General features: G+C 31.8%; 6 protein-coding genes across 8 annotated transcripts; 2 read left to right on the forward strand and 4 right to left on the reverse strand.

Moving 5' to 3' along the window:
* Positions 1-1,783: 1,783 nt before the first annotated feature.
* On the reverse strand, positions 1,784-7,249 carry LOC139488735 (uncharacterized). 3 transcript variants are annotated; one of them, XR_011656071.1, is made up of 3 exons: positions 6,044-7,219; positions 3,934-5,446; positions 1,784-3,307 (listed from the first exon to the last, which is right to left on the reverse strand). XR_011656071.1 is itself a non-coding variant. In XM_071274564.1 (3 exons), the coding sequence occupies exons 1-3, from the start codon at positions 7,126-7,128 to the stop codon at positions 2,664-2,666; spliced, it is 1,611 nt and encodes a 536-aa protein (XP_071130665.1). In that variant the 5' UTR covers positions 7,129-7,249; the 3' UTR covers positions 1,784-2,663. The 3 variants fall into 3 exon arrangements, 2 of the variants coding, with proteins under 2 accessions (XP_071130665.1, XP_071130664.1); XM_071274564.1 differs by having other exon boundaries at positions 3,934-4,107; positions 6,336-7,249; XM_071274563.1 differs by having other exon boundaries at positions 3,934-4,113; positions 6,336-7,248.
* Positions 7,250-27,451: 20,202 nt separating this feature from the next.
* Positions 27,452-40,778, reverse strand: LOC139488737 (uncharacterized). Its single transcript, XM_071274566.1, has 4 exons — positions 39,924-40,778; positions 37,100-37,273; positions 36,034-36,207; positions 27,452-28,361 (listed from the first exon to the last, which is right to left on the reverse strand). The coding sequence occupies exons 1-4, from the start codon at positions 40,639-40,641 to the stop codon at positions 27,991-27,993; spliced, it is 1,437 nt and encodes a 478-aa protein (XP_071130667.1). The 5' UTR covers positions 40,642-40,778; the 3' UTR covers positions 27,452-27,990.
* Positions 40,779-47,198: 6,420 nt separating this feature from the next.
* Positions 47,199-51,556, reverse strand: LOC139488736 (uncharacterized). The gene is made up of 3 exons (XM_071274565.1): positions 50,112-51,556; positions 49,152-49,316; positions 47,199-48,119 (listed from the first exon to the last, which is right to left on the reverse strand). Exons 1-3 carry the CDS (start codon positions 50,785-50,787, stop codon positions 47,470-47,472), a joined length of 1,491 nt encoding a protein of 496 aa, XP_071130666.1. The 5' UTR covers positions 50,788-51,556; the 3' UTR covers positions 47,199-47,469.
* A 19,739-nt stretch (positions 51,557-71,295) lies between these two features.
* Positions 71,296-79,994, forward strand: LOC139488739 (uncharacterized). The gene is made up of 6 exons (XM_071274567.1): positions 71,296-71,435; positions 72,270-72,319; positions 76,463-76,574; positions 77,129-77,166; positions 77,896-77,964; positions 78,780-79,994. The coding sequence occupies exons 1-6, from the start codon at positions 71,347-71,349 to the stop codon at positions 79,433-79,435; spliced, it is 1,014 nt and encodes a 337-aa protein (XP_071130668.1). The 5' UTR covers positions 71,296-71,346; the 3' UTR covers positions 79,436-79,994.
* Positions 79,995-86,572: 6,578 nt separating this feature from the next.
* On the reverse strand, positions 86,573-96,453 carry LOC139488734 (uncharacterized). Its single transcript, XM_071274562.1, has 2 exons — positions 96,398-96,453; positions 86,573-88,331 (listed from the first exon to the last, which is right to left on the reverse strand). The coding sequence occupies exons 1-2, from the start codon at positions 96,417-96,419 to the stop codon at positions 86,689-86,691; spliced, it is 1,665 nt and encodes a 554-aa protein (XP_071130663.1). The 5' UTR covers positions 96,420-96,453; the 3' UTR covers positions 86,573-86,688.
* Positions 96,454-96,910: 457 nt separating this feature from the next.
* On the forward strand, positions 96,911-113,041 carry LOC139488740 (microfibril-associated glycoprotein 4-like). The gene is made up of 6 exons (XM_071274568.1): positions 96,911-97,034; positions 108,162-108,236; positions 108,603-108,730; positions 109,207-109,303; positions 111,313-111,477; positions 112,753-113,041. The coding sequence occupies exons 1-6, from the start codon at positions 96,932-96,934 to the stop codon at positions 113,001-113,003; spliced, it is 819 nt and encodes a 272-aa protein (XP_071130669.1). The 5' UTR covers positions 96,911-96,931; the 3' UTR covers positions 113,004-113,041.
* The last annotated feature ends 31,138 nt before the right edge of the window (positions 113,042-144,179 follow it).

Below are 144,179 nucleotides of genomic sequence, written 5' to 3' on the forward strand. Positions count from 1 at the left end.
AAATGCTGGTGTTTTATCAAATGTGACATACCAAATTCGATTTATCGCCGAATTTGCAACTAGATGACTAATACGTCGGGTGTTACAGTTTCAGCAAATTCAGCTTACCCGTTTGTAGCACCTGCACTTGCGCTCATCCGAGTTATGGATGTGATTTGTGTTGCTCAGTCTTTGGTTTTCTATGTCGTGTTTCATGTACTAGGGTTTGATATATAATAAGTTTTCATTAGAAGCCATACATAAAATCACATGACAAAAATACTGAATTCCGAGTACAATTCAATCGGAAAGTCCCTAATCACATTGTAAAATCAAATGACAAAACACATCAAACGAATGGACAACAACTGTCATATTCCTGGCTTGGTACATGCATTTTCAAATGTAGAAAATGGTTAATTGAACCTAGTTGTATAGCGCTAAACCTCTTACTTGTACGACAGTCTCATCAAATCCCGTTATATTTACAAAGATGCGTGAACAAAACAGACATAATAAATATAATAGTCAAAATATGGGTACAGCAGTCATCACTGTGTTACAATCTTAAAACAAACAGTTTTACAAAAAAGCACAAAATCATCTATCAAATTAAAAACACATAAGAATCTATCTAATTAAAACACATTCATTGCTTCGTGTGTCTGACGTCAGAAAATTGAAACGCCACATATGAAGAAATTTTGTCTTTCAATGTTTATTAAAAAGAATTACAATTTCACGTGGGGAAGGTTGGCATACAGGGTTAAAAAACAAAAGTATGTTAGAACTAATTTCAGAAATAAACCAAGATTTAAAATTGTACAGAAGTTCTTTAGAATTTTTAAGAATCCACAAATGGTGAATACCACTACGCGATAAAATTATTTTGTCGTTTGTCGTTCAAAGTATTTACTAATTTATAATAGAACTAATAACATAATCACTTATAAAGAACAATTATTATTATAACATAATGACGGGATCTTATAAAGTACATAGTCACGTTGTAAGAACCAAAGAAGCACAAAAAGTCGCATATACAAAACACACCAGCAAAAATGAAAGATAATACAAACACATTGACGGGATGTAACGAGCCACGTCAAATGGATATCACAGAAAATAAACCAAACACTTTTAAATTTCTTCTCTATTCGTATTCGATTATTTGATTGCAATAAATGGAGTTATTAAATGATATTCATGAGCAAATAAGCCCTAATACGGATCGATAAAGCAGCATGTGCAATACTGCAAACGTTCCACTGTCGATATAAATCAAGATTTAATATTGCTCTTCGAACAGGGCCAATACGAAAACAAAAACAGGGCAAATACAGAAAAAACTCGGAAAATGCCGTATTGGCCTCTAGGGCTAATACAGGACGTTCACCTCTGGTTTACAATTTTCTACGGGTCTAGAGGCCAATACAGCAAGCATTGAATCTATACCAGTGCTAATACAGAAACAGCCAGTTAATAACAATATAAAACATGTAAATGTTTAATTGTGATAAACAATAATGATTGCAATATCTTTACAGGCAAGACATGTCGTATGAAATTTTCTAGTATTTTTTAATGACAGAGTCATACTGTATCTTTTAAATTGAAAGAAAGACAACCCAAAATAATTCAAGAAAATATACAGATAAAAGTATCTGATATGAAAAAAGCGTTGATTTTTGTATGCATGGACGATGTCAACAAAGATATCCACATTTAATAAAGAAATATATATTTAAAAATTCCCTTTTTGGACCGAAATTACTTACAAAATACAATAAATAGAAATTCTGTATTCTTTTCAAAGATACTTTGATTTTATTGATACATGAATAGGGATATGATAATATTAATGTACAGAATTAAGATGTAATGTCATTTTGGCGGAAGTCATTTAGATATCATTAATGAAATATGATTGAAAAATAATTTGATTGATTGGGTGTTGATGTTTAACCCTATGTGTAACTCTTGTTGTTGTTGTTTTTTTCAAGGTAAGTTTTTTTTATTGGGAAAGGAACCAAAAGTACGCCCAGAATTAACTTCCTCCAGCAGGAAATAATGGAAATTTCTTATAATTGATTAAAAATAAAACAGTTGCTGCAATGTATGTGATCTAAATGCAATGCAACTAAAATCTCGATCTTTCGTAGGTTGCGTTGAATTACATGAGTAATACGAAAATTGCACCATTTATAGAATTGTAAGTTGATTTTCAAACAGCTTACACCAAACGTTTTGATTGGTTACCATGGTCCGAATCTATAAATGTTCAACCTATACCATTATTTCGATTTAGGAGAGCACACAAAAACATTTTCCGAAGTTAAAAAAGATGTCAACAATTAAATTTAAATCAACGACAAAATTGTGTGTTATAATTCAGAAGTGTGCACTTGATACCAGAAAAGTCAAGGTTAATCGTCCTCCGAAGACCCGCTGGCCGGATATAACTCTATTGTCTAATGAATGATGTTGTCTTTATTTACATTTTTTTCAATTGCTCCTAAAACATGCCTGAATGTGGGGCTTTTGCAGTAGGTTGTCTATATACTAGTACTCTAAAATAAACTGTATCCGTATTTCCTGCTTTTATTCATATATTAAATGAATCATGATAAAAAAAAATATATTCTTCTTAATGTATAAAGAGCCATATATCTTCATGACAGAACTTATGAGTTTGTGACGTCTTTACTGTCTAAAATTTGGATTTGAACGTCAAGTAAATTACTATGATAAACTCCAAATACAGGACATAGTTCTTTACCAGAGACAACATTTGCGAAAGAAATATTTGAATAAGGAGCACCCAAATCATGTAACTGAAACGTGTTATTTTGTCTGTCTACAACCAAGACAAAAGTACCATTTTTTTGCAATCCGACATTATTACGACTAAAGAAGATATTGTCCTGCAAGTTTTCCATGTGTTTTGAACGTAAGCAGATGTTATCGTTATCATCTCCACATCTGGCAAGAGCAAAGGACCAACCATTTCTCTGTACATTTCCAACAAAAAAATCCTTGTCTATTTCACTCCGATCTGCAACTCCAATCTCTAATATCAAATTAGTGAATGATAAAACGTGATAAATTGTATATTTATAAGCAACTTTGAACCAGACTTTCTTCTTTCCTCCGAAACAGCGGTTTGCGATTACACCACTGTACTTTTGCAGGGACTTATCTCCGCCAGAGGACCGTTTTCGTGTTTTTGAAGAATATCTGTTGCTAAGTATACTGTTATCGGTTGACAAAAAACCACGAGAATTTAGTGTAGCTGGGTCAAAATGCATGTCAAAAGCTGGTGCTGGTGCTGAAATATATAAATCATGTTAAGTGAGTTACCGAAATTGCCATCTTGAAATTGGGTTTATTAAGGTGCATGTGGACCCAATGGCTAAAATGTCTGCATTTTCACCTCAAAATTCACTCTGAGAACAGACGAACTTGTGCATCTGGAAAAGTTTTAAGTCATAACATGCCCTTAGGCCTAGCTAGATAGAACGAAAATGCATTGTATATTTTTAGAAATTGAAAACCTTAACTGGATTTTACAGGTTATCTTTTTTCGTCCCTGCAGAAGATGATAAATAGACAAATAGTTGAATTTTACTTGATATGGTCCACTCAGGTACACATGTACAGTTTAAATTACCAATTATTGTCAGGTATTGAGTAACCATACATACCATAATTAGTAGACTTAATAATAAGGCTGCCTACTCTCACGATTTTTTTTTGGTCATTTTTATCAAGCACCATTATGATAATGTCAGAATGTTGCATTCATTAGACTCGATGGAAAAAAAAAATTAAAAGAAAAAATCCCTTCCTACCTAAACTAACTTTTTTTATGTCACTGGAACCACATATACTATTCATGTGACCTAATATTTTCTTTACTTTTAATTGTAACGTTGAATATTTTTTTTATTTTACCTTGACATCCAGCGACACCTAGATTGCAACTTTTCGTTTGATTTTCAGTTCTGGGTAAACATCCTACTGGTACACCTGTGTTTTCCCTGGTTCTATGCTGTGTGTCATTTCCACATAAAACACTACAATCCGACCATTGTGTCCATGGCGCCCATACACATGATAAGTTATTACCTGTCCCTACAATATACATAACCATTATTATGTATGGAGGAGTAATTTAGTTAAAATGAATCACGTTAAAACAAAGTTGATATTAAGATACAATGAATACAACGTTTTGAATATACTTTTTCATATTATAATAAGCGAATATGCGGACATATCACACAGTTTGAATGACAATGAGTTTGAATATCCCGTTGGTATTATTTGATCCCCTAGGTACATACGATAATGTAGCAATAACCCAACAATGGAAAATTTTGATACAAACACAGACAAATTAATTTATTATTGCTTAAATAAAGCAAAAGTGTTGCAAATGTCAAGGTTTTAGAAAAACTATACACAAGATATCTTCTCTTATAGCACTTTAATTCCAAATCCCCTTTCAACTACGCGTTCTTATATATGTATTTGGCTAGCTACCCTAAGTTTGTCATCGAAATATAAGCATTGAATTTCTCTTGACTACTCGAACACACATTTGTCTCGTTATAAAACAGATCAAAGATTCAGTTCCCAAAGTTTACTGTCACTTTCATGCTGAAATTGAAGCTGTTGTTGTCCACACAAGTCAATAGGGCAATTGAATGATAATTTTTCTAACGAACATACAAGACTAATGCCGCTTTCTGCAGTTCTGTCAATTTGAAAAAAAATATATATGTTTTAATAAAAAAAAAAACATTTTTATTTCGAATGACACATTTAATTACTGTAGGTGTGTGTCACTGTTAAAGCCCACAATTCCATTTAAGTCGACAACAATTTTCCGCAAAAGTCCACAACGCCGTTAAAGTCCACAAAATTTCCACTAAAGTCCACAAAAGAAAAAGAAAACACCGTTAAAGTCCGCAATAACAAGTTCCACATAGGTGCAATTTTCGGGGGATGCTTCACATCGAGTTTTTACCGGGAAATGTTTCTATTTAAAGAATCGATCACTACATGTATGTATACAAATTAATACACCTTACACAAGTGTCGTAATCCTGTTGCACCGTAGGTTAGTACTTGCTTTCCGGTATTGTGTAAGTAAGTCCGATATCTTTCTAACGCGCAGACAAATATAAGTTGTTACTTTCTATAAGAAGTATTAATAAGGTGTAGGTTTACATAAAAAAAATTGCTAACTTTTTACAAAGTAGAAAAGTAAAAGACAGAAAATCTACATATATTGTTACATACGAGTATTCCTTGACCAAATATGAATCTTGTTAATACGTGTAAAATGCTTTGGAAAATTATGTTAGATGGTTGGATACCTGTGTATCGTTCAATCAAAAATAAAATAAGAAACATTATTGCTCCTGGTTTATGTTGATGATAAAACCTTTAACTATTATAACTTAAGGGGGTATGGGTGTCTTCCTCCATCTTGGATTGTAAAAAACAGAGAATCAAAGGTCCAGATTTTCCATCAAGTTAGCAAAATTTGATGCAGGAATGCAGATGTTTAATGTACATTTTCATTTAAAAGTACCAATTTATAAGAATATTACTTCGAAATATTGATATTTTTGCAAATGTTAATTATTTTTGGTTGTTTTTTTTTTTTTTTTTAATTGGCATTTTAAGGGGAGGTAACTCTAAAAAAGTGCATTTTCTGAAGGATTCTGTATGGAATTTTCCTATTTTGTATTTTAGCCGGAAAAAACGTACGGTGACCCTATCTTTTCTTTTGATATTCTCAAAGCAGTGTCTAAAAGCTATCTTTTCCTGAAGTATTTAACAATTCTATCATTTTGTTTAGTTTCTAATCACAAAATGGTTTTTTTTCCTGTATAATCTATACAAAATGTGTTATTTTGTCCCGTCCTGTAGCTTGAGAAAATGCGCGGTGACCTATCATTTTTATTATATTTTTCAACATGTATCAATAGATACAACGTTTTGGCAAAGTATGAACAAATTCTATCATTTTTATTTTAGACTCCCATACCACCTTAAGCGAAACAGCATGATGGTTTGATATGTATTTTGGTTTTAAACTAATAACAAGCACACATGTTTGACACCGCTGATGGTCAATTAAACATTGTAATATGTTTATTTATAAGCAACTACGTATTCTGTTGCATTAAAAAATAAAAAATAAAATACACCAAGAAGCAAAACAAACTTATTACTTCGTACCATTTTAAAATATTCATGCACAAGAATTTCCAAACGTTACACCATTATTTCCAAAAGGCTACTGAAGTAACCCGAAGTCTTAATATATTTATAAACTTTACCATTCCCTGGCGATATACTGTACCCACTATCATCATCTTGGATTTTCTTCCTGAGTACAGCGAAGACTATTATTGCAAATATAACACCACCAAATATAATACCGAGCAGAAAAGATGCGATATGCTTGCAAGTCTGATATTTTGCAGTTTTATCCTTCTTGTCCTTTTTATTTTGAGTTTTTCTTGGAAATGAAGCATATGCATAACTTCGTTCTTGTTCAAGATCAATGTTTTCCATGTCATATAAAGGACTACAATAAGAATGCTCAGACTTTTGTGACGCATGGAAAGTTCCAATTGCGTTTATTTCTAAAATGGGTTCTCCTTGTCTTCTTTCTTTGCTTTCAACGCTTCGTGGTTGGGAATTGTCTCCAATTTGTGATTTTTTCAAGATATCATATGACTTGTCTTGTTCACGTGTACTATTTAACGTTTCATAACCTGGAATCTCTTTTACTTTAATGTCGTTTTGTCCTATTTTACCACAAGCTTTGCTCATGGAACTTTGTTGTGTGAAATACTCTCCTTTCTCTTTATTTTGCAATGTATCATAAACGTTTTGGCATTGGCTAGGTTTACTATTTAGTCTTTCGTACGGAACGCTTTCGTCGGTTTCCTTTTTACTATGGTTCATTATCTTGCTGCATTTGCTCTTTTCCTTCGAGTTTTCTACAATCTGTGCATTTTGTAAAGTATCGTAATTGCGGTTATAGTCCGATTTACTTTCCTTTTTCAATCTCTCATACATCTGAATACTATTTGATGGATTTATAGGTGAGCCCAAGGCAGCCATTTTATACTACGGACCGTTTTTGTTTTCAGATAAATGTTACAGCTTGTATCAAATACACATATGCAGTACGTCTCTTTAATGCAGCTTTATTACATATGTATATACATGTATATATTTATACTCAGGTTCTTTAACCACAAAGGAAATTCATTTCTGTATCGTGTATAGTTGTTCACGGATACATAATTTAATAACAAAAATAACGATTGTTTGATTTCGTGTTCACATTTAAACTGGGTTAATTTCATTGGTCAATTCGTTTGACGTTTTTTTACAAGGATATAACTGATATGATCAATAAATGAGCTGCCGTGAACTTTGTGGTGTACTCTAAGGCTATACGACAATTTTCCATCCATTGAAACATAAATCAACTTTGTTTCAAGCTTTAGAATCTATCTGAGAGAAGAACGAAAGAAAAATAAGGTAGTACTCTGTACTACTTACCAATGTTAGCCATTTTGATATCAACTTTCTATCTCATAAGCTGTCAGTAAGATTATTTCAGTTAGTTTTCAAAACATGTTTGCCCTATAGAGATGATGTTTTTACGCTTTTATCTTCACTGGTACAACTTCAATTGCATAAGGACACAAAAATATGAAAATTACACATATCATTTGTCAAAGTATAGTTTTGTGGTTTCTCTGATACAAAACTAATTGGATAACTATATTTGGTGAGTGAAGTGATTATAGGTTGTAAATACAGCTGTTTCTAAAAACACACCTCTTTTGGGGAATCTTGAATATTCATAGAAAATTAATTTTGTTTACATGCTGGTTCCCAGTTATGCTCTCTGTGTTCCATCTCACAGAGACATAACTTGTGAATGTTACCAGTAAATAAACATGTGCATATTGTTTACATTGAAATATGTGGTAACCTTTCATTCGAGGTAGTAGTAGTTAAGAAAATTAGTTTTAGTTTAAACTCTAGAAGTTCAGGGAATATAAACGTTGAAAATATGCCGCACAGCCCTATATTTTGACCTTTGAAAAAGCTTGTGGTGCATATGAACTTTCAATTCTAGGATAAGATTTTTTTCAAAACTTCATAGTAAAAGTGGAACAGTTTAGCCGTTAAAGGAGTTCCTATGATAAATGAATTGTCAATATTTACAGAAATTCAACCTATAAGGTGCCCCTGTCTATCTGAAAGGATTAACATGAGTATTCCCACATTTACATGGGTTACTGGTAATGTTAATTTTGTGTCAAACTTTTTCATTATGACTTTCAACATAAATCAATCAGATCAGTGAGTTAAGCAAAATATTTCAGCGTGTGTACTCTTGTTAAAATTCTCAGCATATACATGCTATCAAAATTCAGTTAAGAAGCTGAACTCTTTTCTAAAGACTTCATAATAGTGTATTGGACAAAAGATCGTAGACAGGTATGGACAGTTTACACGATATACACCTATGTTATCGTCTAGCTACATGGAGAACGCATGCATTTTTAATCCAAAATGGAAAAACAAAGAAGCCCTCGAATTACTTCTCTAATTTTTAAATATTTGTCAATGATTGGATTAGGGTTAACAGAAAATGAAACAAAAGGAAACATTGCAGTAACTAAGATGGAACCATTACAAGAACTTGTTTATGTATAAATAATATAATGAGGGAAACCCCAGTACATTTTTGCATTAAAAAATATAAATAAAGATACAAGCAAACGAAATCATTGTTTTGATATTGAGAGTTAATGTCTACTTTATGCTCGTTAGTAGTTTTATCTTTTTTTTGAATTCACATTTCTGAGTATTTTAAAAGTCTAACAGATATGGATTAATTTGTATTAACAATTTGATATTATTAAGATTTTATGTTTTCATATGCAAAAAAGTCTCTTTTTGGTCAAATATGGCCGCTATCTCTAACAAATCGTATTTGTTATTACTAAATAATTACATTAGATGTATGTTTCATTATAATACGTTATTCTGATTGGCTACACTGCAATCTCGCGTTATTCCTTAATCAACTTCATTACGCAATAAAATATATCATTCATGATGACATGAGGTCCCACAATAAAGTGTACCGGTAAATTGAATAAAAACTTGATTAAAATCGTGTTTTTATTATACTAGCTAAAAAATGTAGTTATAAGTATTGAATGCTTCATTTTGTAACTTCATAGGGTTGTAAAAGCTTTGACCGTGCGCACGTTTTTAAAATGAAGCGCTTTCGCGCTTCATACAAAATGTACTTCAGTCAACGCTTTTACACCCAAATGAAGTTACAAAAAGATTAATTCAATTCTTAAATGACACATACTTTCACAAACATATGTTTAGTCAGAAAATATACCTTCATTAATGTTTTTTAGATACAATTCAAATTCAAACTTTAAAAGAGTAAATCAAAGATTTGGTACCACATGGGTTGGTATCGCTGCTGAAAGAGACAAGTTTCCTAGGGATACCATCCGTCAAGACATTTTAATTTATTTTATAAACGAAAAACGCTTCTACTGTATACACGATCTTATTAAAATAAAGATCCCGTGTCCAAGCTGTGCAAGGGGCCTCGGTAGCCGAGTGGTCTAAGTAGTTACTATTACTGACACTAGCCAGTAAACACTGATGTTGTGAGTTCGAACCCCACTCGTGCGGGTGCACTCGACTCTAATTGACTAGGATTGTCAGTTTTCCTAGCGAAGGTCTGGGTTTTTCTCTGAGCACTCCATCTTTTACCGACAATAAAAACTAGTCGCCACGAAATAGTCTAAAAGCGGTGCTCAAAAGTGGCGTTAATACACAACAAACGAACAAAAAAAAAAAATGCAAGTTGTGCGTTTAAGGATCTGAAGCTTTGCTCTACTCTCTGTTTGTAAAGACCGTTCGGGATCTTTTGGTTTTATGGAATACAAACACATCTACAAAAATTTGAAGGCTGAATTATCAATGGCTGATGTTATAACTAGCCGAACAGAAAGTAAATAGTGTGTTGTTAGATCCTCGTAAGCGTAACCTAGACACAGGATACTTACTTAAGTCAGATTGGTGTACACGATTTTAATCCTGGTCCTATGATTTGTCAATTTAGATACCCCAGCGGAGTTTTTCCTCCTTTTGTCTTTCATTTATGATACATACTTTATAAAATGCCAGTTGCTTCGATATTTTTGATTCCGGTTTCCCGTCATGATTTCATGGACATATGGTTGCTGTTTACAAAGTAAAGCCAATAATTAGTCAAAAGGATAATATTTAAATTCATTTATCTCTTGAATGTTGCATCGACACCACTACGATTGTCTAACCGTTATAGAATATGTATATCAGTGTATATAAAGTGCGAATCCAGTCAGTTCATTTTCACTGTTGTATGCAAGTATGTTCATTGTAGAATAAAGGATCATGGGAAAACTTTATTTGTTTACGTTTTGAAAATACCAAAATAATTGATTTGAAACTAAATTTTAACACATTTTCATTATAATGTGTCTTTTTAATGTAAAATATCAGTATTAAAGTTCAAATATGCGTTATAAAAGCAACATAACATAGAATATCAGTTATTAAAAGCGACCCATTTTCACTATAGATGCGATGAATTATCACTGTATGGCATTCATTTCTGATGTAGAATTTTCGAAAATGCGATGAATTTTTATTGTAGATTTATGTAATAATTAGACTTGCAACAAATGAAAAACTTATTTGATTACTTTAATATTTATTTCTATTTATAACTTGTACATGTCTATAGAAACTGGCTGGCCATTTAGACGTTTTCCCACAGTATTGACATGTGTGAACTGTATTGCCATGCTTCCCCGCAATTATTTTGTTTTCGGTTCGTTTATTGCTATGATGTCGTTATCGTCTGCGTCGTCCGAAGACCCATTTGGTTTCAGGACAACTTTAATTTAAGTGAATGGATCTATATAAATTTTAAAGAAGGTTCAATACCACAAAAGGAAGGTTGGGATAATGTTGGGGATGATGGTTCCAACCGTTAAAACGAAAACGAAAAAGGAGCACAAAAGAAGCATGTTTTTAGTTTCAGTATAATTACTTGTGTATAAGGATTCTGATTGTTCTGATATTGTACCAAATGTTCAATACCACAAGTAGATTCATTTTGGGTTATGGTACTAACAGTTTAGGAATGAAGAAACAAAAAGGGACAAAAAAACAAGCATGTTTGTAGTTTCCGGATAATTACTTGTGTGTGTGTACGTTTTTGGATCTTTTTCGCATTATATGACAAGGAACAATATCACAAAGGGAAGACTGGGATTTGGTTCGGGGATAATTGCCCCAAACATGAAGAAATTAGGGACAAAAGAAATGGCAAAACAAACGTTTTTTTCTAGTTTCAAGATAATATCTTGTGTTCAAGTGTATGGACCTCTCTAAAATTGTACTACAAGGTTTATTACCAGAAAGGAAAGACTGGGATTTGGTTTGATGGTTATTTATCCTAGAAGGAAAACAAAATGTTGTGGGCGGGAAGAAACCTTCAGTTGCACAGTATTGCGCATACGATTTAAGATCTTCGACCACATTTACCTTGTTTCAGAAACCTATAAAACGTCATAAATTTGATCACAATCCAAATTCAGATAGTATCAAGCTTTAATATTGTGTCCAAATTTGCCCCAACTGTTCAGGGTTTGATCTTTGCGGTCAGCGAAGAATTTTAAATGTTTTACTAGAAAACGAGCAGATGTGATTAAAAGTTCCTGTTGCTTTCTTCATATGGTAAGCTATGACAGCATAGGCGTATCCAGGGGGGGCCTTGGAAAAATTTGGTTGATTATATAGGGAATCACTGAATCCCACCCTTTATAGGTCAGCCATCGGGCCCACCTTACAAAAAGTTCTGGATCCGCCACTGCCCAGTTCTGCTTTTGAAGTGCTTGGAACAATGAGTACAAATCATACTTTCTCCAGGCTATCAGTAAACGTTGTTATGCTTATTGAGAAGTCTTAAAATTTCAATTCACACTGGTCACATTTGTTTAACCTATTATTGTGGATCTTCTTATGCCTGGGAAAACTAGCTACCCATTGTGTCTTGAAAGGACAATACGATACGTGCATTGGTATAAAGACCCCTCCTTAACTTTAGTTCTTTTTTCTGTGATTCATCTTCACTTGCCTCCCCTATTGTTGCTCCCCCAAAAGCTTCAATATCTTCAGAAAGATAGTTTTTAGCTCGATTGTTGCTTGCATGTTTTTTACTGTATAAAATGAAATGACAATGTGACATATAATTATCCAAAGTCATTAAAGCGTGAAATGCAAGTCAAGTTGTGTAGGGCAAATTTTATCTGTCAAAAACATATCCTGATAAAGTTGCATTCGAACATGATGTACGTGTTGTAGAGCACCCTTGATACTACCGCAGAGGTCGAACCCTGAACAGTATGGGGTAAGTATGTACACAACATTCAAGCTAGACTTCATTTTTGATGAAATAAAAAAAATGTTGAATTTCGGACCCTTTGGGCCTCAATGTGGACCATTTCGATAACTTGGCCCAAAATACCAAATTACCAAATTAAGAACACGGTAAGATTCAGCATTCCATAGTACCCCAAATATTCAACTGTTGTTGAAATCCAAAAGAATTTATTTCTTGACAGTTTGGACCCCACAAACTAGTTAAATGGGCCAAAAATTAAAATAATAATAATAAACACGATCATGTATGGATTCAGCCTACCAAAGAACCTCAAATTTTATTTTCGGACCCTGTGGGCCAATTTAAAACCGGACCCAAAATCAAAAATATTACTTCAAAACCTCATTGAATTTGGTCAAGAAGTGATTTATAAAAAAAATATTAGAAAGTATTGTTGTTTTTTTCCCTTTTTTTCCCATTCTATTTCGATAGACATGAGATATGTACGTATTCAGTGATGAAGTTTCAATGCATTTGTTAAATATAACTACACTTTAAATAAAGATTCTGATGAATTATCAAAAATTCTTCTGTTTGGTAAATAGACCCATACTCGAAATCCAATGATAAAATTTGTTTGCACATGCGTATAATGACTACTGCGGAAACATGAATTTTATCAAATTGGCATGCATTTGAAAATATTGTGCATTAATCTAAAAACACTTTCAACTCTGAAATGATCCACATATTGCTATATTATGACAACGATGTGTTTTATTTGAAATAAATATTAATTCTATTGAATTTATTGGAGTGTTCAATCACAGTGTATTGGACAAAAGACCGTAGACAGGCAAGGACAGTTTACACGATATACACCTATGTTATCGTCTTGCTACATGTAGAACGCATGGTTTTTTAATCCAAAAATGGAAAAACAAAGTAGCCCTCGAATTGCTTCTCTAATTTTTAAATATTTGTCAATGATTGGATTAGGGTTAACAGAAAATGAAACAAAAAGAAAAATTGAAGTAACTAAGATGGAACCATTACAAGAACTTGTTTATGTATAAATAATATAATGAGGGAAACCCCAGTACATTTTTGCATTAAAAAATATAAATAAAGATACAAGCAAACGAAATCATTGTTTTGATATTGAGAGTTAATGTCTACTTTATGCTCGTTAGTAGTTTTATCTTTTTTTTGAATTCACATTTCTGAGTATTTTAAAAGTCTAACAGATATGGATTAATTTGTATCAACAATTTGATATTATTTAGATTTTATGTTTTCATATGCAAAAAAGTCTCTTTTTGGTCAAATATGGCCGCTATCTCTAACAAATCGTATTTGTTATTACTACATAATTACATTAGATGTATGTTTCATTATAATACGTTATTCTGGTTGGCTATATTGCAATCTCGCGTTATTCCTCAATCAACTTCATTACGCAATAAAATATATCATTCATGAAGACACGAGGTCCCACAATAAAGTGTACCGGTAAATTGAATAAAAACTTAAAATCGTGTTTTTATTATACTAGCTAAAAAAATGTAATTATAAGTATTGAATGCTTCTTTTTGTAACTTCATAGGGTTGTAAAAGCTTTGACCGTGCGCACATTTTTAAAAGTAATCGCTTTCGCGCTTCATACAAAATGTACTTCAGTCAAGGCTTTTACACCCAAATGAAGTTACAAAAAGATTAATTCAATTCTTAAATGACACATACTTTCACAAACATATGTTTAGTCAGAGGATATACCTTCATTAATGTTTTTTTAGATACAATTCAAATTCAAACTTTAAACGAGTAAATCAAAGATTTGGTACCACATGGGTTGGTATCGCTGTTGAAAGAGGCAAGTTTCCTAGGGTATCATCCGTCAAGACATTTTAATTTCAAAGAAATACCCTCAATAACAAGTATTGAGTTACCAAGAGAGAAAAAAACAAACCAAAACAAAACAACAAAAAAACAAAAAAACAAAAGCGTAATTATAAGTTTTATAAACAAGAAAACCAAAAAGCCCTAAACATGATTTTCAAATTGACAGTTTAAGAACAACTGTCTAAATTATGTTTTGATATAGATTTCTAGTACTGTTTTCTCATACCTTGTACACTTTATTTATTTCATTTATCAAAAATATATGTAAAAATCATAAACTAAACACAGTTCCAAGTATAAAGTTTGAATCAGTAATTAACTTAACCATTATTTTCTATTTCCATGAATATATTACTTTAGCTTTATTTGGCATGACTTTCGGAATTTGGGTCCTGAACTCACTTCAATATTTTTTTTTTTTTAGAATATGTCGATTTGGGAGTCACTGATAAGTATTTTATAAACGAAAAACGCTTTTACTGTATACGCAATCTTATTAACATAAAGATCCCGTGTCCAAGCTGTGCGAGGGGCCTCGGTAGCCGAGTGGTCTAAGTAGTTACTATTATTGACACTAGCCAGTAAACACTGATGTTATGAGTTCGAACCCCGCTCGTGCGGGTGCACTCGACTCTAATTAACTAGGATTCTCAGTTTTCCTAGCGAAGATCTGGGTTTTTCTCCGAGCACTCCATCTTTTACCGACAATAAAAACTAGTCGCCACGAAATAGTCTAAAAGCGGTGCTCGAAAGCGGCGTTAATACACAACAAACCAAAAAAAAATGCAAGTTGTGCGTTTAAGGATCTGAAGCTTTGCTCTACTCTCTGTTTGTAAAGACCGTTCGGGATATTTTGGTTTTATGGAATACAAACACATCTACAAAAATTTGAAGGCTGAATTATCAATGGCTGATGTTATAACTAGCCGAACAGAAAGTAAACAGTGTGTTGTTAGATCCTCGTAAGCGTAACCTAGACACAGGATATTTATTTAAATCAGATTGGTGTACACGATTTTAATCCTAGTACCTATGATTTGTCAATTTAGATACCCCAGCGGAGTTTTTCCTCCTTTTGTCTTTCATTTATGATACATACTTTATAAAATGCCAGTTGCTTCGATATTTTTTATTCCAGTTTCCCGTCATGATTTCATGGATATATGGTTGCTGCTTACAAAGTAAAGCCAATAATTAGTCAAAATGATAATATTGAAATTCATTTATTTCTTGAATGTTGCATCGACACCACCACGATTGTCTAATCGTTATAGAATATGTATATATGTTCCCATGTCGTAACCACTTTTTTGTACTCTTTTCCTTGATTAATACATCATCGAATGAAACGTGCGGTATACCAAATTTATATTTACTATTAATAACATGACACGTGCCATAGAAAAACAGGAACGTTTTCCCATTGGTGCTCCATAAGTCACCTTATACATGTTATATATTGTTTGATAACTTGGTTTAATTTCTCTTTTTGTATTCGTATAACCTGTATTTATGGTTTTCATGTTTGAATGGTTCAACACTAGTCTAGTCATTTTTGGGGCCCATTATAGCTAGCTGAACGGTGTGAGCCAATGCCACGTGTTGAAGGCCATACTTTGAACTATAATGGTTACTTTTTACAAATTGTGAGTTGGATGGAGAGTTTTCTTATTGGAACTCATACATCATTTTCTTATATCTATTACTATTTATACTTACAAATTATGTCTTTTAAAACTATACTATCAATTTACGAACTAAAATGTCTCCCTGAACACTATGATATTCTATATCTCAAACACCAACAACATTTTTAAATTTCAAATCCCTATTTTCTAGGAAGTGACCAATAGGCATGCTCAGTCATTTTATGTAGTTCTTACAATGCTTTTGCAAACATCTAAATAATTGTCAAATATTTCTACAATCTACATTGTAGCTGCGAACACACATTATATTCTAGATTTTCCTGCAATCTTACTGCAAACATATGTTGTTTCTGCAAACTGCCCGCAATTAAGCTAGCTACAAACATCTGCAAGCATTATTCTAAAGGTTCCTGCAACCCTTTTTTGCAGCGTTACAGATCTGCAGCAAACATAACAGTTTTGTAAGGGTTAAACAACCATGTTCACACCGCTGTCGGCCAATCAGACAATTTTAAAGGTATATGTATAGCCAAAACTTATTCGGCTTCATGAAAATTAAAAACAAAAACAAGGAACAAACCAAACTTATACCATACTAACAACATACCATTTTAAATTTTCACAAGAATTCGAAATAATTCACAACCCGAAGGACAAATGAAGGACTACTGAAAGAACCAAAAGTCTAATAATGTATACATATTTAAATTTGAATTTCCTACGAACGCAGTTTATTTGCACTAAACATATAACAATGTGGTCATTTTCAAAGTAAATTGATTTTTTTTTTATCTCAAATGGTCAAATAAAGGCAACAGTAGTATACCGCTGTTCAAAATTCATTAATCGATTGTGAAAAAAACAGAAACACAACACTAAAATGTAGCACACACAGAAACGAACTATAATATGACAATGGCCATTTTTTTGACAGAATATTTTAAGAAAAAAAAAATGGTGAGCTGAGCCTAGTTTTGTGGCTAGCCAAACCTCCCGCTTTTATGGCAATGCTAAATATAACATTAAAATGACAACATTACATGACAGGACTACAATACAAAAAAAAAATGGGAGAACATAAAGGACACAGAAACACACGCTTAATAGCTATCAAACGGTGCCATGTTTATAATTTAATACGCAAGACGCGCGCCTCGTCCACACAAGACAAACAAGTGACGCTTAAATAAAAAAGAGTACAAAGTTAAAGAGCACTGAGGACCCAAAAAGTTGTGCCCAATACCAAACCAATACCAATACCAACACGACCGTTTTCTTAAATCACCAGAAAAGCCAAAACCTGAAGACGCTATTTTTTAGAAATTTTAAATTCATACCTGTCTTAGTGTTTGTTTCCAGTGCAGGTATTTGTTAAACATTCACAATGAATATGTTTATTCAATACATGTTTATTGTTTCTTAATATTTTGAGTAATTCATTTTAATGCACTTTTTTATATTGACAATTTTTTTCCGTTAAGAAGATGTTTTCAATAAAGTTTTTATAGTTCATGTTTTGTGTTTGTTTGTAGGTGTTTTTTTTATTGCAATACAAAAGAGGGACGAAAGATACCAAAGGGACAGTCAAACTCATAAATCTAAAACAAACTGACAACGCCATGGCTAAAAATGAAAAAGACAAACAGAAAAACAATAGTACACATGACACAACATAGAAAACTAAAGAATAAACAACACGAACCCCACCAAAAACTAGGAGTGATCTCAGGTGCTCCGGAAGGGTAAGTAGATCCTGCTCCACATGTGCCACCCGTCGTGTTGCTTATGTGATTACAAATCCGGTAAATAGTCTAATTCGGTAGGTCACATTCATGAAAGGGAAGGGGATTGTAGTTACGACGTAAGGAACATATCCGATATCATTTGTGAAAATGGTTATTCCATAACGGTCAACCAACTCGTGATGACGTCCGTAAAATTTACGAACGGATGATTTCAACTTCACCATTTGGAACTCTTGGTTTAATAGCTTCCTTGTGAGATGTTCTGCAAAAGTGAAGGATTTTGTAATTTGCAGTGAAAATAATTTGATCGTGTATAGACTAATTCATAATAACACTTTAAAACAAAACATTTTAGTAATTGAAGTGTAAATTGCGTGATTGTGTATTAAAAATTGATTATTGGTGTATGCACGTCAATATTTTCTCTCTGTGAGCCTATGATAGTCCTTAGTGTTCTGTTTAGCTTTTGACTACGTCACAAAGTAACAGGTGTTATAATGCCGTTATTTAGATACCAATTTGGAATAAATACGTCGTATATACTCCGGCAGTTATACTGACATCTCTATGTTGTTATCCAATCCCAAAACTCGACACGTTTGTAATACGTAATATATATATACATACATATACACAAATGTACATTATTGTTTGTTTATTTTTATATATATTTTTTTCTTTTTTCAATTAAGATAACACGTTCGGTTCTAGGTCCCTCAAATTTCGTGAAAGTATACTCTCTACTCCAGTCTACTGCCTCCATGATTGATTTCATAGACGAAACCGTTATCAGGGGTAACGAAGGGCCAATAGCTCTTGTACTATAAGCTTTAATAGACCTTTTCCTGTCATTTTATGCTGATTGAATAGTTTGGACAATCCAATTCGAAATTGTCTGGCTTGAAACTGGTTTATGCAGACTGTTTACACTTAAAAACAATTCACTATTACTTCAGTCACAATTACGGAAGTCATCTCTCATTTTCAAATAATAACGCCATGACCTTTTCGGATTCAATAATTTGTTGCCCTTAATAATTGTAACACATATTTTTGAACCAGTATGTTCAGGACGATCCTGTTTTGAAAGGTTTTCTCTAATGAAAAATAAACAGCAGTAATATGGACACTAATCATGCTAATATAACCATCTCCTAATCTCAATGCTTGAAGATCACTTCACCGGCTGAAAGTAGTAATAACAATAAGAAGTTAGTTTTTCTAGGAACACATTTTAAAGCACCTTTTATCATTGGTTCAAACGGAATTTTTTCAACATTTCTTAACTTTCAGAAGATCCCATTCTTGGATAAGTTTAATTTAGGGGTCTTGAATTCAAATCACCTGTTAAAAGTCTTTCTTATTATGTATGTATGTTGGCCTACAGAATTTTGTCTATAAGTGGTAAGACTGTAGATAACAGGGACATATATACAGCTATTGTTCTATATTTAAGTCCACTAGTAAACAGACTTGTCAAAAAATCTGCTACCTTTGTCAAAGAGGGAGTAAAGGTGTCAATTTCCCTTTTATAACAAAGCTACATAATGTTTTGAATAAGCGAGCGTTATCTTTTTGAATTCCTGCTCTCTATGAGGCAGATAATAATTGTTGTGTGTCTTTAGAAAAACCTCTATTTTTAAAGAGTATGTTGATATAGGCCATACATTTAGATTGAATATTTCTGGATTAGGATGATAAATCTTTGATTTTGGCTGGTGTAAAAGATTGCTATTAGTTACACTTTTATGGGGTGAGGGCGATGCTTGAAGGAATCACTATATGGAATTTACTGACACCATATATATCGTATTAGGTCACAAGCACATCATGTAACGAATTTATCTTACAGACTATCATGGGATGTTTAGACCAGTGGCCTATCAAAGTGATCGAGTCTTCAGTACCGTTAGTATTCAGAACCAGCTACTTCATGGTCCCTTCAGAAAAAAAAATCAGGCAGTAACAACTTTAAATGTGCTTTTTTGGTTAAGTTAATCCATTCCAATTGATGTTTTATAGTGTGTCAATCTATGTTGTGATGTTACACTATTGTTTCAGACAAGGGAGAAGGTTTGGTACCATTTAAACGTTTCATCCCGCTACATTTGTTTGCACCTGTCCTAAGTCAGGAATCTGATGTTCAGTAGTTGTCGTTTGTTTATATGGTTCGTAAGTGTTTCTCGTTTCTCGTTATTATATAGATTAGACCGTTGGTTTTCCTATTTGAATGGTTTACACTAGTAATGTTTTGGGGCCCTTTATAGCTTGCTGTTTGGTGTTTGGTGTTGAAGACCGTACCTTGACCTATAATGGTTTACTTTTATAATTGTGACTTGGATGGAGAGTTGTCTCATGGCACTTACACCGCATTTTCCTATATCTATTTTAAAATATATATCAATCGTTCATCATGTCATTTTTGTCTGCTGAAACCTTTAAGAGTTTTCCTCAACATCGTGTTGATTTATTAGAGGAACGTACAACCACTACTAACTGTCTATTGAATTGCTGTAAGCCCCGCCTACTAACCTAATATGAAGTATACAGATCTCCACGCGGTAGCTTTAAACCAATTATATTCCTAGACATGTATAGTAGGTCAGATAAATATTGATATTAATATACTTAACCATGATTGCCTGGAAATATACTGTTCCCATTACATGCATTATCTTCATCTTGATTTTGATTCCTGAGTACAGCAAAGATTATTATTGCAAATATTACACCACCAAGCACAAAGCCGAATAGAAAAGATGCAATTTGCTTTCTAGTCGGATATTTTTCAGTTTTATCATTCTTGTCTTTCTTATTTTGAGAGTTACTTGGAAACGAATCATACGCATAACTTTGTTCTTGTTCAAGATCAATATTTTCCATGTCATATAAATGCCTGCAATAAGAATGGTTCGACTTATTTGACTCATGGTCAATACCTACTGCGTTTATTTCTAAAATAGGTTCTTCTTGTCTACGTGCTATGCTTTCAACGCTTCTTGTTTGGGAATTGTCTCCAATTTGTGATTTTGTCAAGATATCATATGACTTGTCTTGTTTACTTGCACTAATTAACGTTTCATAACCTAGAATTTCTTCAATTACCTTCCTATATTCGCCTTTTCCCTTAGAGTTATCAATGATCTGCGAATTTTGTAAAGTATCATAACTGCGCCTATAGTCCGTTTTACTTCCATCTTCAAATCTCTCATACGTCTGTATACAATTTGATTCATTTATAGGTGAGCCCTAACCAGCCATTCTATACTGCTGACCTTTTTTGTTTTCATAACATTTTTACAGTTTACATCAAATATATATTTGCAGTACATTTCTTAAATGTACGTTTACTACGTGCATGCATATCAACTTAAGGTTTTGTTTACCACAACGGAAACTCATTTCTGTATCGTGTATCGTTGTTTACGGATACATCTTTTATTAAAAAGAAACGATTGTTAACTGAGTTAATTTCATTGGTCAATTCGTTTGACGTTTTTATCAAGGATACAACTTATCTGACCAAAATATTAACTATCGTGGACCTTGTGGTGTACTCAAAATCTATGTGAACATGTTTTCATCCATTGGAAAAATAAATCAACATGTTTAAGAATCTATCTGAGAAAAGAAATTAAAAAAAAATGTTAGCCTTGTTAATATCATCTTCATGATCGTAAGCTGTCAGTAAGTTTATTTCAGTTAGTTTTTAAAACCTGTTAACCCTATAGAGATGATGTTTATATGCTCGCTCTTACCTTGATTGGCATTGTTTTTAAAGGAGAATTATTTGACATACCTTAAGTTGTTTCACTGTTAAAGACTGTAACTATTAACAATAGTTAAAAAAAAAATATACATGAGATTGGAGAGATATTCGTTGATGTTGTAGTAAGCATTAATGACTGCACATCACACGTGTACCGCGTGTCCATGATAAAATACCAAAGCATGTCTCTCCAATCTTATGTAAATATTTGTAACTATTGTTTAGAGCTACAGTCTCGCCGGATTAAGTGTTGCCTTTTCGAAAATGTTGTTTCCCCCGAACAACTTCAAATACATAAGGACACAGAAATATGAAAAAAAACACTTGTCATCTTGGGTATGACCGTTTCTCAAATACAAAGCACATTGGTTATCTGTATTTTGTATGTGACAGGATTATAAGGCGCATATGTACATGTTTATCTGAAAGGATTAACCTTATGTTTACTACAATTACATGGCTTACTGATAATGTTAATTTTCTGTCAAACAATTTCGTTATGACTTTCAAACATAAATCAATCATGATAAAAAATTAATCATTAGAATATTTGCGAGTCAACATCAACAGTTTAGGGTATCACCTGCCCAGTATTCAGCATCTCGGTGTTGACATACGTATGAAGTATATGGTCATTTTAGTAAATTTTATATTGATAAAACTTTAATTTTTTCGTAAAATTAAGGATTTTCTCATCCGCAGAAATAGATTACCTTAGCCGTCTTTGTTAATGTCTGTGTCATGTTGGTCTGTTTTGGACAATAGTCTCATTTGCAGTCATACCACATCTTCTTTTTTTTATATTTGTATCATTTTTTCAGAATTTTCGGTCCTCAATGCTCTTCAACTTTGCACTTGTTTGGCTTTATAACTTTTTTATATGAGCGTCACTTTTGAGTCGTATGAAGACAAAACGCGCGTCTGGTGTATTAAATTATAATCCTGGTACACAAATATACCTTTGATAAACATAAGAAGCGATGATTCTCCAAAAAAAAAAAAAAAGGCGGACGTCACGACTATTGGTTAACAAATTTGTCAAATTAATCAGTTATTGTCAATATGTGATTTTGGTTAAACAGATAATGACACAAAAGGAAAAATTAATGTGTCAAAGATGGAAGCATTAGGATGACCTGTTTATGTAAAATTAATTTAATGAGGGGAATCTCAGTACATTTTTGCATGCCAAAATGTCAATAATGATAAAAGTAAACGAACTCATTGTTTTGATATTGAGAGTTAATGTCTGCTTAAGACACGTATTAATAAGTAGTTGTTCTATCATGTAGAAAATTTACATTTCTGTTTATAAAAGTCTAACAGATATTGATTATTTTGTATCATCAATTTGATATTATTTCGATTTTATGTTTTTATATGCAAATAATTCTTTTTTAGGGAAAGCTAAGGTAGCTCTCTCTAGCAAATCGTATATGTTATTATTAGATGACACATACGTTTACAAATATATGTTAAGTCCGAGGATATACTTTCATAAATGTTTTTGAGAAAAAATTCAAATGAAAACTTCAACAGAGTAAATAAATCATAGATTTGTTACCACATGGGTATGTATGGCTATTGAAAGAAGCAAGTTTCCTAGGGTACCATCCGTCAAATTTCAAGGAAATATCATTAATAACAAGTATTGGTTTACATGATTTACCAAAAGAGAACATCAAATAAACAAACAAAAACAAAAACAAAAACAAAAACCACACAAAACACAAAAACGTGGGATTTGCATGAAAATCATAAAGTCCTTAACATAATTTTCAAATTTACAGTTCAATTATACTTTCTATATCATGTTACACTAAATACAGTCTTCTTTTGTATTTCTGTATTATTTAATAAAACTGTAGTATCAAATTAATAGCAGACGAGTCAACTTGATTTATGCCGCCTTAAACTAATTTTTTTTTAAATCACTTTTACAACAGATGTGTCAAGTGTTATTGTCAACACCTGACGTTTCGTCTAAAATAGACTCATTATTGAAACTTGAAGAAAAATAAGTTTTCAAGTCAATTAAAAAAAAAAGAAATTAAAGAGCATTTAACAACATGATGAAATGAAATGCGATGCATTTACTGAATAAATAATGAAGTTGGAATCATCCCTTTATAAATATTACGGACGCCTTCACGAGTTGGTTGATCGTTATGGAATAGCCGTTTCACAGATGATATCGGATGTTTCTTACGTCGTCACTACAGACTGAGACTATTTACCAGGTTTGTAATAATATGAGCAACACGACGGTGCCACATGTGGAGCAGGATCTTCTTACCCTTCCGGAGAACCAGAGATCACCCCCAGTTTTAAGAGGGTTCGTGTTGCTTAGTTTTAGTTTGCTATGTTGTTTCTTGTGTACTATTAATTGTCTGTTTGCCTTTTTTTCTCGTTTTGAGCCAATGGCGTAATCAGTTTATTTTTGAGTATGAGTTTGACTGTTTCTCTGGTATCTTTCGCTACTCTTTTAGAGTTACTAAACCAATATACTGAACCAATGCACCAATACACGATATCATCAACTTAGTCTTCTGTGCACGATTTTATCATATTTTACGCAAACACATCGTATAATCGTCATTTTTTTCTCTCTGTGTCACCTTATAGTAAACAATCAACAAGGAAGCATGAATATTGAGGACGTGTTTAACATGTACAAGTATATAATAGTTTATTTCAGTGACAGATCAATGCGTATTACGATCATCGGATTTTTACGAGAGGGGTCACGCTAAGGTCACTTTGCATACGGAAAATATGTAAGCGAATTGCTTCCTAGGAGCAAGCAATTAAAAAAAAAGTAAACTTCTTCTAAATGTGGACAAATTTAAAAATGAAACTATCCATTTTGCTATAAAAAAAAAAAAAAACAACAACATATGCATCATTTTTTTATTTATTTGATATTTGAGGTTTCATGTGACTTTAAGTTTGAATCACTTAATACATTTACCATTATTTTATGTTTCCAGGAATATATTACTTCAGCTTTATTTGGCAAGACCTTTCGGAATCTGGGTCCTTGATGCACTTCAATTTCGATTTCTTTTTTTTTTTAAACTATGATGATTTGAGCGTCACAGCTGATTATTATTTAAGAGATGAAAAACGCTTCAACTGTATACGCAATCTTATTAAAATAAAGATCATGTGTCTATTAAGCTGACCGAGGGGTCTTGGTAGCCGAGTGGTCTAAGTAGTTGCTACAGCAAATAGCCAGTCAACACTGATGTTAGGAGTTCATCGCCGGTCGTGTCGATGCACGCGACTCTCATCTTAATTGACTAGGATTGTCAGTTTTCCTATCGAAGGTCGGGATTTTTTCTAGGCACTCCAGCTTCCTCCGTGAAAAAAACAACTGTCAGCCACATGATAGCCAAAAATGGCGTTAAAATACAGAAAATAGAAAAAAAATACAAGATGAGCGTTCAAGGATCTGAAACTCTGTTCTACTCTCTGTTTCTAGAGACCTTTCAGGATCTTTTGGTTTTATTGGGTACAGCTACAAAAATTCGAAGGCCGCATTTTCAATGGCTGATGATATAATTACCAGAACAGAAAGTAAAATAGTGTGCTGTGAGAACCTCATAAGCGTAACCTAGACACATGCTATTTATTTAATCAGATTGTTGTACACGATTTTAATCCTGGTATCTATGATTTGTCAATTTAGGAACCACAATGTTCTTCGATTAGTTCATTATCGAATGAGACGTACTGTATTACCAAAATTTGTACTCACTATTAACAACATGACATATGCCGTAAAAAAACAGTAACGTTTTTTTTCAAATACAGAGCTCCATTAATAATCTTAGACATATATTTCTTAAAATGACTGTTTATTTTGTAATTATATATATTTATTTGATAAATTGTTTTCATTTCATTTTATTATTCGTATAAAATATATTTCTAGTGTTTTATATAGATTATTCCGTTGGGCTTCCTGTTTGTTTGAGTGGTCCTTTATATCTTGCTGTTCAGTGTGAGCCAAAGTGCCGTGTTGAAGGCCTTACTTTGACCAGTAATTGTAATGTTTAATAAATTGCGACTTGGATGGAGAGTTTTCTCATTGACATACCACAGCTTCTTACATCTATAAAAGCATATTATAAAACTGCAATAGTAAATATACAATAAATAATTGTAGTTTATTTCTAGTTCATTTTTCTAATATCTTTCATTTATTAAAAAAATATATATAAAGCAATCATAAACTAAACAGAGTTTGTTAACTTATTAAAGTTCTGTTTTATTATTGTAAAAGTGTTCTTGAGATGGTATTCTTTATCATTTCTGATTTTGATATGGATGATTTTAACCAATTATTCGTTTATATATTTGTTTTATGTACATGGACCTATGTTGTTAGAGATTTCCAGGTGTTTCTACACTTCCTTTGTCATGTTTACATTGCAAGGTGCAGATTATTCTTTCATGTGTCTGTATTATATTTGAGTGTGAATTCACATTACTATAAGACGTGTCACGGTACTTTTCTATCCCAAATTCATGTATTTGGTTTTGATGTTATATTGGTTATTTTCATCGGATTTTGTCTAATGCTTAGTCCGTTGCTATGTGTGTTACATATGAATGTTGTGTCGTTGTTCTCCTCTTATATTCAATGCGTTTCCATCAGTTTTAGTTTGTTTTCCCCGATTTTGTTTTTTGTCCATAGATTTACTATTTTTGAACAGCGGTATACTACTGTTGCCTTTATTTATGTACTAATAATCTAAGTAATGATTTAGTATGACGAGACAATTTGAGTTATGCCGCATTAAACTATCTGATTTACATCACTTTAACATTAGAATTGTCATACACATTGTGACGTTTAAAAATAACTCATCATAGAAACATGACATATAATTTTGGACACCTGGCGTTTCGTTGAAAATTGACTCATTATTGAAACTTGAATATAAAAAAGTTTTCAAGTTTTTACTTAAAACATTAAAGAGTATTAAGGAAATGTAAGGCAATGCACTTACTGAATATCAGAATTACTGTCATATTCGTCGTAATACATTACAACAAATATTTTTACGTAAAAGTTGTGAGGAATTTTAAAGTTTGAAATTTGAATCACTTATTACCTTAATCATTACTTGATATTTTCATGAATATATTACTTCAGCTTTCTTTGGCAAGACCTTTGGCAATTTTGACCCTTAACGCACTCCAATTTCGTACTTTATTTTGTTTTTAAAACTACGTTTTTGAACGTCACTGATGAGTTTTTTTAGACGAAAAACGCTTTTACTCTGTACGCAATCTGATTAAACAATAAAGATTCTGTATCCAAGCTGTGCTAGGGGCCTCGGTGACCGAGTGCTCTTAGTACTTACTACAGCAACTAGCCAGTCAACACTGATGTTGTGATTGTGAACCCCGCTCGTGCTGGTGCACTCGACTCAAATCTTAACTGAATAGGATTGTCAGTTTTCCTATCGAAGGTCGGGGTTTTCTCCGGGCACTTCGGCTTCCTCCGCCAGTAAAGATTGGCTTCTCTGATTTTAAAGACCTTTCGGGATCTTTTAATTTTCAGGGATACAAACACACCAACAAAAATTTTAAGGTTGAATTTCCAATGGCTGATTTTATAATTATGAGAACAGAAAAAAAAACAGTGTGCTGTGAGATCCTCGCAAGCGTAACATAGAAAAAGGATATTTATTGAAATTAGTTCATCATCGAATAAGACGCACTGTATTACCAAAATGTGTACTTACTATGACCAACATGACACGTGCCCTAGAATCAGTAACGTTTTTTTCCATTAATAATCTTAGACAGGCATTTCTTAAAAGGACTGATGCTGCTCAGTCTTTATATATTTATTGGATAACATGTTTTCATTTCCTTTTTATTCGTAGAACATGAAATTTCTTGTTCTTTATATAATAAATATTTATAAATATAATAATATGTCTTTCCCTCTCTCTCTGTCTGTCTCTGTCTCTCTCTCTGTCTGTGTCGGTCTGTCTGTCTGTCTGTCTCTCTCTCTGTGTCTGTGTCTCTGTCTGTCTATCTCTCTCTCTCTCTCTCTCTCTCTCTCTCTCTCTGTCTGTGTGTCTGTCTGTCTGTTTGTCTGTCTGTCTGTCTCTTTCTCTCTCTCTCTGATTTATAATTCGAATTGTTCTTGTGTTACATCTCTACTGTCTATGATCTTGAGTTGTACATTGACTTTTAGTATATTATGAACTCCGAACACAGGACAAAGACTTTTGTTCGAGGCAACATTTTCAAATGAAATAGCAGGTTTTTGTGCATTTGAATTTTTCAATGAAAACTTATTGTGCTGTCTGTCTAAAAGAACCTCAAAAGTACCATTTTTCTGCAACTCTTCACTGTTTCCACTGAATACATCTTCAATGTTTAGTGTGCTGCGATGTTTTGCTCTCAAACAAATGTTGTTTTTAGATCCACATTTGGCCAGTGCAAATGACCAACCCTTTTCCTGTAAATTTCAACAAAATAACTAAGATCAATTTCGTCAAGCTGTGCAAGACCTACTTCTAAAATAAGATTAGTGTTCGTTAAAACAGTTTTCAAAGTATAATCATAAGAAACGCGGTAATATATTTTCTTTCCTTTTCCAAAACACTGGTCTGCAATAACTCCACTATACCTTTGTAGTGCCCCTCTACCAGGAAAACTTTTTTGTGTTTGCGTGGACCACTGGTTGCTCAGTATTCTGTTGTCACTTGATAAACACAGGTTCGCATTTAGAGTAGAAGGATCGAATCGTATGTCCATCGGTCGTCCTCTATCTAGGATAGAAATTAAACATTAAAAATTATTCAAATATATATAAATACACCTTTATGTATAGTGTTTTATAGTATAATAATTAATGAAAGGTCATCAAAATCATTATGTTTGATACGTTTTATTTCCCTACAACTTCAATAAATGTATACAAGAACGAGAAATTATAATATAAAATTATTCAGAATCATTTCTATGTACTAAGTCAGGAATATGACAGTTGTTTTTCCATTCCTATGATGTGTTTGCAGGCGCGTTGCTACGTTTACGTCAAAACACCCAGGCGTACACTTGAATTTTGGTGAAAAAATTATTTAAATCTCAATAAATTAAAAAGATCTTGTTTGAAGCACATCAGTCTTGTTAATCTTTCTTCAATACATTGTAATTGCGACTAAAAATGACGAAATTTTACTTTCGATCAAATGGTACCGTATTATATATGTGTTCGTTTTATGTCAGTCAAAGTCTTAATCTATTTGGTCCAGGGAATTCTTTTTACTTTCCTTCTGTTTAAAACAATTGATAATCAGCTAAGATTTGATATGTGCTTTGGAATTTAGCCGAGACTGCGACATTTATGATGAAAAAAAAAGAAAAAGCGAACTAAGATTTCCTGGGCGGCTTCAACGCGAACTAAGATTTCCTGGGCGGCTTCAACGCGAACTAAGATTTTCTCGGCGGCTTCAACTTTTTGTTCAACACATGGTTAAAATTTTTTTGAATATCAATAATTTTGTCAAACCTTCGTGAAATTTAACGAAAGTTGGACAGAAGCTGTTAATTCTCAGGAATATCCTGCACGAAAAGGTTTAGTCGAGTATTTGCTTTACACCATGGTTCCCTTTTAACATATTTTAAAGTAACTGGTTGGGATATTTTCTCTAACACCAATGACAATTACATTCCAAATCAACACAATGAATTATACATTAAACATAAAAAAGTATCAACTTGCTACATGTATTGATTGGTTTTTAATGACAAATGGGCTTTCTCCTCCTCGAACCTAATATACAAAAAAAAAGAGGAGGATATGAACCCCTGCCTCAGTCTATTCATACATACATGTATATATGCAGGTGAACATATGTCTGTAGGTAGTTTAATATGAAAGATTTCAAAAGCCAATTAAGAAAGTTTCAGTATCGAGACGACTATGTGCAATTTAATTTTAGTTTAACATTGAATATGGCTTGTAGACTCAACAATAATTTCAACGACAAGTGAGCATTGGATTGAAAAATGACGCTCATCCTCAACTTTATCAGCGGTACAATACAATTTTTGTTAGTATCTAGCATTTTCAATTCTTAATGTAATGGAAGAGCACCGATTCTGAATTAATATATGAACTACCTTTCTTAAAATCAATAATATCTAAATATTTCTTTCTTCTTGAAAACAGTCTTTAAATGAAAAATAAGTGTCAAGTTTCCAACAAAACACATAATGTACTAAGTTTTTAAAATTAGACAATTTGACAAAGACACAAGCGGGACAAGAATGTCACACATTATCTTAGATTGTTTACTAGTTTGTTATTGGCTTTTATACTGCACTCATTCTATTTGAACAGTCAAAATGGGTTGACTATATATTTCTATGACATATACCTTCACTGACCCGTTATCACTTTTCCTTATGAATATTTAGATAGAAGTTGGCGAAATATTCATGTCCGTCATATTTGTTTTTCGTAATAAGTTTTGTTGTAAATCATTATTCCTGCATCTCCACCATCCATAATAAAAGAGACATATTTTTCTAGATTTTAAAATAAGCTCGGGGTATAAAATCGGTATCCCTACAAATATATTGAGTTTCATCTCTCAGACTATGTCTGATCGATCGTTATTGGAAGTGCTGTGTACTGTCTCCGTATTTCGTGGATTCACATTCCCGAACATGTTACCGTATTCATAATTGGAATTGCTCATTTTTTCTGAGCACATATTTTGTCCTATTTGTCTTCTTATTTTTAAGGATCTGGGTATGTATTTGTCACTTTGTTTTTCTCATTTTGACTGACGCTACATTAGTCCATTATTTCTGCGACAAAATTAATTTAAATTAAACTCAGATAAGTGATACAAGGAGAGAAAGTGTTGCAACCAAAGAGGGCGGATAGTGTTATCCAACTCCGATATATTTATTTATGTAGTTAATAAGTCAACTTTATATTGGATGAGTTGAATACTTACTTTAATTAATCAGATCGAGAAGCACTGACTAAAATTTTAATCTTATCTATTGAAAGAAAAACGGATACATCATAATGACTCGCAGCTATAATTAGCAATATCAAAATCAACCTTCAAATACAATTTACTGATTAATTTACGATGTACATGACCTGGTCCAAATAGGGTTGACTATTTCCAGTTATTGTTTAAGTACCAAGAATTATCATCCACTTCCTTTTAAACTAGTCATAAGTGTGTGCAAGAAAATATATATGTTTATCCGTTATCTAGAACATTTACTAATTTAAAGTACACTACGTGTTTAACTACATGTATGCCTACTTTCAAAGTGGGATTGGCTGTCAACTTCATGTTGATCGATTTGACTCAAATTCCCATATTTGATTTATAACATACTAAAACGTACAATGTATCACCACTTTATAAAAATAAAAAATCTGCAATGCAAGGGCTTGCTAATACGTATCATCGTTTCGTGAGTATTTTAGGCTAGACGCAATCTATTTAACCATAATGGTGACTCCAGAAGACATCCGACGGTTTAAAAAGCGGTATTTTCATGATAACTATAAATATAGATATATAAAGATAGCGAACTCGTTCAATTGAAAATTTCAAGGTCTGTTTTATTACATATTATAGGTTAACCTTATATGGTAATCTTCGTTTTTACCTGTATAAGAAGGATTTACATTTGTTTCAATTTCGATGTTGACATTAAATTCCTTTTAACAACTGCGCACGCATCGTTCATGCAAACTCCATCTCCAGCTAATGGGTTATATTATTATGGGACTTTGAGTCAAATCGATCAACATGAAGTTGACAGCCAATCCCACTTTGAAAGTAGGCATACATGTAGTTAAACACGCAGTGTACTTTAATTTAGTAAATGTTTCAAATATAACATGAGTTGTGTTTCCAACCCATATGGCAGACAGTATAAAAATTAAAACTATTTTTCCGAACTCAAGTCACGCATTAAAAAAGTCTATTTAAGTATTCTTCACTATTGTCCGAGGTCGATATCTTTGAAAAAAAACTATGTAAAACAAAAAGCTCCTTCATGTTTAGATGCCCTTTTGGATACGTTTCAGAACATTATTTTTTCGTGTTCTCAAATGACAAAACCCCGTTTACGGCTATATTAGAAACTTTGTCAAGCTTCATTACTTTGGTAATCAGAGCAAACGTTAAAAATCATGGCGCCTACATAAACCATTAATTTAAATCTATGTTGAAAGAATTCATTTTGGGGCTAAACGAATGTTTATGATATAAAAAAGAAGATAATTATGGTATGATTTCAAATACGACAACTCTCAAATGACCAAACAACAACTATTGGCTACCTCGCGGCCTTCAACAATGAGCACAGCCCATGTCGTATAGTTAGATAAAAAAAAAGGCTTAAAATGGCAAATGTAAACAAAATACGGCATAATGTATGTAGAAAATAATGAATGAAAAACAAATGTGTTACACAGCAAACAACAACCATTTAATAACAGACTCCTGACTTGGGAAAGTCAAATACATAATAAGAGGGATCACAACTAATTATACATCATGTATATATGAATAAAACATCAATCGGTACACATCCAATATCCTATGGATGTAGTGTAAAGACGTCATTATCAGTAACAATTTGTAAGTTGTTTTGAATTCTAAAGAATGATACTGTAGATACCATGATACAGATATACCATGATACAGAGATACCATGATACCGAGATACCATGATACAGATATACCATGATACCGAGGCACCATGATACCGAGATACCATGATACCGAGATATCATGATACAGAGATACCATGATGCAGGGATACCATGATACAGAGATACCATAATGCAGAGATACCATGATACTGAGATACCATGATACAGATATACCATGATACAGAGATACCATTATACATAGAAACCATGATACAGAGATTCCAAGATGAAGATATACCATGATACACATATTCCGTGATACCATAATGCAGAGATACCATGATACAGAGATACCATGATACAGATATACCATGATACAGAGATACCATTATACAGAGATACCATGATACAGAGATACCAAGATACAGAGATACCATGATTCAGATATTCCATGATACAGAGATACCATGATAGAGATGATAAATGTAACTTCGCGAGTAATCAGTATCCCAGAATCCCTGTTTCAGAGCTATTAGCCAAGAATATTGCCAGCACTTCGGTAATGTCATGAAAATATTGATATATTGTAACGTAAATTTCATGCTATAAAATATTTTAAACAATTCTACTATAAGATATCAACCTTGGTAATGCATCGTTCTGATGATACCTTGGCTACATTTCTGTGTCCCTTATGGTTTAGAAGCTCTACATTTGGACTCCGAAGAGACATTAAGCACTGAAGAGACTTCAACTGTCGAATGCACATTAAGTGCAGCAAAATAAGCACAGTTGAAGTTATTTCAGTTTTTGTTTGAATTAACTTTATAAATACTACTTAATGATAAGATGCTTTTTCATAATTATAATGAATATTGACAAGATTCTATAATGTGGTTTTTAAATTGGACATACAGAAATGAAGTTTAAATATCGTGCTTTCTTAAACAATGCACAGCAAAGACACACGACGACACAGCCAAAACAGCAAGCAGCAAAATCGGAGGACTTAGGTACTTTTAAAAATAATGTATAACGAATTATTAAAACGACTCAATTGTTCTGTATGTGCATGTTTCAAGACAGAATCGTGCCATTCAGTCCTTGTCATTTATTGCTGTATATCCTATTCTTTCAATGGTTATTGGTGTATATGTAAATCAAGGTGTGAGTATTTAAGTTTGAATTGTTTCACATTTGTAAATCTTATATCTGACGATGCGATTTTTTCACAAAGCAGTGATTTAGACGTTATTTTGTTCTTTTTAGGAGATTTTATATAGATTAGACCGTTGGTTTTTTCGTTTTGAATAGTTGTACACTAGTAATTTTGGGGCCCTTTATCGTTTGCTGTTCGGTGTGAGCCAGGGCTCCATATGGAAGACCGTACCTTGACTTATAATGGTTTACTTTTATAAATTGTTATTTGGATGGAGAATTGTCTCATTGGCACTCATACCACATCTTCCTAAATCTATTTTTTTGAGTTGTTGCATTCAATTTTAATTTTGAATTTTGAATCTGTGAGATGCTGGTTTCAAAGATACTTGATGAAGATACTTGATGAAGATACTTGATGAAGATACTTGATGAAGATACTTGATGAAGATACTTGATGAAGATACTTGATGAAACCTTGATTAGTTTGATATTTCTCCTTTTATTTGAACAAATAAAGAACATCAATTAAAATATATGTAAATTTTCGGTATGAGTAATCATTAAGGAACTTCCTATCTTCGCGAACAAAACGTAACATTACAAACCATACCAAACTCAAGGAAAAATGTAAAACTTAAAGTCCCTTATCAACTGGCTAAATTAAAAGCTCCAACACATCAAACGAAAAGAAAAACAACTATCATATTCCTGGCTTAATACAGGCATTTCCATATGTAGAAAATAGTAAATTAAATCAAGTTTGATTGCTAGTGAAACCCCTTGCTTGTATGATAGGGGCATACGATTCCATTATATGGACAATATTATCAACAAAACAAATGTATACGTACATGATAGGTAAAAATCTCAGAAATAAGAATACAACAATCAAACTTGGTGTTATAGTAATCATTATCACTATGAACAAAAAAACCCAAACAAATATGTCAACAAAGCAAAACAAAATGGCATATACACAAAGTCCATGGATAAACATGAATGACAAGAATTCAAAAATACACATGTCTATATATGGCCTTTATGTTTAAACTGTGTTCATCTTTCAATGAATCCATCAATTTATGTATCTATGTATAGACATAAAATTACATAATATCTATATAACTATTGATCTATTTATCTATTATTCATGTTTATTTCTTTCTTTCTTTATATAAAAAAATATTATTTTTTTTAATTTAAAATTCGAACTGTTCTTGTGTAACATCTCTACTCTCCAATATCTGGAGAAGAACATTAACTTTTAGTATGTTATGAACTCCGAATACTGGACAAAGTACTTTGTTTGAGGCAACATTTTCAAACGAAATAACAGATTTTTGCGTATTTGAAATTTTCAAAGTAAACTTATTTTTCTGCCTGTCTATAAGTAATTCAAAGGTACCATTTTTCTGCAAACCTACACTGTTCCCACTGAAGAAATCATTAGTATGTAGTGTTCTAAGATGTTTTGCTCTCAAACAAATGTTGTTTGAAGAACCACATCTGGCAAGTGCAAATGACCAACCCTTTTGCTGTACATTTCCAACAAAATAAGATCGATCAACCTCGTCCCTCTGTGAAAGACCTACTTCTAAAATAAGATTAGTGGCCGACAAAACAGTTTTCAAAGTATAGCTATAGAAAACACGGTAATATATTTTCTTTCCATTTCCGAAACACTGGTCTGCAATGACTCCACTATATCTTTGTAGTGCGCCTCTAACAGGAGACACTTTGGGTGTTTGACTTGACCTCTGGTTGCTCAGAATTGTATTGTCTCTTGATAAATACCGTTTCGTATTTAGAGTAGATGGGTCGAAAGCCATATTCAGTAATACTCTTCTACCTAGGATAGAAAATATACATTTTCAAATTAGTGTTGTTATCTCTTAAACATTCATATCTCATTATTAAAATATTTTGTAAAAGGTCTTAATTCTATAATAAAATATGATTTTTTTTTAGGCTGACATGAAAAGTATACGAGAGAAAAAAAATTAGAATAGACAAATTTACGGACTTTGTCTTCACTTTCCAAGGATCAAACCTCTTTACCTCAAAATGAGCAAGCTATAGCGAGCCAGCTGACGGATACGAAACGAAAGCATTAAGTAATTGCTTGAAAATATATAAAATATTATTTGAAATGAGAGCCGAAAGATACCAAAACGTCATTCACCTGTTTCGTGATATTATGTCAAAACACTATTTAGCATACTTAAAAACCTATATATCAGTAACATTATAGGAGATATAAAACGGATGTAGAGAAGTCATATTATTACCATTAATATTTATATTATGTTTGTTTAACGAGTAAAAGTTTGTTGTGACGACTGATCGAACAAATTGCTGCTCGAGGCTTTATTTCTGTTCGGCTTTTCATGATAGTGTATAAACATGATAAAGTAATAAATCACCAAACGATTCTGTATACCAAAGTTTTTCAACTTCTTAGTCAGGGGTTTTAACTTTGCCACATACCACATGTAACTCTTTCAAAAGTATTAAAGTAGAAAAAAATATGAATTTTATAAGTACGAAATGCTCAGAGACATTAGGATGAGATCATCTTTATTATCTTCTTTGATAGCATCGTACAAAGATATCTTAATCATGTTGAATTTTACAATTACCTTGGCAATGTGTAGTAGTGCATGTTCTTGTGTCTCTACTAACTTTATCAATACATGTTTTTGATCTTCTATTTTGTCGTCTAGATCTATATTGTGTACCATTTCCACACGAAACACTGCACTCTGTCCAGGATGACCATTGGTCCCATTCACATACTAGTGGCCTATTGAGCACTGAGATAAGGAGCAGGAAAGTTTATGTTAGTGTGATCCATCATTTTTATATAGTATATTTAAACATGTTAAAGACAGTTTTGAGTATTGGAGTCATTTCGTATCCTTAATGTTTCGTACCCTGGAAAGACATTTTAGTTCCGTGTGCATTTCGAACTTTGACCAATTCGTATCCCATGGAATATCAATATGTATATACCGTTTCATACTCCATGGAAGATTTATATGTAGGCCATTACCCCATTGAAGATTCATATCTATACCATTTCGTATCTCATGCAAGATTTATTTGAACAACTGTTCATAAATATAAAAACGGTTGCTAAATTTACTTCATTATTTTAGAGTTGAAAAAATAATTATGTATAATATTGCAAAACAAAAAGTGTAATTCAAAGTTCGAAAGTTTCAAAGTACTGCTTTATCAAAACCAAACATCGGTCTTAAAAAAAATGTCCATGGCTGGTTTCATTTTTTTAATGTAATATTTACAACAAAAATCTATTAATATTCTATTTCTTTAAAAGATATATCGTAAAGGCAGAGGAACGAAACGGTAAAGATACGAAATAACTTGCCGCCTTCAAAGTACACTTGTCTAGATGTAGTAGATGCGTAAGCTTGTATGTTGATGTCCAATCAGGAGCTTCACATGTGGTTAGATTGAATATGATACAACTTTTCCTGTGTTCAAAACGAAGTTAAGCGTGACTGTTTGGTTTATATTGGAAGAAATTAAATACCCAACATTGTTGGAATTCAAATAGCGTTTCCCCTTAAGAAAAATAAACACCTTCAAAATATACGAAGACGACCAATAAAATTTGCATTAAAAACGAATTGCAATTGATTATTTCTAATTTAACAACTCTACCCTCTTCTTAAAATGTACCTTGGCAAAATTTATTGTTGCATGTTCGCGTTTCATTATCAGTTTTACCACTACATGTTTGCGCTGTATCATCTTGGTATCTTTCTCTATATTGTGTACAATTTCCACATAAAACACTGCATTCTGACCACGAAGACCAAGTGACCCATTCACATACTGATGTGTTATTCATTGCTACAGTTAGATGTAGAAAAGTCATAATTAGTGTATTCCATCATTTGATAAATCTATATAAAAGGCATACTACTACATGTACTAGTTCTATGGATTATTGGTATATCAAATGTTGGATTTGACTTTGAATGAATAGAAATTATATAAAAAAAAAATGTCTCAGACAAACTTTAATAACATTTAGTTTTGTTTTGTTTTTCGATGTGTATGCTCGTTTCCTCCTAATACACAATTCAAAAGTATTGTTCTGTCAGTGTATTTGGCGTACGTTTCATACAAGTAACATTGAATGTCAAATGATACATTTATAGTTGGATAGGGTATAAAACTTTAGTGTAGTAATATACAACTATACAACCAATTGTGAAACGCGAGCCTTGTGTAGAGTATGCAATTCTGAGAAGTATTATTGTTACGCTTAACATGTGCTTATCTTATTCCAGATGGCATCAATATGTTAACCATATACATGTATCGAATTTCAACTTTTTCAAAATCCGACTACATGTGCATGAGTTTTATAATATATATTTAAAAAAAGAATATTTCCAGATATATCAATGTTAATTTTCACAAATATTCAATGTGTCCTTAATCACAAGAAACCCCAGCATTTTGAATAATGTTGCTTAAGCATATCGACACTTTTTAAATGTACTGTTTCATTGAAAGGCGACATTCTAGATCGCTTATTCAAAGTTTCAATAATCCAGCGCTAGCATATAGTAAACATATTAGTAAAACTGAGAATGGAAATGAGGAATATGTTAAAGAGACAACAACCCGAACATAAAAAATTCTAAACTTATTTTGTCATATTTTTTTGCTTTGATTTCGTTCTTTATTTGGCCTGCTTATATATTTAGCTTGATTATAGCGCCACAGTTGGGTCTTTTGACCTAACGCGCATCTGTCTGTTGTACATACTTTTAAAACTTGTTTGATAGATTAAGATATTGAAATGTCTTTCAAATATCACTACTATGTCTTTTTGAAATTTGGTCTTTAACATGTCACTAACTTATCTTGCAAGTCCAAACACACATAGAACAATTAAATTTTCATAACTAAGTTTGACACGAAGTCATTTCCGATCATATAATTGACAAGTTTATGAATGTCATGAAACCTAAAATCATCTTCCTGTCCCATATATGTCTAATTTCAGAGTATATCATATACATCTTGTGTAAGATTTTTTTTACTTTTCTACAGATCCTATGTAATAACGCAGCTATGTTGTGTACCATGTCCCATGAAGATGACAATGAAACATATAGAATATCTCCTAGTAGAATACTGACAGTAATAAATGACAATGTAATCATACATGTATGCTTTGAATAATAGAGAATAACAGAAATATCCAAACATTATTGTATCGTAGAAATTATGTTATTCTGGGTAATACATCTATTTTGAATAATCTTTATAATCCCTGGATGTATCACCTACGGTTGCGTGATCACAATGAGACCGGAACGTCGTGGTTCGATAATCGACCAGGTTAACAGGGCTGTGATTTTGTAATATATTCGTTTTTTATTCTACAGATAGTCACCACTTTAGTTTAAACATGTATATCTAATTTATAGTCAGTTTATAAAATTTACTGTTTGCAAAACTATGTATTATTCTTGATAATAATGAGGATTTTAACCCAGGCGGTTAACCCTGGCCTCACAACTTTTTAGAACTTTTGGTCCTCGACGATCTTCAACTTGGTAGTTGTTATGACTTTCAAACGTTTGACATCTGAGCATAGTTTTGTGTGGACGTAGCGCGCGTCTGGTGTATAAAAATATTTTTTAACCTGTTACCTTTGGATGGTTATTATTCGTTTGTTTCTCTGTCCTATATTTTCTCCCATTTATCTGTTTATTTTGTGTAACCCTGTCGTGTAATGTTGTCATTTTAATGTTATAATTAACACTGCCATTTCAGCGGCAGGCTTGGCATGCTACAAAACCAGGTTCGATCCACCATTTTTTCATAAAATGCCCTGTTCCAAGTCAGGAAAATGGCCATTGTTACATTATAGTTCGTTTCTGTGTGTGTTCGGTGTTGTGTCTTTGATGTGTTGTAGTTCTCTTATATTTGATACGTTTCCCTCAGTTTTAGTTTGTAACCCGGATTTGTTTTTTTTCTCTATTGAGTTATGAATTTTAAACAGCGGTATACTACTGTTGTCTTAATTTAAAAAACAACATAAAATAGCATTTGATGTTTCTCATCGTCGTTTAAGAGTAAAATCGAAAACCATGTCGAAGTCAGAATAATGTGTCAGAGTGGAAAGGCATACATTCTTGCAGACTTTTATTTTGTGAAGTAGAAAAGTAAAACCCAAAAACAAATTAGTCATAGAGATTATACTGTCTAGTGACATACAAAACATTTGTGTTGTATTTTTTAATAAATTTTGTATGTTCGAATTATATAAAATACGCTTTTAAGATTTTACTCAATACAAAGAGGAATTACAATTTTTGAGGCAAACTGTTACACACCTAGTTCAAACTTGGATACTATATTTTGAAAATGACAAAATTTTAATTCAATTCAGCATTAACTACTAGTAATTGAGAAAACGAGTATGCAACCAATATTTTAGTTGTTAACAAATGTTTTATATAAAAAAATGACTAAATACCTTGATTTGTAATATTGTGCCTGTCGGGATCTTCAGTTTTGTTCTTCGTCAACAGAAAAACAGCGGCACAGCCGATGGCAGCTACCACAAGAAGAACAACGAAAAAACATGCCAACCATTTTCCTCGCTGATTGTCGAAAATGGTAATATTTTTACAACTTCTAGGGGCATTTTTAGTGAGATTCAGTTGCTTCCCATCCACAATCTCATATAATTTAGAATCATAAGAAGCCTGGGTTTGCAAGTCACTATAATAATTATCTCGCTGAACATCTGCTATTTGATTAGTATCACAAGAAATGTAAGTGTAGATTCTTGATGTTGGCTCTGAATTAACACAATTTTCAAACACATATTCTACGTCGCCCTGACAGTTCGTGGAATCATAAATGTTCGCAGTGAGTCGACATTCAAGGGTCAAACTCTGATAAGTTTGATTCTGTTCCATTTTACAATCCTTTTGTTCCATGTTTCTATTGTTGGAGTTTTTATAATTGTGTTCTGCATTTTGAATGTTTTGCAAGGTATCATACCTGCAATTTGTTGTTTCAGAGTGCTGCTCCCTCAACGGTTCATACGTTTGATTTTCACTAAAAAGTGTTTTGACTGAAGTATCTCCATCACGGTTTGAATATGATTTTTCCATAATGTACACGTGAATCTTCCCTTCTAATCGCAGAGTTAACTTTGTACTAATAAATAACTGTTTAAATTTCATGTATTAAGCAACATTTACTGAAGTTGGCACCGACACTAAAACAAAGGAACATACAGTTTTTCTTTAAATAAAGGAGTTTTTATTTAAAGTTTGAACATGCTATTTCAAACTTGTCAAACGGGAATTTCCTTAGGTCTATTGTTTTATTTACAGATAATTTGACATGTTCTTATCAAGATGACGCATCCCTTGCGCGTAATTTCGTGGTAAATTTATCAAGTGCATGTTTTTAATTGATGTGAGTCATGGGACGTTAAAATAAATTTACATATCTGTATTATATATACAATATTGCGTCTATGACAAAAATATTTTTTGCTTTAGATGAGACTTAAACGTAAGCAAGGTCTAGGTTTACCTTGCAATAATAGTTTCGTGTTGATTTAAAAATATTTCTGTTTCTGACATTGATTTAATATTGTTTTGTATACTAAATCTAAATATAGCTATTTATGTAGGCATTGAAATGCTTACACAAAGCAATAGTACCCTTCCCTAAACGAGCCCCACATTTTGCGGAAAAGCTCTGTGAAATTAAATCGACCCTGTACTTAATCTTGTTAATTGAACTTTATACTATATTTGGTAAATAAAAAAAAAGAAAAAAAGAGGAGGATATGAACCCTGCCTCAGTCTTTTCATACATATATATGCAGGTGAACATATGTCAGTAGGTAGTTTAATATGAAAGATTTCAAAAGCCAATTAAGAAAGTTTCAGAATCGAGACGACTATGTGCAATTTAATTTTAGTTTAACATTGAATATGGCTTGTAGACTCAACAATAATTTCAACATTTTGAACGTGACGTCACGACAAATGGTTACATGCCATTGTTCCGACGGCCCATTAGTCCGATAGCTCACTGGTCCGACAACCCATTAGTCCGACAACCCAATAGTCCGACAACGCATTGCTCCGACAACCCAATACTCTGACAACCCATAAGTCCGGCACTTATCAAGTTAAGTACCAGGGTATCAGGGTAAAATAAAATGTGTCTGTCTGTATTATTACGTTTAGATATGTAATAGCATATTTTAAGAAATAACTCCGTATACATAACATAAGGCTATTGAGGTAGTTCGAATACTTTCTATATACTCAATTCGAAATCTGTATGTATAATATAAAAGAAAAGAATATTTCATTTTCCAAATTCAAGAATCTTTAAAGAGCATATAAATCAAGAACAATCATTGATGGTACGAGCTACTGATGATACCTCCGCAAAAACATTTCGGTAAACAGGAAGTTTTTGAGTTGTGAATCTGAAAAAGCATCACAAAGTATAACTGACTTTTATAAACCTTGAAACCAAATTTTAGAAATCATTGTATTGTCGTTCCTGAGAAAAATATGACGACAATTTTCAACTTTGGTTGTCATATGTAATGAGTAATGAATATGAAAACGTATCACACGATATAGCCGACTCCAATAAACCTTTCACAAATCCTTGTAATATAGTTCATGAAAAACATGCAACGAAAATATTTATGGGACGGACGGACAAACTGACGGTTGGACGGTTGGACGGACGGACAGACAGAGGTAAAACAGTATACCTCCACTTTTTTTTCGAAGCGGCGGTCTAATGATTGGGTCAACATTATGACATTACAATACTAATATGATATAATTATCTGTATATCACTATAAGCCTCAGTCACAATCGGAGCCAAGACAAAATAGATAAAAAAAAACACATTGATATCAAATAACAGTCAGTATCAAGACATGTACTACATAATTCAAAAGAACTAACAATGTAATCATCATTTCCCCCATAATATTAAAATTTTCTTGTGCTAACATAAAAAATTTATCATATTTATATCTAACTTTTTAAAGTTCTTACATGTGCTAGAAATATGGTGAAAGAGTTCCTCCCTCAAATTATTATGAAGTGAGCATTGGATTGAAAAATGACGCTCATCCTCAAATTTATCAGCTGTACAATACAATTTTTTTTAGTATCTAGCATTTTCAATTCTTAATGTAATGGAAGAGCACCGATTCTGAATTAATATATGAACTACCTTTCTTAAAATCAATAATATCTAAATATTGCTTTCTTTTTGAAAACAATCTTTAAATGAAAAAAAAGGGTCAAGTTTCCAACAAAACACATAATGTACTAAGTTTTTAAAATTAGACAATTTGACAAAGACACAAGCGGGACAAGAATGTCACACATTATCTTAGATTTTTTACTTGTTTGTTATTGGCTTTTATACTGTACTCATTCTATTTGAACAGTCAAAATGCGTTGACTGTATATTTCTGTGACATATACCTTCACTGACCCGTTATCACTTTTCCTTATGAATATTTAGATAGAAGTTGCCGAAATATTCATGTCCGTCATATTTGTTTTTCGTAATAAGTTTTGTTGTAAATCATTATTCCTGCATCTCCACCATCCATAATAAAAGAGACATATTTTCTAGATTTTGAAATAAGCTCAGGGTATAAAATCGGTCTCCCTACAAATATATTGAGTTTCATCTCTCAGACTATTTCTGATCGATCGCTATTGGAAGTGCTGTGTACTGTCTCCGTATTTCGTGGATTCACATTCCCGAACATGTTACCGTATTCATAATTGGAATTGCTCATCTTTTCTGAGCACATATTTTGTCCTATTTGTCTTCTTACTTTTAAGGATCTGGGTAAGTATTTGTCACTTTGTTTTTCTCATTTTGACTGACGCTACACTAGTCCAATATTTATGTTATGTCTGCGACAAAATTAATTTAAATTAAACTAAGATAAGTGATACAAGGAGAGAAAGTGTTGCGACCAAAGAGGGCGGATAGTGTTATCCAAGTCCGATATATTTATTTATGTAGTTAATAAATCAACTTTATATTGGATGAGTTGATTACTTACTTTAATTAATCAGATCGAGAAGCACTGACTCAAATTTTAATCTTATCTATTGAAAGAAAAACGGATACATCATAATGACTCGCAGCTATAATTAGCAATATCAAAATCAACCTTCAAATACAATTTACTGATTAATTTACGATTTACATGACCTGGTCCAAATAGGGTTGACTATTTCCAGTTATTGTTTAAGTACCAAGAATTATCATCCACTTCCCTTTAAACTAGTCATAAGTGTGTGCAAGAAAATATATATGTTTATCCGTTATCTAGAACATTTACTAATTTAAAGTACACTGCGTGTTTAACTACATGTATGCCTACTTTCAAAGTGGGATTGGCTGTCAACTTCATGTTGATCGATTTGACTCAAATTCCCATATTTGATTTATAACATACTAAAACGTACAATGTATCACCACGTTATAAAAATAAAAAACCTGCAATGCATGGGCTTGCTAATACGTATCATCGTTTCGTATGTATTTTAGGCTAGACGCAATCTATTTAACCATAATGGTGACTACAGAAGACATCCGTGGGTCAAAAAAGCGGTATTTTCATGATAACTATAAATATAGATATATAAAGATACAGAACTCGTGCAATTGAAAATTTCAAGGTCTGTTTTATTTCATATTATAGGTTAACCTTATATGGTAATCATCGTTTTTACCTGTATAAGAAGGATTTACATTTGTTTCAATATCGATGTTGACATTAAATTTCTTTTAACAACTGCTCAAGCATCATTCATGCAAACTTCATCTCCAGCTAATGGGTTATAATAAAAGGTGAATCAGACCGATTTCAATGTGGTCAAATTATTAACTTGCAAATGAATGATTTCTCATCGATGTTTCTTATATAAAAAAGATGTGGTATGATTGTCAGAAAGACAACTCTCCAAAAGAGACCAAATGACACAGAAAATAACAGCTATCATTGGTCATCGTACGGCCTAAAGTTTTTTTAGCAAAGCCCTTACCGCATATATAGTTAGCTATAAAAGACCCAGAAATCACAAATGTAAAACAATTCTAACGAAAAAACTAACGGCCTTATTAACGTAATTTTTTTTAACGGAAAACAAATATGTAACACAGCAGCAAACGACAGGAGAGCCGATGTGTAGTGGTTAGTGCATTGTACTACTAACACAAAGGTTCCTGGTTCGAATCCCGTTCCGTGATGAAAATTTCAGGAACTGAATTTTCGGCTCTCCCTTGATACCATTTGCAAGTATGGTCTTGAGGAAACGATGATAGTCTGTCGGGAGATGACGATAACTGACCGACCCGTGTTAAGAGAGAGCCATATCGCTTGCACGTAAAAGACACCCTTTTTGATTTTGAAAAAAAGCAGTCTAATACCGCTACAAGGCAGCACTCGCACCCGCAAAGTGGCAAGGGATTAATATAAGTTGCAAAACTTGTTTTCCGATCTACTATAAATAAATATGTTTAAATTAACAAACGAAAACCGCAGAATTCCTGACTTGGGACAGGCAAATGTATGCAGAATGTGGCAGTTTTAAATTATAGCGAGATCCCAATCACCTCCAAACCTTGGACAGTTGCGTAACAGTACAACATAAGAAAGAACTATTAAAATCAGTCGAAAAGGCTTACCTCATCGATCAGCTGGATACAATAGAAATAGCTTAAACAAAAACAGAGTGGACGTGACCTGGAACTTGTACATCCCAACAACAAAAAGACAATAAGATGTCTAACAAAGTAGTCGCAGTAACAAAGACATCTAGTTCTAAGTTCATAACAATTTATACACAAAAAATCATGCATCTAAGACTAATCTTTCAATAAGTACACATCCAACATCCAATGGATTTAGTGTTATAAAGAGTCAGATAAACAATAAATGATCATGGTCGAAATATTCATCTTTTGATATAAGATGTGTTCCGTTTAATGGTATTAGATGAGAAACAAATATAACATGAGTTGTGTTTCCAACCCATATGGCAGTCAGTATAAAAATAAAACTATTTTTCCGAACTCAAGTCACGCATATAAAAAGTCTATTTAAGTATTCTTCACTATTGTCCGAGGCCGATATCTTTGAAAAAACTATGTAAAAAACAAAAAGCTCCTTCATGTTTAGATGCCCTTTCGGACACGTTTCAGAACATTATTTTTCTGTGTTCTCAAATGACAAAACCCCGTTTACGGCTATATTAGAAACTTTGTGGAGCTTCATTGCTTTCGTAATCAGAGTAAAGTTTTTAACGTTAAAAATCATGGCGCCTAAATAAACCCTTAATTTAAATCTATAATGAAAGAATTCATTTTGGGGCTAAACGAATGTTTATGATATAAAAAAGAAAATATGGTATGATTTCAAACACGACAACTCTCAAATGACCAAATAACAACTATTGGTTACCTCACGGCCTTCAACAATAAGCACAGCACATGTCGTATAGTTAGATATAAAAGGCTTAAAATGACAAATGTAAACAACATACGGCATAATGTATGTACAGAATATTGAATGAAAAACAAATGTGTTACACAGCAAACAACAACCATTTAATAGCAGACTCCTGACTTTGGAAAGTCAAATAGATAATAAGAGGGTTCACAACTAATTATACGTCATGTATATATGACTAAAACATCAATCGGTACACATCCAATATCCTATGGATGTAAGTTTTTTTGAATTCTAAAAAATTATAGATACAATGATACAGAGATACCATGATACCGAGATACCATGATACCAAGATATCATGATACAGAGATACCATAATACAGAGATACCATGATACAGAGATACCATAATACAGAGATACCACGATACAGAGATAACATGATACAGAGATACCATAATACAGATATACCATGATACAGAGATACCATGATACAGAGATACCATGATTCAGAGATACCATAATGCAAAGATACCATGATACAGAGATACCATGATACAGAGATACCATGATACAGAGAAACCATGATACAGAGATACCAAGATACAGAGATACCAGGATACAGATATTCCATGATACAGAGATACCATGATACAGAGATACCATGATACAGAGATACCATGATACAGAGATACCATGATACAGAGATACCATGATACAGAGATACCATGATACAGATGGTAAACGTAACTTCGCGAGTAATCAGTATCCCAGCATCCCCGTTTCAGAGCTATTACCCAAGAATATTGCCAACACTTCGGTAATGTCATGAAAATATTGATATATTGTTACGTAGATTTTATGATATAAAATATTTCAAACCATTTTACTATAAGAAATCAACCTTGCTAATGCATCGTTCCGATTCCTTGGCTATATTTCTGTGTCCTTTATGGTTTAGAAGCTCTACATTTGGACCCCAAAGAGACATTAAGTGCAGCAAAATTAGCACAGTGGAAGTTATTCCAGTTTTTGTTTGAGCTTACTTTTATAAATACTTCTTAATGATAAGATGCTTTTTCACAATTATAATGAATATTGACAAGACTCTATAATGTTGTTTTTAAATTGGTCATACACAAATGAAGTTTAAATATCGTGCTTGCTTAAACAATGCACAGCAAAAACACACGACGACACAGTCAAAACAGCAAGCAGCAAAATCGGAGAACTTTGGTACTTTTAAAAATAACTTATAACGAATATCAAACTTGGTGTTATAGTTTTATGTCAACAAAGGAAAACAAAATGGCATATACACAAAGCCCATGGATAAACATGAATGACAAGAATTCAAAAATACACATGTCTATATATGGCCTTTATGTTTAAACTATGTTCATCTTTCTATAAATCCATCAATTTATGTATCTATGTATAGACATAAAATTAAATATCTATATAACTATTGATCTATTTTTCTATTGTTCATGTTTATTTATTTCTTTCTTTATATAAAAACGATTAATTTTTTTTATTTAAAATTCGATCTGTTCTTGTGTAACATCTCTACTCTCCAATATCTGGAGAAGAACATTAACTTTTGGTATGTTATGAACTCCGAATACTGGACAAAGTAATTTGTTTGAGGCAACATTTTCAAACGAAATAACAGGTTTTTGCGTATTGGAAATTTTCAAAGTAAACTTATTTTTCTGCCTGTCTATAAGTAACTCAAAGGTACCATTTTTCTGCAAACCTACACTGTTCCCACTGAATAAATCATTAGTATGTAGTGTTCTAAGATGCTTTGCTCTCAAACAAATGTTGTTTGAAGAACCACATCTGGCAAGTGCAAATGACCAACCCTTTTGTTGTACATTTCCAACAAAATCAGATCGATCAACCTCGTCCCTCTGTGAAAGACCTACTTCTAAAATAAGATTAGTGGCCGACAAAACAGTTTTCAAAGTATAGCTATAGAAAACACGGTAATATATGTTCTTTCCATTTCCGAAACACTGGTCTGCAATGACTCCACTATATATTTGTAGTGCGCCTCTACCAGGAGACCCTTTGGGTGTTTGACTTGACATCTGGTTGCTCAGAATTGTATTGTCTCTTGATAAATACCGTTTCGCATTTAGAGTAGATGGGTCGAAAGCCATATCCAGTAATACTCTTCTACCTAGGATAGAAAATATACATTTTCAAATTAGTGTTGTTATCTCTTAAACATTCATATCTCATTATTAAAATATTTTGTAAAAGGCCTTAATTCTATAATAATATATGAAATTTTTTTTTCCATTAAATCTTTTTCAGATGTTGTTTCACATCAGAAAAATATATAGGATTTTACTATATGAGAGAAAAGTATTTTGAAAAAAATAAATACCACTGTTGATTCTTATTAACTTTAATGCCACAGATTCAAACGATAAAAGATAACAATGCATCGACACTGAAAAAACAACCACTATACTATGTTTAGGTTTTACTACAAAATCTTGAGTAATTATCCTGGAAATAATATAAATTCAGCAGCGATTGCTTATTGTCATGTCGGCTATCAACGACAAAGTCAGCAGTCAGACATGTCTTCCTTTACAACTAGTACCTGAGTTTAATCCGGATCATTTCTAGAAAAGTAGGCTGACATGAAAAAGTATACGAGAGAAAAATATTAGAAAAGACAAATTTACGGACTTTGTCTTCACTTTCCTAGGATCAAACATCTTTACCTCAAAATGAGCAAGCCATAGCGAGCTGTCGGTGCCAGCTACGGATACGAAACGAAAGCATTGTGTAATTGCTTGAAAATATATAAAATTTTATTTGAAATGAAAGCCGAAAGATACCAAAAAGTCATTCACCTGTTTCGTGATATTATGTTAAAAACACTATTTAGCATACTTAAAAACCTATATATCAGTAACATTATATGAGATATAAAACGGATGTGGAGAAGTCATATTATTTGTATTATGTTTGTTTAACGAGTAAAAGTTTATTGTGACGACCGTTCGAACAAATTGCCGTTCGAGGCTATATTTCTGTTCGGCTTTTCATGATAGTGTATAAACATGATAAAGTAATAAATCACTAAACGATTCTGTATACCAATGTTCTTGCCCTTCTTACTCATGTTTTTCATAGCTATATGTATATCTTTTAAATTTAAATTATTAATAATTAAAAATATATTATCAACATGTACCTTTGCAAGGGTTATTAGTGCATGTTCTTGTGTCGTTATTAACTTTATTATTACATGTTCCAGTTTGTTGTCTTTCTCTATATTGTGTACCATTTCCACATGAAACACTGCATTCTGACCAGGAAGACCACGTGTCCCACTCACATACCGATATGTTATTATACACTACAATTACACATGCATCTCATCATATAAAGGCTCATATTTATATATTTATAATTGATTAATATTACAATGAACATTTTAATCAAGAAATTGTAATAAATATATTTTGTTTTTAAATAGTTGTTTTCTTTCTAATCTATGACACATCAAATAATTAACAGGATACTAGTATATATATAGAGAGACCTATTGAATATTAAAGATCAATATCGTAGATGTTGGCTTTTCCAGTCATTATCAATGAGTTTCATCATTTGATTCGTGTGCATTTGGCGCTAAGTGCCATTGATTTGTAGTTATATGATATTTGACTGTTTTTGACTTTTAATATAACAAATGAGCACATAAATAAGCTGTTGACAAAACTTCGTATTTGTCGAACTACTTAAGACTTTCTACCTAGGAATAAATAACCTTATGCTGCATTTGGCAAAACTTTTCTGTACAGATGTGTAAGACTTTTCATGTTAACATAGAACATAATGTGTTTTAACTTTGCCACATATACATGTAACTCTTTTTATCACACAAAATTCGGTTTCCATGTTTATTTTTATACAACATCTGACAATTTTGAACAACCTGTAGCATGAAGAAAAGCCTGTGGTGATCCACATATGTTATAATATTTTTAAAAATAGCATAATATACATTATATTTTGACAAATTATTAAAACATTTAATGGATTTTAAGTTAGACACCCATCTAACTTAAATATAATTTACACATTTTTGAGAGAAACTATTTTTCCTCAAGTGAAATATTGAGCGGTAATTAACAAATAGAATAAATACCTTGTGCCTGAATGTTGTACTTTTCAAGATCTTTAGACATGTTCGAATTAGTATTCAGCAACATAAACACAGCCACACTAGCTATGCCACCTCCCAAAAGAAAACCAATTACGAAACACGCACATTTCTTTCCTCGCTGACCTACGATAGTTGTTTGCTTTTTATCACTGGTAGGTAACAGTTTATTTGGTACGGCGTTTTGAGTTAAGTTCAGTTGTTTTCCATCTGCAATCTCATATATGTTAGAGCTTCGAGAATTCTGTTTTTGTAATTCGCTATAATGATCATCTTGTTTAACCTCTGTCGTGGTAGCATAACAATAAGTATTTTGATTATAGCATAGTCTCGATTTCGGCGCTGAATTCACAAAGTTTTTAGATACATATGCTGCATCTGTATGTGTTGAATCGTATATATTTTGATTATTACCACGTTCATTAGTAAATCTTTCATATGTTTGATTGAGCTCCATGTTACAATCCCTTTGGTCTCTGTTACAACTGAGCTTGTTTTGATGATTTTTTCCAGCATTTTGAACATTTTGCAAGGTATCATACCTGCCATTCGATATTGGCAAGTGAATTGGTTTTAAAGGCTCATACGTGTGGTTTTCATCGACAACAGTTTTTGGTGAACACAGATTATTTCTATCACGATTAAAATGGAATGTTGCCATCACATATACGTTTCCCTTCAAACTTTGATTTGATAATAATATATTTTTCGATATTAAAAAAACATATTAATTCAAATGACACTTAGAACACATTAGCTAAGTATTTTCTCTTTAAACAGGAAGATTCACTCATCACAAAGGAAAACAAATATATATCTAGTAAGTAGTTTTCTATTTAAATAGGACAATTCATTTTTTCATAGGATATATACGTGACACAATCCTGTTGTTGAACAATGAAAGTCCAAAGTGATTCCAGATTATATATAGAATAGAATAGAATATTTTTATTCAACAAATTAGTGACCCACGAGGGCATTTAGCGTACACACATAATCATTATAAACAATAGCATATGCAATACACAAACAATAGATATGTAACATGTGTAATAAAAATATACATATATATATACTACAGGAAATACATACAACAAAGTAGCAATATATGATAATTCAATTAATACTGTGTTGACATTGACTCAAGTGCAACAGGTTTGTGTATTTTCACTATAAAAAGATAAACAAGAGGCAGTTTGTGCGGGGAAATCTCAATATAAAAAATACAAAAAAACCCAATAAACTCCCATATAACCATACAACCTCATTATGATTTCCATGAGCATATTGAAAAAAAAAACGAAAACAATCCATGAATTGAAGAAAATATTTTTACACGACTGCTTGTCTTGAATATTTGTAAAAAAGAAACATATTCGTTTTCTACCAATTATTTACTTGAAATAGAATAGGATCATATTGGTATCAATCTTACTGAAAAATAAATTCATGAAATATTTTGATAAACAATAAAGTTATAAACTTGTGGCGTGAAAAGCCATCACTTTTATTATCAGATATATATTAAACATGTTAAAGATATATTAATAGAGTCATTATAAAAAGTACTTTCGGCTTTTTGTCGTAGCACTACAACATGAAGAACCTATTGTTTAAACTTTTCCTCTCTTGATCAGACTGATATGCAAAAGATTATGGGTATGACTTCACCCGAACGGCGCGTGGTGCTTGGCTTGTATTAAAAGAATTAGAATGTTTTTTTAGTTGTGACAAGCTATAATATGACAATAAACTGTAAAGTATATTTCAATTATTATTTTAATGATCTGAATATCATTCAAAAATAGGTTTGAATATTTCCAATAGGAGGACACGTCATCATTACTGAAAAGTACGTACTTTCTCTTTTTATATTAAAGGGTCAATGTGATAACTATCGTTACATAAAGTATGCATAAACAAATGCTTGTTCGGTGGGTTTTCTTATTTTATTGATATAACTTTATGTTCCTCAATCTCACAATCATAGAAGCGCATTTAAAATGGATACAGTTCACTGGAAAGATGTACCGCTTGCACCCGACATATACATGTAACTGTAGACATGCAATTTCAAGAAGTTAATTTTTGTTGCTCTTTTTGATATATTCAAACATATAATCTGCATCAGTATGAACAAAAAGGACAATTCAATGATTAAATAAGATTGATAAGGATTTAAAAAGTAAAATCACAAAAATCTTAAATTCCGAGGAAAAGTCAAAACGGAAAGTTTCGTATTAAATGGTAAAATCAAAAGCTCAAACACATAACACGCATGGATACCAACTGTCATATTACTGACTTGGAACAGAGTACCTGCAAAGAAAGATGCCAATGTGTCACTTCCGATTTTAATCTTTCGATGTACTCTTTCAAAAACAATACTTCAAATTAGATTATTCGTAGAATTAGTCCTCAATTGTATTAAGTATTTGAGTTTCCGTTTGTTCCTTTTTCTGTTTGAAATCAAGTATCAAGGTTCAGTCATTTTGCTTTAAATACGATATATTTACGTAACTAGAAAATCCCCTCAGTTAAGTGCAAAGGTTGGTAATAAAAACCCATTGTATGTATTTATAGATTTCAAGTGGAATTTTATGGTTTGTTACATCCTACGATATACCACTTATTGTTAAGTTTGTTAACAGCTAACTGGTACAGTAATATGATCTATGGGCTGGACCTACTTATCTTTTACAAAATTGATTAAGCAAAATATAAAAACAAAATATATAAAATATGTAAGCATCTATTTTAAAATGGCGTCTAAAGATTATTTTATTCTCCATACAGTATATGTAAGTCTTTACCATGAGTATATACTGTGTGAACTACAACTGACATACATAAGCTTTTCCGCTTAAAGACTTTGTTATGTTTTCATCTTGTTTTGGGGTTTTGAAAAAATTGACAGTGCGTGTGCAAATTTGAAGATATGTTGAAATAGTTCCATCCACTTTATGTTACGGTAGCGAGACAATGTGTGATTGAAGATAAAAGCAAATTTATACAGTTTTTCATTCATTGTATAGATAAATTGATAAAAAGAGTATACAAATTTATTTAAATGATCCATTTGATCAATTTAAAACTGAACTTCTTTACTTTACGTGTGTTATTTTCATTATTGGATGTTGGTATGAAATATCAATATTTAATGAAAAAATTACAGTACCATGCAATACACAAAGTTAAATATGAACTGCAACTTTGTCTTATTGTTCATCTTTTGAAAACTACTCTTATTTATTTACTAGTGTTATTCTGTATTTGATTACATACAAAAAAGTCTCATTAGACTTTGATATATTTTGCATTTTCGCTTTTAACAATGTTAAAGGATATTTTCATTAATGATAAACAGATAACAATGATGAAAATACTGGTCATAACCAATTATCTGTATCCATCAACTCAAGTTGTGTATGGATGTATATCTATTTTGTAGAATCTTTCTGACAACAAACATTGACAATAAAAATATGAAGAAAGTTTTTAATGTCAAGCTATTTATTGTTTAGGTACTACGTCAATAGAGATGACATTTTTGAATACTTTCACTTATTTGTCATATTTCTTTTGCTTTTATGTTTGTTAGAAGTTCATATGACAACTACTGATTCACTAACTTTTTTATACGTGTTTTGCAATATTTGACCTAAATTGTGTTCCATCCTGTTTAGCAGTATGTACAAAAAATGTATGCATTTAGACACATTTTGAGGTGATTATAATGTTCATGCATTTTTCATTATTAATTTATACTAAAACAAATTCATTTATGCATCAAGTTAATAACTGATTCATGTTTTCTAAAATGTGAACACATTTTTGTTTAAGGCATATAAGATTTTTATCTGAAAATGAAAATGAACAACATTAAGCATGTTAAACGGACTTAAATTTTGCAAGTGTTATTCTCCTTAATTAAATGTAATTTGCTCTTTAAATTGTTGTTAAATAAAAAAAAATGTGTTAAGATAAATGTACACAAAGATAGAGAAAACATTCCAAACTAAAAGATAATTGACAAAATTGGTCCTGTTTTCTTTGTTTCCAAAAAAAAAGATGACCAACGCATCACACTTTCTAAGTACATATGTACAAAAAGACATCACTATAATTAATAAGATATATGAAATATTGACTGAATCATTTACAATACTTCTGAAAAAAGTATTTTCTGCTTCTTTTCGTAGCACTACAACATACAGAACATGTTGTTTTAACTTTTCGTATGTCGATCAGACTGATGTTTGAAGGATTATGGTTTGTCCTCGCCCGAACTGCACGTGGTGCTTTGTTTTTATTTAAAGAATAAGAATGTTTTTAAGTTGTTATTAGCATTATATGAAAATCAACTATAAATTTAAATCTAATTCAACTATTGTTTTTATAATCTGAATATCATTTAAAAATAGGTTTGAATATTTCCAATAGGAGGAAACGTCATCATTACTAAAAGTACATAGTTTCTCTCTTTAAATTAAAGTGTCAATGTGATAACTATCTTTACAGAAACTATGCATAACAAAATGCTTGTTTGAAGGGTTTTCTTGTCATATTGAAATAACTTTATTAAGTTCCTCAATCTCACAAGCATAGAAACGCATTTAAAATGGAAACAGTTCACTGGAAAGACACACCCTTTGTGCCTGTTATATGCATATAACTGTAGTCATTGAATGTTATGTGGTTAATTTGTTTTGCTTCCATCTGCTTAGATAAAAACAAATAAGCTGTATAAGTCTAAACAAAAAGGAGAATCCAACAATTTAAAATAAAAAGAAAAGACTTTAGTTAGAACACCTGCTATGTTAGATAGCACTGTGTCTCTTCCGATTTAAAGTACTTTTTCAAAAACAATACTTCAAATTATATCATTCGTAAAATGTTTTCTCAAATGTATCACGCATTTGAGTTTCCGTTTATCATATTTTCCTTTTTCTGTTTGAAATCAAGTATCAATGGTCCAGTCATATTGCTTAAAATGATTTTTATTTACGTAACTTGAAAATTCTCTCAGTTAAGTGCAAAGTTTGGTAAGAAAAACCCACGGTATGTATTTATAGATTTCAAGTGGAATTTTATGATTTGTTACATCCTTTGAATACTACTTCAAACGATTGATATACCACTTATTGCTTGTCAAGTATGTCAACTTCTAAATGGTAGAATAACCTCGACTATTAGGAGGTGATATCTCACAGAACATGTTTAAAACCCACCGTCTTTTTTGCAGCTGCTTCATGTCAGAAGCCTCTGTTAGTCTTGTAAGTTTTTTTTATTTTGGGTCATTTGTATGTTTTGGATAGTAGTATAACGTCCGTTTTCACTGAACTAAAACACATTTTTTTCTAAAGGTCAGCTGTGGCCTGCTCGTTCGGTAATTTTTCGCTGCACTGAAGACACATTAGAAGCCTTCGACTGTTATCTATTCTTTATTCGGGTTGTTGTATCTTTGACATATTCCCATTTCCAGTCTCATCTTTATCCACTTATATTCCACAAAATTGTTTTTCTCAAATAACAAACAGACATCATAAAATACTTAAGCATCTATTGAAAACTGTCGTCTTATAATTAATATATTCTCCATACAATATATGTATTCTTTTAGCATATATAAGGTGTGTCAACTATAACTGACATGACTAAGCATTGACGATTAAAGGCGATATATGTTTTCATATTGTTTTGCGTTTTGAAATCAAATTGACAGAGCGTGATAAAACTGAACTGTCCAATTGAAGACATTTTTGAGTAGTTTGATACACTAACACGGAAGCGGGACAATATTTGATTTAAGATTAACAAATTTATACTTTTTTATATGCATTGTATAGCTTAATTGTTAAATGAAGTGTACAATTGTATATGTCAATATTATTTTGAAGGGCTATTTGATCCATTTGAAACAAAAGTTTAGTACTTTGCGTGTGACATTTTCATGTAAAATGTGGACACGAGTTCATTTAAAAAAAATTAAAATAGCAGTACCATACAAGATAATATAGTTATTGTAAATTGAACGTAAACAACAACTTCATCTATTTTGTCATCCTTTTTTTAAGAGTACTTTTTTGTGTACTAGTGTTGCTTTTATTTAATTACCTACGAAATAGTCCCATAAGTTGTATAATTTGATACATTTTGCATTTTCGTTTTAAATGATAATTTTAATAAGGACATGACGGATGATAGGCTAAAAACAACTATGGCTTACTGGTTGGTGCTAGTTATCTGTTTCCATCAACCCAAATTGTGTTCGAATGGACGACACCAACTTTGTAGAAAGTTTCTAACAACAAACATTGAATATCAAAGTATGAAGAAAGTATTGTATGTCAAGCTTTTTGATGTGTTGGTACTATGTCAACATGGTTAATAGAGATGCCATTTTTGAAACTTTCATATTTTAGGTTTATTTAATGAATGGCTATAATTCATTTTGAATTTATTGAACCATGCAAATAATTTTTGACTCTTTACATTGAATAATCCGCTTCGTAAAATGTGAAGAGTCAAAAATTTATTTTATAGTTAACAAATTCAAAATAAATTTTTGCAATTCATTATAAATAAATTTCTATCAAAAATAAGGCTCAAAGAACTTTTTATATTATTTATATTAATAATAACAACGTTTGGCGTGAAAAACCATCACTATAATTATTAGATACATAAATTATGAATCGAGTCATTTAAAATACTTTGAAAAAAGTACTTTCTGCTTCTTTTCGTAGCACTACAACACATCAAGGAGTATGGTATGTCTTCAGTCGAATTGCGCGTGGTGCTTTGTTTGTTTTTTTAAAGAATAAAAATGGTTTTTTTTAGTTGTGAATGACTATATTATGATAATCAACTATAATTAGTTATCAAAGGTACCAGGATTATAATTTAATACGCCAGACGCAAGTTTAGTCTACATAAGACTCATCAGTGACGCTCATATCAAAATATTTATAAAGCCAAACAAGTACAAAGTTGAAGAGCATTGACGACTCAAAATTCCAAAAAGTTGTGCCAAATATGGCTAAGGTAATCTATGCCTGTGATAAGAAAATCCTTGGTTTTTCAAAAAGATCAAAGTTTTATAAGCAGGAAATGTATAAAAATGACCACATTATTGATATTCATGTCAACACCGTAGTGTTGATTACTGGGCTGGTGATACCCTCGAGGACGAAACGTCCACCAGCAGTGGCATCGACCCAGTGGTGTAAATAATTATCAAAGGTACCAGGATTATAATTTAATACGCCAGACGCGCGTTTCGTCTACATAAGACTCATCAGTGACGCTCATGTCAAAATATTTATAAAGCCAAACAAGTACAAAAGTGAAGAGCATTGACGACTCAAAGTTCCAAAAAGTTGTGCCAAATATAAAATATAATTCAATTATTGATTTTATGATCTTAATATCATTCAAAAATAGATTTGAATATTTCCAATAGTAGGAGACGTCATCATTACATAAAAGTACATACTTTCTCTCTTTAAATTGAAGGGTTAATCAGTACAAAAACTATGCATATACGAAGAATGGCTTTCACTTCCTCAATCTCACAAGCAAATAAACACCTAGATAATGAATACCATACAACAGGAGGAAACGTAATCGTTACTAAAAAGTGCATAATTTCTCTCATTAAATTAAAGGGTCAATGTGATAACTATCATTACATCAATAAAAGACGGTTTGAAGGGTTTTCTTGTCATATTGAAAAAAACATTAAGTTCTTCAATCTCACAAGCACAGAAACGCATTTTAAATGGATACAGTTCACTATAAAAATATACCATTTGTAACCACCATATACATGTAACTGTAGTCATGCATTTTCAAGAAGTTTTTTTTATTGTTGATCTATTTGATGTATTCAAACATATAAGCTGCATGAATCTAAACAAAAAGGAGAATACAATGATTAAGAAAAAATTGAAAAGGATTTAAAAAGTAAACTCACAAAAAATACTGAACTCCGAGGAAAATTCAAAACGGAAAGTCCCTAATCAAATGGTAAAATCAAACGCTCAAACACATAAAACGAATATATACAAACTGTCATATTCCTGACTTGGTACAAAGCACCTGCAAAGTAAGATGTCAATGTGTGATTTTAATAAGTACTCTTTCAAAAACAATACTTCAAATTATATTATTCGTTGAATTTGTCCTCAATTGTATAAAGCATTTGAGTTTCGGTTTATCTTATTTTCTTTTTTCTGTTTGAAATCAAGTATCAAGGTTCAGTCATATTGCTTAAAATTAGATTTATTTACGTAACAAGAAAATCCTCACAGTTAAGTGTGTATAGAGGAAATTCAAGCCCACGGTATGTATTTATAGATTTCAAGTGAAATGTTATAATTTGATACATCCTTGGAATACGATAATATCTTCAACCAATAGATATACCACTTATTGCCTTCAAGTATGTGAACTTCTAAATGATACAATAATATCATCTATAAGGGGTAAGATCTCACAAAACATGTTAAAACCCACAGCATTTTTTAAGTTTAGTTTAAACATATATATAAACAAGTCATTGCAACTTATATTAATCCGTCTCCACATATTTGAAGCTCTCCCAAGTCAGAAGCCTGTAACCTTTGATTTGGTATAAGTGTCAATGAGACAACTTTTCGTCCAAATAACAATTTATAAAAGTAAACTATTATAGGTCAAGGTACGGCCTTCAACACGGAGCCTTGGCTCACACCGAACAGCAAGCTATAAAGGGCCCCAAAAATTAGTAATGTAAAACCATTCAAACGGAAAAACCAACGGTCTAATCTATATAAAAAAGAATAGTCGAATTGTTTTCTCTTTGACATATTCCCATTTCCATTCTCAACTTTATCTATTTATTTTTTACAAAATTGGTTATTCAAAATAAAAAAAAATAAAAAAACAGAAATATAAAATATGTAAAGATTTTTTTTAAATTGGTGTCTCATAATTTATATATTCTCCATACAATATGTGTATACTTTTAGCATAAATATGGTTGGCCAACTACAACTTAATTGCATAACTAAGCATTGACGCTTAAAGGCTAGATATGTTATAGTCTTCTTTGCGTTTTGAAATGAATTCGACATTGCGTGTGCGAACTAAACTGTCGTTGGAAGAGATGTCGGAATAGTTCCATCAACGTATTACGGTAGAGAGACATTTCTTTTTTATATTTATGACAACAAATAGAGTATGAAATAGTATGTTGACGGGTTATTCGGTCCATTTAAAACAAACTTTAGTACTTTATGTGTTACATTTTCATTTTGGATGTAAATATGCCGTCCATTTCATATCAAAATACATTTTTCAAAAGTAAAAAGGCCGTCCCATGCATGACATTCTTAATATGAACAACAAAAACTTCATCTTATTGATTATCTGTTATAAGAATACTTTTATGTGTGTACTATTAATGTTTTTATTTAATTCACAACGGATTAATCTTAGGAGGTGAATAATTTGATATATATTTTACATTTTCGCTAAGCTGATAATTTCATTTATGATGATAAATAAAAATTCTACTACTGCATCCAGTGTGATACGATATTTATCCACTCGGGACATTTAATTTTCAAATTTAAAACACGAAGCTCGCCGAGCATTTTAAATATTCAAATTTTGATTGTCGAGAGTGGATAAATATCGTATTACACGGGATTCGATGGTGGAATCTGTTTCTCTAATGATTTTATACAATATGCAGACAAATTCAAGACTTCTTTTTGAATGATCTGCAAAAAGATGTGTTCTTTCTATGTGACGTCATCATCATTTTGCGTCCTTCGTCCGTCGTCGTTAACTTTTACAAAAAATCTTCTCCTCTGAAACTACTGGGCCAAATTAAACAAAACTTGGCCACAATCATCATTGGGGTATCTAGTTTAAAAAATGTGTCCGACGACCCGGCCAACCAACCAAGATAGCCGCCATGGCTAAAAATAGAACATAGGGGTAAAATGTAGTTTTTGGCTTATAACTCTGAAAGCAAAGCATTTAGAGCAAATCTGACATTGGGATAAAATTGTTTATCATTTCAAGATCTATCTGCCCTGAAATTTTCAGACGAATCGGACAACTCGTTGTTGGGTTGCTGTCCTTGAATTGGCAATTTTAAGGAAATTATACCGTTTTTGGGCTATTATCTTGAATATTATTATAGATAGAGATAAACTGTAAAGAGAAATAATGTTCAGCAAAGTAAGATTTACAAATAAGTTAACATGACCGAAATGGTCAGTTGACCCCTTAAGGAGTTATTGCCTTTTATAGTCAATTTTTAACCATTTTTCGTAAATCTTAGTAATCTATTACAAAAATCTTCTCCTCTGAAACTACTGGGCCAAATTAATCCAAACTTGGCCACAATCATCTTTGTTGTATCTAGTTTAGAAATGTGTGCCATGGACCGGCCAACCAACCAAGATGGCCACCATGGCTAAACATAGAACATAGGGGTGACATATAGATTTTGGCTTGTATCTCTAAAACCAAAGCATTTAAAGCATATCTGAACTGGGGTTAAATTGTTTATCAGGTCAAGATCTATCTGCCCTGAAATTTTCAGACAAATCGGACAACCTGTTGTTGGGTTGCTGCCCCCGAATTAGTAATTTTAAGGAAATTTTGCAGATTTTGGTTATTATCTTGAATATTATTATAGATAGAGATAAACTGTAAACAGCAATAATGTTCAGCAAAATAAGATCTACAAATAAGTCAACCTGACCAAAATTGTCAATTGACCCCTTAAGGAGTTATTGCCCGTTATAGTCAATTGTTAACAATTTTCATAAATTTTTGTTAATTTTTGTAAATTTTTAGGAAACATTTTCCGCTGTAATTACTGGGCCAAGTTCATGATAGATAGAGATAATTGTAGCAACAAGAATGTTCAGTAAAGAAAGATCTACAAACTCATAACCATCACCAAAACACCATTTTGTCATAAATTTCATTGTGTCCATTGTTAATATGCACATAGACCAAGATGAGCGACACAGGCTCTTGAGAGCCTCTAGTTTCGTGTCGTCACAATAGGAAATTCAGAGGAGAGCAAGAAAATTCGACGTCATAATCGAATTTTGACCAATGAAGAACTGAGATCAAACGATCTACACGTTGATTAAAAAAAAATAATCAACATGTCAGGAAATGGATAAATCGTGTAAGAATTATTGAAACTGATAAGAATGATGAGTTACTGGTTATTATAAATTCTCTTTATCAATCAACCCTAGTTGAGCAAGGACGGGCACCTGTGTTGTAGAAACGTTCTGACAACAAACATTGACAATAAATATATATAGAAAGTATGTTATTTCACGCTATATTTTTTTAATAGAGGGCAATAGAGATGACATTTTTTTTTAAAGATTGATGTGGAGCTTTTCTGCATGCAGTCATATATATATATATTATATTTTATGTGTATTAGTAGTTCATATCATTTATAAAAAGTCAGACAAGATCCTGCTTTGTTTCAAAAAAGAATAATTACCAATGAATGTTTTGCACTTTATGTACACACGCATTGCAATAACGAAGTCAATTTATTTGGAAAATGTTTTGACATGGTGTCTAACAATGAGTATAGATGAGGAACTAATGCAATTTGTCGGTTGTTATTTCCACGATCTTAATAGCCCGAAAGTAACAAACTGTGATTTATTAAACGAGGGAGAATAGGTTCAATATATAATGTATATACCTGAACATTTAGTTGCAACGCAAACTCATTAAAACAGAATAAGACTGTATATATCGATCGTAAATTAGAGCAGTCAAACTGTGTTAACCATTTATTTTATTCAAATTGAAAGTCTGCAAATTGCATTGGTAATGGCACTGTGACGTCATTAACATAGCAAAATATGTATTTGCCAAACTTTGTCTTCCTATGCGGGATTCTTTTAAGTTATAGTTAGTCCACACCAATGTAATTCCTTGTTCGACGGACCCGCCCGCACATATGTTTTTCAAAACAGATTTTTTTTATTTTTTATTATATTCCCGCTTCCCGCATCAGGCAATGTAATCATGTCCATTTCCCGCACCGTTTTTTTTGGGTAAATATTATAAAACGATCTCAACATTTGTTTTTAAAAATCACAGCATAACCTTTATATAACGATTTTAAACCTATAAGTACCCCACAACACGGGAAATATCTGTGAGAGTATGTGTTTCAGCATGAAACCAATTAATTCCAAGTGGGAGTGCTCCGAAATAAATATATAACAGCGGAAATACCTGTACATAACAAAACATTGGTTTCTTTCCCCCTGACTTATATTCCCTATCAAAAAATGTTCGTTGTTAAAATAAAGTACACAGAACTTCTGAAGGATTTGCCTTCAACTGCAATTATAATGTATGCTGACGGTCATACCCGCTGCAGGTTTGTGCACCTGTCCTGATTGATTCATAGTCCATCAGCTAGTTTTCAAAAGCGCTCTAGTTAAGGAGTTTGTGTTACACCCCAGGGTACCGCGATTTTTTTTGATAGAATTCAACTTCATTATCTTATTGATAAAATACAAGGTGTTAGACTAAAACAAAAGTGTCCAAAAGAAGTTTAAAACGTCCCTTTCAATGGTCCTTAGCTATCACGACTAAGTAATTTTGGTTTAAAATTTTTAATATAAAGCGATTAAAAAAAATTAAAGTATAGGTATAAACAACTAAAACAGATATAAAACTATCCTATTTAATGTAACACTGAAGATTTTTTGTTTAAAAAAAATGTTTATTTACATTACAAACAATCCGATTTTTTGGGTTAAAATTATTGCATATTTTCTCATTTCATAAAGCAATTCGTAATACAATTACCCGTATTCGTGAATAAAACTTTAGAATTGACCAGTATTCAATGTTTAAACTATTTACAGTATTTATATATTGTCTAAGATATGAATTATTCAGTAACACATATGTACGTGCAAATACTCGTAAAATACCGGAAATCATCACATTACCGTCTTCGATTCAGTCGACAATATATTAATACCTGAGTGCACACATCAGCACTTCAAGCTTATCAATTGAAACTTGAAAACTGAAAACACACATTAAATTGTCGATTATGTTGTTTTTGTCAGACAAATTATTTTATAAAGTAAATGTATAACAAACTTTTTTATGAAAAAATGACAAATTAAGGTTAAATTGTTGCGTTCTGAAAGGGTGCACTCTATCAAACTCAACAAAGGTGTGCTTGTTTACATTTTGTATTTTAGCTATGTGGTGATTGAGTTAAGATTGTAAAGTCATTCAATCAACAAATATTGCTTTGAACGAAGGTCTAATAGTCAGTTGGGGAATTTGTTCAGACTTTTTACTTTCTTTGGCACAAAAATATGTCGATTTGACATACCATCTGGTTACTATTTATTTGCTTTTCGTAATGTATACATTGTTTCTCATTTGATAGTGTTTTTTTCTCATTTTCTTTCCTTCTTACTTGGATTTATTGCTTCACTATTCAATGAATTTAGTCTTGTTTTATAAATTTTGCACATATTGTCAACTGATTTTGTTACTTTGTTTGCATACAGTTTTTTGCATATGACCGTAAAAACTATTTGCGATACATGTCAGTCTATTTGCTTCATATGCAAAATCTGCCAAATACCCATCCTGATGCGCATCAATATCTTTCATCTAGTTGTTTTTTGTGTTCAGAGAAGCTCTCATGAATTTTCTAGATCTCCAGTTGACCAAATAATCGAGTAACAATTGAACAGAGATACAAAAACAAGAGGGGCATTGTTGGTTTCAATTTAAATAAAAGTTTTGTTAATTGTTGGTTGTTAAATGCACATGAAAGAGCTTCAATATCATCAAAATGTCGAGATTTAGCAGGAATAGTTAACCCTGAAACATCGACACAAAAAGAGCTTGGCAAAACTCAAATGAAGCGAGATAAAACTGACGTTTTGAAATTGGTTCAAACACTGCAAAGCTGGACAAATCCATTTGAGACATCTGAGCAGTTATCAGGCTTGTCCTCGGGTACTGTTGCTTCTTCTGAATTAATGTGCGACCTTCTGAACGCGTATGAAAGGGGAAAGTTGGCATCAGACAATTTCATCAGTGGACGGCTTGTTCAAAAGTCAATAGACATTTTCAAACCAATCAAAAGACAATCATTGCTTACATTTTCAACAAAGGAAATAAAAGGTAAGCAGTTAATGACTGATAAGGAGAATAACACATTGAAAGCAGATAGAAATATTTTTGGTCGCCTGCTTGTAATAGCCCAGACAAGACAGTTGGATACGCGAGAGGTCCTCCAGTTTGAATTAGGTCATCTTCCATGGTCTCTTGCAAACGTTGATGGTACACCTGTAAAGACAAATAAATCTGTCCTGGCTGGTCTTTTAGAAACGGGTGTTGAACAAATACAAGCTATTCCTGAGGAAAGCATGTGGATATTTGATGGCATGGCAGTCATTCAATCCATCACAAGAATACCAAGTACTTTTTCTGATTTGGCAAATGTTGTTTTTGAAACCATCCTTTCAGTTTCAAAAAGAGCTCCCCGCATTGATTTTGTCACTGGTCAGTATCCCACATTATCCATAAAAAATTTAAAACGGAATCGCAGGGTCTTTGGGAGGGCAAATCATAACAATAATTTCGAGAGCATCACAATCGTGTCATCGGCAATGGAAGAACTTTGTGTCAGTTGGTAGAAACAAAGTTGCTCTTTTTGAATTCTTTGTTTCAGAATTGAGTAAACAATCCTATAGATTTACACTTGAAGGAATTGATTTATTTGTATCACATGGAAGTATGTGCCACAAAATATCTGTTGAAAATGAAATAGTGACAAGTGTAAAAAGCACTGAGCTTTTAAGCAAACAGGAAAAAGCCGACACAAAATTTGGGGAGAATGTTTGTAGAGCACTGCCAGGATTTCACGCTTTTAATGGTTGTGATTCAATTAGTGCTTTGTTTGGTAAAGGAAAAAGAAAAGCATTCGGCGTTTTGACACATTCTTTGGAGTTTTCAGAAGGTCTATCCCGTCTTGGTGAAACTTTTGAAGAGATAGGCGAAAAACTGTCAAAAACACTCGAGAGGTTTTTGTGTGCTATATATGGCTACGAGAATAATAACATCAATGAATTAAGATTCAGAACTTTTTGCAATGCAAAAAACATTCATTGTCATTTATTGCTCCCAACAAAAGATGCAATGTTAAAGCACATCAAACGAGCCAATTTTCAGGCAAAGATTTGGAAATCAGCTCTTCAAAACAACACGGTTCTATCGCCAAACAACCATGGTTGGATTGTTAAGAACGATTTGATCAGCATCCATTGGCTAGACCAACCGCCAGCGTTAGATGCTATATTGATACTGATAAGCTGTTCATGAAAAACTGGTTGTGCCACCAAAAGATGTTCATGTGTTCGACAAGGTTTATCCTTTACAGATGTTTGCAAATGTACGAATGCTTGTAGCAACAAGAATAATCAAATCGTTGATATGGCTGACGATGACGACGAAGATGATGAAGATGATGGTGATGATAATATTCGGTAGATGGCGTTGACGAAATTGAAGATGATTGATCATTCTATGGATTGACCTTCTTCATGACCTTAAAATGTGGTGATTCTGTTGTTAAAAGAACTTTAACATAGATCTTGAAACCCTGACAGTTCTTTTATTATTTTTATAGTACTATGTGTGTTTTTTAATGACTGTGATGTACATTGCTTATGTTTTTGTTTGTCATTGATTCCATGTTTTTTTCCCTATCTTACCTTTGAATTTTGTTCAACTGCCTTTAGTTTCTTGATGCTCTATGTTTCAATGTAAAAAATACACAATATATACCTTTTTTATCAAGAAAACTAGTATGTATGCTTTGTTTCATCATGGATTTTAGATATAACCCTCCCCCTTTTTTCTTGGTCCTATACGATTTAAAAATTAAGTAAAAATTAACCTCCGTATTAATAAGATATGATTTGTTCAATTTAATAAGAGAAAAAGTACCAAATACTTGGTTATTTTTTATTTTTTCTGTATAACTGTGTTAAACAAAATTTTTGATATACTCTTAAATAAGACCCCTTTTAACCCCTTTTGGACACTTTTTCAAAAGTCTAACACCTCTTAAAATATTCTTCAGACATTACTCTTTAGATTTATGCAAAAAAATTGCGGTACCCTGGGGTGTAACACAGAACTGAAATTTTACCTTACCAGCTGATGGACTATCAGGGACCTGTCGTTCAGCAGTTATCGTTTGTTGATGTGTTTCAAACTTCATTGGTATTTTCCCGTTTGGAAATATAAATTAGATCGTTGGTTTTCCTTTTCGAATTGTGTACAATACTAAGTTGTGGTCCCTTATAGCTTGGTGTTTGGTCTGGATCAAAGCTCTGTGTAAAAGGCCGTACCTTGACCTATGTCTGTTATTAGGGAGCTACCATTTGATTTTTAGGGGGGGGGGGGGGTCTAGAATGAAACTTGAAAAAATAGGCAGGACAGGAGTTTTGAGTAAAACAAAAAAGGCAGGATGAGACAATTGCAAAAAAAAAAGTCAGGACGACAATTTAGGTAAAATAAAGTCAGAATAAACTAAAAATAAAAAGCAGGACCAAACAAAGTGAAAAATAAAAATGCAGGACAGAAATTACAGCTAAAAAAAAATGCAGGACAAAATTTTTCATCCTAGCCCCCCCCCCCCCCCCCCTAAAAATTAAATGGTAGCTCCCTTATCATATTATCCCTCAGAAATTGGCCTTGAAGGAGTGATTTTATCATGTTTACTGTTGTAGAAAAGAAAATAGAAATACTAAGGATTTGTATAGTGCTACTATACAAAACCTTTGAAAACTTAGCATTTTTTACTCAAAAAGAGGAGAAATACATTATATTTTAAACAACTTTAAAGGGGTCCACTTATTTTGAATAATATTAAACTTGGACATGTTTTGACCATTTAATACCATATAGATACATTTATTATAGTTATATGGGAAAGTATTAGCCCTTTTGTACTTAAAGTGTTCTTACATTAAAAAATATATTATAACTTTAATTAGCCCTTTTGTACTTAGTGTTTTTACATTAAAAATATATTATAACTTAAATTGACCCCTCATAAAAGGGATATTCATAATATTATGGGGTTGTTCTGAACCTGATTATGACTTGGATGGAGAATTGTCTCATTGTCAGTCACACATACATAGACCAAATTTGATTATTCAATTATTTCTTGTTGAACAGGAAAATATTCTTTAAAATTAAAGAAATGTCTAGGTACAAGTGATGAATCAAGTTTTAATATAGTCAAAACCTACAATTTTATGTTTACAAAAAAAAAAATTATAATCGCTCGCCTTTACTTTTTAAGCTTCGCCTCAAAAATTTGCAAATTTATTATTTGTTTATTAAAATTTTCAAATCGCTCGCTCGCCCCAATTTTTGGAGTCCAAAAATCCGTAGAACAAGAAATTAAATTGGTGTGGCCTTATAGTTAAAAAAGATAATAGCAAACCCGTTAGATACAACGTATCGAGAGAAAAGATTATATCCTGGCATATATAAACATGCTAAACTTGATACAGAGAGTTATTATATACAAACATACAAAAGTTTAGGTTGTAATCAACATTATCCAAACATAAAACAAAACAACATAATTTTCTTTGTATTTTGTAATGTAGTTTGTATCATTGGGTTATACTTATTTGAGATTTGTAATGGTAAACGGGACATAATCCAATTTTGAAAATCCTCAATCGTCAATAAAACATGTATTTTACGCCGTGAAGTTATGTAACGAATTCATTATGTGTCCGTTGCAAATCTGTATTTCTATATTTTGCGTTCCATTTTTTATTAAAGTTCAAAATGAACTAGTCCATTGCTATACACGTGGACATTATTTTAACATGGTGTTAAACAAAGAGTGTAACGGTATTGTGGACTTTACTTTATACAAAAGACACGAATATTATAATGTTTTGATTTAAAGTATAATGCAATAATGAAGTCCAACACTTCAAAGCTAAAATAATACACCATAGTAGTACCACTTGCTTTGGGATATGTTTAAGTCTACTTAGGACTCCATATAAAAAAAGAAGATGTGGAATGATTGCCAATGAGATAACTATCCACAAAAGACCAAAATGACACAGAAATTAACAACTATAGGTCACCGTACGGCTTTCATCAATGAGCAAAGCCCATACCGCATAGTAAGCTATAAAAGGCCCCGATAAGACAATGTAAAACAATTAAAACGAGAAAACTAACGGCCTTATTTATGTAAAAAAAAGTGAACGAAAAACAAATATGTAACACATAAACAAACGACAACCACTGAAATACAGGCTCCTGACTTGGGACAGGCACATACATAAATAATGTGGCGGGGTTAAACATGTTAGCGGAATCCCAACCCTCCCCCTAACCTGGGACAGTGGTATAACAGTACAACATAAGGACGAACTATAAAAATCAGTTAAAAAAGGTTTAACTCGTCAGATGGAAAAAAATACAAGTGGACGTGGCCCGGTACTTATACAGCCTGACATAAAAAGACGCAATGAACAGATCTGAGAGTACTTGCAGTTATCTGACAGCTATTTCAAAGCCACTAACAACTAATAAAAAAATCATGCAATTTAGACTAAACTATCAATCCGTACACATCCAACATCCAATGGATTTAGTGTAAAGACGTCATAAACAGCCAGAGAAAAACATGACCTTGTGCAATGCCAAGTTACAAGAATCGACAGATTGTAGATCCATGAATATGTATATGCATATAACATACTAGTAATATTTAGTTAGCTTTTAATTTACATTTGTTTTTAAAGTCATCAGTAAATTGAAAGTCCGGAGCATGGACTGTATCTCAATTTCGAAAACGTCATGCAGGAATAATCTATACTTTATTTTAAAACCTTCACATATTCTGTTTTAATTAGAGAATGAAGGCAACAGTAGTATACCGCTGTTCGAAACTCATAAATCGATTGAGAAACAAACTAAAACTGAGCCAAACGTCTCGAATATAAGAGGAGTACAACGCGTACGACACATACAAACACACCATTGAAATGTAACACACTATAATATAACAATGGCATTTTCCTGACTTGGCACAGGAAATTTTAATAACAAAATGGTGGCTTTTATGGCAATGTTGAATATAATAATAAAATGACAACATTACATGACAGAACTGTGCTTTTGTCATCTGTTATGCAGAAAAAAAATCGATATTTTAGAGTTGAAAGTTTTTTTCAAATTCTTTTTCTGTGTGTAAAATTTTTTATTCTACTGATTAAAATAACAAAAAAATAAAATTCTCATATCATTACTTTCAGTCTTTTTTTGTTTTTGTTTCCGTTTGTAAGTTCACTTGATTTTTCCGTTCACAGATTAAATATTGCAAACTCATGTTGCTTACTGTTATGGTTTGTTTCACAATTTACTTCGATACAAGATTAAATCTAGTTTGACCAGCTAAAATATATACTAGAATGTTAAAATATTAAGTTTCAAAATGAATAGTTAAAACTTGAACAGAACTTAAATAACCAAAACAGAAACATTCACAGACAATTTGTTAAAAAGAAAATATAATCGATTAAGACTTCATGCTAGATTTTAACAAATAGCGTGTTACTAATAAACAAAATCAGCACCGACGGTTTTATTAAGACATTTTATAATACAAGAGTTTAGGCATGAATGTTTGCAGTTGATTTTAATTTCAGGTGTCCGGAAGTGTAGTCAAGTTTTCGATAGTTTTTTATCATCACATATATTAAGTATGTCTATGCTGTATACGTTTGTGTTAGGTTTCTCACTAAATAGTTTATACAAATTAACAAATGTCATCTATCAAATTGTTATTCTGTGATCATGCTTTGTTTCTGTTGTTTTTGTTTGTGTATTTTTTTATTCCTTAATTAACGTATATCATGCGTATCTCTTTTACATAAAATGTGTCAACAAGAAAAAAAAACAACATGGAATAGTTATTTGATTCCTAGCTATATCTTACTTTAAAGAAAGTAATGTAAATATATCAACTGTTTAGGATGTGTGGATATCTAGATTTCAACTGCATGTATTCATGGTATTAAAGCAAGGATTCCGTTTCAGAAATAACCATCTATTCAATTTTTTTCTTATTCTTTCTGATATCCGCTTACTTGGTATTTGGTATTTTTCTTGTCTTATAAAATTATGATTACGCTTGCAACTATAAGTATTCAAACTGAACATTGAAGCCCCATTCGTGGCCTTTAGCTGTGTTCTGCTCTTAATTTGGGTTATTGTCTATTTGCCATATTCCCCATCTTCCGTTTCCGATGTTAAAGAATGGGTCATCTTTGAATGAGTTGATATTTGTTGCCATTTCAATAGTTGAATAGTATCATCTTCTTTTGGCATCTACTTCTATTATTTGCCATTTATTGTGTGCAATTTAATCATAATTGTATTCAATATAAGTTAATAATGATATTCCAATTTTGACAGACTTCGAATGCCATTAAATCTGCAATCTGGCATATCTGAATTATTCACAAAGTAGGAAATATATACTAACAATATTATAGTTTTTATATTTCTAGCATGGTTCAGACAACATAACCATCAAGTGCAAAAGGAGGAAAGGAGGATTATGTGGTGGTAAGTCATGTCTAAATATGTTCTTTACAATACTTAAAACAAAAACGCAGATATATCCTGTCTAATTTACTCGAGATGTGTTGGCCTAAATCTCATAATCACAAAGCGGAATTACTATAGAATAAATGCTTACACTCACATACCATTGCAGGATAACTTCGACCTAATTATCGACTGGAAATATGTAATTCACAGAATAAATGACATTTATTTCAAACTCATTTGACTCTATTTGATATTTATAATTATAAGATTGTGTTTAGAAACAGGACATTTTAAAATTTATTTGAAAAATATGCAAAACATTTAAAATGCAATGGATATAAGTGGAAGCATCCGTTGTGTTCGTTCCTCGATGTGCCTGATTTCCATGTATAACATGTATAATGCGTTATTATATAAAATTATACAATGTATTTCAAATGACATTGTTCAATGAATTCTTCCTCCTTGGTCTAAGTGCACTCTCATAAATCGTTGTTTCTCCAATTGATCTAAAATGAAGTTTCAAGTGATTTGTTTACTTATTTATGGAATAAGAAGTTCCTTGCAATTACATGAGAACTATTGTTACAATGCAAGTACAGAGTGAGTATATACTAATAGTATGTGTTACTTCAAATTGGCAAGCAGTACATAAAATGCAGTAATATATGTTGAAATACATATTTATGTATGCGATTAATGTATCACTTAGTGATTGTCAAATATTAACAAAACTGAAATCATGAAAATTTATAAAAGATAACAGCTCGATGAAGTATTCGGAACTGATTACATGCTACAAAGCATAGATTATAAGAGTGTATGTGTAAGACTCATCCTGGTATCGGTTGATATCTTGCAAATGAAACCAATTTAAAATCACTACACTTTTAAGGTTTGTTGAAACTATATGTGAAATGAAACGTTGTAAAAGTGGGACGAAAGATACCAGAGGGACAGTCGAAATCAAAATCGAAAATAAACTGTTAACGCCTGGCTAAAAATGAAAAAGACAAACAGACAACCAATAGAGCACAATCTATTGCTACTGATCAATATATTCAGTTGTTTCAAATGGTTTCAATTTTGATCATTTCCAATTTTTACATCACAATAACTCAATCACGCAAGGTTGATCCCATCGTTTTTAATAGGGCAATTCCGGTACCAGATCATAAATATAAGAACTGTTTTTTAATCGTTCTGTGGTTTTGTATAATCTAGAATTTTGCTTTGTCAGATTTTATTGACTTTATCGTTACATTAACATGATTAAGTTTTTTTATTTTTTAATAAATAATATATTATAATCCTTTGATAGACGACTTTATATTTGTCTTGGATCGATCTGTAGGCAGCTCACATTTAACTTTTTATTTTTTTATAATTATGTCTAATTACTTTAGTATGATAATGATTAGTTTTCTTACCCTTAAGCAAGCATTTCTGCTGTTCTAACTTTGAATGGACCGATCTACTGTGCACGGGTAAGTTGCTTTTTAATATTTCCAGACTGAATTCGAAATAACAAATACATATTGATTCGACTCTACCAATACCATTGTTTGTAGACAGCACGTACATGATGGATATCTGCAAATTAATTTTGCATTTTTATTCTAGTCAGGAACATTATCAAGGATTTTTATTTGTGTAACTTTAATGTTACAAAGGGGATTATGCAAGATGACTATTAAAACACGAAACATGAAGTCAGACGAAAACATCAAAGCGGAAACGAAAATTACTAACAAACGAACAAATAACATAATTTAGAGATATAAGAATGAACATCTTTCGTCTTATTAATTATTTGTTAAAGCTATCAATCGAACATTTCACGTTTGACTGTATAAGTATATATATATTCGTTTATATGTTATCTTATCCGAAATTTTATGCATTTTTAATGCATTTCTATTTTTATAATTATGTAAATTATTTTTTTTAACTTCTCTGTAACCTTTTTACTTGCATGGTTTTATGAAAATATACTACATATCTATCTAACATGCATTTTTGAATCTTGTATGATAGTTTAAAGTATATCAAACCAAAGTATAACAGCGTCGCAAAAAATAATGAAGGGTTTCCTTAATAGAGCATTTTGACAGTTCAGATGTGTTCTCATGTGTTTGTCATATTTCCTTCTCTTTATTATTTTTAGCTCACCTGGCTCGAAGGGCCAGGTGAGCTTTTCCCATCACTTTGCGTCCGTCGTCCGTCGTCGTCCGTCGTCGTTTGTCGTCGTCCGTCGTCGTTGTTAACTTTTACAAAAATCTTCTCCTCTGAAACTACTGGGCCAAATTTAACCAAACTTTACCACAATCATCATTGGGGTATCTAGTTCAAAAAATGTGTGGTGTGACCCGGCCAACCAACCAAGATGACCGCCATTGCTAAAATAAGAACATAGGGGTAAAATGCAGATTTTGGCTTATAACTCAAAAACCAAAGTATTTAGAGCAAATCTGAAGGAATAAAATTGTTGATCAGGTCAAGATCTATCTAACCTAAAATTTTCAGATGAATCGAACAACCCGTTGTTAGGTTGCTGCCCCTGATTGGTAATATTAAGGAAATTTTGCTGTTTTTGGTTATTATCTTAAATATCATTATAGATAGAGATAAACTGTAAACAGCAATAATGTTCAGCAAAGTAAGATTTACAAATAAGTCAACATTACCAAAATGACCAAAATGGTCAGTTGACCCCTTTAGGAGTTACTGCCCTTTATAGTCAATTGTTGACAATTTTTCGTAAATCTTAGTAATCTTTGAGAAAAATCTTCTCCTCTGAAACTACTGGGCCAAATTAAACCAAACTTGGCCACAATCATCATTGGGGTATCTAGTTTAAAAAATGTGTCCAGTGACTTGGCTTACCAACCAAGATGGCCGCCATGGCTAAAAGTAGAACATAGGGGTAAAATTCAGTTTTTGGATTATAACTCAAAAACCAAAGCATTTCGAGCAAATTTGATAGGATGTGAAATTGTTAATAAGGTGAAAATCTGTCTGCCCTAGAATTTTCAGATGAATTGGATAACTGGTTGTTAGGTTGCTGCCCCTGAATTGGTAGTTTTAAGGAATTTTTGCCGTTTTTTTTTGTTATTATTTTGAATATTATATTAGTTAGAGATAAACTGTAAACAGAAATAAGGTACAGCAAAGTAAGACCTTAAAATAAGTCAACATGACCAAAATGGTAAATTGACCGACTAAGGAATTATTGCCCTTTATAGTAAATTTTTAACAATTTTCATAAAATTTGTAAATTTTCACTAACATTTTCCCCTGAAACTACTGGGCCAAGATCATTATTGATAGAGATATTTGTAAGCAGCAAGAACGTTTAGTAAAGTAAGATCTACAAACCAATCACCATAACCAAAACACAATTTTGTCATGTGTTCTTTGTTTAATATCCACATACACCAAGGTGAGCGACACAGGCTCTTTAGAGCCTCTAGTTATCAATGTATACTTTTCCGGAATGTATCAGTACTCCTCAATAGTCATATTGTCTGAATACCATATTTGACGGATGTATTTTTACAGTATAAAATTCCTAAACAGATTACGGAATACAAATCAACATTGGTATGGGTGCTATTTAGTATATAGAGTATGTTCTATGATTTAAGTGACACAAAATAGTAGGAAAATGAATGCGGTGCATATCATAATATGAAAAGCCAAATCTTTGTTTCATTGTAAACTACTTCGAGGTCTATATGATTGAATATTGTTTTTAAAGGATAGGAGGCATAAATACACGTAATAAATAAAAATTGACAACAAATGCAAAAGGAAGCGTTAAATGTACTATAACGTTAGCCAATTTTCTTTTAACATGTTCTGTTATTCTGTTAACTTATTCCTAAAATATAAGTATTTCGAGTAAATTTTGATAAGACAATCCAGAATGAATCCAAAATGTTATGCAAATATCACTTGGATACAATGCCATGTAACTAAAAAATCAAAGATTTATGACGGATGGTGTAGTTTCAATAAAGAAACCAAAAGTCTTATTCCAATCCTTTGCATTGCCATTTGTATCATGAAATTGATCTTCATTGTTTTGTTATTTTAGGTTAACAAAAGTCAAATGAAACTTAAAAATGATGTACAAGTTGAATATGTCTGTATTAATTAAAAACCTAACTTACACTTTAACTTTAGAACGTGTGTACATTTTACGTGAACTTTCTTGTACAAGAAAATCCTTTATATTTTAATAGTGTTCGTAAATGTACTGCTATTGAATTTTTGTCTTCCTGTGCACTTATTTTCCGGTGTTTGCCATAACCTTACCTACCTCTCGTTAAAACTTTGGCCATCGCAAAGCACAAGTTCAAGGGAAAACCTTGTTGATAGAATGTAAACAAACGTGCACAGAAGAAAATAAGTGTAATAACTAATTCTTAATAATTATTATATGAATAAGATAAAATATATAAATATTGATTCGCGAAAATTTATTTTGAAAAATCAAATAGAACAGATTAAACGTGAAAAGGGTTATGTGCAATAGTGTTAACTTTACAAGAACTATCTAACACAATTCAAATACTCATCAACAATGAAACTAATAGTCTGGAGAAACTTAATTGGTACAAAATACTTCCTTGTGGGTGTGTCCTTTCTTTTGGATTGTTGATCTCCAAAATGAACTTCTAGTCAATAGTTGTAGCGATTTTTAAAATAATAAAAACAAATGTATTTAATTATTCATTGGTGAAAATGATCTGACTTATAAAATAAATAGAGCCTTAGCCTCAAATTAACTGTTTCAACAATAAAGAAAAAATAAAGGTAATGATGAAAACAAGCTTTAAGTTAAAACTTTACCTTTGATCATGAATACGGTTTTATATAAAATATGCATGTCCATAATTTATAAATATGGAAAACGTTTTATCAAATACAAGATATATAATTACAGGTTATAACTCATCGATATACGATACCCAAGAGTAACTGTACGAATCGTGCAATGAAGCATGACTTCATTTGTGTGCGTTTGAGTCTTGACACTGAGTGTCTTGTTTTGATTTGTAGACTATTCATCACTGTCGGTTGTTTTCTTTTTCGAATTCTTTTAATTGAAAATATTGACTTTTGTTCGTCATACTCGATAAAAAGTTTTTCAAGAGTGATTTAAGATGTCAATTAAAAAGAAAAAGAGAAGACGGTGCCAGGGATTATAGAAATTATATCGTAGAAATAACCAAAACAATAAGATACAAAAAATTAAAAAAATTAACATACTATGAAACGATAAAATTAGCACAACATTGGGTGCTTTTGTGTGTCCTGGTTTAGAAAAGCATAAAGATAAACAGTGGGGAAAAAACATTTCAAAGAACAAAATTAGGGCAAAAAATCGAATGACTTTGTCTTTCTGTACATGATTTGAAAAATGGATAGCAATTCATAAAATTCTATTGACAACGCCGACTTTAACATGTTCAAATGTACATATTGTTATTGAAATTTAACATTATTTTTATGCTTGGAAATAAAATGGAGAATGGAAATTTGGGAATGTGTCAAAGAGACCAAAACCCGTCCAAAGAGCAGATATCATTTATTAGGAACTTATCAGTACTTCCCTCTTTTAGAATGCAAAATTGGAACAACAACAAGAGAAGATGGAGGTCGATGTCTTCCATGTAAATATAATATGTATGGTGTTTTATGTAGTGAAACATGTGACTGTAATCCTTATGAAAGGTACGTCTCTAAGTTGCAACCCAAACAAAACAAAAAATATAAAAAAAAAGATAGTATGGTTGGTACTGAATAAAGTGAATTGATATTCCATGTAATTTATAAATTTCAACATGTTCAAGTCAGGAATATGAGAGATATTTCCATTCGTTTGATGTTTTTGAGCTTTTGATATCGCCGTTCGATAAGATACTTTCCATTTGACTTTTCTTGGACCTCGGTATCTTTTGTTATTTTACTTATTAAGAACACTTTCAATTAACTTGATGATACTTTTGCTTAAAATAGTAACGCAGTTTTCCTGGATTAGGCTTTTTTATCGTCCGTTTTGGTTTGTAGCTCTTTGTCGTTTTACTAAGCGTTGGATTTTCAAATATTTTGGCCTCGAGCAATACGTTGAGACATAGACATGAAAACCCGCCTTTTCGGATGTAATTCACATTCTTTTTATTTCTTATATTTATTGAAAACTTGATATCATATATAATGTATCATTTCACATGTTTGCTATATAGGATGTAAAGAAATAAACATTAATTCTTTTTAACACAAAATAGGTGTGATAATGAGGTGGGATGTACTTCAAAGAGCACAGGTAAACCATCCATTATTTAATTTACTAAGACAATAGTTCGTGCGTTTGAAACATGAGAAACTTGATCGTTTAGCATGCAGGTTTTAATTAGTAAAGTGTGTTTAAAAATATAGATTTTTCCATTAATATAGATTTTCAATCTATCGATTGGTGTATGTCATGTGTTTTAATGATGTAAGTAAAATCAGGCATTTTGCTTTCTTTTTAAAATTGTTAATCATTTTTTAAATTATTGTTTTAATCTCTGTATACCGTCAAGCTATGACCTTTATAGGTTTACATCATTTTCCTTTGCTTTACTCGGTAATAGTTTGTTTATTGTACATCATGGCAGCAGACATTGATGCTATATAATATTTTATATACACCTGATTGCGAGGGAATGTCTATCATGAATGACGATAATTAATTCGGGTTTTAAATGAGTATTATTGGCTCTAAGGTCAACACAGCTTTTTTGTGTTATGTATAGGTTATTATTTATGGATCTGCCGAAAACACAAACATGATAAATATATGTTACAAATTCGAATACAATCGACGACTGGTGTTATTTACCTTTGTGGTATTGATAAATAACGTCATTGTACTAAATTTGTGGTTGCTATCCCCTCAGGAGATGAGTCCTAAAATGATTACAATTGGTCGAAGATTTGCTGTCTTTTTCCTGCAGTTTAAAGTTTTTGCTATTTATTATTAGTAGTATTGATGTGAATTATTTATTTGCAGAGAGCACAGTGTCAGTTAAATTTTTAAATGAAACAGTCACTGGAAAACAGACCAATACTTTGAAAGATAGTAGGTTTGAATATACATCAGTTTATTTATGAGACTAAAACAATCTTTACTTTCATTTTGCCACTAATGACATATACTTTGGACACTTTTTTAATATCTGTAAAATATTACACTCAATGATAATTCTAAATTGAACTAGATTGGCAACTACATACATTATTCATGAGAAAAAAGCAAATCGACACACACTGACCATATCAATTGACTGTTGTATGGTGTCTTCAGACAAAAAAACTTTTATACATCTACATATTTTCCTCATGCATATTCCTTTCCATTTTTGAGTAAAATTTTATTATTATTTTTCCTTTTAATACCTTCAATGTCAGCGAGTTTAATTCATTTTCATGTTTTACTGACATGCTAAATACCAGAGATTATCAGATTGAATAAACGTGACTTTTTTTAATAGTTAGATTTACAATTTAACTTTTTGAATTAATGTAATATTTCTGTTAATATGTTGATCTGTAATATAAATTTGTATCTACTTAACTTGACCAACTTCTTAAAACCAGACATACCATACGTACGCGTATTTTGAAAAATACACGTGTATGGTCCAAATACTCATGGTCTGGAACATGTATAAATAAATATATATCAATATGTCAGTTAGTTGTTACATCTTGTAATTCTATCAAGTTGACTTCAGAAGTATCGTATTCATAAAAAGAAATAGTGAATCAACAAGCTAGCGATTATTTCCTTCATATATTATCTACATAGAGAATTCGAAGAACGTTTTGTTGTGTATACTAATGTTGCTATTGATTTGTAGAAGTAGTTTTTAATTATTTTTAATCATATTTCAGGAAGTTCAAACGATGAATGGATAATGTATACATTGTGTATAACTGGGTTAACAATTTTGACGGGGATGGGTCACATATTACATAAAAAACGAAAGCAGCGATCACTTAAACTAAAAATCAATGCAGACGTTGATTTGGAATCGTTTCAACCGACCCCATGTAATGGCATCTATTGTGAGATCGACGAAAATCCGTTAATATTTGATACAACGGAACTGAATGTTGCATCACAAGCATCTTTAAGGAAATCTGTTAATTTCATTTTACGGGGGAGACAATCTATTCCAACAGCAATCGAAGATAATGAAACGACCGGATACCTTGACGTATATTTCGATATGGAAAACGACATTACAAGAAAAGAAGATGAAACACCTCACAAAAGCTTTCCAAATATTTCAGAAAACTCAGATGTTGTGGGCAATGACAATAAAGAATGTCATAAACCTTACACAGTACTTCAATACAATTGCCAAGAAGACTGGAATGCATGTGAAGTAATAGTTACGGTACATCAATGTAGTGAAAATTCATCAACGTCGGAAAAAGAAGCTACCAGTAATATATATCCTGATATGTTCAAAACTATACAAACCGACAAACAAATACAACACCAAGCGAACGAAAATCTGATATCATCAAAATTACTACAGTAAATGAACCAGCACTGCAGGAAGCTAATCCATCGGTATACAAAACTTGTAATTTATAGGATTGTACAAACAAGTTTGTCAAATCGGAGAAAACAATTGACAGTGTTTGTGTAATCGTCTCCAAGATAAATCGTTAGATGTAGAAAAGTCGAAAACACTTTGATGGAAAACACTCCGAGATCAATTTGAGTATAGATAAGAGACAGCATTTTCTTTCCAAAAAAAAGGATGCAAATATCATTTTAAATGTGAGTGATTTCAGAGTTTTTGTATATTCTGTTGAAGTCTTCTATGACAAGGAGTATTCAGTAGTACCATAAAAAGAAGAGATTAACTCTTGCACTTGTAGTTATCTTGCAATTATATTGTGTTTATATTCGAATTCTTCATAAATATTTAAACCGGTTGTGTTGCATAACCGGACTATATCGTGTAATCTAGGTTAAATTTGTCACACAGACGGATTAAAAGGGGGATATAGCACTTTTGACATTTTATAAATTACAGGGTGAAGAATTCTATTTAATATTATATTATTTACAAATACAAATTTAAAGCTTAATCTCTTAATTTGTCTTTGCCATTCAATATCGACACCTGTATAGTTTTAATGTTAGATTGATTGATTAATTCATTGGAATTTCATGTTTACTTTTAACACAATTGTTAAATTTTATGTCGATCAGTTTTTTAAATGGTTAAAGAAACCGGAGTGCTCCGTAGATACCCTTCATCCTTCGGTAGGAAAACTGAAATTCCTAGTCATTAAAAGTTAGTCACTTGCACATGTCAAGTGCGGTAATCGATATCACCACCTCGGTGTTAACTGGCTATTGATTAATTAGTTCGACTTCTACATGTTTTTCTAAGACCACTCAGCCTCCCAGGCCCCCTTGCATGTTAGAAGGGTACATTATATATATGTAGCTGCCAACACATTGTAAGACAACAAGGAAGGCGCTCTATACAACACTTGGTGGATACTGCTGTTGGTAAACTATCAGTACCCGAGTTCAGTGCTTACACGTTTTAACATTCGGTATTGAGCATATTGAACGTTCCTGCTTCTGACGCGTAAAAAAATATAAAGTGTTGTTTCGCTTGTTATTACAGGAACATTCTACATTCTAATGCAATTTGTATGTAACAATTTTTTTCATTGGCTAATAGTTGCCGTCATATCCACAGTTGACCAGGCGTAACTAAGGAGGGACAACCATTTTGAAATGATTGAATCAACAAATGTTCTATTACTACTATATAATCCAAAATAAAACAACACCTACCTCGAATTCGCCATTTTAAAGTTATTTTGTCCAAATTTGAAGCATACAGGTAACATTATAACCCCCAGTTTGTAAGTTTTCATTTGTCTGACGTCACGTTTACCCATGACGTCTTAGTGCCAAAATCATTCATGATGTTTCGCGGATTTTTTTTTATTTGTCAAATTTAAACATTTTTCCAAGTTTTATCGTATTATTTCTTTTTGAAATGCATTAGAATCGGCATAACAGTACTGTAGTGGAAGAGTTGCCACCGTCAATTTTAATTTGACGGTCGCAAATCTGCGTTTTACTGTCTGTCGCCAGTAAAACTGCATTTTCGACCGTCAAATCTACAATTGACGGTGACAACTCTTCCACTACAGTACTGTTATTCCTTAATTTTTATCGTATTTTAAAATATAAACCGAATAAATTAGTAGATAACGGTAAATATGTAAGGTAAAATGAGCCAAATAATCAAGTATTTATCCCTTGAAAGAGGAAGAGGTAAGACAATATTAAAGGGATTACAACACATTTGTCGGTAGTAGACATATAACTTGCAAACAAATACATAACGAACCGACCAACAACAATCAAGTCCACGATCTACAGGAAATAGTTTAATAAAAACAAAGTAGAACGCACTAAAGAGTAAATGGAATGAAAAGCATGTTTCAACTCCACTTATGACATCCGAGTGTCGGTTGATGATAATTACATCTGCAATGAGAGCTCACAATCGGTTTAAAAAGAGAAAATAAAACGCCCAGTCTATAGCTAGTATAGCAAATATCTATCATACACATATTCACATTGTTTAACTACCATTTTTTTTATATTAAATAATTACAATATGCATGCATAGAAATTCTTAGCATATATACTAGATGTGTCGTTCAATATATATGAGATTTAATGAAAAATAGTTTATAAAAATAAAAGATCCCATCATATAAGCTTTTTAAACTGATCAGCCCTATGTAAGAACATAAAGTGTTGCTGATGCATATAAACGTGGGATTGCGATTAAAAAGGAAACGACGTGTTTTTATCAAATATCATATTTTATAGTCACAAGGAAATGATACTCGATGACAAAAGAAGATATATTAGCTCGTCTGTTTGTAATTAGATGTAGTATTCTACATTTTTCTATTCCGTCCAACACATTTGGTCGTCATCGAACGTTGATTATGGGTTGCATTAAATATCTCCAAAATATAACTTTAAATAACTTTTGTATGTCAATAAATTCTGGCTATCAATGCAATGATCGCCATCTTTTTGGTTGCCAAATCATACCAAATGTAGATTGGAGCACCCCTGGAGAGTATGTAGACGAAAAGATCGTCTGGCGTAACTAGATTTGTGATAAGTTTTACAACCACGCAGTAGTTTTCGTTGGCCATGGCCATTTCTTGCCACTGCTAGTGTGAACGTTTCGTCCCCGATGATGTCACTAGTCATATAGTAAACACTTTGCGATGACATAAACTACAAAAAGGTATTAGAATAGTGCCGTTTTCCGTAAGTTTTCTTTTTTTATAAACATTTCACTTTCGACTTATTCGAATAATTCTACGATAACGTGTTTGGCACAACAGCAAGTTGGTGCGTATTTGTAATTTAAATAGTTTTTTTTCTATTAGAATTACTGATCTGCTGACATTAAAGGGAAATAATTTTTATTGAGTAATAGTATAATTAAAATTTAATCAATGATACCAAGCTAATAATTTTGCCTACAACAGATTGTTCATTGCTACAAGGGAAAAAAAGAAATGCCAACTTAGTAGCTATATTACATAGAAAGTTGAAGAGCTTTGAGGACGCGAAATTGCGATTTATTTTGCAAAATACTGCATACCGGTATTAGTTATATAATTCTCTGTTGTAGAAAATCAGTAGTACTTTGAACAATTCAAAGTTTTGCAATACAGTTAATCTATGATAGAATTGCTGTATAGATACCTTCTTTATTTCCTGAGGAATTTGTACGATTTATAGAACTTTGAATGTGTTCCAAAATATATTTTTAAAAGTTAAAAATTTTAATCATCTTAGAAATAAATTTAAGTGTTATTTTGAGAACCGATGATAACAGTTTAACAATGTTTAATACTCATGGAAACAATGTTACAAATAATTTACTTACTAAATGAAGGAATTTGATATTTGTCAGACAGACAGCTTTAACGGTTATGTAAATAATTTCCCTTTTATATTAGCAGATAAGTTAATGCTTCAGAAAAAAATAATATGCAAACTACAATTACGCATTTACTTGCTGTATGAAAACAGAACAATAAATAATAGACTTACAAAACAATGCTTTGAAGTATTGTTTTATAAAATATATTTATGACAGAAGTTTTCATGTCAAAATTATACCTAAAGTTATTACATCAACTAACTGGAGCTGGATGGCAAGTATTACTATACATTTCACAGCACTCACTTCATACTAAAAATCTTTCATTTCATCAATTTGTTAAAATATGTTTCCAGTTGATCAGTATGTGGAAGAAGAATTCGAACTGCATTTTGGTAAACTGTTTTAGCCATTGCTATTGTGATACCACAAAGATTAGGGAGCTACCATTTGATTTTTATGGGGGCTAGGATGAAATTTGAAAAAAATAGGCAGGACAGGAGTTTTGAGTAAAAAAAAAGGCAGGATGTTAAACTTGCAAAAAAAAAGTCAGGACGACAATTTAGGTAAAAAAAAAGTCAGGATAAACTAAAAAAAAAGGCAGGACCGATTAGAATGAAAAATAAAAAGGCAGTACAGAGATTACAGCTAAAAAAAAATGCAGGACAACATTTTTCATCCTAGCCGCCCCCCCCCCCCCCCCCCCTAAAAATCAAATGGTAGCTCCCTTACTGGATAAGCACAGTAATTAAGGTCTCTAGTTGACATGGCGTGCTGCGTTGAAAGCCCAGTCGGGATGTTGTTTCTAGATTTGAAAACCGGTACCTCAGAAATATAGGTATATAGGAATATAATAGTCATTTTAAGGCGGCCCTTGTAGCCTACGTTTGTGTGCAAGCCTAGGCTCCGTGTTGACGACCGTACTTAGACCTTATAATACATAATGGTTTACTTTTAAAATTTGTGAATTGAATGTGAGTTGTCTCATTGGCACTCATATCACATCTTCCTATATCTATAAAGATATACATATTATTTTCAAGCTACTCATTCTTGATAAAAACTAAAGATGTCCGCAAAGAGGAACTAATACTCCCGTTTGCATTTTAGTTGATGCAGTGACATTTAATATTGAGGTTTACATTCCGATAGGTGCGGTTGTAAGTCGTTCATATTAAATAATCTTGGCCCGTTTCTTAGATCAACACATGGTTAGTGATAGGTTAATCTGAAAGAATTACATTGACCTAGGAACAAAGTTTGGGGTTAGCATACTGTAAAATCAGAAATTACGGTGAACATGGTGAAGATAAAGGATAGTATTATGCTTCTTTTTACCTACTTTTGTCAATCTAAGTGCAATACATTTGTAGTACCGCGGTTATGCACCAAACACTATTTAGACAATTGTAAACTATTGTAGGGGTCAATGGTCAAAATATAAGCAAGAGTGACAAGACTGTGATATATGACACGCATCCATTCCACGATGTATCAGCGTACCATGTTGGGTCTACCAAAGTTCTATTGTTCTTGAGTAAAACCCAGGACACAAATCAGACAAGGATTAACTATCACAGGTGACAAAGGTGAGATTGGGCTGAATTTGATATTTAACACACCACAGCTCATGATGCTACTTCATACCAATTCAAGTAGACACCAGTCTTACTGTGCAAAAGATAAGAACCGGAAACGATTTGGATTAGAGCTACTATCATGGGGAGCAAGGTTAAAATCAAGATCAGAGTGACATACCCCAAGCACATGATGCTTTCTTAATCCGTGTAAGCATTTTTCTTCTATGCAATAAAGCTCTGTCGGTCTAGTTCTTAGTAAATGAAAATGTCAATTTTATTGCATTGAGATCGACATGAATTTCAAAAATTCAAGGATACACAACGTATTATTTTGTTTAGTACATTTGAACTGTGTACGACAATACTTTTGGTCCGACCAGCCGAAAATAACAGAGAATAAGATGGATGAAGATGGATATTGGCAGCAGATTTCCATTCTAGAATTTAAATTTAAGAAAAGTTTCTTGTCTTGGATTCAGGATTTTTTATCAGTTGTTATACTTCCAGTACTCATAATCGCTTCTTTTTCTCCTTTTAGTTTTTGTTACTTGATAATTTTGTTTTATATCGATCTGATGGGTTCACCTCTTTTCAACTGATTTGTATAATTTGTACCACTACTTCTGGTTGTGCTCGTCTTTAGACTAAGGTATGTAACATTTGGTAAGCGGCGACTGCAGTTTGTTTTTTGTGTCATGTCTATATCATATTTGCGTTTTGCCTATTGTTTTGAAAAAAAATCTGGCCGTCGGTGTTCTTTTTTGAATTGCTTTACCTTTAATGTTGTCGTACCCTTGCTAAGAGGTATGGGTTTGTTAATTGTTGAAGGTTGTACACCGACGTAACATTTACGTCATTTTGTCTCGGGTGGATAGTTATCTCATTGGAAATCATTCCACATCTACTTATTATATATCAATATGACTATGTTTCCTTATGTCATTTACTATTCCAAATAAACCTACTTTCAAAGACAATTGCTATAGGAATGCATTGTAATATAGTTCCCTTCTGATCTCCGTATATCATTACATACACTTAATGATAATATCTTACTTCAGACGACCTATTTTCTCGAGCGATGTATCTGTTAGTAGAATATCAAGTAACGACAGAATGTGAAACACTGATTTCGTATGGGAACAAAAGAACAGCATAGGAAAATGGCTACAGTCATACATGTCATATTGCCTCAAAGTGTTAAACGCAAACATAAATATAAGCAAAAATATGTTTTTCAAAAGTATTTTAATAGTTGTGATCATACAAGTATCGCCTTCAACACGGATCCTGAGCTCCCACCGAACAGCAAGCTATCTAGGGCCTCCAAAAATAACTAGTGTAAAACCATTCAAATGTAGATTAAAATTAAAACAGGAAAACCAACGGTCTAATCTATATAAAAAACGAAATACGTGAAACATTTATGAACCACATTAACAAACGACAGCAATGAACATCAGGTTCCTGACTTAAGACAGGTGCAAACGAATGCAGCGGGTTGTCTAACTTAATGCTCTTCAACTTTGTACTTGTTTGGCTTTATAAATATTTCGATATGAGCGTCAATGGTGAGTCTTATTTAGACGAAACGCGCGTCTGGCGTACTAAATTATAATCCTGATACCTTTGATCACTATTATCCAAACTAGGACTAAATCATAGTATTTAACGCTCATCGATATGACCAATGACTTGTATAGTAAGAAGGGTTGGAATCTTGTGGACGTTTGCATAGACTGTACATGTAGAACAATGTCTTATGCAGCGCCAGATTTTGTGTGATTACCCGTGATGCATCTGGAAGATGCTCAACATGCCTTGATTAATGGCGGACATTTGCATCTATACAAATTTTTGATTTGACAATGTTACTACCCGTGGGAATGGTTTATTTCGTGATCTACACCATACTTAGTTACATGTATGATGGATTATGAATTTGAGTTCTTTGATTTGTCAGGCTAACAAATTGGACCTCGGTATTCTAGTAGTATAGATAATACATACATTTGTACATAATGCACTTGTCTTAACATGTTAACATGAAAGGTAAGTGGATTATAAAATGGAAAGATCATGCATAAATCATGTAAATATCTGTATTAGTGTATAAAGAACATTAAAAAAAAAAACGTTTTCTTTTCACAAAATTTTATCTTGATAATTATCATAAAACATAACAAAATTATAAAGCAAGTTCTAGAGCAGTGGTTTGCTGGATGAAAGGAGTACTCTAAATGAATGTAATAATTATGTAAGGAGTCTATATTTCGATAAATTATTCCCGTTTAAACTGCATACATAGAGCACAGATGATTTTGAATCAAACCAAATAGCCTTAGGTTCTTTTGTTTCTACTACTACTTTACTGCTGGTTCCATCCTTTGAAATCAATATAACACGGTTAGAATCTTGACAGGCTACAAATAAATTTCCTTCAGAATCGCTACACATATTTCTTGTACCGAGTGCATCTGCTTCTGAAAAACACCAAATTTTCTTCCCAGTAGATGAATAACAATGAACTGAGCTGTCTGTAAAATCTGCACGATAATATCTGTCCATAAACATGTGCACATACGTAAGATTGCTATTTGACATAGAAACCCTCTTAATTATAATCCCAAATTTATCTAAAAACAAAATTTCTTTGTATCTTATTGCCACAAGAAGCGTATTATTTGCAAAGTCTATTCCCCAACATTGACCGTATACTTCTATTTCTCTTCTTTTTGTGTAATACTGGGTATTGAAAATCTTAATTATCTCTGTTTCTGGAAAAGATACCGCAATTTCGTCATTACCTATATATGCAAGTCCAAAGGGTTCATCAATCTGTCGAACGATTTGTTTCATTGTTCCTAATTGACTGAATACTACTAAGGTTTTTGTAGAATACGCAGAAACTATTACTTCCCCACATGGTATAGCTATCATAGATGATATCGTTACACCTCTGTCAAATACAGAAGTGTCATAAGTCTTCTGCAAAATGGTAGATCCACCAGGAGTAGTCTGACATGTAGAAACATTTGCCTTTGATTTTAAATTTCCCGTTTCTTTATTCATAGTCACGTCTACAAATTTCATAATCGTTTTGCCGATCATGGGATCGACAATAAATTCTAAATTGACCTCAGACATGTCTAAACTACCTGCCAATGAAGCTAATATTTTATTCTCTTCGCCAATCATTCCTTCCACTTTTTTTCCGCCAATATATTTGTGTGCATTTGAACCAACATCTTTAAGATTCACAATATTGTTTTTCAAATTGTTAATATCATGTCTCTTAATCTGCAAACGTTTAACAACATTATCAATTAAACCCGTCTGCAATGATATTAAATCTTCACTTTTAGACTGCAGTTGTTTTTCAAGGACATCTATATGATAATTTATGTTTTTTCTGAGCTCTCTTAGTTTTGATTTATGGCTTCCAGCTTGATCAAGAATTTTTGTTTTATTATCTTTACGGTTTTTTATCATAACATCAACTTGACTTAAAAGATCGCCAAGTTTAACATTGATGTCATCGATTTGATTTGAGTTGTTAGCTTCTTCTGTGACCTTTTGAAAAGATGTTATCCCAAGACATGTGGCATGATTAATAGCAGCACAACTTGAGCAACATGGAGCTTCATGGTTTGGACAAAACAACTCGAGAGGTTTGTCATGGACATCGCATGTAGTCTTTATGGAAGATACAAAAGGATCTAGAGCCTTTAATTTACTAAATCTAATTGTAGTATGGGATCTAGATGCCTTATTTGTTTTATGGTGAATGTTGCAATTGTCACACAGCCCTTCTTCGCACGTTGTACACCAATTTGTAGCACTTTTCAGAATGTCTTGCATTTGGCATGGCACACAGTCCAAATGGTCACTCATTTCTAATAATAAAATAAAAACCAGATGCTCCGCAGGGCGTAGCTTTATACGACCGCAGAGGTTGAACCCTGAACGGTTGGGGCAAGTATGGACACAACATTCAAGCTGGATTCAGCTCTAAATTTGGATTGTGATTAAATAGTTGACACAGCATAGGTTTCTGACACAGAATGAATGTGTTCTAATGAACTTAAAATTTTTGTTTTCTCTTAGAGCAATTCACTATGCTGTTGAATATTAATCCTCTCAAAACAAGAATGTGTCCTCAGTACACGAATGCCCCACTCGCACTATCATTTTCCATGTTCAGTGGACCGTGAAATTGGGGTAAAAACTCTAATTTGGCATTAAAATTAGAAAGATCATATCATAGGGGACATGTGTACTAAGTTTGAAGTCGATTGGACTTAAACTTCATCAAAAACTACCTTGACCAAAAAATATAACCTGAAGCGGGACAGACGGACGGACGAACGGATGGACAAACGAACGGACAGACGGACGGACGGACGCACAGACCAGAAAACATAATGCCCCTCTACTATCGTAGGTGGGGCATAAAAATGTTTGAAGAAATTTTCTTTTTTATTTATGAAATTTCAAATGAGAAAAATTGAACCCAATTTTTTTAATCACATCCCCCTTTCCCTTATTCCAAAACTAATCTCAATTAAAATTTCTAATGGAGTTTGCAACAATAACTACTCATTTAAATACATCATAAAATATTAAGATGTAAAAAAAACTGCTTGTTATCACTGAATGTTATTTATTATAATTTATCAGTTGGTAGTAAAAAGTGAATATACATTGTATATTGTATATAACAAAGATTTAAGTTGATTCTGGACAAAGAAAGATAACTCCAATTAAAAAAAAATCTTGCTATTGCACAATATTTTGCAATTAGATATTTCTTGCTTACTATTCTGGACAAAGAAAGATAACTCTAATTAAAAAAAAAATTGCTATTTCACAATATTGTGCAATTAGATATTTCTTGCCATTGCGCAATACTGTGCAATTGAAAAGACTTGCTATTGCACAATACTTAATATAATAATTTTAGATCCTGATTTGGACCAACTTGAAAACTGGGCCCATAATAAAAAATCTAAGTACATTTTTGGATTCAGCATATCAAAGAACCCCAAGATTTCAATTTTTGTTGAAATCAGACTAAGTTTAATTTTGGACCCTTTGGACTTTAGTGTAGACCAATTTGAAAAACAGGACCAAAAATGAAGAATCTACATACACAGTTAGATTTGGTATATCAAAGAACCCCATTTATTCAATTTTTGATGAAATCAAACAAAGTTTAATTTTGGACCCCGATTTGGACCAACTTGAAAACTGGGCCAATAATCAAGAATCTAAGTACATTTTTAGATTCAGCATATCAAAGAACCTAACTGATTCATTTTTTGTCAAAATCAAACTAAGTTTAATTTTGGACCCTTTGGACCTTAATGTAGACCAATTTGAAAACGGGACCAAAAGTTAAGAATCTACATACACAGTCATGACAGTTAGATTCGGCATATCAAAGAACCCCAATTATTCAATTTTGATGAAATCAAACAAAGTTTAATTTTGGACCCTTTGGGCCCCTTATTCTGTTGGGACCAAAACTCCCAAAATCAATACCAACCTTCCTTTTATGGTCATAAACCTTGTGTTTAAATTTCATAGATTTCTATTTACTTATACTAACGTTATGGTGCGAAAACCAAGAAAAATGCTTATTTGGGTCCCTTTTTGGCCCCTAATTCCTAAACTGTTAGGACCTAAACTCCCAAAATCAATACCAACCTTCCTTTTGTAGTCATTAACATTGTGTTTAAATTTCATTGATTTCTATTTACTTAAACTAAAGTTATTGTGCGAAAACCAAGAATAATGCTTATTTGGGCCCTTTTTTGGCCCCTAATTCCTAAACTGTTGAAACCTAAACTCCCAAAATCAATCCCAACCGTTCTTTTGTGGTCATAAACCTTGTGTCAAAATTTCATAGATTTCTATTAACTTAAACTAAAGTTATAGTGCGAAAACCAAGAAAATGCTTATTTGGGCCCTTTTTGGCCCCTAATTCCTAAAATGTTGGGACCAAAACTCCCAAAATCAATGCCAACCTTTCTTTTGTGGTCATAAACCTTGTGTTAAAATTTCATAGATTTCCATTCTCTTTTACTAAAGTTAGAGTGCGAAAACTAAAAGTATTCGGACGCCGGACGACGACGACGACGACGACGACGACGACGACGACGACGACGACGCAGACGCCAACGTGATAGCAATATACGACGAAAAATTTTTCAAATTTTGCGGTCGTATAATTAATTGATTTAGCTACTTCATAACATCAGGCATCTATATACAAAGTGTGAAGCATCTAGGTCTTCAAAATTCTAAAATATAAAGCTTTTAAAGAGTAAGTTAACGCCACCGCCACCTCAACTGTCACCGCCGCTGGATCGATATCACTATCTATATACAACTTTATGTAACCAAAGTTCGCAGGTCGACAGAAACGGATCAATTTTTCAATTGAAGCTGTTATCCTTATACCAGCAAAGTAAAGGTTTGTTTGGCTTGCTTGCTTTATGTGAATAAAAGTTTGCTCAAGCATTGTAATTAAGATTGGCAACATCTGCAAGCAAAAGATAGGCAGGTCTTCAGCTTGTTTACATTACACTTAATACTCAATTCCATAATTCAATAATACATATAAGCCTATCTATTGATTGATTGATCGGAAAACAGTTATGAAAGCAATTTTGATGATTTGCAGTACTTTACAATTTTACTTAGATACTTAACATGTCCGATTGCCAGGGGACGGGTCCATGCATTAAAAGGGGTTCTTAACACAGGACAGGGGGTCCCAACTCAGGGTAAAAGGTGTGTGTGTGTGTTTCCAACCATATGTCCCTATTCAAAAGCACTGATCGTCCCTAAAGAAAGGGTTCCAACACTCGGACCCTCCCCCTCCATTGGATACGCCACTAGTTACGCAATAAAAAATATAAGCTGCAGCAGTGTGCTTCCTTACAGACGAAGAAGACGGATTGAAAAGGATAATTGCAGCAACGAAATTTTTTGCAAATACTTAATTTAAAAAGTAATATTTAAAAAGGTATATACTAAAGCGTGGTGACGATTTGGTGAATCATATTTGCGTTTTTCTCAATTCATTAGTTATGCTTGAATAATTACATTAGATGTATGTTTCACTACAATATGTCATTCTGATTGGCTAACTACACATCACGTGTTATTCCTTAAAAAGTAAAATTACAAAAATACTGAACTTAGAGGAAAATCAATTCGGAAAGACCATAATCACATGGTAAAATCAAATAACAAAACGCATCAAAAACGTAGACAAGAACTGTCATATTCCTGACTTGGTACAGGCATTTTCAAATGTAGAAAATGGTGAATTAAACCTGGTTTTATAGCTCTAACCCTCTCACTTTGATGACAGCCTCATCAAATTCCGTTATATTTACATTGATGCGTTAACTAAATAGACACAATAAATAAAACAGTCAAAACATGGGTACATCAGTCATTATCGTATAACAATTTCAAAAGGAACAATTTAACAGAACACAAAAACATCTATCTACAAACACACTCATTGATTCGTATGTCTAACGTCAGAAAATTCTATACGTCACATAGACAAATGATAGATTTGTCGTTCAATGTGCATACAAACAATTTTAAAATTTTAATAGGCAATGTTAGCATATAGGGCTAAAAATCAATAGTATGTAAGAATAAATCTCAGAAACAGACCGAGATTGAAAATAGTCCAAAAGTTATATATAGAATTTATCGTATACTATTTTAAAAGGAACAATTTAACAGAATACAAGCAATTGCATAACTCAATAAAACTTTTCATTCATGATAACACGAGGTCCCACAATAAAGTGCACAAGTAAATTAAATAACAAATTGATAAAATTCGTGTTTTCAAGATCCTAGCTAAAAGATGTAATTATAAGTATTGAATGTTTCTTTTTGTAACTTCATAGGGTTGTAAAAGTTATTTTTAAATAAAGCAAACTATCAAGTTCAGACAAATAATTTGGTAAACAACTTAGAAATTTATAACTGTTATAAATATCATTTTTTATTTAAAAAAACATGAAAAACGTTTCTTCCTTAAACATGTTAAATATATTTGGCAAAATTCATGTTCTATATAAATATATACCTTGTTTTGTGTACACTAAACCCACACAAGGCCAACATGACTATTGACTACATGTAGACAAAACATGATTTACACTACTGTACATGTAAACCTTAAATTTATCAATGGGAATGTAATTGAATGTGTTTAGTTCACGTGTGTGTATCACGTGTGTATGTTTGTGTGTTCTGTTAAATTGTTCCTTTTAAAATTGTTATACGATGATGACTGATGTACCCATATTTTGACTATTTTATTTATTGTGTCTGTTTAGTTAACGCATCAATGTAAATATAACGGAATTTGATGAAACTGTCTTCAAAGTGAGGGGGTTAGCGCTATAAAACCAAATTTAATCCACCATTTTCTACATTTGAAAATGCCTGTATCAAGTCAGGAATATGACAGTTCTTGTCCATTCGTTTTTGATGCGTTTTGTTATTTGATTTTGCTAAGTGATTATAAATGGACTTTCCGAAATTGATTTTCCTCTAAGTTCAGTATTTTTGTGATTTTACTTTTTACACTTTAAGTACATTTTTGTAACACAACACCCGAGTTTGGGTCAATGGGAACACGGTGTACCATCATGCATTATACATTTATAATAAAACATAAATCAAGATCAATGAAATTGGATGCCGTAACTTTTACATTAACTTTTGAGTTATATACATGTGATATGCCCCTTTGAAATAAAAAAATATATAAATCTGTCGTTTCTGTTCTCTATCTTAATTTTGTCTCAAACAAACGTTACGAAATTTATACACAAGGCTTATAACCTCAAAATGGTCTTAACTAAGTGCATCCTGCATCTGAGGAAGTTGACTTATGAATATTTACAATTGTGTGCATTACACAAAAAAATTATAAACACATTTGTCTAGATTTTTTTATATAAAATTTCAGAACAAAGTACAAAAAAATAGATATGCTGAATTTAAATTATATTTGTCATGTTTATCTTTTCCTAATTTCATTTTTGCAGTTTTAATATTTTACTTATTACAATTTTTTTCTGACAGAATGTATAAACACTTTAAAAATTGGTCGATAATTTGTCAATATTATCATGATAATAAATATTTTTGTATATATATTTTTTGTCAAACTCAATATCCATTTTCCTAGATTAAATTGAAAAATCAAATATCTTTTTATTTTATATTTTACAGGTAAAATAATGGTTTGACTTAGTGATATTATTATAATTCATCAATAAACTATAATTGTTAAAACAACAAAAAAACTATGCTTTATAAACCTGCAATTAAATATGAACAAATTAGGATAACAGCATACTTTAAAAAAAAAAAAAAAAAAAAAAATATTCACATTGAATTCTAAAATAATGTATAAACTGGACGTTTTGTACAGATTCTTCTAATCATGCTAATAGTGTTCAATTTCCAATTATATTCTAAAATAAAAATATCTCTGACAGCTAAGACAGCTTGGATAAGATTTAATTTTTAATTTTAGAGTTACAATAAACAAAATGATAAACATGATAAAACAATAACAGTAATATAATTCCACATCTTTAGTTAGATATTTATATTATATGTAGTCTAAAACTCACAAACTGTATTACAATGTATATATGTGACTGATATTTCTGACATTTATTATTTGTGTTTGTTAACACTATACAACTAAAATTTTATATCTATGCATACTATGCTGTCGTTACTGATGAATTGTATTGTTCAAAGCAAGGAGGTTATATTATTCTAATATATCTAATATAACCTCCTTGGTTCAAAGTAATAAAGAATTAATTTGAATAGACTCAATCCTTTTATCAATGCTTATCACCCATTTCACCTTGGCCCAATCTTCATCATGTTATGATGAAGAATACCTATATAGTGTTGGGCGCCCATATTTGCCACATACATGACATAAACCATCTATTTTCACCTATGGTAAATCTGCATTAAAAATTTGGCAACTTATTAATGCAATTTCCAAAAATGATCTTTAACTTATTCTAGCACGTCTGACATTCATATTCAAGTTTAACGTCACGGTACCCAAATTCCACCTATTTCATGTATTAAGCAAAATAGCAGCGGAAATCTTACAAGATTTCCTAGAGACTAATCTATTTGTATTTTTATGACTTGATACTATGCACGGCTTTCAACATAGGTAAACATATTTAGATATACACAAATTTTTCACAGTATTTATCAAGAGATGAAGTGTCTACTGAAAAAGCAAAATGTACGGAAACATCGCCATGAGACGTCATCAAAACCTCATCTTTATAAAATTAGCAAATACAATATGTTACAAGTATCCTTTTCTTAAAAAAAGAAGAGTAAGCATGGAATTATATCCAATTATTCAAAATGTTTGAAGAAATTAAACCAGTTGAAAGCTCTGTTATTCGACTTTTCACAATGCAAATTTAAGCATGGATGCAATTTGGATACTCCTCATTACAGGATCATTGATGGTTTTGGGGGTTAGTTCAGACCATTTTTATATGATTCATATAATATAGCATATTGATTCAAAATTATATTGGTGAAACCATAAAGTAAATAATGATACATCTACAAAATAAACACATAATGAAAACTTTTGTCTGAAGCATAAATAAACGTAGGTTAAAAAACTGTCCAAATAGGTGCAATTTTGGTACCCTCAGGTTACAGTTTAAAGCCAGAACTTGAGAAGGAATAAAAAGAATTACGCTTTCACCGAAATATTCTATGAATAAAAGATATACAAAACGATTTTCTGAAGATTGCATGTACTTTAATTAATTATGAACGCCTTATTTACCTTAAAATTGAATGCAGTGTTACACTAGTTTAAGCAGTATAACACCATAAAAAATCTTGTTATTGTGATATATAAGTTTGTTTTTAGGATATGACTTTGTTCTTGTATTTCTCATGAAATCATGGTGCCCGAAAATTAAAATACTCTAATTTAAGGATGTACTTATATTAGGTGAGGTTACAAAATGTAGCTGAAAATTAATAAATCAAGAATTAAAAATTAATATTATACATGCTATAAGCTGGTAGAGCATTCTTTAAGGATAAAATTATGCTAAACATATTGATAGATCATGAACCTCCTTTTCGAGTTATTTGAGATTTTAAACATGGCAGGAAAAGGCTGACTCGGACTTTTACCTTATGTTTGCATAGGTATTATTTGTGACCAAAAAACAAAAGAAACAAAATTAACAATCTTCTAAAATTTTGGTAAATGACCGTTCATGAGCTATTTAGTCTTATATGAAAAAATAAATGGGTGTTATGGGGCAAAATATTTTACCTTGTAAGTTGTTTTGTATGGAAAAACACCAAGGTGTCCAAAAATTTGACATGAATTCCAAAATCACACCCAAGTACATCCTTAAACAGTATATCACCATGAAAAATCTTGTTATCGTGAAATATAAATTTGTTTTTGGGATATTACGTTGTTCCTGTATTTCTCGGGAAATTGTGGTGCCTGAAAATTATCTATAAATCTTTATCAATGTTTATAATTCACCAAAATTTAAATAGGAACGAAAGGTGTCGTGTAGTATTTGAAACAATGCTTAAATATTAATATGTATCACAAATTATAATTACACAAAGAATATTTTCTCAGAAATCATGAAGATTATACAGCTTGTTCTAAAATTGTTTATTGTGAAAAATGCATGCCATACCTAAAAAAAGGCTAAATTTTTAAAATAAACAAAGTAATGGTAAGGTCCAGGTTCGCATATATATTTCGAAGATGACATTTAAACAAAAAAATGACCACAAAACTGATGGAACACAACAAGGACAAAACCATTATCATCGTATGACATGTATTTATGAACTTTAAAATTACCTCCTGCACCTCCTTCAGCCATGTTGAGTTATCTGCCGCTTGTCGAAACAAAATGTACCGCATGCCAAATTAACAAAAATGAGTTAACTTTGTAAATATTGTACAGTTTATAAAATCTTGTTCAAAAAGGCAATAATGACTGGTGTAACATTATGATAATTTTGTCTAATTATCAGATTGTTCCTTTTAAAATAAGAGCCATGTGTCGCGCAAACAGTAAATAATCTTCAGATCATTGAAGGACTACTGAAAACCTAAAGAAGAAGATGTTGGACTGTGACTTTTTCGTACTATTTAATTCAATCAATTAAAAAAACTTCTAATTAAAATATAGTAAAAAGAAAATCAAGTTTCCAGCAACTAGTAGTATTACAAGCAAATATATCTTATCATGCAATATAGATATTAACAAACATCTGCCACACACGAAGCATGCATATATATATACTTTAGCATGTTTAGAAAGGCAAAAGTAATAATTTTGCAGCAATTGTTCTGTGCAATTGTTTTTTCTCCGTCGCATACAAAAGCTTTATGATTATTTCTGCACTGATCACTATTGGTTGCCTTTTTGGAAATGTAAAGCTACAAACTAATTCAAGTCGCCAACATTGTGGCCCGTCCACTTGTCACACAGGTAAGGTGCATTCAATAGTTATATTACTTTCCCCTTTCTTAAATACCAATGTTGATTTTATTATTATTTTTTATTTTTTAAATCAAAGCAAGAACATGCATATTTATTTGTAGCTTGTTACATATTTTGTCAACAAATACTGTATCCTTGGTTTATGCTAGATATTCTCCTAGTATGTTTGTTTGTTCGTCTTTCTAGAAGAACATGAAGAAAGACTTGCTTTTTTATTTTTATTTTTTAATTTCTTTTTTATATGTTCAAAGTGTGACTAGAAATAAAAGAAAATTATATGACAACTAGGTTATTGCATTGATATATAATACATCAAATTGTCTTTTGTATTGATTTTATATAATTAGTAAATACTAGTATATATGGGTCATTTTCAAAAAATGTCGAATTTTCAGTACACCTATGCTAAATTTTTTATTTCTAATGGAAATTTCAGTTGTAATGGTTTAAATGAAAGCTTGTCGGATTTGTGATTCAGAACTTTAATAATAAACACACCTTACATCTATTTTGATAAGATTAAATTGCATTTAAGGCCGATTTTGGGGGTATTTGTGTGCGTACATTGTCAGAAAAACACATTTCAAATGATTTTTTTCCGATTTTCTGATCGCCTTGATATCTGCAAAAGGGACTTTTTAAGAACGTTAATTATAATTCTAACGAAAAATCGTAGCTTCTTTATCATTGTATGTAACAGATTATCTACAAACTAAATTCAATCAGCGTACAGGAGGTTCATGTCTATCCTGTTACCGCTACTTAAATCAGTCGTTAAATTATTCTCCCTATGAATATTGAATCAGTCAGTGTTGATTTCAAAAATGCAAAGTAAACTTTACATTTAAAACGCCTCGTTTCTTGAACGACAGTGTAGAGAAAAGAAATTTCAAGACATTTAGTGAAAAAAAAGAGCGTACTTTTTTTCATGTCTATACTGTTACCAACCATTTTGATTAATTACACTAACAGTATGGTTGTAAAAAGTGCAATAACGTGTTGGAAACCAAATTCACAATAGAAAACCATAATCACTTCACCAAAGGGAGTAGTTATTTCACAACAGCAATCAAAAACGAAGAAATTTGTCTATCCTGTTATGTCTATCCTGTTACTATGGTTGCTATGGTTACAGTAACAGGATAGACAATTATAGACAAAAACGGCGTTAATTTTTTTATCTTAACATGTAGGTGGAAAACGAATGAAATATTTCATTGTTTGAACTCATCTTAAGGTTATAACGTCTTAATCTTCCCAATTTTAGCATTTGCAGGTGCAATACTGATATCGGTAACAGGATAGACAAAAAGGTAACAGGATAGACTTTTATATAGTGATATATCAGAAACGTACGTTCCTGTTACCAACGAAATAAAGAGAAAAGTAAATTAACTTATGAGGGATTTACTTGATGTTGGGTTTATTTGAAAGGGTGCAAAAAGGCCGAACAATATAAATTGCTATCTTAGACTTGCATTACTGGTGGTAATTTTTACAACCTTTGAAAACCAATTTTTAGAGCCATTTTTCAGTACAACCTAGAAAATTGGCAAATAATCTATTATTTTACAGAATGAATATATATAGAAGTTTATTCTCTTGAAAACCATCTAATTGGTAACGTAAAACAAGCTTAACATTTTATCTAAACCTTTTCTTAATAACCCAAAATTTCTTTTGAAAATGGTAACAGGATAGACAAAATATTGTACCACCGATCAAAAAATGTTTCAAGATATTCTTGTATGACATCATTAAGATTGCATCTTTTAATATGTTGTTCTTAAAGTACTGTTTGTTTTGATTTGCTTATGTAGAGGGTTGTTTGAATAAGTAACCTTTTAATAAATTTTTCAATTTCAAATTCGACATTTTTTGAAAATGACCCATATCAAGGATTTGTATCTCACTTATAGTATACAAATCCTTGTATATATGCAAGGGCTTAAGGTTACAAGAGCGCAATTATTCGTAATGCATTTTCCATAGGGTACCACTAGTGTTCCGTATTTTTTTTTTTCTCGAAGACTACTGTTACTAGAAATGCCAGAGGCCCTCATGCCAGTGTTGCATTACAACCAAAAAAAAAAATATAAGGTCATGCGGCTCAAATTGCCTTAAAATGCAGTTGAAAAAAATCGTCTACTTTTTTCGCTTATCGAAAAAGGCATATTTTTAATGGCTCCGACGTGCAGAAATTGAAGATATTTTCTATTCTTCGTAAAATGTGAATATGATTTTCGGCAATTTTTAAACTTAATTGGATAAGCTTTCGATTAAATGTTATTCCAATCCTGTATCAACCAATCAGAAGCCGTATAGGATTCTATTCTGAGTACCATCTTGGGGGGGGGGGGGGGGGTAAAAAACTTGCCGTTAAATGTAAACAAATAATTGCGCTCTTGTAACCTATAAATATTATTTTTTCTGAATTTAAAGAATAGAGTTACCTCTCATAGACCATACACAAGGTAGTATCATTTGAACTTTATATTGTGAATATTGAGGTTTTCAGGTTTACAACAAAATAAGAAAGATTTATATGCTCAAATGTCAAATTGTTATAAAAATTTATCTATATCCTTATGGAATGTTCACGGCATTGGAGACAAACTTAAAGATGAATTGTTTATTGAGAATTTAAAAGGTGACATAAACATACTTTTAGAAACCTGGAAGGGAGAATATAAAGAATTTAAATTGGAAGGCCATTGTATTATCTCTAAGTCCCGTAAAAAAAGAAAAAAAGCAAGAAGGTATAGTGAGGGCATTATTGTTACTATTAAAAAGCCATAATGACTTAGATTTTTTAGAAAAAAGAGATATCTACTTTCTCCATGAATGGACAGATTGTATTAATTGGAGATCTAAATGCTCGAACTGGCCAAAGAGCTGACTTTATTGTACTGATCACATCAATAATTTTGATGGTTTTGATTTACTCCCTGAAAATTATATTACTGATTCAGAAATAAATAGAAACAATCAAGATACTTCTGTCAATACAGTTGGTACAAAGTTATTAGACCGTTGTGTTTGTCTTCAAGGCTGCGCTTACTCAATGGTCGATTTTTAGGTGACTCATTGGGATATTATACATATATGTCAAGCAGTGGATTTAGTACTGTTGATTATGCTGTTGTTAGTGAGAGTCTCCTGTTCTCAGTCAAATATTTTAAAACAAACGATTTTACTTACCTATCAGATCATGTTCAAATTACTTTATATATGAAGTGCTCTATAAATATAGATAAAGAAATTGGCCTTAAAGGAAAAGGGTGGCACTGGATTAAATCATATAAATGGTCAGAAAATTCTAAACTTAAACTTATTGATGCTTTATTGACTGAAAATGTAAAGAATGAGATAATAGAGTTTGAAATGGTTAATTACGAGGAAAATCAGGTTAGTGTGGATGAGGCTACAGAAAAATTGACAAAAATTTTAGATAATATTAAATTTTCAAGCCTTTCTCGTAAAGCAACTTCAAAAACTAAGAGGAGGAAAAAGAAAGGGAAATTTAAACAAGTTTGGTCAGACAATGTTATATATGAAACCAAGCGTCAAATGAATAAAATAGGAAACAAAATAAGGAATAATCCAAATAATAATAGTTTAAAGCAAAAGTTTTTTGAGTTAAAAAAAAAACTTAAAGAAAACGGTTAAACAGAAAAAGTATGAATATAAACAAAATCTTTATAATTGTTTAAGTGATTATATCAATCAAAATCCAAAGGAATATTGGAAAATTTTAAAATCTCTTAAGAAAAAAACAGAAAAAGATGAAATACCAGAGGTATTAAAAGATGAAGAAGTTTTAATAAAACATTTTCAAGATCAAGGTAAACCTTCATCTATAAATAATGCTTTTATGATAGACATTGAATCACAATTAAAGCTATTAGAAAATAATATAGATTTCAAAGCTGAAACAGATGCTCCAATATCTTGTTCAGAAGTAAATAAGGTAATCAGAGGACTAAAACTTCAAAAGTCTGCTGGACCAGATAGAATTATAAATGAAATTATTAAAACCCCAAATTAAGTAATAATTAAGTCAATTGTTAAAATATTTAATTTAATTCTAAAAACGGGTATATACCCAAAATCATGGAAGGACTCATATATAATAGCACTTCATAAGAAGGGAGACAAATCTGATCCCAATAATTACAGAGGTATATCTTTAATCAGTAATCTTCCTAAAATATTCAATACTGTACTCAATAATAGACTAATCAAAGTTGTGGATAAACAGCTGAATAACTGTCAGTTTAGCTTCAGAGAAAACCACAGAACTGCTGACAGTATTTTCATATTAAAATCTTTAATTAATAAATATATACACAAAAATAACAAAAAAATATATGCATGCTTCATTGACATAAGAAAGGCATTTGACTCTGTATGGAGGACAGCCCTTCTATATAAATTATGCAAAATGGGAGTAGGAAAGTCTTTTTACAGGGTAATAAAACAACAATATTTAAATACAAAATCCTCTTTAAAATATAAAGATCACATTTCTGACTATTTTGACATTACTAGAGGTGAGAAACAAGAGGACTCATTAAGTCCTACTTTGTTCAATATTTTTATAAATGATATCACTAAAGGTTTGGAAGATGACAACTCAAGTCCATTGGAGCTCATAAATAGTAAACTAGGCTCCCTCCTGTTTGCTTATGATCTGCTTTTACTATCAGAATCTCAGGAGGGTCTCCAAAATAGTCTAAATAAAGTTTCCATGTTTTGTGAAAACTGGCAGCTTTCTCTAAACATAAATAAAACAAAAAGTATGGTCTTTTCAACAACAAAGCAAAAGCCTGAAACATCTATACTTGTATATAAAAACAAAAAAATAGAGAATGTTATTGAGTATCCTTTCTTGGGTCTGCTGATTAAATCAAATGGTAATCTCAGTCATAGTACAACTGAATTAACAAAAAAGGCAAAAAAGGTTTTGTTTTCTATTAAAACATATACTAATTCTCTTGGCAGCCTTCCTATCAGAGTGTCACCTTAGTGAGACCTATATTAACTAATAATTCTGAGATAACATATTTGGACTCATATATAACATATTTCAAAGCTAAAAAAAGAGCTTTGGTTTCTGGAAAAATTGTGGACCCATTTAATTTTATTGACAAGACTCCAATAGAAAACTTGCATCTTGGTTATTGCAAGTTTACCCTTGGCACTAACAAGAGTACCTCAAATTTTGGTACAAGGAACGAATTGGGAAGACTGCCTATTGAATGTCATATAAAAACCCAAACTATTATGTATTTGGCAAGGCTTTTCACCTCAAATTTGAATCCCTTATTACGTGAATCTTTTCAATTAACTAAAACTTTGGATTCTAGTGGCTCCTATTCATGGTTCACTTTTGCAAAAGATATTCTTTCTGAATCTAACATTGATATAGATAAACTAAAAACCTGTAATAATTTAAAACAATTGAAAAATATTAAAAGCTATATTAAACCCCAAATAAACTCATATTACAACATCCTGTTGATGGATAAGTTGAAATCTATTGATGATAAAAGTAAATTAATTTTTTATAAAGGACTTGAGCCAAATCTATTGATCAAACCTTACCTCTCTAACCCAAACTTTGAATTTAGAAAATTAATTACAAAACTTAGAATCAGTGACCATTCATTATTAATTGAAAAAGGAAGGCATTTTAAAATTCCTCGCGATGAGAGACTTTGCAAAAAATGCAAAGTACTAGATGATGAGAAACATTTCTTAATAAATTGTTCTCATAATTCAAATATTAGATTAACATATTTTAATTGCATTAACAGAGAAAGTAATTCATTTGCTAATCTCACTGACAATGACAAAGTTGTATATATACTTAACCCATCAACACCAACACAAGTGAATAAACTAGGATCCTTTATAAAAAAAGTCAATGGAACTGAGGACAGGGGACCCTTTAATATTTACCTGAATTTGTGTATGTATATTGAGTTACTTAGTTATTGTCTTTATTATGGCACCCTCAACGGAGTTGGGGTGACATATTGTTATTGTTCGTTTCTTTTTGTCTTATTATATTTATTCTTCCACACTTTTTTGTCCATGCTATTTCTCGGAATTGGCTTGAACAATATTGATGGAACTATACCATAATGTAGACCACCACATTCTATAGTGCAGTGGGGTATGGCACCATCAAAATGGCTGCCGTTGCCATGGAAATGAAACAAATGTGAAAAAATCCAGTGTTTTCTTTTGGTGAACTGTTTGGATATTCTTGAACTCAGAATCATTATATTTTAATGCAATGTAGGTGCCCACTATATACAGGTATTGGATGATTTTGACACTCATTGGAACTACTATGTTGCCATGGAAACTACACCAAAAATTCCAAAAATATCAAAATGCTCAAAACTTAATGAAACTTCACAGTAACGATGAGCAACATTGGAAGATGTGGAATTTGGCGTTGGAATTTCCAAAATATCTGTTGTTACCATGGAAACAATGCAAAAAGATCAAAACTTTGAATTTTCACAGAACATTCCAGAGCATCAATGTTAAATTTATTCTAGAGACATTAAATGGTATATGATGGTATATATGATTATGGAGGGAAAAAATTGCAGCGGGGGTTTGACTTTGGAATATTCAAAATGGCCGCCGTTACCATGAGAACAGCAAAAATATGAAAAACTTCAAAATACTTTAAATTTAATGAAACTTATAACAAATTTTGCCTAGCTTGTGTAGACTTGACTTTTGAGTTTGGAATTTTCAAAATGGCCGCCGTTGCCATGGAAACAGCAAAAATTTTCTAAATGGCTGCCGCTGGCCTGGCAATGGGGAAAGGGTGCCATCCGCTATTGCTTGCAATGGCAAATCTAGTTATTATGGCACCCTCAACGGAGTTGGGGTGACATATTGTTATTGTTCGTTTCTTTTTTTTTCTTTTTATTATTATTTTTATTCTTCCACACATTTTGTCCATACTATTTCTCGGAATTGGCAAGACCCATGTTGATAGAACTATACCATAATATGAACCGCCATGTGAAGTTGTGCAAGAGACATTGGAATGGTAAAAAATGGCCGCCGTTACCATGGAAACTGCAAAAATGTAAAAAAAAATCAAAATTCTAAATCTTTCGTTATAAGAGGCAACCTCTTGAAAGTTTATGTAAATGTTGGCAGTGGTGCCCTGAGGTACCAACAGTTCTTGGAATTTTCAAAATACCTGCCATTGCCATGGAAACAGCAAAAATGTCCAAAATTTCAAAATAATCAAAATGCTGCAAACTGGATGAAACTTTACAGAAATGGTACCTGACTTGGCCAGAGTTGGATTTTGAAGTTGGAATTTCCAAAATGGCCGCCGTTACCATGGAAACAGAAAAAATGTCACAAATTTCAAAATGCTCCAAACTTTATGAAACTTAACAAAAATGATAATTTGCATGTGTAGATGCACTCTTTGACTTGGGAAATTTCAAAATGGCTGCCGCTCGCCTGGCAATGGGGGAAGGGTGCCATCCGCTATTGCTTGCAATGGCAAATCTAGTTATTATTTTTATTCTTCCACACATTTTGTCCATACTATTTCTCAGAATTGGTCAGACCAATGTTGATGGAACTATACCATAATATGAACCGCCATGTTAAGTTGTGCAAGAGACATTGGAATGGTAAAAAATGGCCGCCGTTGCCATGGAAACTGATCAAATGTGAAAAAAAATGCAAATTTTAAATCTTTCATTATAAGACCTACCTGGATGAAACTTAGTGGTTATGTTCCTTGGTATGCCTAGATGTTGTGACAATATAAGAAAATTCCAAAATGGCCGCCATTGTCATGGAAACAGGGCGAAAGTTTAACATTGGCCCTATGGGAAAATACATTAAAGATGCATTTTCTTGAAGAATATGGCATCAATCCCAATGAAACTTTATAGATATGTAACATGGCATGTCCCAAAGTGGCACCTGTCTTTGGAATTTTAGAAATGGTACCCGTTACCATGGAAATAGCAAAATTTCAAAAATTTCAAAATGCTCCAAAATTAATGAAACGTTACAACAATGTTAATACACATCTGTAGATGCAATCTTTGACTTTGGAATTTTCAAAATGGCTGCCGCTCACCTGGCAATAGGGGAAGGGTGCCATCCGCTATTGCTTGCAATGGCAAATCTAGTTTGTTTTTGTTGTTGTTATATGTCACAAACTGTATAGTTTATATGGCAATAAAACTTTGAATTGAATTGAATTGAAAAATAAACTGAATGTGATTTTTTTCCCTTTGTTATACTGGTTATTTCAAGCATTCCTGTCAAGTTTTGTCATAATCGCCTCGGTTCAATAGTTTGAGAAAAATCTAGTATAATGAAAGACGACATCTACAGTGATTCGAGCAAAATTTCCTCAACAAATCGAAACCAATCCGCATTAAGATATAATATAGTGTGGACCAATAAATGATCGAATATTAATCTCATCTGCCTACAAACAGTTTAAAATGATATACAAGATAATTTTAGGAAGATAAATACCACTAATGGACTTCTTTGTTTTTCTTTATATAAGGTCTCTTTTGGTCAATTAATACCTCTCATTTCCTCAAAATTTCAACTTTTCAGGCCAATTAATTAAAATAAAGGGATAACTTTCACTCATTTATCACTAGAGATGTTATAATAAATGAGTAATTAAAGTATTCAAGCAGAATGAACAAACCATTTACAAGTTTACTGTCTCCATGGTTTCAATAAGTCCTTACGTAAATATTAAATTTACACCGAGTTCGGAGAGGGATATTAAAGGCTTCTATTTTAGTGAATAATGTGTTGTTACAGCATTAAAAATAATTTCCTTTACTTAGAACTATATTGATTAAGGAAATGTATGCTTTTAGTAAATAGTGTCACACTGATATAAGCAATTTTGAACTGCATAAAACATACAATTACATGAAATAATCTTGAGAAAGGAAATGGGAAATATGTCAAAGCGACAGCAACCCGACCACAGAGCAGCCAACAGTAGAAGGTCACCAACAGGTCTACAATGCAGTGAGAGAATCCCCGGCGCACCCAAAAGCAATCTAAAATTATGGTCAGAACAGTGAATATGTGTATGCATGTGTTCAACAGTGCCTTGACGTTTTTTATTTTTATTTGCTTGCCTGTGAGAGAGTTTGCGCATGTTTATTATATCATTGTTTTCAATCTTAATTAAATATACATGTAATGGTGTTTTGATGATTAAGTTGTCTACTTTTTACGCATTATGACTTGGATGGAGAGTTGAAATACTAAGGCTTTTCTACCTCAGGAATAGATTACCTTAAGTAAGCGCTAGCTGTATTTGGCAAAATGTTTAGGATTTTTGGTCCTCAATGCTCTTCAACTTCGTACTTTATTTGGCCTTTTTTATTTATTTTTTTAATCGAGCGTCACTGATGAGTCTTTTTGTAGACGAAACGCGTGTCTGGCGTAAATTCAAAATGTAATCCTGGAATCTATGATGAGTTTATTGGCACTCATATACTACATCTTCTTATTTCTATTGTATATCAGTTGAAGACTATGCAAAGCAATAACATAACAGGAGCTGTAAAATAATTGTTGAACCTAGTACGTTGAAATCAGCAACCATTCAAATTGGTTGTATAACATACCACGATTATAGGAAGAAGTTGTAAACAGAATAAGTCGACGTAATCCGTTTCAGATCAGCTTTACCCCTTTGCTGTTTGTCTTATATATAAATGTAGGTTACATAATTATTTAAATACATGTAAATCACGAGCAAAAAAATGTATTTAAAAATTGTATAACGACCAATGGTTGCAGCAAGTTCGATAATAATATATTCAGCAATAAACATTTTTATAATGTATATGTCGTGTACAAGTTGCGATTTTGTACAGGTACAAAAACTATAGTAATTGTTATAACTTGTATAATGCAAAAATATAAGTTATAACATGTACAAAGTACCTCGTACATGCTACAACCTTTACAAAAGTACCTCGTACATGTTATAACCTATACAAACTATTGGTTAAAAATGGTTTTAACTTGTACATATTTGAAAAATATAGATATGTTTCTATTATTGCAGCAGATGTTATTAACCTCAATAATATTTTCATCACTTTTTCATTATTCATTCAGGTAAGGCAGCAACCATTTGATTTTCTGGGGGGGGGCTATGGTTTTTTTTTCTGGACAAATTTTTTTTTTCGCCTGCGGCGAAAAACAATCTATTTTTTTCGCGACAAGTCGAAAACAATTTTTTTCTTTCAATTTTAGCATTACATATAGTGGCAGCTGAGGGTGAAACAAACATTTTTTTTTTCTCAGAATCAAAAACAAATTATTTTTTTCTCCAAAAACTGGAAACAAACTTTTTTTCCAAAAAAAACCATAGCCCCCCCAGAAAATCAAATGGTTGCTGCCTAAGTGTGTTTTGCCCTTTTCTGATACAGTTAATGTCCAGGGGTCGGTATTACGAAGCATTCCTAAGACCTGTAATAAGATATGCATGTGTATCTTAGGAATTAGGACATGTTTTATGATACTCTTATGACTATCTTCAATGTATGTACATATTCCAGACTTGTCTCAAAGCTGCCTGTCTTAGGGTGATCTTAGCAACGATATACTGAAAGTTGTCACTGTATCGGTTATGATAAAGTTCAAGGATAAAATGGTGCAGCATTGCTTAGAATCAATACATTGAAGGTTGATTTTAACAACGCATAATAATCCGTCAACCTACAAAGATAATAATTTGAGGTATAAATATACATAAGTCATGCTGAAGCGATTCAAATATGATGTAATGGTATAGAAAAACCTAGCAGCTGAGTAACTATTGACAAAAACATGCTACATTTGAGAAAAATGACTGTAAAGAATTTACCTATATCTGCCGTCGCCATATTGGGATAGTCGTAATTTCAGTTACGATTATCTCTTTAATACCAGTGTTATTGATCAGGAAGAAGCAATACTTATCATTAGTTATATTACTAATTAATTAATATTTATTTGTTTATTCTAGTAACAGGATAATGCGAGTATGTTTTTTTGTCTATTACAAATTAAAAGGCGTGTGTTTTTACGGAGATGCTGCTGAGAGAATACTAGAATTGACAAAGACTGATTTGGATCCAAAATGTCATAGTAAGAAATGTATTTCTTGAAATAAAAAAAAAACACGAATTAAGTGAAATGTTACATATATAGCTAGCTTTGCTATTTTATTTTCATAAAATTAGAATTAAATAAACGAAATTTTCAGAAGTGAACACTATATCCTTATTTATTTATTTTTTTAACATAAATGAATTTCAAACTAATTATTATAATTGCAATTTTGATCATACATATAATATACATTGATGTCTATTGTTACCATTTAATGCAACAAAAAAATGCAAATAAGTCAAATTACAAGTTATATAAAGACGGTTTTCATATGATTGAGTAATCGTATTTATAGATACTTCATTAGTATTGCATATATCGTTTTAATTTAACACTGTCTAGGAGGACGGCCACGTGACTGTAACGATATTCCAGATTGGTGTCCAAATGGCGTTTATAAAGTTTATCCTAGATATACAACTGGATTTGAAGTGTACTGCGAAATGGAAATAGATGGAGGACACTGGGCTGTAAGCTTTTGGTTATCATGATGGTAGACTGAGTTGCTATTCGAACAATTGAATAAAGGTGGCATCAAATTAAGTCACGTCTAAATGTATTTTATTTCAATTTTTACCTATTTTCTTTCTTTTTCATATTTGATTCTTTTCTGATGAAGATATATTCATTTAAGACCAAACGACATAAAACAAATGTAAAACATTAACTTAAATGTTCATATACAAAACAGTTTACGAGTCATGTCAATTATTTGCTCTTCGAGGTTGTTTCGTACTGTTTTGTTTTGTGTTAGTTTTGTTTTGAAACAAGTAAAAGGGAAAAAATTATCTGATAAAAAGTAACAGCATTAAATAAAAACAAAATATGGCAAACAGTAAATTACGATAACCAACGGGTAACAGTGTTATGAGTTAACGTTGGTACAGGCATCAATAAATGTATCAAAAGAAAAAAAATAAAGAAAAATACTCCACAATAATTTCAGGTTTTCCAAAGACGAGAAAACGGATATGTTGATTTCCTCCGTGGATGGAATGACTACAAACATGGTTTCGGATACCTCAAGCATGAATTCTGGCTTGGTAAGCATTTCTTATTATTCTAATAAATTAATAAAATTTTAAAAATTGTTAGTTTCCAACAAAGATTGAAATAGAGTAGATAGATAGAGGAAGATGTGGTATGAGTGCCAATGAGACAACTCTCCATTTAAATCACAATTTATAAAAGTAAAGCTCATTTAGCAATATTATGATTTACATGCAAATTTGTTAAATGCTGATAGATACAATTTATTGAACAATGCAAAAAAAACCTTATATGAATATATTTATTGTGATTCAGTTGTTGCCGCGATATTTTTAGATAAATAAAAAAGTAAGATGTGGTATAACTCTATACCAGAGACAAGATAACATAGAAGCTGATAAATATAGGCCACCAACAATGTGCAAAGCCCATACCATAGAGTCAGCCATAAAAAGTCCTAAAATGACAAATGTGAAACAATCATTGATCTCCTGTGCACAGTTGATTCATTTGACAATCATATCCCATCTTCTTTTTTACACTTACGAGAAAACCGAAGCACTGATTGAAGTAAACAATTATGAACGAGAATATAAGAGAAGATGTGATTTGATGGCTAATGAGACAAATCTCCACAAGAGACCAAGATGATACAGAAATTAACAACTATAGGTCACCATACGGCCTTCGACAATGAGCAAAGCTAATACCACATAGTCAGCTATAAAAAGCCTTGAAATGACCATTTAAAACAACTCATGATCATAACCCCCCTTACCTAGTACAGTGGTATAACAGTACAACATGAAAACGAACTATAAAAATCAGATGAAAAAGGCTCTACTCATCTGATGAATAAAATGGAAATGGACATGGGCGCGTGCATGTTCTTGTATATCCCAACAACAAAAAGACATTAATTTATGATACACAGAAAAAAAAAAAAAAAAAAAAAAAAAAACAGAATTACAGGCTCATGACCTATAACTACAGAATGCTATAAAAAGATTGCTTTTGTAATAAAACATATTATTTATCCTGCACTCAGTCAATTATTGTAAAAAAAAACACCACAGGAACACAAATAAATGTATACTTTATTTAAAGAATGACTGTAATATTTTTTTCTGTCTATGAAGAAATAACATAAAAAATTTGGTGCACTCTGAATAACGTGCGTTATTTCGAATAGACAGAAAAAATTCTTATAATTTAATTCTAAATTCCATTTCAAACCGTAGAAAACCATGAAAAAACGTTGATGACGTCACGGTCACATGACTAAATTATTTCTATGGGCTGATAACAAAAAAACGTCAGCCAATCAGAAGACGCGTTGAATCCAAAATTAAATTATTTGTACATGTCAGTGTTTTAATGCTGAGTTCACACGTAATTCGAATTCGATTCGCATTAACTAATTCGAATTAATTTAATTCGCATTCGAAACGTTTAACGTCCTAACGTCAATTCTAATTCGAATTGGAATGCGCGTCAAATTCGCTTTACTGTTCTAACGACGTTAACTTTTAATTCGGATTAACAAAAACGTATTTCTAATGCGAATTAGTTAATTCGAATAAGCAAATTCGAATCAATTCGATTTAAAAAAAAGAAGAGTGTGTGAACGCGATTAGCGAATTCGATTCGACAGGTACGTGTGAACGAGGCATAACTTCAATGCATGTCGATTTCTTTAAAAATTAAAGTCAAAGATTTAGAATTTAACAAAAAGTTTCGGGTGTAAATACCAGGATATAAATAATAAATGTACACTGTCGTAAAATATAAAATTAAGTTGTACTCGCTACGAAAAAGGAGAAAAGCGCTGCAAGCCTAGCTATTAGTCCTTTTTCTTAAACTCATACAAATATTTTTTATATTTCTCGAGACTGTACATATTATATTGTATATTTTCCTTATGTATCTTTTTCTAAACTTTTGTGAATATCACATGGAATTTATAGTCTAAGGAGCAATAAGTCACAAATATTCTCAGTTTAGGAATTTAAATATAAGAATAGTTGCAAAACATTTAGATAAAGGTTTACTTTTTTTTCAGGAAATATAAAGATGCATTCTCTAACATCCCATGGACAGTACGAAATGAGAATGGACTTAACAGACTTTGAGAGAAACCAGGCATTTGCAAAATATAAAGATTTTAAAATAGGTGCTGAAAGTTCAAAGTTCAAACTTACTGCAAATGGATACTATGGCACTGCAGGTATTTCTTTTTTTTTTATTCCGAAATCAAAAAGTTTCTTATCAATTCAAACATTTGATTTGGTTAGTTTTTTTAGTATTGTACTCTACTAGAAAACAAATGATACTACAGTTCTGAATTTATTATTCATGAGGTTAACAATTTTATGAACAAAGTAGCTCAACCACACCCATGCGAATTCAACAAGGATTCGTCTGTTATTTGTTTGGGTTTTTTTTGTCTGTTATATTGGTGAATGTGTCAAGATTTATACTCGTGAATAAATCCTTTTGATATAATTTTCTCCACTAACTGATGAACATAAATATTCTTACTAAATTGTCTTAGTAGTGATTTTTGTTTGTGTGAATGATTTAAAATCGGCATGTTTTTTTGTTGTTTTTTTTTGTATCGGAAAAACAAACCAAGTGTAGTTCAGTGAAAACGGTTAAATATTACCGCAGCTATATGGACAGTTAAAATATTCACTTGTATATAATTCTATTGAGTTTCTCTTAGTTGCGAGCATGGACCAAAACATGAAAGATAAAATGCGACGATAGCAATAAAGATCCGCTAGTCATCGTGAAATCCAAACAATCTGCATAAAAAAATAAATTTCGTATATTTTGTAAGAGGGTGTTGCCATAAAAAGTTTAACATGATACAATGTACTTCATTTTTAATGAATATAATGTAATAGTTTATTAATTTAAATTTTACAAAGAAAAAACAAAGAAAAAAAGAAAATCCAACATAATAGAATAATACAACACTCAGTCGGTTAATTGTTAACACTTCTGTTTTGACTTGAATTATCATTGATATATTCATAAATATAAATTAACTGTTAACAAAACTTTGAAGTTTTTAAATACTTACTAGGCTTTTCTACCTCAGGAATAGATTACCTTAGCTGTATCTGGCAACACTTTTAGGAATTTTTGTCCTCAATGCTCTTCAACTTCGTACTTTATTTGGCCTTTTTAACATTATTTGATTCGAGCGTCCCTGATCATGAGTCTTTTGTGGACGAAACGCGCGTCTGGCGTAAATATTAAATTTCATTCCTGGTATCTATGATGAGTTTACGTTAACCCCAGAAAGTCTTTGCTAGATTTTGCTATGCCTCGGTATACAATGTTTTCTCGTGGTAACATTTAGCTGTTCTATTATCCTCTCAGATGTATTATTTGATCAGTTTAGAAAAGCTACGCATATTTCCGTTTATAAAGAAAATAAAGAGATTCGGTTCACATTAAAGCTTGTTATTGATTTTTCATTATCTGTTTATAGGCAACAGTTTAAAACACCATAATGCCATTAGTTTTTCGACAAGAGACAACGATAACGATAGTTCTCCGAGTGGAAGCTGTACTGATTACTTCCTTGGGGGTTGGTGGTATAACCTGTGCGCAACATCTAACCTAAATGGCGTTTATTTTATCAAAACACCAGACAAGGAACACCGTGGTGTCTACTGGCGAACTTGGAAAGGAATGAACTACTCACTGAAAAACTCAGTGATGATGCTGCGAAGATTATGAAAAACTGCATTCAATTTTGATTAAAAAGAGTTCTTTAATCATTTAGTTATTATTAAGATATTGTTAGTTTACTAAAAAGCAACATAAAAATGTTTGACTGAACATTTCTTAGGATGACAGAATCGTCTCATTTTTTTAATTTTTTTATCTTGATTATGATTAAAAGATAAAATTACAAAATAAAAAAAGATGGTTTAATCCACCATTTTCTACATAAAAGTCAGTAATATGCATGACAGTTGCCATCCGTTCGTTTGATGGGTTTTTGATTTTGCCATTTGATTAGGGACTTTCCTTTCTGAATTTTCATCGAAGTTCAGTATTTTGTGATATTACTTCATACCACACTCAAAGGTAAAACCACCTCTGAAAGTTACTTATCGAATAGCAAATACAAACGAATGAAAACTACTGTCATATTCCTGACATGGTACAAAAAAATCATTAAAAGGAAGTTGTACAACTAAATGAAATAGAGATAAACAATGTTGAAACTCTTTTATCATAAAGAGATGACAAAAACTTATATAAATAAATTAAAATAGAATATTCTTTTGAATAAGGTGAAACAACAGAACACAATACATTTGGTATAAAATGTTAACATACAAATGTATTGACCCCGAGCTAGAGTTTTATTTTAGTCTCTTGATGTCGAATTTTCATTCCTTGAATAAGAGCTATTATTATGTTGTATACAGGGTTATGAATTTGGGCGTGTCTTTCTGTGATCAGCAATGTATATAGATGTAGGCGAATCAAGGAGAAACATTGGTTGATTATATAGGGAATCACTGAAACATGACTGCAGCGGGCGCCTCTTTTGCTTGTCAGTACCAAACCCTTTTCACCAAATATAACAATTTCTGGATCTGCCCTTCATATGCTGTGGATTAATTATAATTTGTTGGATACCAATTTTCGTGGGTTTCGTGGATACAGGTAAACCACCAATTCAAATGTTCAACGAATAAAATACATTCAATAGGCTTTGTATACAGAGATTGGCAAAACCACGTAATCAAATATCCATGAATATGAAAGTTTAAGCAATCGACGAAACTTAATCCCAACGTAATAAATGAATCCACAGCACTTACTTTCTTCATCATTTAAAAAATAAAAGTCCGTTCTTGTATAAACACATGATAAAGTCACAAATAACTTTTACTTAATTTTTTTATTTTTTCATTTCTAATAAATTATCTTTAATAACAGGGGCACTAGCTACAAGATGCATAATACATTTAAATTCGGATTTGTTTTGTTCTATTATTAATGAAATTGAAATAGTGGAGAATAATACAAGTTTATCATTATAAGCTAAGAAAAATCGTTGATGCATAATTCAAATGCAATGAATAATTAGACCTCATTGAATCCGTATCCTTGCGAATGCCAATTGAACCCCTTAGCTACAGATGGATTACACATGACTGGTGTCTGTTCAGTCATTAGAAGAAAAGAATGTCAACCTTGAAATTAAAACAAAGGTAAATCATTGAATGAATTATTCCATCCACAAAAAAAAACATTCTTATAAGGGTCAAATCGAAAGTTTAGCCTATTTTTTAACCTAAAACATGAAATTAAGTAGACATAAAAAAAATCATTTGCACGAGGACCATGTCTTTTTATATTTATGTTTATGTTTATATTGTGTTATGTGACCGTCTGTAGTTTTCGGGATCGTCTCGAGAATTAATTAGATGGCATCTAGGCTAAAATACACAAAATATTCTGATATATATCCTCTAGTAAATACACTGTTTACTGTTTATTTTAAACTTGGTATAAGTTGGATATATGTTTAAGTATGTTATAAAAAAAAATAAGAATTTGAGTCAAACCGGTGAATATGATTTTGACAGCTAGTGCCCCTTTTAACACAATTTTATAATTGAATAATAAATATACATTTATAATGTTAACTGGCTCGATCGTACAAGAGTTACTCTCCTTTGCATACACATAATACTTTAAACTGATAAAAAGAGAAACATTTGTTTATATACATAAATTCGCAGAACGACATTCCATACTAAAAGACAAAATTGAGACATATGGTCCAGCTTTGTTTCATGAAAAAAAGGCAAATACATAGTATTTTTAAAGAACACGTTTGTACAAGTATATTGCTAGTACGAAGTCAATATGTGTTGATACTAAATGATTTAGACGTTGTTTCGAACATGTAATGATGTCTGCTCTAAAATTCAAAATGTTACAACTTCCGCTTATTGAATAAATTTTTCTAATGACCTATGGCAATAAAAAAGTTCTTTTTTGTCATTTTCATATCCCTTATATCAATTGAAATCAACATTGCCTGGAACAAATGAGCTGTAATTTGATAGACGATAGACAACATGTGAATTTTAAATTAATCTTTACACATTAAAACATTCAGTTTATACCAAACGTGTTTAAAGTAGAATGCGATTGTATGTTGCTGTTGTTAGATAAGATCAGCCAGAATGTGTTGACCATTTACATTATTTAAGTTGAAACTTGTGATGTCATTGTGACGTTATTAACATATCAACAATATGTATTTGGTATAACTGGTCAGTCAATGCTAGATTGTTGAAAAATGTTAAAACCCGTCTAAAAAAATATTTTTGCGAAATGTTAGTCGATCGAATCTTGAATCTTTATGTGAAATTTAATAAAGTATAACAACTTCTACAAGCAAAGCCGTATATGAACATTAAAAAGGAAAACCTGTTGTCACGAAAAGATATGGATAAATCAAAACACATAAAAATCTGAAAAAACATATAATTAATTGCATAAGTACATGTAGTTGTACATTAATGTTAAATAAAGTATACTTGAAAAAGCAATGTTCAAAGTTTCCTTCCTCATCTATTAAAAACATTTGTCCACGCGCAATCCCGGAAATCATTGTTTCTCATATCGATATAAAATGAAGTATCAAATCATACTTTTTTTTTGTTTTGGAATAAGATATTCCTCTCAATTAGATCATCTCTGTTATGATAAGTTTACAAAGTAAGTGTCTATTATATCAGGGAAAATTTAAGTTCATTCTCATCATGTTAGAACAAATATTTCCTTACGCAATCGACAATTTAACATTGACAATTTCGAGTTTTTGATGGGGTTCGTTAGTTTAAACTAATTTTATTTTGTGTGCTAAAGCAAAATGGATTTGTTACAAGTAAATCACACTTATGCAGTATTTTCCATAATACAATATAAATTACAATAGTAGTATAATCCATAAATGGGGCTCGTGTTACTAAGTCTTCAGTTTTCTAAGTTGTGTTATGTATGCTATTGTTTGTCTTTTTCTGTTTGGTCAGTTTATTTTCGACTAACGAAAAAACAGTCCACTGGTATATTTCGCCTCTCTGTTACCTTTATAGCACACTTGAGAAATTAAAAAAAACCCAACATTTTCAACCTTTGATTTAAGTTGGAACATCCTAGTTATCATTTTTAATATTCAACTTGATAGTGTGGAAATTAATTCTGCGATCGATGTCTCTGTGACATCATGAACATGTAAAAATATAAAAACATTATGACAGTAACTGCATTGCGAAAAAGTATAAATTCACACACTGTATGTCTCTTATCGTGATTAAAAACAAATTTGCTGCAATCAAGTAAATTCAAATATTAGTGAGTTGAACTTATAAAAGTTTCTAGGTTAATTTTTTGGTATATTATTGTGAGGGATGTACAATCATACTCGGCTCTATCAACAATATGACATCCTAGATGTCACTGCGTATATGTAAACTAAAAGTTTAAAAGAAATATATATACTATGATATTATGTCAAAGCCATTTACACCGTCATATACAGGATGTTTTCAAAATTTCTAATGGTACATGAAAAAATTCAAAGCTTTACTGTTTACATGAATCGTCTGTTATGTTCAATGGTGAGGGAAGTTATAGATGTTGTAAAGATGGCAGACTGCAGATACCGCAATGATATATTGTGTTCTGCAAAGATTTGTAGGGACATAGTATCCTATTTTAGTGATCCCATAAAAATTGAATATTCTTTAACGTCCTTGTTTATGCTAACCTGAGCCAAATGGCTTTAGATTTGTATGGGTTACAAACAAGGCAGCACATATTGAATGTATTATGTCTTATTACAGTATTAAAGTTCAGAAATATCATTCCAACGAGAAAGTTTTAAGGTCCTTAAATATATTTTTTTATCACTCCAGACGTCGTGACGTATGCTGCGATAACTACGAATGGATTAACCGAAAGTGCACCAGTAAGTTTCATGTAAACCACTTTTGACTTTAAATTGTGCGTCAACATTGATACCACTCAGCAAATACTACTGTTGTACACAACAGATTTCTGTTTGCAATTTTTTCATTCAAACTGGAACTATTTCAAATAATACACCGGTTTTCTTTTTGCATGGCGTTCTCAGTTTATTTTCGACGTATGCGTTCAAATGTCCCTTTGTAATCGGTCGCCTCTATTCAATCTAAAGATTTGTTGAACTAAATTCCAATTAAAAGACAACTTCGAGGTCAATCATGCAGCACAAACCCTAGAAATATGTAAGAGGAAAAAACGGAAGTTATATTAATGTCATTGTTCTCACTTACCCTACATGGATTGGGTAGTGATTGATATTGATGTAATTATTGATTTTTTTTTTATCCCAATTATAGTTTTTATATTGATAAATCAACAGGTAAATATGAAGTTGACTCTTTAATGCACACAGGTCACTATGACGGCCATGTTGAACACCTGTTGAAATGAAATGCCATTTTACTCATTATAGTCATTTGTAAATACAAAATGTATACTGTAGATATATTTGCCAGATCTAAATGTTTGGGTCATTTACATTGCTTGTGGTATTACATAAACCTGAAAAGTCTGAATAGAACATATAATTAATTGGTAATGCGTTCCAATTACATGAAGCAAAGGTGCCTTACTTACATGGAATTGACAATCCACGATATTTTCCTTTTTTCTGTCATAGTTCCTAAATATGTATACTAGGATGCACTATTGATTTTCAATTTATAAGTGAATTTCGTTGAATGTTTTTCAAACGTCAATTAAGCTACATATTCACATTAACAAAATACAGAAATTGTATTAACAAATATCTAAATGTAGCTAAGTAAATGGTACATTATTTTCCCGTAATTATGCAGGTAAATACACGCAAAATGTTATCGTTACATGTATGGCAATTCGTCAAATACTTCTTTTTTCTGAGAAAGTATTATAACATTTAGTAATACTCGTATTGCAGTTTGATTTAGACAAAGTTATAGCAGCCTATTCAAAAGACAAAATAAAATCCCCATTATATTTAGCTTCAAACAAAATGCAAAAAGTAAAATTAAGAGAGAAGAAGAAACACAAGACGAATAACATTATGCTTTCATGGTACTATAAATTGTAAGGGATTGACAAACTATCTGATTTATAAATTAGAGTGCAAAATTGGAACGACTGCGGAGGCTGGAGGTCGATGTTTGTCATGCCAAAATGACACGTATGGTGAGAAGTGCGGTAAGAAGTGTGATTGCAATCAGACACAGAGGTATATCTATATGTTTAAAGTTAAAATCTAACATCGTCACTTACACATGTAACATAAAAAACTTTTATTATTTTCATATTTAACTTTCATTGACTCCCTCTTGCTTTTATTGTGAGACACCAATTTAACATGTTTTTTGGTTAGATTATTGTAGAAACTCATTTAACTCACAAAAGATTGTCCGATTTAAGTTTGAGTACATTTCGTTGAATAGAAGTATGTAAACACGGCATCAGACCAATGTTCTAAAACTCAATTCTTCTGCATTTGACTCAGCTCACCATCTGGGCTGTAATCAAAATTGGCTGAAAGCCGTATCCGAAACGCATTGAAACAAAATTTTAAACAATATGTACCAAATACGACTAAGCATAAATGTTCATGCGGGATACAACAATTTTTAAGCAGCATAATTAATAGCTTAATGTTTATTTTCTTATACTTAGACAGTCAGCTTATTGCTGCGTCGTTTATACTTCCAGGTTAGGTTCATTTATACCATCTTTTGTACTGCAACCTTATTGTTTTATTTTAAATTCGTAATAACATGACACAGGATGACTACAATATTAAAATCAACTGATCGATTATTTTCACTACAGGTGTGATGCTATAGTCGGGTGCATTCCAAACACTAGCACCTCTACAATAAAAACTACATATACAGGTAAACGTTACCACCATTCAGTACTTCGAAGCTTTGTTGTGCTGATGGTTCACACAATTGGTTTATTTTCGTTTGTTTTGTTAAAGCTTTGATACATATTATTATTATTAGAGAAAAAATAGCAATTTATACTGTAATCATTTTTTTCTGTTTACTAAGATGAATACTAAAATACCATATTCTGCTGAGTTTGTTTCAAACTGCAATGCATTTCTTTTTTATTTTACATTTGTTTTATCAAACGTAAAGTAAAAGACATGTGACAAGTATAATTGGTATACACAAAATCTTCTTCCACAGAACTTTCAACGTGGTTGTTTTGATAAGATGAGCTAAACGAACCAACGCCTGTGTAACATTTACTATTAATAAAACAAACAAAATTATAAACATTGAACACCTCTCGATAACTAAAAAGAATGTTCCTATCAAACCCTTTGGTGAAATCGGGTGCTCATGACACATTGTGAGTGTATTTACAAGTGACAGCCGTCAATACTCCTGCTTATAATCTTAAACTGTATCTATTTTTTTTAATACACCTGTGACGTCACGTTTGCGGCATCTATCGATGGATCGATGGTTAGTTACCACTTCGGTGTTGACATGAATATCAATCATATGGTAATTTTTATATTTTTTTAATAAAGGCAAGGATAAATTATTCTAAATATTGAGGAATGTCTTGTCCCAGGCATGGATAACCTTAGCCGTATTTAGGACAACTTTTTGAACTTTTGGTCATCAATGGACTTCAACTTTACTTGACTTTCTTTACTATTGAGCTGAACGTCACTGATGAGTCTTATATAGACGAAACACGCGTCAGCGTATTAAATTATAAGCCTGGTATCTATGATACCTATTAGAATGTCGAAATGTCCTTGTTTTGTTCATTTGTGAATTTCTCTATCCTGAATGTTCTTGCATTTATTTGTACAGTAGTCCTGTCATGTAATGTTGTCATTTAAGTGTTTTATCTAACATTTCCATAAAAGCACGAGGTCCAGCAGAGGAGCCTTACTTACATGAAATTGCCTCTTCATGTTATATCCCTTTTTGCTTCAGATCTCCTGAATGTATCATACATCATACATCATACAATATCGGCTTTCGATTTATTAGGTTTCAAATGCGGGATTATTTGGATGCAAAAAAATTAATTAAAAAAATGTATTACATGGGTATAAATCAAATATAAGAATGTGAATCAAATCGGTGAAAAAGAATTTGACAGCTAGTGCCCCTTTAAATGAATCAATGATTGATTATATATCATGTTTACGTGACGTTAAGTAGGCAGATTTATAAATCATAATGACAGTACCTGCATGAATTACGCCTGTTTATCGATATCGGCGCACAATACGTGAAATTAAAATATATACCAATCGAAGAATGCAAGTTTTGGTTACGCGCAATCGACTTTATTAAAAAATCAATTAATCTTAGTAAAAAAGTTAAATGCAAAATAAAGGGGGGAATTTAAGCATTAAATAATTTTGCTTTTGAAAATATTCTTAAAATACCCAGAAGCAGCAACTGTTATAATATGTATAACAAGTGGTAGGTAAACCAGAAAAAGGGTCATAGTATTTATATACTCATAAGTCTAAACGTATCACTCTTCAAATATAGGGCTGCATCATATGCAAAAAAAAAAAAATATTAAGTCTTGCATGCAAATTGATGACTTTTTGTATGAATTGTTTTTTTGTAGTGACACATCTTTAAGTTAATAGATGATAGTCCAAACGAAAGCTTCCGTGTTCGTGGTATCTTTTTTTGCAAACCAACGTATTGCATAGCGGCGCAAAACTGGTGATAGTAAAATAAAAAAGCTAGCGCATGTTATGATTATGTGTATCCCTTTTATCGTTTTTCAAACACCAAATCAAAAATGAAAAGAAATGTTTTACACATTAAATATTATCTCTACAGGACCCATTGAACCAACTTTACTTCCGAATGAAAAAGACACTTCAAATGAATCAACATTAACAAGGAATGGTAAGCAAAAACACATGCAAATGATTATTATTGTTGTTTCTCGATTTTCTGATGAGTTTAATCAATCTTGCATTTAATTAACATAAGAACATACTATTGGTTGACAGAAAACGGTCTTATACTTAAAGATGCAATTATATAGTCTGCTATATGAATATACGTATGTAATTAGTCTAAACATTTTTATTTATAATGGATTGCATTGAGAAACAAGTTTTGCAACTTATATTAATCCCTTTTCACTTTACGGGTGCCAGTACTGCCTTGTAGCGGCATTAGCCTGCTCTTTCCGAATCTACAAGGGTGTCTTTAACGTGCATGAGATATGGCCCTCTCTGAACACGGGTAAGCCATTTATCGATTATACAGATGTTATTGCTTTCAAGATCGATACACATAAATTAATCATTGTGTTATTTTCAAGACGATAGGGTCAGAAAAATATCGGACTAATGATCAACTTTATCCCACGGTATATGTGATATCAAAGAAAAAAAGTAAATGTGTGTGAGTTTGTATTTGCATGTGAAATAAGATATATATATTTTTTTATATTTGAACCATTATATTGTATTTATTCTTAGTAATCATTATTTCAGGAGCTCCTGATGACTGGATAATTTATACACTGTGTATTACTAGTTGTTTCTTTGTTACTGGCTTTGGACACCTTTTTCGTATATACATAAAACGTCGATCACAAAAAGTTGGAATCATCAAGAAAAAAGGTATCCCGGAACCTTTCACGTCATCTATTGGTGACTTTAATCAAGAAGACAAGACGCCAATACAATTTGTAACGACGGGATCAAATGTAACACCCAAAGCATCTCATGAGGACACTATTAACTTTGTTTGTCATGAAAGACAATCTTACATAACATTGATGAAGATGATGAAGATGGTAATTTTGACCTTTATTTCGATATGAAGGAAGACGTTGATCACCAAGTAGAACACCATGCATTACAAAAGGAATGCCTTTCAACAAGTTCTTTCAACTCAATCGTTGTTAGTCAAGATAAAACAGAAATTGATGAACCGCTATCAGATTATTGCCAGGAAGATGCACATGCGTGTGAGGTATCCGTTACGGTTCATGAAAGACAATCTTATACAGCATGTAATGAAGATGATGGAGTTGATGAAGCTGGATATTTTGATCTTTATTTTGATATGAAAGAAGACGTCAATCACGAAGTAGAACACCATGCATTGCCACATAAAAGCCTTTCAAATAATTCTTTTAACTCAAACGTTGTTAGTAAAGATAATACAGAATTTTATGAACCGCTATCAGGGTATTGCCAGGAAGATGCACATGCGTGTGAGGTATCCGTTACCGTTCATGAAAGACAATCTAATATAGCATGTAATGGAGATGATGAAGTTGAAGAAGCTGGATATTTTGATCTTTATTTCGATATGAAAGAAGACGGCAATCACCAAGAACAACACCATGCATTGCCACAGAAAAGCTTTTCTAATAGTTCTTTTAACTCAAAAGATGTTGGTCAAGATGATACAGAGTTTCTGAAACCGCTTTCGGAATACTACCAAGGAGATTTAGATGCGTGTGAAGAATCTCTTTCGGTTAATCAGTGCATCGAACGTTCTTCATTGTCTAAAGAAGACACTGCAAGCAATGTATATGTTAATGTGTACCAACTGCTGCAAAATGATAGGCAAAAGAATAGTTAGCTGGCGAATGGAAACCGGCTGTCTCCAGATAGTTATTCAGCTCGTGATAAACACTGAAGAAAGCCATTCCATCACGATATCGAACAAGTTATTCACAGTATTGCACAAACAAGTATGCTGAATCGGAGATAACGATTAATGCTTGTGGTTCAATTGAATCTAACAATGACAAATCAATTACTGAGGAAAAGTCGAAGACAATTTAAAAGTAAACACTTCGAAGATGAGTAAGCAGAAAATCTTTCGAACATTCTGTTTTTTTATATCCTAAACGAGATGCAAGTATAAGATTTTAATAATGTAAGAACATGTTTGTGTTTGTATTATTGACTTCTAATCATCATCAATTCGGTTGCTTTTATATGTAAAGAAAAAATTAAAAACATATTTTGTTGTATATCAAATGTAAATCTTGTAATCGAGGTTGACATTGTGACACAGACTGATTGAAAAGGACTTTAAACTTATCATTCTTTATTCAATAATGTATGTGTGCAATGTTTTATTAAGCCTTATAGTTTTCTAGAAATAAATTTAACTTAACATGGTTAATGTCTCATTTGATTCAATCAAATATTAAGAATACAATATATTTTGAAAATAGTTTGAAAACATGTCACTTTTACGTGTCACGGTTTAACAGTGCCGCAACATCATATTGATTCACATCGTATACATGACCTCTGGATACCCGTTTTACTTGAAACATTTTACTTTCCGATTGTGCACTTTGTAAAAAGCATTTTTATACACCTTTTACCTAATTCAATAACCAAATAACATCTTTTTATAGTAAGGTTGTTTAATTGAAGGGGAGTATTAAATACTATCCTGATTTTCATTTTTTAAGAACACACTTTAAATCATAACTTGTGTAATGCCTAGCTGAAAGAAAAACTTTAAGGATGTACACCTCTGAGAATTCAAAAATTTCTAGAATAAATCTTTTTTTCTTAACCTGATTTTTGGGTTTATAAGACTGTAACAAAATAATTGGTGAAGAAAAAATCATATGGTGGTGCACTTCTTTTTTAGCTACGGCCCTTTAAAAATGCCCAATTTTGATGATTTTCCCATTTTTCATCGATTTTTACCTATTTTATTGAAAAAAAAACCACAGTTCCACAATTAAACTTTTTTCATACTTTCTATAAAGATGAAGTGGACCAATCTAAATAAATTTTACTTAAAAAAAACTATAGGTAGGTGTTAATATAAAAAAGTTTTATAATATTTTGACGCTTTTTGGTGTAAAATTTACCATGCTGTCAATTTTGTATTTTTGTGATTTTTCTCAGTTTTAAGAACAAAATACATATTATTTCAACTTTTTTGTTATAAATAATTGAAAAAATACATATCTAAGAAATTTGAAAAGACCAAAATGATAGGGGATGTACAAGATTCTTGAAAAATAATTTTTTGTATCCCTCACCCATTTTCTCAAAATTTGGGCTAAAAATACAGACTTGATTGGTCGTAAAATTTGAAAACTTGATTACTCAAAAACCATTCATTGTAAATACACAAATTTTTCACAGAGTTATGTTTGATAATAATATTTTTAAAATTCATTGATATTTTCCACTTGTATAACATGTTTTGGAAATAATTCAAGAACGAGATTTCAACGAGACTGAACGAGACTGAAAAGTCAGAAGAATACACCCTTAAATCGAAATTTGTGTACTGCTAAGCTGAAAGAAAAACATAGAATCGATAAAATAATATTCATTGACGGTATTTAAATCAGAAAATGCTAATTTCAAGGCTGTTTATGTCGTATAACACATCTTGAAGTGTCACTATTGTCAAAGAAAGAACAGTTGACGGTCAATCATTCATTTGATAAATTCTGACACCACTCGATATGTTAAGGACAAGAAATACCATCTTTCCTGGAATATAATGGGAACAAAATAACAGCCAGCATTGCATTATTTAAACAATAGCGGCACAGCATTAGTGGTAGCAAAATTAGAAAGAATTCGGATTAATGTTATGTTATGTTATGCTATGTTTTTTTTTTTTTTTAACTTAATCAGGTATAAAACATGCAAAAACAATGTTTGTAACCATTAGACAATTCCTCTGTAGGGAATACTGAACCAGCAATACTTCTGAATAAAACAATCACTACAAAAGAAACAACGGTTATGAACAGTGGTAAGTACAATCACACATATTTTGTTTGTGCGTCACCTTCGAATAAAATAAATCATTGCATGAAAATTTCTAAATATCATTAGATAAACAGATGATATATTCTTCAAAACGTAAATGTATTGTGCTCTAATAATAACTGGTCGATATATAAATTAAAATAGAAGTCTTAGAATAAAAGCGAAATATACCAATGACCTTTTAGCGAAAAGGCAAATAACTGTTTACAAAACACAACATAGACAAACTAAAAGGAAACAAACACCTTCACAACCGGAGTGATCGTCTGTGCTCTGCAAGTGCTAGCAGATAATGCTCCAAGTGGAACCTTTCGTGTTGTTCTCAAATAAATGTCCTTTTATTGAAAATATAGAAATATCTCATATACAGATAATATTCTGAGATTGCTCTGACGCTAATGGCATTCTATAGTAGTTATTCGGATTGTTGGATGTCAGAGCGCAGTATATATAAATTATATAATTGCCGATCATGACTGAAGGCGGCCAGTTATGTCTAGAGATAGAGACATATCCATTTACCAGCAGAATACATTTTCGCTCTCATTAATATTTTTCATCTTCAAGCATGTTTATTCTATTCAACGACTACCATCTGATAGCACAGACAATCGCTGTATTCTAGTAGGCTCTTAGTTCAGGATCTATCCTGTCATTTTGATCAAATTATGACTGCGTTATGGCATTTGATGCAAATATATTTGCTGATGTAATTGTATATGTAAAGCCGTCGTTGAATCACAAAGGTAATCACGATTTTCTTCCTCCACTCAAATACAAACGACTCGTTAACCAACTCATTTGCATAAAGAAGCTCAAATGAGTACAAATAGTTCAAAGAAATAACGATACTTTGCAGTGATAAGCATGCGCTTATCATGTATTGGTATGAGGAATGACATTGTCATTTATGCTAATGGGTTGTAGTCGGGCAATAAAAAAGTACATATTTGTGTAAAAAAATAGTGATATAACGAAATATCATAAAGGATTTATCTGCTTACACAAAATCTTTAAAGTTATCTAAACATCTACTTGTCACTGCAAGTGTCGGCGATTAACATATTTTATATGGAATGAGTTCTGAAATTCAGCGGACTAAGCGATCCATACATTAGTCTTCCGGACTAAACATTATACCACTTTGTGTCAACTATGTTGTGAAAACAAAACGATATGGACATGCTAAACAATATCAGTTTTCTACGTATGACACTCTCTGACAATATGAAATATGTGTTTAAAAAATTCCGAAAGGTAATTCACCAGAAGAACTGTAAAAAGGTAAAAAGTTCATCCACCAAGAAAAGTGATGTAAAGTAAAAATAAAAGATGTTGTATGATTGTCAAGGAGACAACTGTTCACAAAAGACCAAATGGTACAGAAATTATCAACTATAGGTCACACAGAACGGACTTAAACAATGAACAAAGTCAATACGGCATAGTCAGCTATAAAGGCCCAGAATGACAAATTTAAAGCAGTTCAAACAAGCAAACTAACTGTTAATTTATGTATAAAAAACGATAACCTCTGAATTATTGGCTACTGACAGGCATATCATGCATCATAAACTAGATAAGCAATCATTGCACATCCCACTTCTTATAAATTTGTTGTAAAGACGTCCTAAAAGATCAGAGAAAAAATGTGACCTTGTGCAATGCCAATATACAGGTCCATGAGAGTGTATTTGCATGTGTTATTAGGCTCATACACTATTTTAACAGTTATTGATATGTTTTAATATAATTGAAGGAACGGCAATATCAGAATGGATCATTTTGACAATATGTATAACCGGTTGTTTCATTATGGCTGGTTTTGGTTATTTGATTTGTACATTCAGAAAACGACTGTTTATGGAATCAAGAATCACAAATGAAGACGTGATATTAGAACCCTTAGAACCTTCTCCTTATTTTGGCGTCTATGATGAGATTGATGAGAATCCATTAACATTTGACACGACGGATATAAACGTACCATCACAAGAATCTCATTACGAAACTATTGATATGGTTTCTCAAGAGAGTCTTTCTATTGCAACCAGTTCTGAACATGGTGACACAGGATACCTCGATCCTTATTTCACAATAGAAGAGGATGAAAATTACCAATTGCAAGATAAAACATCACAGGCAGAATGTAGTTCATTTAATTCGTCCAACGAAGACGGTGTAGATCAAGACAATAAAGCATATAACAATCTATATCAACCACTTCAGGAGAATTGGCAACTAGATTCACATGGTTACGAAGTCCCTGTGATGGTTCATAAGAAATTCAAAATTTCTGCAAATGAATATGTCACAAATAATGCATCTTATAATCATGATAATGTGAACAATCCACTACAAAAAGACAGGTATATGAACAATCCCACATATGAAAATCAGAAGTTTCAAGAAACAAAAGCAGGCAATGATAAAACATTGGTTGGAGATGATTCATCATATGTATTAAAAATTGGAAACGTACATGATTACATAAACATGAAAGCTGAATCTAATATATCAATGATTAATTGTCATACAGTGGAATCGTGCAAACCGACTGATCGAGACAAGTCAGCGGCAACTGAACAGAAATCATTTCGTAGTGAAATTGATTTAAAAGATGAGTCAACGAAAGCAAATTCAAACAAAATATATTTAAACAAAATATATCGGGACGAAAATGATAGTAACTCGAACAGTTATGAAGACGCCAAATCATGTGTTTAAATTGTGTTTGATTATAAATAATCACAAAAATTAACCAATCAATCAGTTTACATGTCATGTTCTGTATATAATTAATAATGATTCGTACTTCATTTGTACTTATGATGACAACACTATAAGTAGTGTCTGTATGTGGTATTTGAACATAACTGAAATTATCCGTAGTCGGAAAGGAGGTATACCTTTTTTTAACTTGTGTGTTACTTATATTTGATTAATATTAAAGCATTTCCGACTGCTTTTTAATTATGCACATATTTGGCCATACTTCAATCCAAAAGTTTAGTAGTAGGATCACTGTTCTCAACTATATGTTTACACTTTTCAGACCAGAAGCTGCACCGGAATAACTTTCAAAAATGTTTGAATATTTTCTTACAGAGAGTTGGAAGAAAAATTAGTAGGTTTTAGAACTTAGAAAAATAGTAAGGAACCTTGTTTTTGAATGACACATATAAATGATTTTCGTATTTTTGGGATATATTGTATTAATTTGATATATTTGACCGTTTCTCTTACTTTGGACTATATCCATACTGTATGTTGCCCTCAAGAAACTAATTGTTCTTTAACTGTTTGCTCGTTTCGGTTGTTTTCTAATATCTTTTTATTCCTCGATAAAACATACCACACTAGCCTTTTTTTAGAAATACCAATTCTCAAGTACTCAAGAAGGGTTAGCAGACTCTACTCAACATGTGACATCCATCATGTTACTCATTTTTGTCGAGCCTGCAACTTTTGTTGCAGAAAGCTCGACATAGGGATAGTGATCCGGCGGCGGCGGCGGCGGCGGCGACGGCGGCGGTGTTAGCTAACTTCTTAAAAGCTTTATATTTTAGAAGGTGGAAGACCTGGATGCTTCATACTTCGTTTATAGATGCCTCATGTTACGAAGTTTCTGTCAGTCACATGTCCAATGTCCTTGACCTCATTCTCATGGTTCAGTGACCACTTGAAAAAAAAGTTCAGAATTTTTGTAATGTTGAATCCTCTCTTATTATAAGTAATAGGATAACTATATTTGGTATGTGCGTACCTTGCAAGGTCCTTATGCCTGTCAAACAGTTTTCACTTGACCTCGACCTCATTTCATGGATCAGTGAACAAGGTTAAGTTTTGGTGGTCAAGTCCATATCTCAGATACTATAAGCAATAGGGCTAGTATATTCGGTGTATGGAAGGACTGTTAGGTGTACATGTCCAACTGGCAGGTGTCATCTGACCTTGACCTCATTTTCATGGTTCAGTGGTTATAGTTAAGTTTTTGTGTTTTGGTCTATTTTTCCCATACTTTGTGCAATAAGTCTACTATATTTGTTGTATGGAATGATTGTAAGGTGTACATGTCTAGCGGGCAGATGTCATCTGACCTTGACCTCATTTTCATGGTTCAGTGGTCAAAGTTAAGTTTTTGAGTTTTGTTCTTTTTATCTAATATTATATGCCAAAGGTCAACTATATTTGGTGTTTGGAATTATTTTATGATCTATATGTAAGTCCCGCAGGTTTTATTTGACCATGACCTCAATTTCACGGTTCATTGCACAGTGTTAAGTTTTTGTGTTTTGGTCTGTTTTTCGTAAACTATAAGTAATAGGTCAACTATATTTATTGTATGGAAGCATTGTTAGCTGTACATGTCTGCCTGGCATAGTTCATCTGACCTTGACCTCATTTTCATGGTTCAGTGGTTATAGTTAAGTGTTTGTGTTTTGGTCTTTTTTTCCCATACTTTGTGCAATAAGTATACTATATTTGTTGTATGGAATGATTGTAAGGTGTACATGTCTAGCGGGCAGATGTCATCTGACCTTGACCTCATTTTCATGGTTCAGTGGTCAAAGTTAAGTTTTTGAGTTTTGGTCTTTTTATCTAATATTATATGCCAAAGGTCAACTATATTTGGTGTATGGAAATATTTTATGATCTATATGTAAGTCCCGCAGGTTTTATTTGACCATGATCTCAATTTCACGGTTCATTGCACAGTGTTAAGTTTTTGTGTTTTGGTCTGTTTTTCGTAAACTATAAGTAATAGGTCAACTATATTTATTGTATGGAAGCATTGTTAGCTGTACATGTCTGCCTGGCATGGTTCATCTGACCTTGACCTCATTTTCAAGGTTCATTTGTCTTTGTTTAACTATCTTGGTTTATGTTAAGTTTATGTGGCAGTTGTTAAAGCTTTATACTTAGGACTATCAACATAATATCAATGATTAGTAAAGAAGGCGAGACATTTCAGTGTGTGCACTCTTGTTAATATATATGTTGATAAGATATATGAATTACTAAAATATCACGCTCTGATAGAGGGCAAGAGAGATCAGATTTGTCTTAAAGTCATATTAAACGAGCTTCTTAAAATTTTAGTGTTATCGAAATTATTGAACCAATGCATGCATATATACTAAACTAAGTCTTACATGCACTTTTTTTATATTTTTATTTCACATCTATAACGTATAATCGACAAATATTTTTCTATTCACTGGTTTTGGAAAGCAAGCTTATACATTTTCGAGTTTGTTGCCGAAGTTTACCGGATCGTGATATTGATACAAATAAAAGCAGAACACGTGGAAAGCTCAACATATAAGAGAATTGTAAAGAGCCATGACATTTGTTTCTATATTTTCCAAGCGTTCACGTGTGTTAATTAATCTACTCCTTGACAGCTGATAAATGATTTGGTGCATCAAATTTGCTCTATAAGAATCTGTTATTTTTAATTATCTTCAAGAGCACTTATGTTTATATTCTTTCATCACGGTTTTTCTCCTCGTTCTTCGATATGTGTTTGCCGAAGCTATAACGAGAGGTATCCTAGTTAAGGTCACTGCATGTGGGAAAATATCGCCGAATTAGTGCATAGGAACGGAATAATACAATATTGGTACGTTTATTAAAAATTTTATATTAATGATTTTTTTTTAAATTCACTTTCACTTCTGTAGTGGTAAAACTTAGCAATTTAAGTATTAAAAACTTGAACATGTTTAACGTTGTTTTTTTTTTATTTTGAAGTTTCATATGACTTTAAACGCAAACACAACTGACATACAGAAAAAAAGACACAGATCAAAAAGTTCAGTTTGTTAAGAGGCTGTCCAAGTAAATTTTCAGGCAAATCCTATGATATGGGTGGCAAAACATAATTTCTTCCCATTGAATTTTTGGTTCCAATCGGTGTTTATATCATACAAAGGAGATATATGTCAAAGATATTTTTGAATCAACAGTGGATGGCTCAGAAAATAATTTTAAAGTTCACTAACAATGCAACAAAATTTTGTACAAAATGAAGAGTTATCTCTCCTTTTCAATGAATTTTCAGTGCTTTCTATGTATTGTTTTTCTCTTTATTTGTTGCAGTTAATAAAAAAAAAACTAAATTTAACTTTGAGAAAGAATGAATTTGTAATATGAAATAGATGAACAAATTTTGAAAACAAAATATATCATGTGCCATCCACTGCCTGGTTTTTCCATTGACACCCTATTAAAAAGTCGAATTTAAATGCAAACCCATATAAGGATATTTTTTTAATGTGTTTCCTAAACCTGTTTGTACTGGAGTCTCATTTGTATGAGAAATAAATTATACTTAAAATGTCACATTGTTCATATAACTCTTCCGCAATTATTCAAACCATTTTTCTACTGGTACTTCCGCAAATCAATTTGATTTCCCATATGAAACTTTCATGAATCATCAAGGGATCTCTGTAGTTATTTGTGGAATCTGAAATTCAACATCATTTGGTGTTTGGTATTCTGTCACAAATAACAAATACATGTATGTTTTTTGTTTATTCCAATACAATTTTAATCGAATACCACATCTTACATGTAGCCACGAGTTCTTCTCTCCGTAATAGATCAGTTTCTTCATTATTAACAATAATTCAATTAAGTAAAAAGCTCCACTGTAAAAGAGGGACGAAAGATACCAGAGGGACAGTCAAACTCATTAATCGAAAATAAACTGACAACACCTGGCTAAAAATGAAAAAGACAAACAGACAAACAATAGAAAACAGGACACAACATAGAAAACTAACGAATAAGCAACACGAACTCCCCCAAAAACTAGGGGTGATCTCAGGTGCTCCGTAAAGGTAAGAAGATCCTGCATCACATGTGGCATTGCGTGTTGCTTATGTTATAACAAATCTGGTATAGTTTAATAGTCTAATTCGGTAGGTCATTCATGATAGTGAAGGGGATTGTAGTTACGACGAAAAGAACATATCTGATATCATTTGTGAAACGGTTATTCTATAACGGTCAACCAACTTAAATATTATCTTTGTAGTTTAAATATTTTGAAAAAAGGCCTTCAACACGACTCTTAAATATGACATAGTCAAACTGCGGAATGATGTGGTCGTATCAAGCATTTAGTTTTTTTCGTTTCAACATAATGGAATATTTTTGATTATTTTTTTTTTAGCTCAGAAATCTTTTAACGTATTTGTGCTGTAAATTAAGGTCATGATCATGATGTTTGAAGCATGTGTTTACTTTCAAAAACACGTTAAATCATGGAAATCACATTTGAGTATAGTTTATAAAAAAATGAAAATTGTTGGATCGACTTACTTATTTTTTTTTCTATTTTTTTAGACAATGTCAGCATATTGTTTTCATTCAGTAATTCAATATTCACACTTAAATGAGTAATTGCCTTTTAAAGAAACCGTTTTTGGAAATATGAACTGCGAGTTTAAAATTCTTCCATCATCTCTTAAAAGAACATTCCACTAGCTCACGATATCTACTTTCAGATTTATTTTTTAACTTCAATTGATTTGATATAAGCTCCACTGACTATTCTTATGGCGATCATTATTTAGTTGAAAGGGGTTGGCTGCTATCTAGAAACATAATTTCCTCAAATGGTTCCTAGTTGTCTTTTTAAAACTTGCATAGACGACATCACGGGTTGGTTGATTGTTGTGGAGTATTATGATGACCACGTATGTGTTTCAATAGTCGTAACCACACTCCTGACCTCATGTCTTCGATTGTGACTGATAACCAAACATACCATTAGCAACACATTAAATGCCACATGTGCAGCAGAATCTATTTACCTTTACGGAGCACCAGATATTGTTCCAGGTTTCCGTTGGGTTCGTGTTAGTTTGCTAGAATGAAACAGCATACATTCTTCATTTTTCGCAATTTCATTGTTGCTAAAATGTTTAAATTACGAAAGCACTAATTTAAAATTTCTGTTTCAAGCGCCACAGTTGAGTCCTGTGTTGACGAATCCTACGTCTTGCTTTTAACATAATTATCCGTGTATCTTTGGTATTTTTGGTTATTTGTACACAGTAATTGTTAAGCAAAATTACCGACTGCAAGTTTTGTTTCAATTTCAATCATTATCTTTAGGTAGCCTAATATAAGTGGTAAATAAAGGCAACAGTAGTATACCGCTGTTCAAAACTCATAAATCCATGGACAAAAAACAAAATCGGGGTAACAAACCAAAACCGAGCGAAACGCATTAAATATAAGAGGAGAACAACGACACAACATCGAAACGCAACACACACAGAAACAGACCAATCATCAGACAAAACACCACGAGAATAACAAATGTAACATGAAAACCAAATACATGAATTTGGGATAGACAAGTACCGTGCCACGTCTTATCTCAATATCTCAAAAATAAGAGAAAACACAAACGACTCAACGTTAAAATGCAACACAAAGAGAAACGAACAATATATAACAATGACCATCTTCCTGACTTGGTACAGGACACTTTTAAAGGGGAATAAAAGTGGTGGGTTGAACCTGGTTTTAAGGCATGCCAAACCTCGCACTTTAATGGCAAAGTTAAATATAACATTGAAATGACAACATAATATTACAGGACTACAATACAAATAAATAGGAGAACATATTAGACACAGAAAAACATGATTAATAGATAACAAAAAGCATCAGGTTTAAAATTCAATACGCCAAAAACGCGCCTTGCCCACACAAGACTCACCAGTGACGCCCAGATATAAAAGATCGAAAGTGAAAAAAGTACAAAGTTGTACAGCACTGAAGATCAAAAGTTGAAAAGGTTTCGCAAAATACGGCATTGTTTTTATGCCCGGGATAAGAACATTCTTATTATATAGAACAATTCATGCTATTGCAAACAGTAAATTTTATCAAATGAATATGAAAGAGATATACACAAAGAAACTAAAGTATTTACTAATTACAGAAAACTAAACCTGAATACATAACGCCTAGATATAAAAGATCGAACGTGAAAAAGGTACAAAGTTGTACAGCACTGAAGATTAAAAGTTGAAAAGGTTTTGACAAATACGGCATTGTTTTTATGCACGGGATAAGAACATCCTTATTATATAGAATACTTAATGCTATTGCAAACAGTAAATGTTAACAAATGAATATGAAAGAGATATACATAATGAAACTAAAATATTAACTAATTACAGAAAACTAAACCCAAGTTTATCACAAAATAGACACACATCCGAATCAGTCCAAGCGTCAACGTTATTAAAAAAATTGTGACGTCACATACGATGGCGAAAAGGCAGAAACGTTATGCCACATTTGAATTTATGAAATTTAGAAACAGCATGACGTCACATATGAAAAACTATCATTCAAAAATGAGATAGAATTAGGATTGATTTAGAACTAAATACTGATAATTCATTTAAACAAAATGCATATTGCAATACTTATTAATAGCAATTAACAGTAATATATATATGTCCAGTTTGTAATGAATCCAACTTCAAACGTAAATAATCGTACAAAATTTAATATAATTAATAAAGAGGAGGTGGTTAATTTTTCTATACGTCATACCTAAATATATAATAAGAAGACGTCAACACATTTGACAAAATCTGATGAGAATTACAAATATAACATTAAACATGTAAACTAAATACATGAATTTGGGATAAACAAGTACAGAAACACGTCTTATAGTAATGCGAATTCACATTCAGCAAAACGGTCACAATCGGGAATAAGTCACGTTTGGTAATTAAAAGATTAGACGACATAATGACAAACCACAATCTACCATGTGGTAAAAATGTCCTTAGCTAGTTTGGTTAAAGAGACATTATATGGATCAACCAATTCGTGATGGTGTCCATAAAATTTACGGAGTGTCAATTTTAATCTGTCCTCCTCATAACTTTGTTGGAGCAGTTTCTGCGTAAGGAGCACACTCCTGTATATGAAGTCCGTATAGTGTGAACAAGCACGTGAATAACGTATCAAGGTTAATATGATCATCAACCTAAATAAAATTTTCCTAAATTTTCACAAAAAAATTACATAATACATGTTATACTTCAGAACGGACATAAAACAAATGTCTTGCAAATTTACATTTGAATACAAACTTAGTTGTCTATCTTCTGTCAATCAATGGAATAATTTTGCTAAATATAATTGTTTATGATTGTAAAGTATAAATTATTGATGCTGTTCCTTATTTCCCGTATAGATTATACTCGATTATTTTTTGGACCTTAGAACTTTTCGCACAAAAATACTGCAATGAGAGACTTCAAAAAGTGGTGTTATGGAAAAAATATCTGTGATTTCCCCAAAAAATTCTAATAGATGTGAGCAAAATCTTAGAAGATTTTGTAAATTAAAATCTATGAAAAAAAAATATTTTGAAAGATATATAAACAATTAATTATTAAGCATTGTTTTAAAAGAGTTTAAGATATTTTATCTGGTTATTATGAAAAATATTATTATCTGAGAGTTTCTTAAACTTAATAATTAATAATCAACCACTTATTTACTTTTAGGCTAGATATATAACCATGACTGTTTACAGTGACAAAAAATCCTATTATAAAGATTTGACAGAACACACAACAGAGTACATGGAAACAAATATGAAAATCAACATTCAATAAGTAAATGTTTTGATAGACACTAACTCAAAATTATTTAACGGTCTAAAACATAAAAATATCGGTGAACATTTCTACAGCTTATATCTTTTATGTACGTATACATAAAATCATCAGCTGTTAAAAGCCCAATGCTATGATGACCTATTTAAACATAAGCGCATACATTATTTATGACGAACTTACATGACTTTTGTGATATCCTACTAAATTATTGATATACAAGTCGGTGAGGGATACAACGATTCCTATAACTTAAACAATAGTATTCACTTTACATGTACATTGTTGTTGTATATAAGAACCGAGAAGAGACATCCCTTGTTAAATATTCGTACGATATATGACACAAAACAATTTATATATCACCTTTCGAAATATGGAAAGAAACGTGTACCTTTACTTTAAAAGATACTTCGGTTTGATTTTGGACTTCTTGGTGTAAAAATACACGATTTTATGTTTCAATATTTTGCCGGCTAAAAACACTTTCAAACGAAAGATATATGTCCCTCTGTCTTTCGTTCAGTGTTCTTAATGTAATACAATTTGAATTAACTTAAGGTAGTTACCAAATTAGGATTAAAAGAAGATAATATTGTTGCAACATCATAGCAGACTGCTTTCCTGCCAATACAAATGCATGAAGAAGCGTATATTTTTTCCTTGCAATATTTACAAAACATTCTAGAAGCAGTACTCAATCGAATGCCCAAGAAAACAAATAGCTATCGCCATTTATTGTTTAAAACAAAGTAAAGTATTGTTTATTTAACTCAAACATTATGTATGTCCGAGTCAAATTAATGTACTTTCATAAACAAGATCTATGTTTTCTTGTGAAATTGATTCAAAATTCTCGCAACAGGGTTAATGATGTTAGTCCGTTTTCCATCAAAAAGTTACAGTTTCGACCTTAATGATATTTTCAACATTAAAGAATTCCAGAGTGTAGCTTAAACTACGAAACTATCAGGTGTATATGCACAGGTAATTTGTAAAAGACTTCCGGGCTGAAATCTTTATCAAACGGTTACATTATTAATTTCGGTCGTTGCTGTTGCTATTGGATGGTCATTTCACAAGAGTATCATTGCCATTCATGTACTAGAAGTTTTGAAGGATGGTTGCTACTGGAAATTTGTCAGTGAATCTTTTTTTCCTGAAAGGAAGATAACACCAAATAGTAATCAAAGGTACCAGGATTATTATTTAGTACGCCAGACTCACGTTTCGTCTACATAAGACTCATCAGTGACGCTCATATCGAAATATATATAAGTCAAACAAGTACAAAGTTGAAGAGCATTGAAGATCCAAATTCTAAAAAGTTGTGCCACATACGGCTAAGGTAAAAGAGGGACGAAAGATACCAAAGGGACAGTCAAACTCATAAATCTAAAACAAACTGACAACGCCATAGCTAAAAATGAAAAGGACAAACAAACAAGAGCACACACGACACAACATAGAAAACTAAAGAATAAACAACACGAACCCCACCAAAAAACTAGGGGTGATCTGAGGTGCTCCGGAAGGGTAAGCAGATCCTGCTCCACATGTGGCACCCGTCGTGTTGCTTATGTGATAACAAATCCGGTAAATAGTCTAATTCGATAGGTCACATTCATGAAAGGGAAGGGAATTGTAGTTACGACGTAAGGAACATATCCGATATCATTTGTGAAACGGTTATTCCATAACGGTTAACCAACTCGTTATGGCGTCCGTAAAATTTACGAAGGGATGATTTCAACTTCACCATTTGGAACTCTTGGTTTAATAGCTTCCTTGTGAGCAGCAACCCTCTATCAAGAAAATCATGATAGGAAATGCAAGCACGGGAATATCGTATCAGTTGGGAGATATATACCCCGTATGCAGGTGCTGCTGGAATGTTGCTACTTAGAAATGGAAAGTTCACAATTGGAAAGCTGAAATCATCTCTTTTGTCGTAAAGTTTTGTTTTCAACCGACCCTCATTGTCAATTTCTAGATGTAAGTCAAGATATGAGGCCGACTTAACTGTATCTGTAGTATCCTTTATATCTAGCTCGATTGGATAGATGCGTTCCACATAGTCACCAAATTTTGAATTATTTAGTTAAAGAACATCATCTATGTAGCGAAAAGTAGAGTTAAAGGATATTGCTAACTTCTTATCTTTCTTCCTAAGAAGTTCTTGCAAGAAGTCAGCCTCATAATAATAAAGAAACACGTCGGCAAGTAGAGGGACACAGTTTGTTCCCATTGAAATGCCGACAGTCTGTTGAAAAACACGTCCTCCGAACGTAACAAATATGTTGTCAATCAAGAAATCAAGCATCTTGATGATATCAGTTTCAGAGAATTTTTTGTTCGAATCAGAGTGATCCTTTACAATGTAGGATTTATCCCTCCCTAAGACAAGATACTTGTATCTACGTTGGCCATTCTCTTTTACGAAGCAAAGCAATACCAACTCTTTGAATTTGTCTTTTAGTTTGGAATGTGGAATACTAGTGTAAAGAGTAGAAAAGTCAAATGTTTTAATACTGTTACACGATGAAAGAGAGTTAGATTGTATGTACTCTAAAAGATCTATGGAATTTTTAAGTATCCACATCTGATTCACGCCCCCTCTAGAATAGGCAGTTTCACAATAACTTTGAAGCCCGCCTGTGATTGCTGATAAAATAGATGTTAATAATTTCGAAAGAGGTTTTGTGGAGCACTTGGAAGACCCAGCAATATACCGTTGTTTGTAAGGACACTTATGTAGTTTAGGTATCCAATATAGTGATGGCAGATCCAGTTCTTCATCTTTGGTTGAAATTCCAAAGGAACACAGAACAGACCTATGATTATCCAGGATTTCCTCTTTGGTAAGTGTCGTGAGGGTATATGTTGAGTTTCCAAGTGAATTGTAAATACCTAATTCGTTTATCAAGCAGTTATCTATGCCTGGAATAAGAAAATCCTTAGTTTTTCGAAAAATTCGAAGTTTTGTAAACAGGAAATTTATAAAAATGACCACATTATTAATATTCATGTCAACACCAAAATGTTTACTACTGGGCTTGTGATACCCTCGGGGACGAAACGTTCACCAGCAGTGGCATCGACCCAGTGGTTTAAATAGTTATCAAAGGTACCAGGATTATAATTTAGTACGCCATACGCTGCAGACACCAGACGCAAAAACTGCAATTAAACAGTTAAATAGAAAATAGACAAACATATTCCAAATAAAACTATGAGTGAAAACAAAATTCTCATTAAAAGTGGGTGATCCACTGAATGGCAAACAATTCCTTCTACGTGTGAGAGGTTAAGTTTAAAGCAAAGCAAGTTTAAAACATTATGAAAGATCCAATTTGGTGACAGCTAAATGATCCTTATCCTAGAAGTTCAAAAATGATTTAATGGTCTGTTTCCACACTTAATGATAGATGCAATTGATTTGGTCTCAATCATTTAAAAGTGGTTCAAAGTAAATGACACAAATATCGAACTTGAAGTTAAATTCAAAACGGAAAGTCCCTTAACAATTGGCGAAGTCAAAAGCTCAAATGCATGCAAACAAATGGAGAGCAACTGTCATATTCCTGACTTGGTACAGGCATTTTCTTGTGTAGAAAATGGTGAGTGTAGCCTGGTTTTAAAGCTAGCTAACCATTTCGAAACGTCCACCAGCAGTAGCATCGATCCAGTGGTGTGAATAGTTGAATCAATGGTACCAGGATATTGAATATAATATTGAAAAAAATAAAGTTCAGACATCTTTTGGCGGTCTCGTGCTGTAACTTGAGTACATGCTTGGTTCTAATACGTGTATAAAATATTTATATACTGTCGAAACACAATCAACCATATAAGGCACCTTAGGATATATTTTACCAAATAAAATGTTGGATCGACTAGCCTATATTTTTCAGACAAGTCGTTTTTGGTTCTTTTTAAGATGATTTAGTTGGTGCTTAAGTTTATGAATCAAAAAGACCTTACAAGAGTTGAAATTCAACATACAGATTTGTGCTTCTATTTTTTTAACACAATGTCTTTGTTTTGTTTTTTATATATATATATTATGACAATAAGTATAAGAATATTTAGTAAGTATGAAAAGGATTGAAATAATTTGAATTAACTATTTTCAATGAATAACCTTCTTAAACACGTGTGTTCTAATAAAGTAGGCTTTATACGTTAACATCTAAACATGTGTTGATCTGCTATATTTAATATACACCTTGCATAACTTTGTAATGAGTCATAATTATTTTAGTAAAATATATATAAGATATATAAGATGAGAGACCTGGAATGTCATATAGAGGGAAAAGAGGGCACCCTCCTAATATTTTTATTTTATAAATATATTTTATAAGTCTGCTTATTTTAGCTATGCAGTGTAGGGGATAGAAATCTTTATGTACATTACAACTGTTCGCGAAACGGTTACTTGAAATAGCTGCTTGAAAGTATAACCAATTTTATTTGCTAATTGAAAATCAAGCGGAATAAAATAATTTAAGACAGCAGAGAAGATAATTCTGTTTTAATTGGTTATTTTTAACCGACTTAAATAAAAGAGTCAGCTTTAAATACTGTAAATGTATGATGTCTCTAGTTTGGTCAAAGGTCAGAGTGTCCTACTTAATTAAACGATAAATTGTTGAAATTAGATAACATGTTTTCACGTGCAGAAAAAAATCACTTATGACCAATGCATGATTGGATATCATCTTTCTTATTGGTCAATGATCTTGCGGGTCAGTACGAGTTCACGTGTAAGTGTATTGTGGTCACTTCCTTTTATCATCAGCATTTGATGTGTTAACTTGTGATTCTTATCAAACAATTTGTTCAAAATTCCCACCCACATACCGCCCTTATTGTTATATTTTGAAGTAGATATCTATATATGTTTATTTATGGGGCAGATTTTTCTCCCCACCTTTGCTATTCTTTGTCATTTATTCAATTGACATGATATTAGTTGATGTAATTTCGTATTAATTATGTATTATTATTTCATATGAAATATGAACTTTTATGTCAAATGTTTTATTTGCAAAATGTATTTTTTGCATTTTATGATTTTGAATAAATGACCTTTTTTCGTCAGTTTAGTTTTTATATCATAAAGCAAATCAAGCTCAGACTCTGGCATGTGTATACATAGTATGTTTATGGTATCTAGCTGTCTGTCTTAAAAACAAGTAGACGTAAAATTATGTGTTATCAATACGAAAAAGATCTACGTGAAATTAATTCCAAGTTGCAGCTAAAAAATCATCCGAATACGTTTTGTTATAACTCCCGGGTGCTGGGAATTCGTATTGCTCCGCCTTTAGTGTGCTGGATTGAAAAAGTTTTCATATGATATTTAATCTTTTTCTATTGTTTATAGATTGTTTAAATATTCTAAGTTTTTGATCCAAGCACCACTGTCCTTTGTAGACAAATCGCACGTCTGGATTTTAACATAGTATTCAGTGTACAGTGAAACCTGATTAAACCGAACCCTGAATAAACTGGAAACCTATCTAATCCAAACTTTTTCTGAAGACAATTATATAACAGTTTATGCATTGTGAACCTGATGAAACTGAATACCTGCCAACACCGAAAAAAAATTGGCAAGTCCCTAAAGGGTTCAGTTTAGTAAGATTTTACTGTATAATAAAAAAAAAATATTTTTAGTGTTTTTTGTATTATTTGTACAAATTTTTTTTGTAAAGCAAAATCACCGACAGCGGGTTTTGATATATCTTCAGTTATTATTAAAAGCAGCCTAATAAAGTTTTCTGTATGAAAAAAGAAGGGGTAAACATCAGTTCAATCATTAAACTGAATAACATTTTCCTACACAATCTCAAATTGACAAAACAATTTAAACAACACATGCTATACCTCAGAACGGACATGATACATTCACTTTACTCTTCGGAAGTTACGACTAAATCAGATCTTAGACAGTTTCCTTTATTGCATTATGGTCAGGTATTTAGGATTCTTTTGCCAATGCAAACTGTTTCGAAGACAGTCGATCAATTTAGAGGACGCTTTAAAGTTATGACTTGCCCTTTTTTTTTCAAAAGAAAAAACGCTGCGTGACAGAAGGATATGTATAGTTCTACATTATTGCCCGACTGAAATCGAAATCTTGCATTTCATTACCACCATCTGAATATTGAAGTTGTTACTGAACAGCCAGTCACTACAGTAACAACCAAAAATATGTGCACATTCTTACTAGCATAAATTGCATTGAAAAATAAATTTCTGATAATATTTTAATTATTAGGCATTCAAAGGAGAGAAGATCACATGGAAGCAGAAAAAAATCTTTGATCGAGGGAAAACCACAAAAATACAATGTAATCTAAAGAGATGAAAAAAGAAAGATGAACAGATAAATAACTGTAAAAAAGGACAAAAACAACTAAAGTTTGAATATATATATATATATATATAGTGTTACAGCCTGTCAATACATTTTGATGATTAGCTCATATAGACCTATTTCATTTCCATGAAGATTGTTAGCCTCAATCCCCATCAGTCATGGCGTATCCTCGTGTCTTGTATTTTCTACCTACTCGCATATTTTTCCAAATTTCCCTTTTATAGATTACACTTTGTAAATACAGCTGTTTCTCAAAACACGCCTCTTTTGGGGAGATCTTGAATATTCATAGAAAATTAATTTTGTTTACATACTGGTTCCCAGTTATGCTCTCTGTTTTCCATCTCACAGAGGCATAACTTGGGAATGTTATCAGTAAATATACACGTGCATATTGTTTACATTGAAATCTGTGGTAACCTTTCGTTCGAGGTAGGGGTAGTTAAGAAATTTAGTGTTTGTTTAAACTCCGAGAAGTGCAGGGCATATAAACATTGAAAATATGCCGCACTGTCCTACATTTTGATTTTTAAAAAAAATTGTGGTGCATATGAACTTTAATTCTAGGATAAGATTTTTTTCAAAACTTCATAGTAAAAGTGGTACAGTTTTAGCCGTAAAAGGAAATCCTATGGGAAATTGCATTGCCAATATTTACAGAAATGCAACCTTATATGTTTGAACATAGATATGCCTAATATTTTGAGTCACTAGTATACTTTTGCATAAAACAATTGTATCTGAAATACATTTCGATCTATATTTTTTTTTATTTGAATACATTGCATCGATGGCACCTTTGTTGACAAAAAAAGCGTCTTGTGTTTTTTTCTCTAAGAAACGGGTCTATAATCGGAAATGACATGTCGTACAGATCCGGAATTGGTTATAAACTTGATACCAAAGTTTATATCAAAGTGGAAGAGGTGATCAAACTTATAACTTAATGAATTAAATGTTTACATATACAACTATAAGATATCAAATATTATTTTGATATCTTTTTTGGACAAGTTGTACACATTTCAAAATTAGGCACATGGGAAGCCTTGTATGGTCTTGTATATATTCATATTTTTGTTAAATACTTTAGTTTTACTTTTAAATATTAAACATCTTTAATCATGGTTTTATTAATTGTCAATTCATAAAATAAGTTGTACAACACATTTTTAAGCGATATGAGAAGATGCGTTGTGTACATGTATCGTGTCAATCTATCTGGAAACGTTTTGAGTAATTTTATATATAACCTATCAATCAAATTATAATGTTAAAATTCTTCCTTATGTTGTTACTGTTGAAAACGATTTCATCTGTTATCGATTTAAAATGAAGAACCTAGTGATTGTGTTACTTATTTGTGGAATTATAAATTCAATGGACGGGATTTGTATCAACAACGAAGGGTTAGTTTCAATTAATGTCAAGTAACATTTAAACAAGACATATCACCTTGTATGATCACTTTTAAACGCATTAGATCAATCACATTGTTCTATCTCAAAAGTAAAAAAAATAAAAATACCGAACCCATAGGAAAATTAAAAACTCAGACACATCATATGAATGGAAAATAACTGTCAAATTCTTGCCTTTGCATTGTCTCATGAAGAAAAAGAAAACCGTGGTTCAATATGGTTTGAAAATTCAGATTTTGTCATGATATTTATCACCTACATGTATGTCAACAAAAAAGAACCAAACTAATTAAGTTAAAAACGTAACGATAGAGATAAATCCATTTGATTCAAAAGCTGTTCAGATATATGTTAAATGGCATATAGAACTGAATATTAGATTCGAGTACTGTCTGCATGTGGTGTCATTTGTAACTGATACAAAGACAAAGTATTTCGGAAACACATAATATGTTGTGACTCTACCTATTGCTTGGATATGCCCGACGAGGCAAAGATGTACAATTTGTACATATGTATATACTTTGCTGGTTTCGACTATTTAAATGATAC

The sequence above is a fragment of the Mytilus edulis genome, chromosome 9 (genome assembly GCF_963676685.1).
Source record: "Mytilus edulis chromosome 9, xbMytEdul2.2, whole genome shotgun sequence".
NCBI classification, from domain to species: domain Eukaryota; kingdom Metazoa; phylum Mollusca; class Bivalvia; order Mytilida; family Mytilidae; genus Mytilus; species Mytilus edulis.

Coding starts and splice junctions, on each gene's coding strand:
- LOC139488736 (XM_071274565.1), bottom strand. CDS start 50,787: ATGGCAACATTCCATTTTAATCGTGATAGAAATAATCTGTGTTCACCA. Junction 49,317..50,111: donor GTACAACATTCAGGCACAAG/GTATTTATTCTA, acceptor GTGTAATTGTAG/TGTATAATAACATATCGGTA. Junction 48,120..49,151: donor CACTAATAACCCTTGCAAAG/GTACATGTTGAT, acceptor TTTCTATCCTAG/GTAGAAGAGTATTACTGGAT.
- LOC139488734 (XM_071274562.1), bottom strand. CDS start 96,419: ATGGCTGAAGGAGGTGCAGGAG. Junction 88,332..96,397: donor GGCTGAAGGAGGTGCAGGAG/GTAATTTTAAAG, acceptor TTTTATTATTAG/AAATGAGTGACCATTTGGAC.
- LOC139488739 (XM_071274567.1), top strand. CDS start 71,347: ATGAAGTTTCAAGTGATTTGTTTACTTATTTATGGAATAAGAAGTTCC. Junction 77,167..77,895: donor ATGTACTTCAAAGAGCACAG/GTAAACCATCCA, acceptor ATTTATTTGCAG/AGAGCACAGTGTCAGTTAAA. Junction 77,965..78,779: donor GACCAATACTTTGAAAGATA/GTAGGTTTGAAT, acceptor ATCATATTTCAG/GAAGTTCAAACGATGAATGG.
- LOC139488735 (XM_071274563.1), bottom strand. CDS start 7,128: ATGGCTGCCTTGGGCTCACCTATAAATCCATCAAATAGTATTCAGATG. Junction 4,114..6,335: donor CAGTATATCGCCAGGGAATG/GTAAAGTTTATA, acceptor TGTATATTGTAG/GGACAGGTAATAACTTATCA. Junction 3,308..3,933: donor AGGTGTCGCTGGATGTCAAG/GTAAAATAAAAA, acceptor TATATATTTCAG/CACCAGCACCAGCTTTTGAC.
- LOC139488740 (XM_071274568.1), top strand. CDS start 96,932: ATGATTATTTCTGCACTGATCACTATTGGTTGCCTTTTTGGAAATGTA. Junction 108,237..108,602: donor TTTGGATCCAAAATGTCATA/GTAAGAAATGTA, acceptor AACACTGTCTAG/GAGGACGGCCACGTGACTGT. Junction 111,478..112,752: donor TGGATACTATGGCACTGCAG/GTATTTCTTTTT, acceptor ATCTGTTTATAG/GCAACAGTTTAAAACACCAT.
- LOC139488737 (XM_071274566.1), bottom strand. CDS start 40,641: ATGAAATTTAAACAGTTATTTATTAGTACAAAGTTAACTCTGCGATTA. Junction 37,274..39,923: donor GCACAATATTACAAATCAAG/GTATTTAGTCAT, acceptor ATCTAACTGTAG/CAATGAATAACACATCAGTA. Junction 36,208..37,099: donor CAACAATAAATTTTGCCAAG/GTACATTTTAAG, acceptor TCCTTATCTCAG/TGCTCAATAGGCCACTAGTA.